The sequence below is a fragment of the Pinus tabuliformis genome, chromosome 7, assembly GCF_031772625.1.
Source record: "Pinus tabuliformis cultivar Carrire ecotype Pingquan chromosome 7, CPIR1, whole genome shotgun sequence".
NCBI classification, from domain to species: Eukaryota; Viridiplantae; Streptophyta; class Pinopsida; order Pinales; family Pinaceae; genus Pinus; species Pinus tabuliformis.
In genome coordinates this window covers 106,252,633-106,396,811 of record NC_142293.1, presented here as the reverse complement: position 1 = coordinate 106,396,811, position 144,179 = coordinate 106,252,633, and the positions used below count along the sequence as shown (strand labels likewise).

Genomic DNA, 144,179 nt, shown 5'->3' with positions numbered 1-144,179 from the left:
AATGATATTAGAATAGATAAACAATTGTGGGCACCCATACAAGTGATTACTAGTCACTTACAATGATTTTCAACAAAACCCATACTACTCATAAACTTCTAAAGTATGATAATTGTACACTCATGAGACCCTTACTCCAAATATATTTTTGATGTACAGTGATATAGTGAAAACCTTACTATTGAAAAAATGATGAAAACCTTACTGTTGTAGAAGAATAATGAAAACAAACTACTTAAAATTGAACAAGTTTACCTTCAAACTAGTTGATGCTCTTAGCTTGATGTAATGTTGATGAATAATAACCTAATGCTTCTCCTTCTGCCTTTGGAAACATATACCACACTCACAAATACTTAAGAAAGTCTTTCTTGAAAATTGGATAGAGTTCTTAAATGAATAATAACACAATGTATCTTATGTCAATGAGTTACTAAAGAGCCCCTTAGATCTACTTTAGTTCACAAACCTATGTTATAACCTTTAGAACTAGTGAGAACAAATCTTGATGTTGTGTTTAATGCAATAGTCAAGAATTATTTCCATGTTTCTAATTAATACAACCAAAAGATCCATACTTTTTTTCTTAAACATGTCTTTTAATCTTTAGAAAATTCTCATTGAAGGAGACAAAGTCATACATTACCTAGGGCTACAATTATTCTTCCAAAAATGCAATTAAGGATGATAGGTAAGAACAAAAGAATAGTTGATATGTAGGAGGCTGAACACTTCTGATAAATATTTTTTAGGATCTTCCTTTTTAGAGAGCTTAGGGGATTGATGTAAATTCTGAAAGGTTTAGGGCTTAAATAATTCAAATTGCTAATACATTGTCCTTTAGAGTAGTGCTAAAAGTGTCTTTTAGTAGAGCCTAGATATTCCTTCACTCAAGTATGATTTGATGTTGGTTACAAGTTTGGAGAATGATGAGTTTTATAGGAACTATATGAGAGGTTGGATGCTAAGACGTGCCTCAAAAAATATCACCAAATTTTAAGGTGTTTCCTTCATATATTTCCAAAATCCACAAATGCTTCAACCACTAATGTTCATATATTTCTGAAATCCACGAATGCTTCAACAACTAATGTGCATTATAGAAACCATAATTTTAAGGTGTTTCCTTCATATATTTCCAAAATCCACAAATGCTTCAACCACTAATGTTCATATATTTCTGAAATCCACGAATGCTTCAACAACTAATGTGCATTATAGAAACCATAAATAAGTTTAGGTTAGGCTGCAACTATGAATGCCAATGTTTTTCACATTGGAAACTACAAAAATCCACAAATGCTGCAACCACTAATGTTCATATATTTCCGAAATCCACGAAAGCCTCAACGTCTAATGTGCATCATAGAAAGCCCAAACAAATTTAGGTTAGGCTGCAACTATGAATGCCAATGTTTTGCACATTGGAAACTACAAGAGTTTGCAATCAAGAAAATCTATTTATGATACAAGGTAGCTTAAAATAAAAGTAGCGACAGGTAAATGAGAAACTATCTCAGGACCGAATGCCAATTACAATGGTGTGAGTTAAAATTATACTGCAATTAGGGCTCTTGTCCTAGGCGAGATGAAGGCGAGACATTCGGATTTGAGCCAAAAGAATTCCACCGAATGGATATCCATGGAAGAAATAATAAGCATCATGCCCACATCAAAACTTCAACCACTCCTTAAGATATACTTCAACTACTCCTAGTCTTAGGGATCTCATTGTGCATTTGATTCATACTTTGATGAGAAAAATTGAATCCTTTATATAGTTTAGAGACTACATTGTTTAGAGAATACATTGTCATGGAAGCCAATTTACAGTTTATGGGGGAAACTAAAATAAAATTCAAATTTTACGTTGTTTGGAGCAAAAATAATTTGTGTCCAACAACCCCAACATGTAATTGATTTTAACTTAAGAATTTTTTGAGACCATCCCCAACATGGTATTTCCATGATTAAACTTCAACTTAATTCGCAACAAAAGACCTTATGGTTTTGAGCTTTATTTTAGCCAAAGAGAAGTTTCCATATCGTCAATACTTGTTCAGAGATTTTACCACAATGTGGGGGCACGAACTTCCATTTGACATAACTCAACTTCTATTTGACATAACCCTCACATGTCTAGGAGTCTTGATATGCAACATAGATAGTTGGAATTGGAAAAAGAAGGAGAATTTAATAAAGGTGGTTTTGTCTCTAAAACCCATGATTTTCCACGTCATGTGGGGCATTTTCTAGTATTGTCTCGAATGACATTAATGGTACCAACATTTGCACAAAGAGTACCTTCTTTAACTTTTTTGAGAGAGATAAATTTTATTTTTTCACCTAACATATTATTTGAGCATCCACTATATATACCTCATTGGATTTCATTTTCTTGAACACACATGTCTTGATTTCATCTTCACACTATGCTTGCATTCTTCTCCATAACTTCATACTTTTATTTCTATTGATAATGATGTGTTATTTTTTCTTTGATCTTGAGGTATTAATATACTTCTTTTGTAATCATGAGATCTGTCCAAAATTTTTGCCTTGAAAGGTTCAATGTGATTTCATAAAGGATCAAATGAATTAATGTTCAGGATTCCATTATTATATGAATTTTTAAATATAATATGGATTCTCACCCAGACCTCATAAGGATGTTTATTGCTACCTGATATACAATAGTATAATTTTTGTCCAAAGTTAAGGAAAATAAAACAATATCTATTAAAGAAATCTAGGTGCTTTGGCCTCAATGGTCTTCTTGGAGGATTTGATACTTGTGAAGGAATTAGATTCCTTTGGATGTTTACTTGAGAAATTTTAGATTCATCCTTTTTTTGTTACTCCATCATTACTTGTCTGGGCTAATTTGCTTTTACTTTAAGTGATCCTCATTTTTATTTTAGTTGTTAGTGTGTCTAGTTTGATTCTACTAATATTTGGTTATATTTCTCACTCTTATTGATTACTAGTTCTTTTAATAACTTTGACATAGCTTTTAGAATTTTCTATCTCAACCTGTTTGCACATGATTCTCTTTTGAAAAATTCATGATAACCTATTCTTATGATTCTCTTTTGAAAAATTGATGATATCCTATTCTTGTCTTAATAGCACTGGATCATTATCTAAGATTTCAAAGCTCCTTCTAAAATTCATTTAATCATTTCCTTAAAATATCATTTATTTGGGTAATAATCTCAACCTATAGTTTCCCATAATGTCCTTTCTTTTCTTCTAGCTAGATTGTTGCAATTTTTTTTTTCAGTTTCCTTTCTTCTTCTAATCCAATTTTGAGGATCAAAACCTTTTTCTTTGTTTCTAAATTAGTCTCCCACTATCTTTGACACCAAAGAAAAAAAATGTTTAAAACAATCTATACTCTCCACTATATTTAAATTAGGAAGAAAGCATGGGAGATGATGCATATCCTACCAAGGCATTTCAATAATAAATAAAGCCTCTATGATATCCTTGTGAGAAGGAAAACACATATCAAAAGAATCCATGACAAGAGTATAATTAAAAGTAGACATTGTAGAAGTGAATTGATCTAATTCCTCTATTAAAAGATTAACCAGATAGTTTTCAATAGGAGAATTCTACCACCAGAAAACTACATTAGTTCACACATATTTGGTTTCCTTTGTCATGATAGGAAAATTTTATATTTTGTGAATAATGAAAATAACTTATGGCTTTATTGTGATTCCTCACCACACACACATGATGACTTTAGGAACCAATCCCTTCTCTTCTACTCTTATAATTAGTCATATATGCATTTGGAGCTACCTTACCAAAATGTAGATTAAAATCACTATCCCTACATCATATGAAATAAGTAATTCAAAATGGTTTACCTTTGCCATAGCTAAATCATTGAAGCTAACAAACAAATATTGTGTGAGCTCAATATAAAACTTCACTTCCACCACAATCAAGATATGTTGAAAATATCTAAACGTAATGGAATCATCCCTCAAGGAATTTGATAAAAAAACCAAGTTGGAAAGTCATCATGTAATACTTAGGATCTTCTCCAACATTTCCTTTAGACTTCTGAATGTTTAAGGGAATTTTGGTAGGAATTAGGGGCCATCTTAGATTATGTAACACTAGGTCATTCATGAGCTTCAACAAATTGAGGATGTTCAAAATTACTAAAGATGGAAGTCTCATTTGGGTAACCAAGTTCAAACTTCTAGTTTTTTACCCCATGATATGACTTAAACTCATAAAAACTTATCTAACACATATACAATACATGGTGTTAAAGGACAACATCCTGTGCTCATCAAATCTTCAAATACATGGAAGGAATTGTTCCCTATAAACATTTCAAAAGGTAGAAAACCTCTACCTATTGTATTTCCAAATCATCACAAAGAATTGCTCCTTCTCAACATCACTAAATATGTGTGAGACATTACAATGGGAATTGGATAACCTATTTGTAAACATGGACATAATAAATAAAAATTTAGTTGTTTTTCCTTGTAAATTTTTATGTATAATTTAACATCAAGTTTTAATGCTTTCTCTACTAGCTTCTCTAAAAATTAAGGATTTACTCATATAAATTATGTTACATTCTAGAATTTAAGAAAATCAAATCATTATAGCATATATTGCATTTGACATCATAGTAATTTATTGCAAAAAATTAAAAAATAATCTAGAAATTTAACTCAGAACTAATAAGGGAATAAACATAAAAACATACTTCAAAATCAATATAATTTAGTCATGTATGTGAGTTTCTCTCCTTATTTACTTTCTCTTTAAATTTGCAACTAGATATTTTACTCCTAACCAACTAGAAAGAACCCCTCTAACTTGTTAGCTCCATAAAACCTCTAAAATTTCTCTAGAACCATATATAGTTGTTAAACATCTCTCATCTAACCACTATACATCTAACATATAATGCTTACATATCTATCCTATATTAAACGGTAAAACATCTTGCTATTTAGCAAGCAAATTGGGTTCTGTGAACCTTTTATTTTATGTTCTATCCTTTTCTCATGAAATTGTCCAACCTTCTTATCCAGATGAAATCGAAATACCAATGCTTTTCAAATCGGTAGAAAACTATAATTTGAATTTTCTTTAAAACTATGGGCTGCGAGGAGTAGTTTGAATCGTAGAATATGAATGTGATGAGAGATGCGCAAGGTCGTCCATAAATGACAACAATTGCGTTGTGACGTGGTCCACTCTCCATATCTTTCTGCGCTACTTTTTACTTATTGTACCCATCTGATTCTTCTCAGATACAACGCCACTAACCAGCTCCTTAGGTAGCATACGTCCAACATAAAGACGGAGCTCATATTTTCGTGAGTCCAAGTAATTTTTTAGACTTTTTCTTATGAGTCATTATTTGCGAGAGTTTCATTAGTAATCCAGAAAATTATGATTTCTTGTTATTAGCTTTTGCATGAAAGCTGGCTCCTCTTAAATTGAAAATGTCATTTAAATGCCAAGCCAATAAAATCTTATCAGTATTTTTATAAATTTTTTATGATAATTAATTTTTTTTTTTAAATGTAATTTTAAAAATGAAATATTGAAATTTTTATTAATAGTTATATAATTAACTTTGAATGAAAGAAAAAAAAAATATTTAAAAATGAAATATTTTTTTAATAATTATTATTAGAAAAATGTTTTGTTTTTCAAAATTAAAATAAAGTAATATATAATATTGTCAAAGTAAAATTTGATGGGCCTTAAATTAAATGGCTGATAAATGTTGATAAGAATCAAATTACTCTGAGAATTTATAATGTCAAGATATAAATAGAAATGAGAACCAAATATAGTTTATTAAACTATTAAATCCAGAACATCAGTGTATATATATAGATAAATGAAAATTTTGAAAACCTTATTTCAAAATAAAGCATACTTATTATTATATTGTTTTAACATTACTATATATTTAAATTATGAATTATTGGAATTCAGTTTGATAAATAACATATATTTTATAATAAATTAATAATATATTTAAAAAATAATATATAAATTATAATAAATGTTATAGAAATTAAAATATAAAAATATTAATAATTAATACATCAATTTAATAAATAAATTAATGATAATTTTAAAGTTAATTTTTTATTATTTTTATTATTATTATTATTATAAATGTATATATTTTAATTATATAATACTTCTTATTATAATACGAATTTTAATTTGAAAATAATAAGCCGATAAAATCTGAAAAGTCAACCTTGATGATCCTATAAGAAACCAATGTTTGAATGTGTAAATTGCCTGAAAGCGAGGGGATGTGAAGTTATGGCTATATATGCATCATGTAGTTCTGGTGGATTAACAATTTTGTGGAATCTGCTGGAAGTAATGTTTCAGACTAGTTGGCTATCCTTCGAATTTGACATGCATATTTTGTTATCATGGTTCAAAAGATATAGTGAGTCTGACAACCGTGTATGGTCCTCACATGGTGGGGAGAAGTTGGCATCTTTGGAGAATAGCTTTGGAGAATATCTAGGCACATAGAAGCCTCATTTATGATTCTTTATGGATTCTTGGAGCGGATTTCAACCTTATTAGAGCTTTGGATGAAAAAAAGAGGGCTTCCAAGGCTAGATTCGGTTTCTGGCTCATTTGTGGAGTTCATTAAAAGGCTATAGCCAATGAACATGCAAACCCTCTGGTGTTTTTAATTTGACCAGTAGAAGGGAGAAAACATCAAGTGGCCAGTCATTTAAATTGTCATTTGGTGTTTAAAGCAGTTATGGAGATGGGTATTTCCATTGAAGCGACCATTCTTCCCTGATTTTGATTGGATCATTGGCCTGTTTGGTAGGAGATTGACCTCAAAGAAGCCCCTGGTAAGAATAGACTGGGTATTTTCATTGAAACGACCATTCTTCCCTGCCTTGGATTGAATCATTGGCCTGTTGGGTTGGAGATTGACCTTAAAGAAGCCGTTGGTAATAGACCCTTTCGCTGCCAAAGCTTTTGGCTTCAACCTCCAATGTTCATGGAGAAAGCAAGAGAATGGTGGGGGAATTAACCTGAAAGGCAAGGAATAAGATACTTACCTTCCAATTAAAACTAAAAGAATTGAAAGCAAAGATTAACTAGTGGACTAAGATTAAAAATAAAAGAATTAAAAGCAAAGATTAAGGAATATTTCGTAATATTTTGGATGAGAAATAGAGGTTGGAGTGCTAGATGCAAGAAAAATAATTGAAAGCAAAGATTAAATGTGGAATAAGAAATATTTTCGTAATATTTTGGATGAGAAATAGAGGTTGGAGTGCCAGATGCAAGAGATTCAACAACACATGATCTTAGAAGGCCGCACTGCAGATTTAGCGTAGGAGGGAGTCACGCTGGACAAACTAGAACTGAGAAGGAAACCGGAAGAAACACTCGCGGTAAAAATCAAGAGTAACTAGAACTGAGAAGGACACATGAAGAAACGCTCTCGCTGTAAAAATCAAGAGTAACTAACTAGAACTGAGAAGGAAACATGTTGAAACACTTTGGCCGTAAAACTCAAGAGTTCAATGGTTAAACCAGGGAAGAATAAAGTGTTTTCATAATCCATAATAAGACCTAGATATTTCAACCGACCTAGATATTTCAACCGAATTTTTCCGGTTATTGGAAGAGATGGATTGAGGAAAATTCAAGGTAATGAAAGTGAAGATGAATTGCCTGCTTATAACAGGGACGCACTTATTGAACTTTTTCATGATAAGAAATTTACTATTAATAAAATTACAACATGCATTCAAAACTTGTTAGCAAGGAGAAGAATACAACAGAAGTAGAGGAAGTGATAATGGTAATGCCTTGAAATAAAACGCCCTGCTCCATACTGGTACAAGGAAGTGATAATGGTAACACCGTAAATAAAGGTATGTTGGAGTTTTCTAGAAGACAAGATTCACGAGGTGGTGGAAGAATCTAGAAAGTTTCAGTCGTGTGGGGAGGCTTGAATGCCAAGTTTATTTATTTATTCCCTAAGGCTAGGAAATTTAAAGATCCCAACAGAATTTTTCAACCCAGGGCATTATGTAATGTAATTTACAAGGTGATTGCCACGATTATTTTCCAACCATAGAGTGTAGCATTTAGAAGGTAGTATTATGGATTTGCATAAGACGTTTATGTTTTTTCTTTTTGATTATGTATGGTTTAATTTAATTCATGAATTTATTTATCTATATTGGAGTTGAATTAATTTTACATTTGTTTAATAAGAATTTTGAAAAGAAATAACAATTTTTTTGATGATATGTTTTAGATGTAGATGCATTGTTAATCATATTAATGTTTTATAATTTGTATACGAACAATTATATTTCTTCACTTTGATATGACTCAACAACGAAAATTAAATTTTAATAATAAATTGTAGGAATTTACAAGGTAAGTTCCTGAGACAGAACACCAAAGGACACCGCTCACAACCAGATCGCAGATCAATACACCAGTATTTTTGACGTGGTTAAAACCCTCAAAGAACAGTCCACGGCCTGAGCCAATGCGGCCACTTTAGGCAATTTATTAATAAAAGAATAAAAATTTACATATGTTTCTCTCATGCACGGATTACCCTACAAGCTCATGCCACTTTAGGCAATTTATTAATAAAAGAATAAAAATTTACATATGTTTCTCTCATGCACGGATTACCCTACAAATAACCTCCATGCGCTTTAAATAGAAATCATGGACCAATCGGATGTCAAGCCACGGATCAAGTGTCAGTAATACCGAGGAGAGAATGAACCGTCAGATCACTACATATCGTGACCGTGGGATTGTAAGTTACAAAATGTACAACGGTAAAGAAACACACATTACCTAACTCTATACCTAACTCTATACTAGACCAAGTTGTACTTAACTATTTCCTATGTGTCGGAATATCCTAACATCCCCCCTTAAGAACAACTTGGGATAGGATTGAAGGATTTACAAATATGACACAATAGGAGAAGGAAGGAGGCACTAGAGCATATCCCCCCTTAGTGACAACTTCCTGAACTCCAACCATAAATCGAAGTTTAGTGAACTTCGCCTCTGTGAGAGCCTTTGTGAAGATGTCTGCAACTTGATCATTTGTTGAATAATATTGCGCTTCAAGAACATGGTCGTGAATGAGCTTTCTCATGAAGCGCATGTGCAGTTCAATGTGTTTGCTGCGTTGATGTTGGACTAGATCTTTGCATAGCTAAATGGCACTTTGATTATCACACCAAAGTGTAGTTGGATGCTGCTGCTCAAAGCCAAACTCTGACAGGATCTCACGAAGCCACAAGGCTTCCTTACTAGCTTCTACGGCACCACGATACTCTGCTTCTGCTGATGAAAGAGAAATGGCACCTTGTTTCTTGCAAGCCCATGTAATAGGTCCTGAACCAAGAGTGAACACATAACCGGCAGTAGACTTCCGATCATCACAGTCACCAGCCCAATCAGAATTAGTGAAACCAACCAATAGAGGAGCTGCTTCGGCACTGTAATGAATCCCAAACTGAACTGTACCTCAAACATAACGAAGTATTCTTTTAGCTGCTTTCCAATGACTTTCACGTGGGTTTTGCATAAACCGAGCAACAAGGCCAACAGCAAAGGAAAGGTCAGGACGAGTATGAGTTACATACAAGAGTTTTCCTACAAGTTGACGGTATAAGGTAGCATCAACTTCAGGAGAAGTACAAGTGGTTGAAAGTTTGACTCAAGACTGAAAGGGAGAAGGGGCTCGATTACAGTATTCCATGTGAAAATGACGTAGAATATCACAAGCATACTTGGACTAGGAAAGGGAAATACCCTCCTTGGATTGCAAGACTTGAAGACCGAGAAAATAGTGTAAGTGTCCTAAGTCTGTCATTTCAAATTTCCTTTTAAGGCTAGACTTCACATGGTTTATAAGGTTGGGATCACTACCAGTAAGGATAAGATCATCAAAATAAAGAACAAGGATGATAAGAGAGTTGCCCACTTTCTTGGTGTAGACAGTATTGTCAGAATGACACCTAGAAAAGCCAGATTCTAAAAGAAAGCTATCCATTTTGGCATACCAAGCCCGAGGAGCTTGCTTGAGACCATAAAGGGATTTCTTAAGTCGACACACAAGGCTGGAGTCTGTTTGTATGAAGCCAATGGGTTGTTCCATATAGATTTCTTCATGCAAGTCCCCATGCAAGAAGGCAGATTTAACATCCATCTGATGGACTTCCCATTTGAAAGAGGTAGCAAGGGAAAGAACAAGGCGGATAGAGTTCATTTTGGCAACAGGGGAGAAGGTTTCTGTGTAGTCAATGCCTTCAACCTGTGAAAAACCCTTAGCAACAAGAAGAGTTTTATGTTTATCAACTTTCCAATCTGGTCCATACTTGGTTCTGTAAACCCATTTGCATCTAACAAGTTTTCATCCCTTTGGTAAAGGAACAAGATCCCATGTATCATTTGCCAACAATGAATGGTATTCTTCATTCATAGCTGCTTCCCAATCTGAATGGCCTGAAGCTTCTGCAAAGGTGTCAGGATCATAAGTTACTGGAGCTTCAGCCAGTAAAGAAGAGGCTCTCTCGAACTGAGAACATGTATGTCGCTGATCTGTAGGATCACCGGCAGATCACCTACTGCATCTCGAGTAGCACGAACCCATTTTGGAAGCTGAGGAGCTGAAGGAGGATCCTGAGATGGTGGGGGAGGATTGTTATCCTCACTTTCATCATCTGAAGAAGAAATGTTTTCAAAAGTTGAAGAGATAGGGAGAGATGGCACATCCGCCGGACTAGGCTCGCAGGCCGATATATTTTCATCAAATTTTACATCTCTTCTAATGATAACATTTTTGGACTTAAATGGAATAAGTCTATAGCCTTTGAAATCTTTAGAATATCCAACAAAAGTACATGTTTCACTCTTAGGTTCTAAAGCTTTATGCTTTTCATCTGGAATATGGGTCCATGCTTCACTTCCAAAAACACGAAAGTGACTTACATCCAGTTTGATTGAGCTCCATGCTTCTTCTGGAGTGATATTCTTTAAAGCCTTAGTAGGAGTGCGATTTATTATGTAATTTGCACAGTTAATTGCTTCTGCCCAAAAACTAAGACCAAGTCTTTTAGATAGTAGCATACAATTAGCCATTTCCTTTAAGGTGTGATTCTTCCTTTCAACTACACCATTTTGTTGTGGAGTATATGGAACAGTATCTTGCATTTGAATTCCATTCTTAGTGCAAAAGTTGCTGAATGTGTTTTTAACATATTCTCCACCATTATCAGATCTTAGCTTAAGAATTTGATGTCCAGATTGTTTTTCAACAAAGGCTTTGAAGGCCAAAAATGTGTTAAATACTTCACTCTTGAGTTTTAAGAAGTATACCCAAGCGCATCTGGAGAAATCATCAATGAAAGTTAAGAAATACTTGCATCCAGAGAATGAAACAACACGAAGTGGACCACATAAATCACTATGCACAAGTTGTAAAGGGGCGGAGGTGTGCCAAGAGGCATGTTTTTCAAAACTGCCCCGATGATGTTTTCGAAGTATACATCCGGAACAAACACCATCTCTGCAAGATACCATAGGAAGACCTGTCACCATATTTTCTTTACATAGATGCTGAAGGGAGCGATAGTTTAAGTGACCAAATCGCTCATGCCAAAGTTTGCTCACTTCATCGTTATGAGCAACAAATACTGAGGGAAGATTTGATGACCCAAAGTTGTGAAACTTATACAACCTTGTAGAATCATCAGCAATGCCAGTAGCCAAAATATGTTTAGGATCTCTTAAGTCCTTGATTACAACATCATGAGGTGAAAATTCAACGATTTTACCTTCACCTGAATGAGTTCTGTGATATACAGATAGAAGGTTGCAGGATAAGGTTGGAACACATAATACATCATTAAACTGACCATTGTCTAGATGAACATTTCCAGTCCCTACAACACTAAGAGATCTATCATCACCAACATATATATTTTTGGTGTTACAATCATTTAAAGAAGAAAACATGGCTTTGTTTTTGGCAATGTGATAAGAAGCTCCAGAATCAATGAGCCACTCATGAGAATGAGAAGAAGAAGATACATTTAATGCATATCCAGACCGAGATGCTTGACAACCACATGCAGAAAGTGTCATTCCTGAAGATGAAGTTGAAGTTGAAGATTGCCCCAAATGGATGTTATGCTTCTTCATTGCTGCTTCCAAGGCTTCCATCTTCTTAAAGAATTTTGATTCTAAGTGGCCATCTCGATTACAAAAATTGCAATGTCTATCAGTCTTCTTCCCTTTGTTTTTATTTGTCTTATCATTTTGTTGAAATGATTTTTCATTTTGGGGCTAAAATTTCTTAGGACCCTTGTTTGGTTTAGGACCATTGTTTTTAAGATATGACTTCTTAGGATTCTTTGAATTTGGTTGTTGCTGGGCGGCTAATGATTTCTTGGAAGAGTTTCCAAGATTAAGAAGACCAAGGTGTAAGAGTTTTTCTTGTTCTCTTATTAAAGAATCACAAAAAGAGTCAAAGGAAGGGGACTTGTAGTCTGTTCCTTGAGAAATGAAGGCTTCTTTTGTAGAATGGAAGGTGGAAACAAACACAGAGTAGGCTGATCCCAACTTAGTAAGAATGGAATAGATAAGGTTACTATCTTCTTTCTTAACTTTAACACCTTCCAAGAGATATCTAAGGGTCTTGAACTTGGACAAGAAATCTTCAATGCAAGAAAAATTATTAGGGTCCAATGTAAGCAACTCATTTTCAAGTTGATGGGATCTAAGTTCATTTTTAATCCCAAAAAATTTATTGACTTGTTTCATTGCTTCATCAGGAGTATCAAGTTCTGCAATATGGAATCTAAGATCTGGAGAAATAGACATCCCTATCAATCCACATGCTTGATCTTGCCTATTTTCCCATTTAGCAGCCTTATCTTCATCCTTTGGTTTCTTTTCTTGGCCTGAAGCTATTCTGTAGAGACCTTTACTTCTAAGTAAATCCTCAATGTAGGCCAACCATTGGAAGTAGTTGGTGCTGTCAAGGGTAACTTGGTATTGACTTTCCATTTCAACGGAAACTGAAGCTAAAGATGCTGAAAATAAGTGTTCCAATGGATAGATCTCAAAAAATTAGGCTGGTTTAAAAAAAACGGCTCTGAAAACGGCTTACGGATGAAGAAGTTATCGCCTTTTGAAAAAACGTTGTTGAAGTTGCCGACCAAGTGCGGGAATGTGCGGAAATGAAAAAGTCTGCCCCCACAAAATGGAGACTTGAACCCAAGACCTCTACTCTCTTAAAATAGCTTTGAAGAGAGAGAGAGAGAGAGAGGTGCTTTGGGTTGCGTGCTTGCTTTGAGAAAACTCTTTTCTTCCCTACAAAACAAAAAACACAAAACCCAACACGGACATGCAAAGAAAATGAACCTTACGGCTCGAAGTTAGCTTTAGCCGAAAAACTAAATATTTTCAAAAATGAACCTTGCGGCTCAAAGTTAGCTTTAGCCGGAAACTAAATATTTTCCTCAATGTTTCTGATTTTCCGAGATCGCCCTAAGGCGCAGGGAAAAGAGCATACGCATGAGAAAAATCCTTTCTTTCTGTTTCTGATTTGCCCAGATCGCACAGAGTCGAAGGGCATACGCAGAAATGAAAGGTATAGATCCGGTAATAAAAAAAGATAAATAAACCGAAACAGAAATGAACAGAGAGAAAATAACAGTAAACTGCAAATAAACACTGTATACCTCCAGATCTTAAAAATGACGCACCTAGGGCTACCAAAAATCTTTTCGTGTGAAACAAAAGGGGTTCCTCACTCGAACAGATGCTCCCAAATCAACAGAGTAGTCCTCTCAGCCCAAAAGCAGTCAGAAACAGCAGATCTAGGAAACAGTAGTCGGATGGAGTTCTACTGGCTTCAGATTTGGATCACCAACGGACGCAGCCCTCAAATAGCTGTGATACCATATAGGAATTTACAGGGTAAGTTCCTGAGACAAAACACGAAAGGACACCGCTCACAACCAGATCACAGATCAATACACCAGTATTTTTGACGTGGTTAAAACCCTCAAAGAGGGAAACAGTCCACAGCCTCAGCCAACGCGGCCACTTCAGGCAATTTATTAATAAAAAAATTAAAATTTACATATGTTTCTCTCATGCACGGATTACCTTACAAATGACCCTCCATGCGCTTTAAATAGAAATCATGGACCAATCGGGTGTCAAGCCACGGATCAAGTGTCGGTAATACTGAGGAGAGAATGAACCATCGGATCACTACATATCGTGACCGTCGGATTGTAAGTTACAAAATGTACAACGGTAAAGAAACACACTTTACCTAACTCTATACCTAACTCTATACTAGACCAAGTTGTACTTAACTATTTCCTATGTGTTGAAATATCCTAACACAAATGACCAAGAAAATGAAAAATTCAGACATTAAAAATTTATATATTTGAACTCTAACAATGTTTAAAGTATTTTATTTTATTTATTACTATGCATATTAGGTTTAAAACACATTCCATCTATCTCTTTTAGATGACTTTGATATATCTATATATTGATAACGCCTCAATAGTGATGCCCTCAACAAAAAGAGGGAACTCGATCATGATTTCCAATTAAAATGGTTTTTTGTTTGGCATTGTATATTCCCACTTATAGGTGAACCCCATTATTATTTATTGGACAAAAAATTATTTTACAAGTTGTATACTTATCTCTTAGGAAAAAATGTTACTTATTGGGTAAAATATCATTTTACAAGTTGTATATTTATTTATTATTAAAAAAAAATCTCTCCATTTTATTTTTACAATGATTCATTCAGAATTAGGGAGATTTATTATTAAATAGAATAGAATAGAAACAATATTGATTGAATTCTTTGCTTAAATGCAATGAGAGAATCATCAAAATAATCATCTTATCTAAGAACTAAATGCTAATTAATTAATTTGAAATGAGCCTCAACATTCTCATAAATTTTATGCCAATATGCAAGGCTCATGCAATACAATACAAACAATTTACCATATTGGAAAAATACATATATCTCATGGATAAGGGGATTGTATTAATCACCGTGATGAAGCGTTCCTTTACAAAATATTGTGAAATAGGGCCTTTAATACATGCATTGAGTCTTATAATATTCTCCCCTCTTCCCTTATCCTTCTATTTTTTTCTCTATGAATGAAATTTCTATTTATATATTTACAATACAATTACAAAAGGCATTTTAACCAATAACATTGCAGAGGTAAAGTATTTGATTTAGCAAAATTAAAATGAGGCTTACAACCCATTCCATATATTTGTTTTAGGCTACTTTGATATATCTATCTATTGAATGGAAAATCCCTGGAATATCATCAACAAAGGGAGGGAACTCTACTAATGTATGGGATGAGGTAAAGAATCATTTTACAAGATATATATTTTATCTACTATTAGCAATATTTTTGGTTCTCTCCACTATAGCTTTCTTAATGATGATTTCCTGGTTGTTGCAATTGTTGCAAGTCCTTCCATTCACTTGTTGGTTTTCATGTCTTGCACCTTAATTGGCCCAAATGGGTTGTTGGTTCTACACATACTCTTTGATTTGGAACTTTTAGATTTCTCTCACAAGTTCTTGACAAATTTACAACAAATCATTTATTCGTGTCCCCAATTAATGGTTACTTCACATACTTAAAGCTAACACTCCTATGTTTTTTTTGTATATATTCTTGGCATTTTCCCAACCTATCATTGAGTAATTTTTTGTCACAAAATTTAGCATGATTTCTCCAGCTTAAATATCCATAAGGTTTTGAACCTTCATGCTTCCCAATATCTTGAGAATTCAACATTGATTCCATTACATTGGATAAGGGCACTTCTAAAGCTCTGTGAGTTGGATTAATTCTATGCAACTCTTAGCCTAAAAGGAAAGATCAAAGAGAAAAGACAAAGTGCCCTTATTTCTAACAATCCACATCCTCTAGCTAACTCTTAACTTGGTGGAACAGACATATTCAAATTCTATTTCAAGCTAAAAGGGAGACTATTATAATAGAAGTAATATTTAAATTGTTCCTTTCCCTTCTTTGTTGAAGAACCAATTCAAGCTAAAAAGGAGACTATCATAATAGAAGTAATATTCAAATTGTTCCTTTCCCTTCTTTGTTGAAGAACTATGCTTCACCTCCACGGAAGGAAATGAAGTGAAATATGAGATTCTTTCTCATTCTTGGCTAAGAAAATCTTTTGTTTTCATATATACATGTTTAAAGCATTATTAATTTCACTTCACCATGTCATGATCATTGTTTCATTTGTGTTTGTTAATGTTTATTCTTTATTATTGTATCAGGAAATGGCACATGGGATTTGTTTTAATTTTTTTAATGAATTTTATTTTAACTTAAATGTATAGGGACTTTATACACAAGTTCTATGGCTAAGTAGTAATTTTATAATCTTTTCCTTAAAAGTATTGTTCCACACTTGTAACAATGTAATTTTTATAGAGGATAATAAACATAGCATCATAACATGCAAACTTCTAAAGTTAATGTTTTTTCATGTGTAAACTCTTTGTCACAAAATTTAACATATTTTTTCTACCTTATATTCATGAGGTTTAGAAGCTTCAATATTGCAAATATATTGAGAATTGCTTTTTTTCGAGTCCTTGTGGAATACTTGGAATACTTTTTCTTGAGTTGAGGGAAGGAAACAAATCCACTTAAGAAATGAGCGGAGATGAGGGAGGAAATTGTTCTTTTCTCTTAGTTTGAACCAAGAGTTAGAGAAAGATTTTGAATGGTTTCTAATACAACCACATTTGGATAAAATAAAGTACAAAAAACAAATGAGACCCATGTTTACAAAAATGACATGACTTGGAAACTACAACTTATGTCTCTAACTTCATTATTTACATCTAGACATAAGGAAATAAAGTATTCAAGATATTGAATGGTCTCTAATGCAAGCTCATTTGGATAAAAGAAAGCACAAAAAACAAATGAGACCATTTTTTACAAAATTAACACACTTGGAAACTACAACTAATGTCCCTAACTTCAATATTTCCAAGTAGAAAAAGGAAATAAAGTCATAAAAGCACAATTACAACTAGGGTTGAAAATTGGAAAAGTATTATATTCATATTTATATTCATGGAAAGTTTTTAAATGTATTATATTCACTTTAAATTACAACCAACCAAAAGAATGTGTATATTGAATCTAATGTGGCATTTATATTCATGGAAACTTTTATAAAACTCTATATTCACTTTAAACTGCATCAACTACTTTAGATCCTTCAAACATCAATCATAAATTTTATGCTACTTTTGATATTCTTAACTTTATGAATAAAATTTTACCATTAAAAGCTAAAGCTACATCTTGTAAAGTTGTGAAGAATCTACAATGTAATGTGAATGATATAATAAAATGAGACACCTATATAAGCCTACATCAAGTGATGACTTTGGAATGATTAGACATCTCTTATAATGCAAAACCATCCATGAAATTTCAATTGTTTTTGGAGACAAACACCATTGAAGAAACATAATTGTATAAATGTTTTACTTCTTTTTTGTATGATATTCTTTACTATGCTATCCTAAAATTGCATAATTATTTTACTTGTAGACTTCTATGTTATTCTTTCCTATGTGCATAATGCCTAACAAAATTTCATAATTTTTTTACTTGTAGCCTTCTATGTTATTCCTTCCTATGTTGTATAATGCCTAACAAAATTGCATACATTTACTTCTTTCTTCTATAATAGTATTTCCTATGCTACCTTAAAATTGCATAAATTTTTTACTTCTTTCTTTTATGATATTCTTTCTTGTGCTACCCTAAAATTGCATAAAAAATTTACTTCTTTCTTGTATATTGTTATTCTTCCCTATGTTATTGCCTTACTAGTTTTCCTTTACAACATGTGATGCAATTGGTAGTAATAATACAATACTTTATATGCGAGATATGTATATACAATTCACATGTACATAGTCCATGTGTGAACCAATAATGTCTATTATTTACCTTATCATATAGTGTAATTAAAAAAAAAATTGTGATTTAAGTGGAAAATAACCTAAAATCTGTGTAAATATGAGAAACAAGAGAATAAAAAATATTAAAGAATGATCAAAGTTTGTCTTTGTTTTTTTTTTTAATAATGTATCTTCCTAATATTAATAAATAATACATTGCAAATATTCAATTTCACATATATCATATGTTGAATATTTTGTATTGATTAAAAGTATTTTCTATGAAAAAAAAACCTATAAAATCAATAAGTGATGATAAATTAATTCATAAATTATGTGGAATTGTGTTTTGATAAAAGAAATCATTATTAAATTATGTGAAAATAATTTATAAAATTTATTTTATCTTTTTATTGGAAAAAAAATATTCATAATAAACTGTAATGTTTTAAAAAATATATATTATTATACATAAACCAAACACTAATATTTATCAAAAGTAATTATTTCTCTTTTGCTAAGTCCATAATCTTTGTACCATTAAAAATCTCCCTGGTAAAATAAAATAAATATTTTAATACTTTTTATTATCTATGGATACCTCTCACTTGATACCTCTCAATTTTTATGGTCCTAACCTATCAAATCATAATATCTCAGAGCTGAACCTCATTCAACGTCATCGTAATGTGGAGGGAAATGCTAATATCAGCTCAATATTTAATCCACGTCGTTCAAGCAAATCAACAGAGTCTCACATCTACACATTGGACAAGAATTTCTGTTGCGAAGCCATAAGAAAATGCACTTCGAAAGATAGAGGTGTTTGCATGGCAATTCTTTTGCAGGCTCTTCACTGGAAAATGTTTCGTGACAAATTGAGCACACCACTCCATCACTGCTTTCACTTTCTTCTCTAACCACAGCTAATGGCAAGCGATGCTACTACAAGAAAGCTATTAGGAACTTCCTCCGCGGCACTACTAGTTGCCCCTCCCTCTGTAATGTCACCCATGCCAATATGGATAATTTCACATATGAAATCGAAGTTATAAGTATAATCCTTCAAATGTTGTTTGATCTGACGCCATGTGAATCTTGAATTCCATATAATTTGACCACTAAAGAAAAAAATCCAGTCCTCGGTTTGGCTGGCGATGATCATGTATGTAGCGGAAAACAATAGTATTCTCTGGAAATGTAAATGTTGTAAGATAGTCATCGATCTCGTCATATTCACCTTCATAGATTTTGAAACGATTAACATTCGCTTCACGCCATTCATCATCTAATTCACTTATATCAATATTCTCTGATAAACTCTCGATCTGATTACTGATTGTGAGGTGAAAGTTCTCATCACGAAAGTTCTCATCAATATTATCTGATGAACTCTCCCTGCGAAGTTGGTGCTGGACATTTATAGGCACCTTATTAAACCTCACAGTGGACACCAAATGGTCATTTTCAATTCTGCGTGTTTGGGTTGTTATACCGACTGTTGAGGTTTGTAGAGCAGCAGGGATAATACCTCCATTAGTTACCTCGGCTTCTGCTTCCATATATCGCATAACATTGAGAACTGGTTCTCTGAGATACTAGTTATGGAAATTTGTATACCTGTTTCGATTTTCGCCTTCCATTGTTTGCAAACTAATTCAAGCCTACAATAATAGGTTTACCCTTTTGTGGATGAAATACCTCGCATGTGAAATCTTTGATACTAAATGAGAGTATTCATTTCGAAATTGCATTAGTAACATGTCTAGATAGTGTTGTCATTGGGTTGGGGTTGGGATGGTTTTTTAAGCCGACGATGGTGCATGTCATTATACATGTACACACTTTAATCTTCACCGCATCTATGTATGTTTTGCGTTTTCAACGACATATAGAGACATTTTAGCAAATATATAATTATATAATGAGAGATGAATTAATGCAATTTTTATTAAAAATATGTAATTTATTAAAAGTTTAAAATAACAAGTGTCATGTAATTTATTAAAAGTTTAAATAACAGGTATCATCTTAATATTTATGCTTCATTTATTTGTAAGAATATTTTCATTATATTTAAACAAAATTATTTATGATTAACCATTATTTGAATATTTATTTTAAAAGATTATTTTCAAAATTTTAATTTAATTATAATTATATAGTTAGTAAGAATTTTCTACTTACATTTGCACAAAATTATTTATTTAATAATTATTTGAATATTTACTTTGAAATATTACTTTCAAAATTTTAATTTAATTATCAACTATATAACTAGTAAATACTTATAGGTGTCAATCTATAATAAAAATTAAACACATACTTTATCAACTTATGTTTTTGATAATAATGTTTATAGTGTATAAATTTCACATTATTAGAATTATTCTTATTTTTAAATCTTATTAAAATACTAATAATACATAAACTTACATATATGAGGCTTTTTTTAGCATAATTTTTAATTTCTGTATGTTATTTCTAATGTGATATGGAGAACATTGATGATATATATAGACAAGACTCAAGAGGAGAGAGGGATACTCTATGGCTCCAAGGAGACAAAGTGTTTAGTTACTCTTTATGTGTTGGTCATATGACAAATAATTAAACATACTCTACCAAAGGGTTTTGTTAGCCAAGTGTAGGCACTTATGGTTATAGAAGATTCTCTCGAATCTTGTATCATGTGGGGAAAGGCCCCCTCCCAAAGGAGAAATTTATAGAAAATATCATATCTAAAGCATATTTCCATGTCCTAGGTGAATTAAATATTAATGGCCAAATCATGCATGTTATAATCCATAATAGTGGATGAATTCTATTAATAAAATTCCCTAGTAGCTTTATGAGTGGTGAATTTCAATTTTGTTGGGGTGATTTTGTAAGGTATTTGGCTACAAAACACCTCCTTTTGTTACTCAAATATATTCTTATAGGGAAAATCATGTATTCCTATTGGAAAGGAGAAAACCATTGAATTTTTTTTATCATAATTATATAATGCAAACACTTTATCTCATAATTATACAATGCAAATACACTTCCTATTTTAAAAATAAAAAATTAAAAAGCATTAACTTTTGAAATTTTTTTTTACTATTGAGTTCAAAGTTATGTGATTCATAATGATGAGAGGAAATATTTTTGAGTTTAAGCATATATGCTTTTTTCTTCGTCCTTTTTAACCCTTAATTCTTATTCTTCATTAAGAATGCTTATTAATTATGTTTAAATATGAATTTATGAATACATAGAAATAGTTTAATTTAAATGGAGTTGTCTTTAGTGGGACATTTTGGACATTTCCATGCCGGAATGGTGCAGAAAAAATTGAGGTGAAATCCTTATTTGTGTTATTTAAACTAGTTTTTTTGACTGTATATATTGATTCACCACCATCAAAAACCCTAGGGCACTTAGATTGTGTAGGGATTACAATGAAACTTTTGATTTCAATAATTGTTTGCTGAATTTTAAAGCAATTAGAATGTAAAAACACACGTGAAAAGCTTCCAAAAAGTAGCACTAAAAACAACTCCAATTTAAATGGTCAAATCAATATTAATTTATAACTACCGTTTATATTAAATATATATTTAAAACTATTTTTAGTTTTAATCATAAGTTTATTAGCTAGCCTAGATCGATCTTAACTTTTGATCTACCAAGCATCAAGAGAGGTCAAATCTTTTTGGATCTTAAGATATTTTCATCTTAAGAGATTCCCCCTTTAAATAGGATATATTCCACATGAATACCATGGGTAATACCATGGAATTTCATAAACTTTGGAGGTTGAAAACCCCTCGTAACTTGACCCACTCAAGTTTACCTTACCTATTTAATAAAAAACAATAAAAAAATTAATAATGTGGATTTTTATTTTAACATAGGGTTATTTTTATTTTACTTTGATTGAGTTAAAATGTTTACATTACATTACATTATAGTCATTTTTTATTTAATTTTAATTTATTTTTATTTTTATGTATTTGGATTTAGTGAAACACAATATCCCACCATCTATTGAATGGATAGGACGATATCTCTCAAAGGGTATCTAGGTCCAATTAGATTTAATATGTTTTTATTTATATGTTGTAAAATATCATTTACTAATATGAATTATTATTATTTTAATTTATTTTAATGTGATATGTATATTATAATTTTTTTCTTCGAAATTTTATTTGTAATTTTTTTAATAAAAAGAAAAACTACAATACAAAAAATTGAATTGAATCCATTTATTAGTTTTATTAGGTTTTACTTTTTAATACTACTTAATTAAGCCATCATTATGTTTTATTATTACTACTTTTTTATCTAATGCTTCATTTTTTCCATAACATTTAAATGTTTACAATCATTGCACTTGTGGTGCTTTACATTTCAAAATAGAGGTGATGTTTTATTGTTCATAAACTAGCAGTTGCACCAGATGCTGCAAAGGAATAGAAGAAATAAGGTGTGACCATAATACTTGATAGGGAGATGAGATATAGGGGGCACACTCCCTACCTAAATAAATTAGCAAGAAATTTTTCATTAGTATAAGTAATAGTGTCCTAGCTAAAAAGAGATGGACCATAATAATGTATTAATGCATCCTATAGGTTAGCATGTTTGAGCAATATTTATTTGCAATATGCATTTATCAATCTTGAAGTGACTCTAGATGATATGGACAAAATTGGTGTTCGTGGTCGTGGTCATGGTCATTGGTGAAGGGAGTTTGAGGTTCAGACAACTGTCAAATATTATAGACATTAAAAACTAACATTTAAAATTCTTGAGAGAGTTAACCAAAACTATATCAAATGTTAGGAAATCATAGACACTCACACCAGGGGATTGAGAAAATTGTGCTCAAATTGACATAAATTTTTCTCTCAAAATTTAAAGGGAATTCCAAGTGAATAAAAGAAAACGAGCTAATATTTTAAACAAAAGAGACGAAGGAAGGTGGTCATTTTGTATCTAGATTCTATTATAGGAAAGTAAGAGTTATACACTAAAAGAATAAGAATAGGGAAAACTATTGAGGGTTGATCATATTAACACTAGCATTTGAAGAATATAAATAAAGCAAATGATTTCGTGTTCATTGTGTTAAGATTCACATTTGTATTTTTCAAAAAAAAATATACTAGAAAACAAAAAGCCTATATCACAATTTGGTCTCTCAAATAGGGGAGAGTGAAAAATCATATCGCTAAGGAGCCAATACATGAAAATGAAACATGAGAATCATAGACAAGCGTGGGGATTTCTTGGTTAATAATCCGTGTTCCATCTTAATAGAAATATTTTTTGTATTATACAATGGAAGAAGCCTTATGGTACAAATAATGAGAGTTGACTTTGAAGAGGAATGAGGCACTTATTACAACAAGTATATTATTCCATTACAATAGTGCACATGAATGCATAGAAACACTCCTTTAGTCCACTTTGTGACTTGTTATCAAGATAAAGCATACATGTATAATGTATTCATAAAGGTATATCAATGTCAAGACAAACCAACCTTGTGTTATTTGTACATTGTCTCAATTCTTCTGAACACATGCAAACATGTAATACCAAATTTTTTGTTGATAATGTTGTACAACTATTAGTTGTTTTCCACCCCTACTTCGCATGAGGAACTGATCACAAACCACATATAAATGTCAATTTACTGCTAAATTTGTCATGCAACCCAAACTGTCCATTTATCATCTCACATTTTAGGCTTGCATTTTATGTAAATGGATGGTAATGACAAATACAAAAAACAAGATTTAATGCATTAAAGTGATTAAGATTTCAAATCATGATCATATTAGAATGTCACATTCAAAAACTGGCTATTTCATTGTTGATCTACTATGACCTTCGATGCAAGGACTTGGAATGTTGCATAGTTAACATCCCAATTGAATTCTTTCAAAGCCCACGTTGTTCCACCTACTTTTGCTGCATTTTTAGTCATGTTGTTCAAGTAATATTGATCTCGTCATGCTTCTTAAATCTACGTAGCTACCCATAGCAATTCATCCTGCATCCACTGAGACCAAAATAGCAAAGCAAAGTCAAATATATACCAAAATAGCAAAGCAAAGTCAAATATATACCTTTTCTTGTGATACTTATAGAAAGAGTAGCAAAGAAAAACTTGTAAGCGGAAATAACCAAGATGAGAAATCTCTATTTTCTCTAAACCTATCGAGAAATCCCTTCAACCATGACACTAATCTTCTAGTGTACGAGTATATGTGGAACGGAAGCCTCGAGAAGTTGCTTCATGGAAACAATCTCAAACCTCTCGATTGGAATACTAAATACAACCATGGCTTGCTTTGTATTCAGTCTATATAGGCTTGCATCCATGGCTTGCTTTGGTATGCTTTTTGCATCTAGTGTATATAGGCTTCCAACTCGCATGCCTGTTGCAACTATTTCATTCCTGCAATCCTTTATCACACAATGAGTCTTGAAGAACTCGACTTGCATATCTTGATCAGCCATCATGGATATAGATATCAGATTTTTCTTAATTCCAGGTACATATAAAACATTTGTAAGGTGACTAATTTTTCCATTTGGTAACTTAACTAAAATCACCCCATGACCTTTAATCTCGTATCCACTATCATCTCCTAGATATATTTTTGCTCAATTTATACTTTCTTCAAGACTATCAAAAAATTCCTTTTTACTTGTCATGTGAGAGGATGCTCCGGAATCAACATACCAAATGTCATCTTCATTAGATGCTGAAAGGGCACAGTTGACTATGAACAGTTAGAATTCATGACTGAAGTCTTCTTCTTCAACAAAGTATCCTCTGTGCTTTGCATTTGTCTGCCTCCTCTTTGTATCATCAGCCTGCTTCATATAACATTCACTTTGTATATGACCCTTCTTTCCACAATAATAACATTTCTTTTCAGAATTATTTGCAAGCATACCTTTATGAGAATGCAGATTCTTATGTGATGTTCCTCCTTTCTGCTTTGATTGTTGTTGTGACTGCTTTCCTTTGGATGATCGTCGTTTCACTATCAATGCAAGATCATCACTCTGGGGGTTCAAGTTCTGCCGCCGCTCCTCCTCTTGCTGCAAGATCCCAGTGAGATCATCAAATGTGGGCGCTTTCTCCTTGGCTGACACTCCAGTGATGAACGTTTGAAAATCATCATGCATCCCGTTCATTGTGATTGCAACAAGATATTCATCAGATACCGCCACTCCGATGGCCCCCAATCCGTCTTTCACATCTTTAATTCGTGCAACAAATGCAGTAGCGGTCTCCCTTTCATCCATCCTCATTGAAAATAGCTTGCTTTTGAGTGCCAAGACTCTGCTTGTATTCTGGGTCTCATACAGACTTTTGATTTTCGTCCAGATGTCCGTGGACGTTTTACAGTCTCTGATGTGCGCAATAACATTGTCTTTCACAGACATCTTCAACAAGACCTTGGCCTTGTTCTCTCGTTTTTCCAATCTTGCTCCTGTGGCCCTCCGTTCGGCTTCTGCTCATCGCCTGTAACTATGGACCAAGCACTCGCACCCTCGAGCAAGGTCTGGATCTTAAACTTCCAATTTGTGAAGTTAGATCCATTAAGTTTTCCAGACTTGTTAAGGTAAGATTCCATCGTATTACTCATTCTGAATCTACCCAACAACAAAAAAAAAACAATACCTGTCAGATCGATTTGTCACCTCTGCCGCCGATCTACAGTGTCTGGCAATCCCGCTCCAACGAGCAAATTTGACGTCTTCAATACAGCCGAAGATCCGATCTGATAAAAAATTGATCCGATCTGCCTCTTCCAGATAGATCTACAACTTCGCCGATCTACACCCCTTGCAAACCACAAAACGAAGTTGAGGCTTCCCGCAGATCCCCTTAAAGGAAGATTGGCGCATCCTCAATCAACGAGCGAAAAATCCCGTTTGTTTTGGCGCTATCCCGAGCGAAAAATCCGCGCTAATTTAAAATTGGTTAGAGTATTTTTGCTGGCACGATTTCCTCCTTAAATTTTGTGCCAATTGGATGTTCTCACGCTCTGGCATGATTTATCTCAAAAAATCCACGCTAATGCCCCCTCCTGGTGCTTCTATCAGCGCAAAAAATGCGCCAATATCCTCTCCGCTCAGAAAAAAAATATTTGAGTCCGAGCCAGGTGTTCTGCAGTCCACCTACTCGATTGAGCACAGAGCTATTGTGTACACGCGGCTTCAAAGGCACTTCAAGCCACACAGGCAATTATGCCACACAGGCAATTCTACCACACAGGTAAGCTAGCTACAAAGGCACTTCAGCCACAAGGTGACAAAATATCAGGCTCACCCAATCTGAGCTCTAATACCAAGATAAAATGTGAACAGAATTTAAAAGAAAGAGATGTAGCTCTTAGGTGTGGCCTACACCTGGAGACTACACTCACCAAAACAGAGAGATCACTCTCGTACACTCTATTATTCATCAATGAAAGATTACATCATTAAATACAATACTAGGAATTAGGAAGTTGCACCCAAACCCCTAAACTTTAGGAACTTATCCTAAACTAGGGAGAACGTTACAACAATGTAACCATTTTCTCCATTAATACAAAATAATATTAATTATTTTTAACTGTGTAGCGACCGAGACAAATTCACCACCATTGTCTACTATTGTTAGCCCACTATTTTTGATTGATATGCGAAGAATATTGTCCAACAATATTCTTTTGAATTCTAACTTGAAGCCCATGTTGCAGATTTTGGCCTAGGCAAACCTTTGCATCAATCTGGTTAGTCGGAAGTAGTGGATTCTTAATTGAGTTGAGAGCTTTCCAAAATTATATGGTTTATTAGTGTAGTACATGATCTTTTGTTTTCAATTATAAACACACTATGCAGAGGAAAGAAACGCTGCATTATAATAAAAGTTGCCTAATCTAAAATAGAGGGAGAACAATGCCCCCATTATAAATAAAAGAAACTATATTGAAGTCAAAAGTGTTCAACGCAAAGAGGGGGCAAATTTCAACGGCGTCCCTAGCAGTCCAGGAGAATCTGAGTTGGTTAGTGTCTGGTCTGACATGCATCATGCAATCAAATTCAATGGCATCACTTGCAGCTTACGCCCATGTCGATTGGTAGTCTTGAGTAAAATGGATCAATATCCTCGCAATGAAATCCTTATTTTATTTTATGTACAACGAATTAAGATGAATATTCAGGTCAAAAGGAGGAACATTCATCGTATTTCTTCATCATTAAATGTGGTATTTTAATTTAATTTATGACTTTCAAGTTTTATTGAAATGATGGTGAATAATGATCCACAATTATGAAATGATTTATAATTATAATTTATTTTTTACAACATTAATATTATTTATTAATATTTTATTTTCTCTAAATTTTAATATTTATTTTATCTTTTCACAAATAAATTCGAACTTCTAATTCAATCACTCTTAGTTTTAGGAGAATGCTTTAGATGAGAGATGCAACCTATTTCTTTCATTCTTTTCTTTTACATATGTTTTAATTTTTTTAACTAAATTTCATAAATATTTTAGAATTTAATAAAAATAAGTTAAAAAAAAAATTGATGTCACTCCCTTGTAATTTAGAAAATATTTTCAAAATCTAAATAAAAAATAGCTCTTCATTCACAATCCAAATATGATTTCAGTTGTATTCTCATCCAATAGAGCACAATCTATCCATAGAATTCTACCATCTTCTTTTAATTCATTCTAAACATTTTATAGTTTTTTTTAATATATTTATTCAAAATTTGTTAAATGTGTATATGTATTTAACTTTTAGGATTTGAATAATCATAATATCTTTACATTTTTTTTAAACTAAATCTTTTCTAAAAAAAATCATTTAAACACATCAAAATTATAATCTCTTTCTAGTGTTTTTAGAATACTTATTCAAAATTGGTTAAACTTGTATATATATTTAAGTTGTAGGGTTTGACTAACCATTATATATATATATATTTTCCTAAAAACAATTTAAACAAATAACAATTATAATCTTACATAGAATTATAAAAAAATAATAATTATAACCTTACATAAAATTACATCACCTAATTTTTAAAAAACTAATTACACAAGGCCTCTCTATTATTTTTAGAATACTTATTCAAAATTGGTTAAACTTGTATATATATTTAAGTTGTAGAGTTTTATTAACCATAATGTTTATATATATATATATATATATATATATATATATATATATATATATATATTAAACTAAATCTTTTCCTAGAAACAATTTAAACAAATAACAATTATAGTCTTACATAAAATTATAAATAGATAATAATTACATCGTAAGGTGTTCTCGTATGAAATCAACTCCCCCAATTGCCTTTTTATCATAATGTTGACTGTGAGATCCATTGCTAGACAACTAAATGTTTTTCCACCATTAGATGCTACTAAGTGTCAAGTGAACTAAATCATGATTTTCACTATTATAACCATAGTCCCATTTGCAATTCTTTCAACTCCGTTTGGTGGCTCTGTTGGGTTCATCTAACCCTAAGCCTATTCATTACCAGGAACAACTCAGTTGTTCGATGCCAAGCTCCATGAAAACTCTCTGCAAAACCCTAACTCACCTAGGGTTGCCTCTTGGGTGGCTAGTTCTTTTCTCTTGGCCATGACGTTGCCTCTTTCCTATCCACTGCTAATACCAACTGCTACCTGAATACCATCCAGAATCCAATTTTATAGGGTGAAAGTAAGCCTCATTTTCATTGATGGGTTAGCTATCTTTTAGTGATTTACACATTAGTTACCTAAACATTCTTTTTTTGTGTTTTCTTTAATCTGGCTAATTCTTTGCTTTTTGTCCTACATGCAGGTCCTCGGGCTTTTTTGCAATTCAAGGGCTTCCAACACTGAGGAAGGAACTTCGATCCTTCAGTACAGGTAATGTGTTATGAACCCTTTACGATTCACGAACAAGTCCTCTTGTTATGTTCGAATATATAGATAATTTTTCTATTACTAAGTCCTCCCTTGTGTCTAGTTGCAGCGTTATTTCCAGGTTCAACGGGCGTTGCCTAGGGCACTTATAGTTATGGCAAACATGGCGGTTGAGGGATACCAATGAATGGGCTACTATTAAGAATGAAGTTTGAAATGGTATGAGTATCCGAGTTGTTCTCCAACCTGTGGCTACTCGCCCATTTCCACTTTTTCAAATACCTGTTTCTCGAACATCGTCGAGTTGGGTTGTAGACTCACAAGCCCCACAGATGATAGGACTTATGTAATATTCCCATGCTTCAAGGGAATCTTCACTAAGGAGCTCATCGATAATCTCAGACTATGAAATAATGCTGAAGAGAGGTTGGGATTTTCGATTGAGATACACACCTGATAGCATAATTGTGTGGTACTCCCTCCAAATGATGATGATTATCGACTCTGTGGTCGACCCTTTTTTCTTGTTTCAACACTATAAATTTCTCATCACTCGAACATATCTCAATCGTGAAAGAAATGGAAAAGATGAATAATGAAGGAAAAGGTCCTATATGAGAATCAAATTTAATTTGAGATGAATGGAATTAATTTGCATAAAAGAAGAGAAATTGTAAGGAAGAACAGAGAAAACCCTAAAAAAAAAGAAATCATAGCAAAGAGAAATGGCTAACCCAATCCACAAAAAAATATGGTAGACAGAAAAGAATGTCCAAAGGAGAGCCTGAAATAAGCCTACAATACTAGTTACCATGTGATGGAGAACACTGATATTAAAGAATTCAAAATTCCATTGAACATCTTGACAACTTTGCTTCACCATATTTTTAGAGTTGTTTGGAGAAAGTGATGATCAAGATCTAGTATCCTCCTCTATCGCATAAAAGCACACATACTCTCACATCCATGTAAACACACCACAAATTCAAAAGTGAGTATCTGTGTTGTTCTCCAACCTATGGCTACTCGCCCATTCCCTCTTTTTCAAATACCTATCTCTGGAACATCGTCGAGTTGGGTTACAGACTCGCAAGGCCCGCCAATGACACGATCGATGTAATATTCCCATGCTTAAGGGGCATCTTCGGGGAGGAGCTCATCGTAAATCTGATACTATGAAAGCAGGTCTTCTCAAGGTATTGCATATTTTCACTGAAATATACATGTTATTTCAAATAGTTTCAGCCTTGATCTTGATTTTTATATTGTTTTGCATGCTACTATCAATGAAAGATAGAAAGCCTCACTGAAAGGTTGATATTTTAAAAATTTAATCCTCAAAGGCGAGTGTTCATGACTTAGTTGTTGCATATAATCAGTATAGTTGGAATTTGAAACTAAAACTAACGTTTCAAATTCATCAATACCTTTGTAGCATGAACGTTATCTCTAATAGCAGTTACTACAAAATTAGTACCATGGTTTGTTGGTCTGGGATGTGTTGTGGTTTGTGTTGGTCTCCCCTTCCTCTATGGTATGTGTGTTGGTTTTGGATGAGAGACGATAAATGATAAATGTTTCTTTAAAATATCCTCTTCTCCCTCCCTTTTGCCTAAGATTATGGATTGACATCACTAATCTTTAGGATTGATATTGCTAATATTGTAGCAAATAAGCTCTACTTTTGCATAAACCTGATGAGAGTTAACAATGGTACTGAAAAACCTAATAAGAATTCATAATTTCAAGCATGGACAGTGTCCCACCATGCTCTAAGGTCCTTGCATTATATTTCGTGGAATGATGCACTTGGGGGGATTTGTCTACCTTACCTCAATTCTAAATTGAGCCAGCTCATTCAAAATTTAACCAAAACTCGAGGCTTATGAGAAATCTAAATTTGACTCCCTCAATCACTTTAATCCAGCACCAAAGGATAGTTCGCAATAAGATTAGATGGATTAGATAGCTTATTTTTGGGGTCATTTTTTCATAGTTACCGAGCACAACAACATTAATTCATATATCCTCAGCTAATTCTCTAGCTTGTTCTACGAAATAATTTCATATGGGTGTGTGTTGGGATCATCTATTTTTAGATTTTTAGGTGCACTGAGCTTTTAGGTCCTTTTTGTAGGAATTTACAGGGTAATTTCCCTAGATAGAACACCAAAGAACACCGCTCACAAACAGATCATAAATCGATACACAAGTGTTTTTGACATGGTTAAAACCCTCAAAGAGGGAAACAATCCATAGCCTGAGCCAACATGACCACTTCAGGCAATTTATTAATAAAATAATGAGAATATACATAAGCTTCTCTCATGAATGGTTACGCTACAAATGACCCTCCATGCTCTTTAAGTAGAGATCATGGACCAATCGGGTGCTAAGCCATGGATCAAATTTCGGTAATATTGAGGAGAGAATGAATCGTCAGATCACTACCTATCGTGACCGTCAGATTGTAAGTTACAAAAATAAATAGTAAAGAAATGCACTTTACCTAACTCTACACTAGACCAAGTTATACTTAACTATTTCCTATGTGTTAGAATATCCTAACACCCCCCCTTAAGAAAAACTTGGAATAGGATTGAAGGATATACAAATATGACACAATAGCAGAAGGAAGGAGGAATTAGAGCCTATCCTCCCTTAGTGGAAACTTCCTAAACTCCAACCATAAATCAAAATTTAGTAAACTTTGCCTCTATGAGCACCTTTGTAAAGATGTATGCAACTTGATCATCTGTTGAACAATATTGCAGTTAAAGAACATGGTTTTGAATGAGATTTCTGATGAAATGCATGTGAAGTTCAATGTGTTTGATGTGGTGATGTTGGACTGGATCTTTGCATAGTTTAATGGCACTTTTATTATCACACCAAATTGTAGTCGGATGCTGCTGCTGAAAGCCAAACTTTGACAGGATCTGACCAAGCCACATGGCTTCCTTACTAGCTTCTACGGCACCACGATACTCTACTTCTACAGAAGAAAGGGAAATGGCACTATGTGTCTTGCAATCCCATGTAATAGGTCTCGAACCAAGAGTGAACACATAACTTGCAGTAGACTTTCAATCATCAGGGTCACTAGCCCAATCATAATCAATGAAACTAACCAATAGAGGAGATTCTTCTGCATTGTAATGGATCCCAAACTTAAATGTACCTCAAACATAATGAAGTATTCTTTTAGCTACTTTTCAATTACTTTCATGTGGATTTTGCATAAACCAAGCAATAGGGCCAACAACAAAGGAAAGGTCAGGACGAGTATGGGCTAGATACAAACGTTTTCCTACAAGTTGACGGTATAACGTAGCATCAACTTTAGGGGAAGTACAAGTGATTGAAAGTTTGGCTCCAGACTAAAAGGGAGAAGGGGTTGGCCTATAGTCTTCCATGTGAAAATGGCTTATAATATCATAGGCATTCTTAGAGTGGGAAAGGGAAATACCTTCCTGTTATAGTGATATTTCGGCACTGAACCCCAATCTTATATGTCGATAAAATAAGGAATCTTTAACCCCTAAAAGTGTTGTTTCATACCCTAAAGGATCATGGTCAACTGATTACATCATTCCCCAGAAGCTCCAGTTAAAAAGCCACTCAGAACTAGCCAAAACTGGACCATACTGACTGCTCCACTGTCAAGGTGCGATGCATACTAACTCCTACACTAGTCAGGTGTGATGCATACTGAAGAGGCCTTCTATGGGACACGATGAGCTAGAATAGAAAAATGTCTGAGACATTTTGCTAAGTGGATGTTCATGGAATCTTCTAGAAACTTCTCCTATGACACCTGTCTCTCTGAATTCACCCAGGGATGAGTAAGAGATCCAAGAAATCTCCAAGTGGAACCAAGAACAACAAGTGGAATGAAACTAATCAAAAACCTAGAGATGATTCACACCCTTGCAGACATCTATAAATGGATCCCTCATCTGAGAGATCTAGAGGCTGAAATTTTGTAATTTGTAAGCAAGTGTTGATAGTTTGTCTTTGAGAAAGAACATTGTATTGTTGGGTGATATTGCTTTTCATGAGGTGAAGAGGGCTTTGATGCTAGGAGGATGATGCTGGATCAGATAGCTGGGTTGTAATCCTCTCTTCTATTATTAATAAAGTTCTTTGAGTTTTCCTCCACACAATCGTGTATTTATGAATGTTGTTATTTGTAAATGCCATTGTATGTTCATTGTATTTTTGATTCTGCAATGATTATGATATAATAGATCGAGATGTTTTGATGGTGTTTTGTTACTTTGTCTCTACAGGTATTCTCTAGGCGGGATAAGTAGGAAAGGAGTTGCAAGCTTTGTCGAGGGGGAGAGAGTTCAAGCAAGGAGTCAAGGAGAAGATCCAAGTTGGTTCCTTTGCCTCTCTCTTATCTATCATACATAGAGGAAATCCCAAATTGCTTTGATTGTTTGTTTCTAGGATCGCTACCAATCCTAGAGGGCTAGAGGATCGAAAGGACACTAGTTTTCCTGGAAACAAAATGGCGACTCTGATGGGGATCAAATAACTTATTTTTTTTGTTGTTGTTGTTTGCTTGATAAACTATAGATGGCGCTTGAAGTTAGCCAGATATCCTTCGAACTGCTTCTGCTCTACAATTGCAAAGTAGATGAATGCTGCTTCAGTTAATATCCACTTTAGTTTAGGAATTGAACATATGACTTACAAGAATTCTACATGCTCTTTTGGTAGCTCAGTCACCTCTCAAGATCACACCCCTATACTTTTCTCTTTACTGTCCATCATAGCTCAGCCTAAATCACTGAAATCAGCTGCAAATTTGAGCCAAAACCCATCTTAGTTGTGTCCCTAGCCCATCACACTCTTTGTCACTGTGAAATAGTATGTATCACACTTCCTAAGTGTAGAAGGTGCGATGCATCCCCGTTTTTGTGAAGCACAGGTGTGGTGATTGAGTAAATCATGTTTCTCTCCTTGAAATTTGGGTTCTTTTGTCTTTGTTTTCAGCTCTGTTTAGTTGTTTTTGCTGCTTATGAACAGTATCTCATTGTTGAGGACTGTTTGCAATACATTTTTCAACCTCCATTGATAATGATTAGTAAATGTATTTATTTATTCGTCCATAATTTAAAATCCTTTGTCAAAAAGTTACTTAAATCGATCTATCATTTTGGTGAAAAAAAGTGTCGTAATTGTCATTTTTGGGTCGAAAAGAGAAGTGTCGTTGAGTCTTCCTTCTCTAGGTAGTCGATTGAACTTTTTGATTTGTATTTGATTTGATTTTTTGTTATTTGAGGTGTCAAAAGAATTTTCTATTCGAAATTGAAAAGTGTCGTTTAGTCTTCCTTTCCATTTTGAAAAGAAATTGTCAAAATGTCGCTTTGAGTGAAACGTTTCAGATCTATACTTAGTTCTCTTTTTTGGCATTCTTCACATTAGGGAATGAAAAAAAAATACTTGCATTTTCATATGAATTTGGATTGTGTGTGAAAGATGATTTAGGAAAAGTGCATTTAGTGTGTGCTCTTTGCTCTTTGTTTCAAAGAACCGTAATCTTCTTTCCTTAGTAGTGATTTTCATTGCTAAAAATAAACAATGATTGTTTATCATTGTAGATTTCATTTAGGAATTTTACATCTACATCACGCGGTGAACCATTGAAAAGAAAAATTCTAAGAAAGATCAACTCTAAAATAAATTTCAATGAACTTAACAACACTTTGGAACCTAACGCAACACATTTAGAGGTCTAGGCTAGAGATGTGTTCCGGCGTTGTAAAATCTAGTAACTATAGTTTTCATCAAAGGTTGGGTGATTCCTCCTCTTTGATACGACAAGTACTAGTAAGAACTTGTGCTTCTCTACCAATATTTGGAGACCATAATAGGCTTATATCCTTTATCCATAGGAAGCCATGTATGTTGCCCTATCGATCGCAATGCACTGAACACAACATTCTAGAAGATTGATTGTCTTACGTAATTCCTTGGTAATTTCCCTTTAATTTACCACCAAGGTGTATATTGCAGTTTTGCAATTGGTTTGGTAATCACTCTATCTAGATTTCCAGAGTAGTCACTTTTGCTCCCTTTCAACTCCTTGAAAGAAAAGGTCCATTTGAGCGCTTGCCACGTTAGGCTCATTAAAAGTCGAAGGGGACTAGAGTCATCTTTATCTTTTTCTCGACTCTTAAAAATTGAAAAAGCAAAGTTGTGTCAAAGTGTCTTTAAAATTTATTTAATTCAAAATAACATCCCTGTTCCTTCGTTGATCTTAGGTTGAGATAATGGAGTCCACCAATCAAGGAATCCCTTTTGAGGGGAATCCTAGTCCATTTTCTTCTTGAGGAAATATTGGTGCTCCATATATAGCCACATTCTCCCTCTCAGGAATCACAATTGGCCTGCCAGTATGGCTTTTCTCAACCTCTGTTGTTCAAAATACTGTGATTTCTCAGCAATCAAATCAGCAACTAGTTAATACTAAAGTTCACCCTTTGCCTTCTTCTTCACTTGTTTCTCCCTCTCCTTGTTCCTCTTCGCTTGGTGAAAATAGTGATGCTAGTAACCGGGTGACTGAGAAGAAGAAGAAAGGGAAGGAGAAGAAGAAGAAGTCAGTTAAGCAAGGGGGCAACCATGAATCATCTGGTGAAAACCTACACACTAAATCTCCCAGATTTCCTTGCATAATTTGTAGGGGAGACGATTTTCAACGAGAATGTCTGTGCATCCCTCGGATCTTAAGAGAATGGTCCCCCCATTTGCACCATCCAGTGTCATCAACCTCTGGTGATCATGTTGACACAACACCATCAACTAGTAATAGTGAAGTTCACGAACATAAAGGATAGGTCAAAACTCCATGTACACTATGTGAAGGGGACCATACCCTTCCCTGTTGTCCATTTTTGGATGAGGCCAAGAGAATCTAGCATAACTATCCTACTTCATAGTAGTGAATTCCACCTGGATATAAGAAACTCTCACCAAGTCCCTTACTAGTTGAAAATCTGACTGACATAACTCAATCGTCGGTCGAAACACCTATCATTGAGAGTGAATCTTCTAATTCCATACCGACCAAAGTCAACAGGTTGAAATGGTAGTCGACCCAGTTTTACCTTTCGAAGGTCCACCTTAGATGATACCATTCCCAAAGAAAATGAGAACGATACTATTCAAATTATTTTTGTTACTTCAGAGTCCGATGAACTTGGGGGAAATCCGCCCGCTCCTTCACAATAGGAAGAGAATCCCCCAGTTCCTGTGACTCATGAGGTTAATTCAACCATTTATTTAGTACCCCCTCTAAGAAATCTAGTCAATTCCTTTGATTGGAATCGACTAGTGAGATCCCACCTTCCTTCTTACGTACCATTCCAGATCATAGTACAAGTTTACAAAATGATTTTCTGGCACTATCATAAATGAAGGGGCATCAGTAAGTATCCTTTCCTCAACTGCTTGGAAAGCACTTGGTTTGCCATCGCTTATGCTTGTTACTCAGAATTTTTCAGGCTTTAACAAATGAACCAGTCGACCATTGGGGATCCTTCCTAAGTTACTGTTTACTTTGAGAAAGAAAATGGTTCAATTGAACGTGATGGTAGTCCAAGGACCATTAGATTACAATCTACTCCTTAGGTGTGACTATGTTTACAACATGGAAGCTATTGTCTCAACACTCTTTCGAGTGATGTGTTTCTCGCATGAAGGCAAAATGGTCCAGCTTGTTGACCAGCTTTCAATTCCTAGTTCAAACATAGCTCCAAGTCAAACATCATCCCTAAATGGTCCTTTTGTATCAAGAGTGCCTCTTCAACCTTCATTCCATCCACCTAATTACCGTGAGTAGTCTGGTGAATGTAACAAAGATTAGGAGGCATGCACCCTTGTCTACTTGGGTGGACAAACCCAGCTGAAAAGATAGGTTTCCCTATAGGTTAGCTGATTGGAAGTGTTAACTCACACCATTCACCTTTGTCTATTTGATGGAAAAAGCCCAGGAAGTGTTTTTAACACCGAATAAAACCATCCTACTTAACCATAGTGATTTCCATATGGTTACGTGGAGACTCTCCTTTTTTCGATATCTGGGGGCATGAAAACCTTTTTATACAGGAAAAAAAATGACATACTTCTTTTTTTAGCTTTTTAGATTTTTTAGTTTGTCAACTTCTTAGGTTAAGTGACTGGTTTGACACACAATTCACCTTTGTCTACACCACAGATGAAGCAGAGGAAGTGCTTTGTCCAGCTGCTGATGACACTATCCTACCTAACCTCAGTAGTTCCTTATCTTTTAGTCTTTACTTAGCTTTCTAGCTTTTTGTTTTGTCTTTTCTAACTTGCATAAAAAGAAGTTGAGCATATGTTATCCCATGGTTCAAGCTGATTAAAAATGAACAGGGCCATGAGCAATGTTATCATATGGCTCAAACTCATTAAAAAGTAAACCTACCACTAAGCATATGTTCCCCCAAAGTTCAATGTCGTTAAAAAATGAACCCACCTTCAGTAAATAACCTTTGTGATTGCCATAATATCAGCCTTTTTGAGCCTTGGTTGTGTTCCTATCATCACCTCCATTCTTTCGGCTGATCATACACTTCCACTTGATTGTTTACCTTTTGAGGAACAACTGTGACGAGTGGTCTTGTTAGCCACCCTCTTCACATCACTATGTTTTGAGAAGTTCCAAGCTTACCCAGAACCAGTTGCTACCCTAAACACCACTCGTTCCTCAAAAAGAGAGTCTACTTTAAACTCTTTTCAGACTCATTAAATATGAAAATATTGTCCAGATATTGGCCTCTCCAACTCGCTAAAGTGATTGGAAGTGCCATCCCTCCTGTATATTTTAATCTTTTTCGGACCTAAGGGATTATCTAATGAAAAAGTTTGAGCGCTTATCCTTTCGGCTCGCTAAAGTTATCAAAAAATCATCTCTTTCATATTATTTTATCCTTTTTCGGACATAAGGGATTATGCTATGAAAAAGAACTATTCGAGTTTCCTTTTCATCCCCTTTCAAACTCTCTAAACATGAAAAGGATAACGTTATCCTTGTCGTTAAACTCATTAAAACAATAGCGACAAACTTGTCCACCCAGACGAGAACGAGTTTCACTATCGCTAGACTCACTAAAACATAGCGACAAGTTTTCTCGAAGGGAAAATTATAGAACAAGAATATGTTATCCTCTTCAAGCTTGACAAAAGTAAAGAGGTACTCGTCAGCAATGACTGGGGAAAAAGGGAAGAAAACTTAAAGAATTTTATTGGTAGTAGGTCACTCTTGAACATGACACATTCACTCCATCACCATGATTGAGTCAAGTTGGGTTATTCAGTTCACCGGTAATATCACAATTGGTCCTCCATACCATCCATATTTTGGGGTTAATGCTACCAATCCATCTCAGTGTTGCCGATATGTTCAAGTGAAGTGATTCAGATAATTCACCATCCAGTTAAATCCTCATCCACTGCAATACCTTCACCCTCCATTTTTCATTGCCGCCATTCCTAAATCTTGTATCGTCAGATCGTTTTTCACCTCCAGGAAATCATTTGCTTCATTTCATGTCATTGATGTGGGATACATTAAGGCCCTCCTACAATGGGTCACTTCTTGTAGACGTCAACTCATTATCCAAGAAGTTAACTTAGAAACAACCCTTTTAATACTTTGAAGCTTGCATGCCTCAATGGGAAGTTTCTCACTTTCGGTGACAGGTTTACATCAATGGCCTTTGACCAAAAGATTTTGCATGGTGTTCAACATCAGATCATATATTCATACCACGTGAATTGTACTGTAGTACCTTGAGGGTCATTATCATTATCGGTGATTCCTCTCGTGTTTGTTAACAACTTACATTATTGGCTGGTAATCAGGTGATGTCTATCCATGTTCGACTTCAGGACATCTTTTCACATGGATCAACTTGTACATCAGGTGAAGATTAAATGAGTTTGAAGACCCTGGATCTAGTTTCATCCATCCAGGTTGCGATATATTCAGGAATATAAAGACATAAAATGTACACAGAAGATGCACAGATGATCATCCAAGTTAAAGGATGATGACTCTACATATAAAGAATCACCAGTCTGCAACTACGGATGATTATCTGTTCTATGTACATGAAAATGAATTTATAAAGTTAAGCATGGAAATGCCTGTCTTAGCTAGATCATGGAAAATTATATTGTGATGATGTACTGTATTGTATCTTATACAGGTCACCTTCTAGGTCGAATAACTTAGATCCTCATGATAAAGCATTTCACCCAACATCAGAAGATTTACGACTTCATGCTCTAGGGGGCAGTTCTGTTATAGACATATTTGGGCACTGCAAACCTAATTTTATATGTCGCTAAACAAAGGGCTCTTTAACCCCTAAAATTTTTGTTTCATACCCTAAAGGATCATGGTCAACTGATTACATCATTCCCCAGAAGTTCCACCTGAAGAAACCACTCAGAACTGGCCAAAATTAGACAATATTGACTACTCTACTGTCAAGGTGTGATGCATACTGACTCCTACACTACCCAGGTGTGATGCATACTGAAGAGGCCTTCTGTGGGGTGCAATTAGTGAGAATGGAAAAATTTCTGAGATAGTTTGCTAAGTGGATGTTCATGGAATCTTCTAGAAACTGCTCCTATGACACCTGCCTCTTTGAATTCACCCACGAATGAGTAAGAGATCCAAGAAATCTCCAAGTGGAACCAAGAACAACAAGTGGAATGACACTAATCAAAAACCCAGAGATGACTCACACCCTTGTAGACATCTATAAATGGATCTCTCATCTGAGAGATCTAGAGGATAGAATTTTGTAATTTGTAAGGAAGTGCTGATAGTTTGTCTTTGAGAAAGAACATCGTATTGTTGGGTGATCTTTATTTTCATGAGGTGAAGAGGCCTTTGATGCTAGGAGGAAGATGCTGGATCAAACAGTTGGGTTGTAATCCTCTCTTCTACTATTAATAAAGTTCTTTGAGTTTTCCTCCACACAATCGTGTATTTGTGAATGTTGTTATTTGTAAATGCCATTGTATGTTCATTGTATTTCTGATTCTACAATGCTTATGATATGATAGATTGAGATGCTTTGATGGTGTTTTGTTACTTTGTCTCTATAGGTATTCTCTAAGCTAGATAAGTAGGAAGGGAGTTGCAAGCTCTGTCGAGGGGGAGAGAGTTCAAGCAAGGAGTGAAGCGGAAGATTCAAGTTGGTTCCTTTGCCTCTCTCTTATCTATCATACATAGAAGAAATCCCAAATTTCTTTGATTGTTTGTTTCTAGGATAGCTGCCAATCCTAGAGGGCTAGTAGATCGAAAAGACACTAGTTTTCCCAGAAACACTTCCTTGGATTGAAAGACTTGAAGACTAGGAAAATAATGCAAGTGTCCTAAGTCTGTCATTTCAAATTTCTGTTTAAGGTTGGACTTCACATGGTTTATAAGGTTGGGATCACTACTAGTAAGGATAAGGTCATCAACATAAAGAGAAAGAATGATAAGAGACTTGCCCACTTTCTTGGTGTAGACAGTATTGTTAGAATGACACCTAGAAAAGCCAGTTTCTAAACAAAAGCAATCCATTTTCGCATACCAAGCCCAAGGAGCTTGCTTGAGACCATAAAGGGATTTCTTAAGCCGATATCCAAGGCTGGAGTTTTTGTATAAAGCCAGTGGGTTGTTTCATATAGATTTCTTCATGAAAGTCCCCATGCAAGAAGGCAGATTTAACATCCATCTGATGGACTTTCCATTTGAAAGAGGCAGCAAGGGATAGAACGAGGTGGATAGATTTCATTTTGGCAACAGGGAAGAAGGTTTTAGTATAGTCAATGCCTTCAACTTGTGGAAAACCCTTAGCAACAAGACTTGCTTTATGTTTATCAACTTTTCCATCTGGTCGATACTTGGTTCTGTAAACCCATTTGCATATAACAAGTTTTCGTCCCTTTGGTAGAGGAACAAGATCCCATGTATCATTTTCCAATAATGAACGATATTCTTCATTCATAATTGTGTCCCAATCTAGATGGCCTGAAGCTTTTGCAAAGGTGTCAGGATCATAATTCGCGAAAGCTTGAGCCAGTAAAGAAGAGGCTCTATCGAACTGATAACGTGTACATCATTGATCTTTAGGATCACCAGCAAGAGCGCCTGCTGCATCTCGAGTAGCATGGACCCATTTCGGAAGCTGAGGAGCTGATGTAGGATACTGATAAGATGGGGGAAGATTGTCATCCTCACTTTCATCATCTGAAGAAGAAATATTTTCAAAAGTAGAAGACATAGAGAGAGCTGGCACATCCAACGAACTAAGCTTGTAGGCCGATATATTTTCAGCAAACTTTACATCTCTTCTAACGATAACATTTTTGGACTTAAGTGGAATAAGTCTATATCCTTTGACATCTTCAGAATATCCAACAAAAATAAATTTTTCACTCTTAGGTTCTAAAGCTTTATGTTTCTCATCTGGAATATGGGCCCATGCTACACTTCCAAAAACCCGAAAGTGACTTACATCTGGTTTAATTGAGATCCATGCTTCTTTCAGAGGGATATTCTTTAAAACCTTAGTAGGAGTACAATTTATTATGTAATTTGCACAGTTAATTTCTTCTGCCCAAATATCAAGACTAAGTCCTTTAGATTGAGGCACACAATTAGCCATTTCCTTTAAGGTATGATTCTTCCTTTTAGCTACACCATTTTGTTGTGGAGTATATGGAACAGTATGTTGCATTTCAATTACATTATTAGTGAAAGGGTTGATGAATTTGTTGTTAACATATTCTTCGCCATTATCAGATCTTAACTTAATAATTTGATGTCTAGATTGTTTTTCAACAAAGGCCTTAAAGGCCAAGAACATGTTAAATACTTCACTCTTGAGTTTTAAGAAGTATACCTAAGTGCATCTAGAGAAATCATCAATGAAAGTTAAGAAATATTTGTAGCCAGAAAATGAAACAAGTGGAAGTGGACCACTTAAATCACTATGCACAAGCTATAAAAGGGTTGAGGCATGCCAAGGGGCATGTTTTTCAAAAATATCCTGATGATGTTTTTCGAGTACACACCTGGAACAAACACCATCTCTGCAAGATACCATTGGAAGACCTGTCACCATATTTTATTTACGTAGATTCTAAAGGGAACCAAAGTTTAAGTGACCAAATCGCTCATGCCAAAGTTTTCTCACTTCATCATTATGAGCAACAAATACCAAGGGAAGATTTGATGACCCAAAGTTGTTAAACTTATACAACCTTATAGAATCATTAGCAATGCCAATAGCTAAAATCTGTCTGGGATCTCTTAGGTCCTTAATTACAACATCATGAGGTGAAAATTCAACGTTTTTATCTTCACCTGAATGAGTTATCTGATATACAAATAGAAGGTTACAAGATAAGATTGGAACACATAATACATCATTAAATTGACCATTGTCTATATGAGCAGTTCCAATCCCTACAACACTAAGAGATCTATCATCACCAACATATATATTTTTTGTGTTACAATCATTTAAAGAAGAAAACATGGCTTTGTTTTTGGCCATGTAATAATAAGCTCTAGAATCAATGCGCCATTCATGAGAATTAGAAGAAGAAGATACATTTAGTGCATATCTAGACCGAGATGTTTGACAACCACATGCAGAAAGTGTTATTCCTAAATATGAATTTCGAGTTGAAGAGTGCTCGAAATGGATTTTATGCTTCTTCAGTATTGCTTCAAAGGCTTCCGTCTTCTTAATGCATTTGGATTCTAAGTGGCCATCTCAATTACAAAAGTGGCAATGTCTATTATTCTTCTTCCCTTTTTTTTTATTTGCCTTATCATTTTGCTGAAATGATTTTTCATTTTGAGGCTGAAATTTCTTAGGACCCTTTTTTCGTTTAGGACCATTCTTTTTAGGATACGACTTCTTAGGATTCTTTGAATTTGATGGTATTGGGTGGCTAAGACTTTCTTAGAAGAGTTTCCAAGATTAAGAAGACTAAGGTGTAAGAGTTCTTCTTTTTCTCTTATTAAAGAATCACAAAAGGAATCAAAGGAAGGGGACTTGTAGTCTTGTCCTTGAGAAATGAAGGCTTCTCTTGTAGAATGGAAGGTGGAAATAAACATAGATTAGGTTGGTCCCAACTTAGTGACAATGGAATAGATAAGGTTACCATCTTCTTTCTTAACCTTAACACCTTCCAAGAGAAGTCTAAGGGTCTTGAAATTGGACAGAAAATCTTCAATGGAAGAAAAATTATATGGGTACAATGTAAGCAACTCATTTTTGAGTTGATGGGCTCTAAGTTCATTTTTAATTCCAAAAACTTTAGTGATCTATTTCACTGCTTCATTAGGAGTATCAGGTTTTGCAATATGGAATCTAAGGTTTGGAGAAATAGACAACCCTATCAACCCACGTGCTTTATCTTGCCTATTTTCCCATTTGGCTACCTTATCTTTATCTTTTGGTTTGGTTTCTTACCTTGAGGCTATTATATAAATACCCTTACTTCTAAGTAAATCCACAATGCAGGACCACCATTGGAAGTAGTTGGTGCTATCAAGAATAACTTGGCATGGACTTTCCATTTTAACATAAGATGAAGTTATAGATGCTTAAATAAGTCTTCCAATGGAAAGATCTTGAAAAGATAGGCTGATTAAAAAAAACAGCTCTAAAAATGGCTTCCAGATGAAGAAGTTATGGCTTTTTGAAGATATTGACGAAGTGTGGAAATGTGTGGAAACGAATGATAATGTTATATTTAAAAAAAAATCGCCCCCTTTCAAAACTTAATCGCATTAGCTCAAAAGAAAGAAAGACTTGAACTCAAGAGCTATATTCTCATAAAGAAGCTTTGGACCAAGTGAGCTAGATTAAAAGGTTTGTAATTTTTGGAAAAGAGGAAGGGTTTTTTTCTTTTTTTTTTAGTCACTGAATCTTTGGGGTGCATGGTTACTTGAGAAAGCTCTTTTTTGTCTACAAAATAAGAAACACAAAACCCAACATGGACATACAAAAAGAAAAACAAACCTTACAGCTTGAAGTTAGCTTTAGCTCGAAACTAAATATTTTCCTCAATGTTTCTGATTTTCCGAGATCACACTAAGCTGTGGCAAAAAAGAGCATTCGCATCAGAAAAATCCTTCCTTTCTATTTTTGATTTTCCCAGATTGCATAGAGTTGTGGGGCAAAGAGCACACGTAGAAATGAAAGGTATAGATCTGGTAATAAAAAAAAAACAAAGAGCTAAATAAACCGAAATAAATAGATAGAAAATAACTAAAAACTGCATATAAACACTCTATACCTCTAGATATTAAAAATGACATCGCTAGGGCTACCAGAAACCCTTTGGCGTGAAACGAAAGGGGTTCCTCACTGGAATAGATGCTCCTAACTCAATAGAGTACTCCTCTCAGCCTGAAAGAAGTCAGAAACATTAGATCTAGGAAACGGCATTTAGATGCAATTTTACCAGCTTCAGATTTGGATCACCAACGGATGAGGCCCTCAACTTGGCTCTAATACCATGTAGGAATTTACAAGGTAAGCTCCTCAGATAGAACACCAAAGGACACTGCTCACAAATAGATCACAGTTCAATACACTAGCATTGTTGAGGTGGTTAAAACACTCAAAGAGGGAAACAGTCCACAGCCTAAGCCAACGCAGCCACTTCAGGCAATTTATTAATAAAAGAATGAAAATTTACATAAGCTTCTCTCATGAACGGTTACCCTACAAATGACGCTCAATGCTCTTTAAATATAGATCATGGACCAATTGGGTGTTAAGCCATGGATCAAGTGTCGGTAATACTGAGGAGAGAATGAGCCATCGGATCACTACATATCGTGACCGTTGGATTGTAAGTTACAAAAGTACATATTAAAGAAACACAATTTACCTAAACACTAGACCAAGTTATACTAAACTATTTCCTATGTGTCAGAATATCCTAACACTTGTTTATGGATGTGAGGTTTTGAAAATGTTTTCTTCAACTTGCCAATTGCTTGAGTTAATGCCAACCCCTCATTTTCAAAACAATGCTGATTTTTTAAAACTATTAATAGCTTAGATATTCTAGAAATCATTTTTATCTTTCCCCTAAGCTGTTTTTTTTTTTTATATATTTTAGAGTCTTTCCCCCAAACTATTTTCTTTTGTAGTTCGGAGTCATTCCTCCAAACTATGTTTTTGATAGTTCCAAGTCATTGGAATCTTATGAGAAATTGTTTGTCTAGTTATCTTTCCCATAAGTTAATTGTAGAAACTATTTGATGAATGAAACCTTGTATGACATTGCTTAAGAACTTCATTTATAGTATGTTTTTCTTTTTGGAACACACTTTCATATTATTGCATGCACATTAGGCTCTAAGATATAATTAATATGTAGGGAAGCACTGCTCTAGAGAAAAAATGGTGCTGCAAGTGCTTAGATTATCATGCTTTGAATATGATGGCATTGTTCCTAGTACAAAGGGTTGTTTGATTCTCAGAAATGATACATTTTCTCTTCTTTTCATTTTGGATCCATTTGAAATGGTGCTAGAACTCCATTCAGAGATATGTTTATTGTTATTGAACCTTGATTTGGATGTCCAGTGGAATATGGAACGTTCCAAAAACTCAGAGATACACTTTATATTGTTTTCATTTAGCCACTAAAATAGTGGCACCCTTTTTAAGTAACAAACATTTCTTGCAAGTAAATTGTCATTATTCATATTCTATGAATTACTTTGGGTTACTGATTAATTGATATAGTTGGAGGAAACATTTAGTTTGATTTTAACTAGCATTTGGGCTAATAAGATATCCTTGTATTTTCACAGGGACAATTAGCAACGATACTAAGAGTCGATCACATCTTCTGTGTCAAAACCTTTGAATAGGGTTTCTTCTCTGAGCAATATGCATGAAAAAACTATGGGTTAGTCAGAATTGAGTGCTTCTAGTCAACTAGAGCCTCCTAAAACCGTTGATGCTGCTCTTGAAAAGGAACCTTCTCTTGTAGCTCAATCTGCACTGGAAAACTCAACAACAACAACCACACATGAAATACAACTCACAGAAGCCTTGTCTTTCACCAAGTCCTCCCAACAAGTATCTGCTTCAAATGCTACAATAGAAAAAATAGGTAATCCAAATGTTTCTAAAGATAAAAGGCCTCCAACTCAATCCTCACTGCCCAAAATGCCCCGTGTTTCAACTAATTGACTAGGCCCAAATGGGAAAACAATAAGTGGATTCTTGTACAGCTATAGCAGAGATGAGGTTAGTATAGTTTGTGTGTTCAATGTTGCATTCTTGTCACCTACAAAGTTTGTGCAGCATTTAGGTCATACAGACCTTTCACATCTTAAAAGGAACATTGTTGTAAATCCATCTCCATCTTCAAGTGAAGATGCATCAGCCCTGGAATGAAAAAGAATGCTCACAGTTAACTCATGAGATATAGGTGCAAGTGTCCAATATATGTATAAAGCATCATTTATAAAGTTGTGATGCGATTTTATATGTGGTGATACAACCATCATATTTTTCATGCTATTATTTTTCTTTATTTATCTCATCCATTATAATCTACTATTTGTAATTTTTTATTGCAACTTAGAAAACATCTTAGAAGATCAAGAGCCAATCTTTGTTACAAACATTATACTATCTATAAATTTCAAATAATGTAAATAATTTATCTTTATCCTCCACCTTTTCATGCAATTTTCTTTTTTATTTTTTATTTTCAATGCCCATTTACAGTTATGCCTTATGACGTTTTGTTTACAACATCCGGTGCAAATGCTAGTTATAATCTCACACAAAATAATATCACCTAGTTTTTAAAAACCTAATTACAGAAGGCCTCTCTATATCGGTTGTGTTAGTTATCCATTCTTCACTGTCATTTCACATTCGCTTGGATTTTATTTCTTCCTAAGTTCTACTATGTTCATGTTTTATTAAACGTGAACCACTCAAATACCTATTGAATCAATGTTTACTATTTTTACTTTATGTTAAGAATTTTAATTTTCCCTAACCTGTATACCGTCTTAATACATTCGTCCTGATATATATTATCCATAAGATACAAATGTCAAATTACAATATATTTATTAATTTTAGAATTATGTTAATTTAAATAACAAATTCGTGCCTAAGATATTTTGATATATCTATATATATATATATATATATATATATATATATATATCTATATATATATATATATATATATATATATATATATATATATATATATAATGTTATTAAATTAATTTAATAAGATTATTTTAAGTTTTGATGTTTAAGATTTTTCAAGGGGACATATTGAGTATATAGGCTATATATAGTTTAATCGGAATCATAAAAATGAAACACACAGATCCACTGCAGGACTATAATTTTTTAAGAAGTTTGAATTTTTAATAAATTTGTGGCCATCCTTAAATATTAGGTACCACAATTAATATACATCACTCGTATTGGCAATTTAGCCAATGTCGCCTTATAGACTGAGGCTAAAACAAATAAATCTACATATACAAATATCTGGTTTAGATATAATAGGTCATGCCGACTTGCAGAAGATTTTTGTGTGGAATCTCCAAAGCAGCTTGTCCCTTTCTACAGTTCCTTCGCAAAATGTTATATGCAAAGTTCACTATGAATATCCAAAAAATGTTATATGCAAAGTTCACTATGAATCTCTTGAACAACGATGAATCTTTGTTTGCAATAACCTCACTATCTCCCAGCAAATATACCACACCTGATTTCTTTGCATTTTCTAAGAATTCCAACTCTTCCTCCATGTTCACCATGTTGCACGCATTCATCACTTCATTTTCAGAAGCAACCTCAATATTGACTATACTTTCTCCAGAGTTAGAACTATTTCCTTCATGCTGAGATTGCTTTTTAATATCATTTGTGAATATGTAATCGAACTGTATAAATTCTCTCAAGTATTCCAATAACTGGTTCTCAAATTCCACATTCCCAGTCCTAGTGTCCCGATAACCATACCTAGCTACACATCTATAGATTTTGTGTTCCTTTGGACCAATTCTGTGAAATACAAATCGTTCTTCAGCTGGAATTGTATTCACAGGCAGATACTTGACACAGACGAATACAAGGACAGAGTGCCTAGTAGGGAGGTTTCTCATGAAATGTTCAAATATTGTTGGAACTCCTTGTGCTAGTTCTGTGTATAAAAGCCCAATCCCCAGAACTTTGGTGACATCGAGACTCGAACCCAGGGTTAACATGTATTCTGTTGACACCTTGTGTTCTACTTCATAGGCATATCTCTTTATATGGACATAGTGCCACACATACATTACAAATAGCAACATTACAGCAAAAGTTGATGCAAGGTATCCCCTTGAGGGAACTTGTACAACACTGCTCAGAAGTATGTGAATTCGATTGCTCCAAATACAGTGACGAAGATAATGACCAACAATAGATGAGTCTGCCATATCATAAGCATTACCAGTGTGAGGAAAGATGAAGTGACAATGATAACCCCAACCACGGCTATGCCTGCATCCAATTTACATACAATTCAAAACTTTAATATATAAATTTATATAGGATTCGAATATCAGCTAATTTTTTGACTTAAAAAAAAACATAGATATATAGATAAATAAATATTCATACTATAAATCATTTTAATCCCTTATATTTTGAGTAACAAACATATTTCTACATATGACTTCCCTTCTTGTATTTCCATCCTAACCATTTTGATTCACCAAACACATCCACTAAGTGTCTATTCATTTTAACCATTTTGAATTACCAACCCATTAATTCACCCACTTATCAAGAAGCACACTGACATCAATTTCTATGAAATAAAATTTAAATGCAAGGTTATGTTATATATTTTAATTTAACACCAATCGTACATACATACCATAGGCATTGCCGATCTTGGTAGTATCTTGGAAAGAAATGGTGACAAAGACGCATGCCAGCATGAGAATGTAGTTGATTTCTGGAATATACACTTGGCCTTCATGTTTTGATGAAGTGTGCACCACGGTTACGCGTGGAAAGCATCCAAGGGACATGGAATGCTTTATGATAGAAAAAGTTGCAGAGATCATGGCTTGGCTTGCTATAATAGAAGCAACAATTGCAACTACAAACATTGGCCAATATATAGTCCTGTCACAAAATTTGAGTCATTTATCATTAAAAAAAGGTGAGCTCAGTTTGAAAAGTTATTAAAAATTTAAAATTATCCATAGAAACAACAGAGAACTCGCCATTAGACTTAAAAAGAACATAACATATTAAAGGATAAGTTGTAAATAAACAGAGAAAATTAAAGGATAAGTGAAGTTACTTGGAGTAGATTTGTAAAATATATCTGACACGTCTTGGGGAAACTCCCTGAGATTTGCAGCTTGGCCCACATATGCGCAAATTAAAGTAGGATAGACTATTCCAGTAAAGGCAATCTGATCAAGACTGACATGTCAGACTACTTACATACATAATCTTAAAATTGAAATGTAAATTTAAATTTATTATACAATGTATTGATCCATATCCATACTTGAATGGAACGAATTAAACCCATATAACATAAGCAATGAAGCCTCACCTTAGTAAATTTAAGAAAAGAAAAATTATTTAGAATGCTGGTAGCATATTATATACCTGTTACACAAAGAACTATTCCTCCAAGTTAAATCCAAGCACTTTTTGAATCTCTTTTGAAGTATTCAAAGATGTATTTTGGATAGAAAGCTCATAAGATAGTCGTATCATATTTGACGATATTGTGATAGTATTCTAACCTGCCAATACTCTGTTCCCAAAGAATTTTGTCTCAAAAAACCTCTTAACCAGACACAATGCTTCTGAGTGAGCTTGGAAAATTCAATTTTTGAAGGCCTTTCCCTCGGTATTTTGTTGAGTTTGATAACTCACCAGAAAGTAGACACACAGGGCTACTTTCCCAACAATCAAAATTCTGAATGGGCTACTTAAAGCTGATTAAAAACATAATTCTAAACTGATGTGACCCTTTTGTACTCTGGAGCAACCTTTACGTAAGTAGGTATGACCCTTCTGTAGGCTAGCATTACCATTCTATTTCAAATGCTACCCACAATGCGACCCTTTGGTGACTGAGGGTTTTGTTTTCTCAGGGTGATTTCAAGCAAGAAAAATCATGGAAATTCAAGAATTTCTTAGATCTATCATTGAGAAAACATGTAATTAGGATAAAATACTCACAACATTTAGTAGATATATAGATCAATCTTGTTTGGATGAAAAATTCACAAAGATACACAATTTATTGGATCTCAATCTACAGGATTCCAACATTAAACCACAACATAATGGTTTTTCATCAATTGAAGTAAACAATTTTCTTGACATAAGATGATGACAAATACACCATGAAACTCAAGTGAATTAATTATGAAAATAGAAATCACAACACAAAAAATTGTTCTAGCCCTTATTGACCTAGTCTACATTTAACATCCCTCAAAAAAACAAGGTTTTCTCTTTTTTAATGCTCCTCTCTAAATTCGAATTTATCAAACAACCCAATCCCTATTTAATTGGCCTAACATAGACCTATGCTAACAAAATCTATCACTTCACTCCTAATTTGAGCACTCGAATAACTTTTACAAAAAAATAATAGATAAGAATATTTAAGAGGTCCAGCCCTCTTTAGTAAATAATTTTGATGGTGAGGTCAAAGGTAATTTATCTCATTTGATGCTCCTGCGTTAGACTCCTGGGGAAGAAAAGAAGGTTCCACTAAGTCTTCATGATTCACTTGATATTTCTTTAACTATGATGTTGTTACCCAACTAGAATATCAATCGGTTGTCCCTTCCATTTGATTAGATACTGACAATATGTTTGTCCTCTAGTTTTCTTTGTTACTCGCTTTTCCAAAACTGCTTCCACTTCTCTCTTTACTTTCCTTGACATTCGTTCCTCCCAATTTAGATTGTAAACTTCCACATCTGCAGGTTCATCTTGTGATTCTACCTTGGTTTCCTTGTATGGGTACAAATCTGCAACATTAAAGATAGGATATATTCCAATTCCTTTGAGCAGTTCAATCTCATAAGAATTTGAGGAAAAATTCCTTAAACTTCTCGAGGGTCCTACCTTTTTCATTTTTAACTTGTTATAAGTCCTTATAGGAAATCTTTCTTTCCTTAGGTAAACCATAGCTAAATCACCCACTTGGAAATCCTTTTCTCTTCTTTTCACATCAACCCTTTGTTTATACTTCTTGCTACTTTCCTGTAACCTTTGTTTGACATCCTCCTGCAACTTCTGCATTTGTTCTACAAATTCTTCAGCATTTGCACTCCTTATCTCTTGTTTTCCCAAATATCTAAGCTCGTATACTCCTCTAGGATGCATTCTGAAAACAATATGAAAAGGGCTCATCCTTGTACTCCTATTAGGAGTATCATTTTAAGAAAATTCAACTTGAGCAAGTGCTAAATCCCACTGTTTTGGCTGTTTGTAAACCAAGCCTCTTAATATGTTTCCCGACATCCTATTCACCACTTCAGTTTTCCCATCTGTTTGAGGGTGATAGGCTGAACTAAAACTGAGGTTTATACCTAACTTCTTCCATAGATTCCTCCAAAAGTGTCCCACAAACTACCTAACTTCTTCCATAGAGTCCTCCAAAAGTGTCCCACGAACTTAGTATCTCTGCCTGAAAAAATACTTATGGGAAGCCCATGTAACCTTACAATTTCTAAGAAAAACAAATTAGCAATATGAGGTGCATCACTAATTTTCTTACATGTAATGAAATGGACCATTTTAAAAAATATATCCACAACAACATAGATAGAGTTATATCCTCTTTGAATCTTTGGTAAACCCAAAACAAGATCCATGTTGACCGCATCCCAAGGCCTGTTTGGTATTGGAAATGGCTGATATATCCTAGTATTTTAGCTCCTTCCTTTGGCATGTTGACAAATCCTGCATTTCTGAACAAACGTTTTGACATCAGTTTTCATTTTTTAATAAAATGCATTCACTTGAGTGAATGTCTTATCCTGCTGAAAGTGTCTAGGCAATCCTTCACTATGCTTTTCTTTAATAAAATTTTCCCTCATGAAATATTTAGGAATACACAGTTTATGGTTTTTGAACAACAAACCTCCTTGAATCAGGTAGTCTAACCATTGGCTTCTAGTATGCAGCATGGGATTTTGAACAGCTGCCTATATTTCTTTAAAATTTGTATCTTCCTTCTACATGTTAATCATTTCTTCAAATCCAAAAACACCAACCTTTAGCTCCCTCATAACCAAATTCACTTAGCTTAAAGCATCGAATACTTTATTTGACTTATTTCTTGTGTGCTTAATTACAAAGGTGAAATTATGTTAGTACTCCGCCCACATATCATGATTTTGGCTCAACTTTCCCTAATTATTTATGATTGTAGTGCATGGTTATCAGAATACAAAATAAATTATTTGGGCAACAAGTAATGCCTCCATTTCTTTAAAGCTTGAATAACAATATAATTTTTTTTATCATACGATGAGTACTTCTACTTGGCATCATTCACATTTTCACTGAAATAAGCTATAGGTCTATGATCCTGACTAAATATAGCTCCAATTGCTACCCCACTAGCATCAGTCTCAACATGGAAAGTTTTATGAAAGTTTGGTAGGGCTAAAACATGTTTTTTAGTAATCTTATTTTTCAACAGTTTGAAGTTCGGTCTACTCCCTCTGTCCATTTAAATGGTTGTTTGTTTTCCTTTATTGTTTCAACTATAGGTGCACATATCTAACTAATTATTATTATAAACTTTCTATAAAAACTTGCAAGACCATGAAAAATTCTTACCTCAAATACACTACTTGGAGTTGGCCAATTCAAAATTGCTTGTATCTTTTATATGTAAATATTCAAACCATCTTTTAAGACTACAAATGACAGGTAAATGAGCTCTCTCTTCATGAAACTACACTTGTTCAAATTTATGAGAAACTTATCTTTCTGTAAAATATATAAAACCAGCTTAAGATGCTCCAAATTCTCTTCTTTATTCTAATTGAAGATTAGGATATCATCAAGATAAACTATCACGAATTTTCCAGCATATTCTTTTACAACCTCATTCATCAGTCTCATAAATGTATTTGGTGCATTAGTGAGTCCAAAAGGCATCACTAACCATTCATACAACCCACTATTAGTCTTGATGTTGGTTGTGATGAGGAAGGCCTCATCGATCCAGGGCTGGACGCGTTCTTTAAGTACTACCTCTTTTTGGCACACTACGTCTACATATTCCTTCAATTCCGTCACCTGTTGTAGCCTTGCGAGCTGCTAAGTTAGGAATATTGTCTTTGTTGTCCCACACACACTATCATATTGCATTTGAATCTCCCACGCCTTTGTTTCCAACTGTTGTATGGCGGGGTCCTCCTGTAAGGTTGTGAGGACCCCAAAGGATTCTTCCAACAAGGTGGTGCAACTCTACACTACTTGTTCAATTCCTTCCAACCCTTTTTGCATATCATCGACATGTTGTTCTCGAACTTCTGGGGGTATTGAGGGCTGCACCTTTAATTGTAGTTTAGCTATTTGTAGGTTGAGATCCAGCTAGATCCTCGTAGCTTCCTCCTTTGCCTCGCGGAACCCACTAGACAATTTGTGGATCCACATTCCTATTGGTAGATTTGTCACAATTTCCAGTTCTAGGACGCGTCTTCCGCCGTGCCATCTATCCCCCTGTCCTACAGTCAAATCCGAGCCTCTTCCTTCTTGTGTCGTGGTTGCTCCAATTGTCGGTGTTGTTGCTGCTTTGTTCATGGACTTGGTCTGCTTCGTGATAGCCTTTGTTGCCTCGTGAGAAGCCTTCACCTCCTCAATGAACTACTCGTTCTACTTTCATTGTGCCAACAACTTGGTGGCATCCTTTTGTCTTTGAATCACTATCTCATCACATGCTACCAAATCCAGGGTACGCCACTCAGGTGGCCAAGAGTCAAGCACCACGAAAACATCATCATCAATTGCGATGAAGGGGATTTTGGTCCATTTCTACTCTAGATCCTTTAGCACCCTGATATGCACATTGTGCATATCTGCCTTAAAGTCTGCAAAGCTCCGTAGACTGTTGTATACCATAGGTGATAGGGATGGCCATTTGTCGATCCCCATCTATATGCTTGCCTCCATAAGTATCTAGAAGATCTTGGTCTCATGGATCTGAGTAGTGTCCCTTGTTTCCCATAGCGACATGTATTTCGTTGCCTCTGGCAAGTCCTGATCAAGAGGAGGAAACTAACTGTCCTCTGGCAATTCTCGTGCGAACAACAAGATAGATAGGATTAACCATGTGTAGTGGAAGGCCTTACCCTGCTCTTGGGCCTCCTTGTAGGTCATTAGGAACTCCGCACAAAGGATTTGCTCCTAGTTGAACTATACCCCCTCAGCGCATTGCTCGGCCAACGCGATGACAATTGTTGGTACATCGTTGCCTGGGCATTTTCTCATTACTTTTCCCACCAATAGCTGGGTGCTTACGTACACCCCTTTGTTTTGAATGCTACTAATGACATAGCCCCTCTACTTCTTCTCCAAATTGTATATCTTCTTCATGGCCTCTGCAAGCACTAAGTCGCCGCTTGGGCCAGATGTTTCCACGGGGTCCCATCCCGTACAGGGAAGCCGAGAAATCCTATGAATAAGCTCCACAGTGATGGGAATCAGCTCCTCTAGCCACAAGTACCCATCATGCACTAGGTAAAGTAGTTGACTGATGACAAATATCATGATTGGTGCCTAGTGAAAGTGTGGAATCCATAGTAAGTGTAGTAGCCTAGCCTCCTCCACCCCGCGTAGCCATTTTTGTGGTTGTAGTGCAGTAACTGACCCCTCCTTCCTCTATTTCTTAAGTTGGCTAGTCTCCAAATGTGGGAACTTTTCACTGTCTCTGAGGTCCCAATATTCAAATTTCGTTGTGACCACACGGCATAGGACTGATCCTTCAAATAGAATTCCATCTAGGAGGAGTGGGCTTTCAAGTGCGCTCTCAATGGCATCCACATACTTGGGTATTTTTTCTTTCCCTCTCCTTGGGGGGACATATTTAGGCAGTTGTGTTGTAGTGGGCACTAGCTGAATGTCTTCTGCCATTTCTTCCTCTGGTTCAGTCTCTTCTACGATGACCTGAAGGTCCTCCTCCTCATCATCTGTCTCAAGATTAACCGTCTTTCCCTTGTCTTCCATAGACAGATTACCAAACCTCAGATTTCATGGAGACATACAGACCGGTTCTGCTACCTATGGATCCTTTTTGGGCCTTGGTGTCAAAGGCAATTTAGGGATTTTAGGTACATCCCCCATTGGTGGCATAGATCTTTACGCATCTCCCTCGGTTGTTGACATCATTCTGATCAAGAAATCCTATGTCTCTATTGGCAATGTCTTAAATACTGAACTTGCTCTCAAAGCCTCTAAATTCATTAGGTCCATACCCAATTGATAGTGTGCCAATTGAATTCTTAAGACACCAAGGACTGTCCGGTGGAGAGCCAGCTATGATTTATAGGCCCTTCTGATTTCAAATTCAACCATTACCCCCTTATATTGCTCATTAATACAAGATTGACAATAGTTAGTCCCAAATCTAGTTCTGACTTTGTGTCTTAATTGTCGACTGCCTACTCCTTGTTGCCATAAATTGGACATCTTGTCATGAATAGTGACACCAACAGTCACTTCCTAGCCTACCCGCGTGGCAGCATAGCCCCCTATGTGTGGACATGACCCATGTGTCATACTAATCCTACGTGTAACCTCCTTGTCGCGTAGCTCCCACATAGACTCTTTTAAAGTCCCACGTTCTCTTTCAACTGCTTGGAGTGCTGAGACTATGCTTCCTACAGATAGTCATGTGGTCACACCACTGGTGCCAGGCTTGAATTTGACTTCCTTAGTTACCCTCGCACCAGTCAGTGCCTTGCATTCCTCCTTATGTGGTGCATTGCCCTATTTAGTTTGTTTAGTAAGGTGTGGTCATAGCCATGGTAGCAGGGCCACAAATTATTCTAATGCAGTAGTATGGCTGGCTATACCTTGTTCCATCGTGCTTAGTTTCTTGGCACAAAAGGCTTGCATGACTTTATTTTCTAGTTTTTTTATTTCTTCGTCCAATACCAATCTTTTCTTTCTCACTCATACCCAATCGTCTTTGAGTTCGTGAAGTTTCAAGTTCCCTTATCGAATGGCTTCCTGTAACTGCATAATTCCTTTACCCAGGTCCTCACGTATTGTTCCAATTGTGGGAGCTATTTTAGGGGGGATTCTTCTCTATTCTTATTGTTTTGTCTCTTCTTGTCAGTGTTGTGGTCACATCCACACTCTGGTTTTTTCTTATGGCCCTATAGGCCCATCGCACCACTAGTACGCACAATTCCTAGTCAGTTCATCTCACCTGATCAACTTTGTTCATGATTCCACATAGCTTTTTGAATGCTTCAACGTGGAATATTTGTGGTGTGAATCGCCTTTCCCGATGCCGCGTTTGGTTTTGATTTTCGATCCTTAGTCTGGGATGTGCTTGCACAACACTTGTCTACACCCATCGACACAAGTGGGCGCGCAAGTTGCTTTGTCCTGGTTTCCTGGCTGTTGCTTGACACTACGCGCTTCCAAACTGTAAGCGCATCCACCTCCTACATTCATGCCTATTTACAATGGTCTCCTGATGTGCACTCCGCCATTGTGCGGGTGTTGTGCTCAATGCCCATTCCAGCACACCGCTCTATTGTTGTTCCAGTACTTCACTTTCAAATTTGTCGAGGAATTTATCTACGGCTATTACTCCATCATATGTTGGCAGTTCCCTTTCCTCTGTCATCACACCATGCCATGATCTAATCATCATGTTGCAATTTAGCGTTGTCACTTCATGCAACCAGTTCTACCAGCATTCTACTTATTCATCTGAATCCGAAGTGCAGGATCTATCACGCTCCCACGAGATTCTCCCATCTCTAGTCAGGTTCACCTTGTCCTGGTCTCGTGTTGTTATATAGTAAATACAATCCATCTCATCATCACGCATTGGTTCAATGTAACTCGCTCCCTCAGTTGGGTCTAGTGGAACTACTACGCGTAGGGAATTTTTCTCGAATATCATCCTCTACTTCTTTAGGTTGATGACTACGTCTATATCAGTGGCCCAGTCTATTGCAAGAAAATTGGGATAAGGATTGCTATCATCGACAATCTCTATTACTTCAAAGTCTGTCTATTGTTGGTGCCTTCGATATCAACTATTACCCCTTGCAACTCCCCATGGGAAAAATATTTTGTGGGTTTGCCATTCATAATTGAATAGGGGACCACTGTAATGTGGGCCTGCCCATACATTCCCATGTTTGCTTCAATAATACATTGACGTCTAATCCCAGATCTAGGGCAACCTAATCCATTTCATACTCACCATCTACGTAGTCAACCTCATCTCCCTTCTAGTGCGCAGTGTATGCTTCCATAATTTCTGGACTACGCACGGTTCTCCTGATCCTGCACACCTGGTGATCAATTCTTGTAGTCCCTTAACTACCTTATTATCACACAACAGCTTCGTCCATGTCTCCATAAAGGTAGTAAGCATAGACGAATCCATCCCTGGCTCTGGTTGATCCTTACTACTTAAGGTAGAGACCTCTGCGAAGCTCTTCTTAGCTTCCATGAATGTCTCCTTTGTGCATTATAGGTCAAACTCAGGTTCCTTTCTAGGAGCCTTACAAACCCATGTACCTTCCTCGGGCTGCTTCCCCTTATCCTTCCCTATGGTCGCATTGCTTTTGAGCATTATGTTCACATTTGGGTCTTCTTCGCATTGTGCAGACCTCATCATTTGGATATTCTGAGTTAGAGGAGACTGGAGTACCCCTTTCTCGCACATCTGTGTGATCAACGTAGGAAAATCTATCCTTTTATGATCAAACTGAGCACTATATGAACAAGATATTCTCGTTGGGTTGGTAAAATCGCGAGCATAGTGCCCCTGTCCTCCACAATTGTAACAAATTAACTGTCTGCAACCCGTTCCTGGTCCCATTCCTCCTCGTCCTTGACCTCGCCACTGAAATCCAGTGTGCACTATCACCACATCTGCATCAAGGCCTCACATTTCAGTCTACATTATATAGGTAGGGGTTTGACCCATCATTAACTCGTAGCTATGACAAGTATGCTCGTCATGGCCTACTGATATGCAGAAATTACAAGACAACTATTGGGGAGTCTATGTATACTTTTCCAACAAATGACAATTATCGGTCGTGTGTTTTCCTCCTATCTGACAGATTGCACACCATAACGTGGGTGTCATACTTAGCCTTGCCTGTGCCTCCGATCGCAATGGCATTGGCCCCCCTCCTCCCAATTAGTTCGCAAATACTAGACATTGGTCTATGTCATGGCCCTGACCTTTACATTTTATGCACCATACTTCCTTGTGCACCACTGGCCACAGTGGCCTATCTTGCTTCAAGCTCTGCATCTCCAGGCAGATATTGTTTAGTTGCACATGGATTTGTTGAACTCCCAGTGCCAGATCTTGTATTTGTGTATCATGTAATCTCATCGCCATTTCCAATGCTTCAACCTGGGTAGAAAGTTTCTATTGGGATAGCGCTATCCTTAGGTGGGGTGTCAGAGAGGAGACAAACCATGCACGATGTTGTCCATCTGTGAGAGTCATATTAGCCTCATGGATTATACTATTCAGTCACTGATCCAGATCCCAGGGGGTCTTGCCTGGAAGCATCGCAATCTCCTTAAACCTGATGATGGACTATGTCTCTGATTTTAGTTGGCTAAATTCTCTGTTCAACGCATTCTGAATTTCTTGTTGTTGAGTTTGGAGCATGATTGTTCAGAGGTCTTTGTTTCAGCCAAATGTATACCTCGGGAATTTTGTACACCCCTCCACGCGGGGGGGTCTGCGGGGGATTTGTCCATTTCATACCATTTCGTATGATCAGTGTTGGAAGATGGAGAGTTGAAGCTGGAGAAGATACACACTAGCCATAATCCTGCAGATATGATAACAAAAGTTGTAACTAGGTAGAAATTGAGAATATTCTTAGTTTCAATTGGTCTTCAAGGATGACGATGAATATGAGAAATAGCTAGGTCCAAAGAGGAGTCATTTTCCAACAAATGAAGCAGCGATGGAGTTGCTACAATCGTTCTCCAAGTGGGATATTTTTGAGTGTCGAGCATGATTGTTCAGAGGTCTTTGTTTCAGTCGGACGTATACCCCAGGAAGTTTGCACACCCCTCCACGTGGGGGGGGTGTAGGGGGGACTTGTCCCCCCCGTGGGCATTTGAGGGGCTCGATCACCCCTGGCTAGGGGGTCCAGGGGCTAGCGGTCCCCCAACGGGGGTTTCGGGGCAGTGCCCCCCAAGCTAAAAACAAATGTAAAATTGCCTTGCAAAAGTATAGTAATTTCTAGTCAATCTGGGCCGTTCATTAGGCAGATGATCTGACGGTAGAACTTATGTTTAGTTTGGGGTTTTTTCCCTAGAAGGAAACCCCTCTCTTTTTATGAGGGCATTGTATTTGAGGCTGCGATATAGATGTGTATTCTATGAGCAAGAAGTAGAAAGGTGAGACTGTGAGAGAAAATAGAGGATATTACAGCGGATCTACTATAGGTTGTCTCTCTTCATTTTTCTGGATAATAGAAAGGAAGGATTGGCTGTTCCGGGTGGACGTAGCCCAAACTGGGTGAACCAAGTATATTTGTGTCTCTCTAGTTTTAAGTGTTTTCTATGTTTATATTTATGCAATATTCTATGTGTTCCATTGCTCTATAATATATAATTTTCTAACACTTCTATTCCTGCATTTGGGTGATCATTAGAGTGCTTAATATACCATGTCAACATGTGATCCTATAGCGCGCTCGCCAATGTCTCCTTCTTAATGTTGTCATCTATGACCCCTTGTGCTTCCCACACTACTCTTATCACAAACAAGAATTGGTCTGGATACTCATTCCCTACTCCATTGAATACGGGTAGCTTGATCGCACTCGCCATGGTAAACTGCGGGGTTGGTAGAGGTGGAGTGGGTGGAGATGGAGGTGAAGGATTTGAAGCGGATGGTGGTATGGGTGGGGGTGGTAACTTCAAGATGAGCTATCCTATCACACTGACCACACTTCTCAGAGAGACTTGAGTGAGCTCCTCCTCGCTATCTAGTGAAGGTGAAATTAAGGGACTATTTCCTAATTCCCTGCTACCTTTATAGATCTTTCCACTCCATATCCTTCCAATCATTAATGTATTCGCATAACCTGCTTTTCACATAAAAACATCTTAATCCAGGTATTCAGAGAATTAATCTACTTACCTCACAATCTCTTGAGAAAACGACGTTCTGCTTTGCTATAGCTCACGGTCATGTCTATCGCAAACACAGTGATAAATATCCCTTTTATCTGGTTGAGCCAATGTTCCACAGTTTGCATGATCTTATCCTCTATTGCCTCTAGTCTACACACTAATTTTGGAGTCCACACTATCAGTTGGTTGAGTTTACACCTTCCTTGGTTATCGGTTAACCCCGCGATCCACCCATATAGTTCCGAAGGAAAGGATGCGAGGAAGATCTCATGGATTTATATATACATGTAGCGATCTAGCCACCTTTTCTTGGATACCTATAAAGTTTTTTTTTCCTGTGCCGCGAACTCGTGAATCTTCTTGTCCAACCACTCTTCAATTTCCTTCTTTGTTGGGTTCTAGTGGCATGATATTTGACATCCCTTAGGAATATTGCAGTCCTCGCAGCGGAAGCGTTTTTTGGCTTGTTGGGGCCTGTACCAGGTTCAAAAGTGATTTAGCCAAACAAATCTCGAAACTACGGGCCCTTTCAGCAATAGTTCGCAGTGTGCAGACTGAGGTCTCACCTGAGGTAGTATGGGAGGGTGCTGGAACCAAGTTTCCGTACCCTACGAATGTCTTGATGAAATGTAGGAGTTTCGTGAACCGAACTTGTGCACTTGCGCTGCTCCATGGAGTCATCTATCCTTCGTTTCTTGTGCAACTACTTCCACACAGCTCTGTAAAGGGTGTGAATAGGTGCTATCTAGATCCTTTATCCTTGTTGTGCTATTATTATAGATCTTAACTTAATTGTGTGGGCTCAATATTCTCATTAATCATTCAACATTCATAACAAGAGCACATAATCATAGAATTGTAAAGAGATGCATAAAATTAGCAGAACCACAGACACATAATATTTCAGAATCAACTTATTTTTTATTAATTCTATGTCCAAGTACAATCCCAACTCTGCCCTGTGCACTCAGCTATAGGGGTCCGCGCACACAGCTGTGGACTCTACTAGGCCTCTATGCACTCAACTATGCAGCCTCTACTTATCACTATGACCCAAGACCTTCAGATCTACTTCTAACTTCTACTCATGCCTTCACATCTCTCTATTACTTGTCAAAACTAAGACCTTTTTTACACTTAGAGCCTCACTCTATTTATACAATCCCATGGTCCACGGAGCATGGGTAGGCCGACACACTTTACATTAAATTACATTCTCTTAGCGCGGACAACCCGAGACTCTTGCACTCTGCGCCTGCATTTCGCGGGGTCTCTATATTACACTTGACCAAAATTTGTTCTTCAAGCCCCCAAAAACCTGCTATGGGGGGATCCGTTGCCCAACAGAGGTATTTCTACCTTCGGTCTTCCACTTGCTTTTGCTGAAATATTTTGAACTTTGACTATTTCACTTTCTTCCTCCTCTTCTTTCTTAGAAGATTCTTCTTCAGCACTGGAATCTCCCTCATTAGGGTATCTTCTTTGAAAAATTTCCGTCGCCTCCATTCATGTGTGAAGATGTCTAATTTAATCAAGCAGTACTGCATTGGCTACATGTCTTCCCCAACCTATGCTAGCTCCTTCTCTCCTGGGTGGCATATTTGTTGAAGTTTTGAGAAAAACACTCTAAACCTTTCTGTGATACCAATTGACGGCATGCTGGCCCACTAGCACTGTGTTCCCAAAGACTTCTGTCTCATAAAATTTACTAATGAGACATAGTGATTTTGGGTGAGTTTGGAAAAAAATCAATTTTTGAAGGCCTTTCCCTAGTATTGTGTCGAGTTTGATGATTCAACAGAAAGTAGACACACAGGGCTACTTTAGCGAGAAATAAAAGTTCCAAACGGGATCCTAAAATTTGATTAAAAACACAATTCTGAACCAACGTGACCCCTCTATAGGCTCGCTCGACCTTTCTGTAAGTTGAAGTGACCTTTCTGTATGATGGTGCGACCTTTATGTCTCAAGGAGGACCCTTCTATTGCAGGCGTGACCCATGGCGTGACCCATGATGTGACCTTTCTGTCAGTTGAACGACCCTTTTTATTCTGGCTCGACCTTTCTGCTTCAAATGCGACCCACGACGCGACCCTTTTGTGACTAAGGGTTTTGTTTTCTCGGGGTGATTTCAAGCAAGAAAAAACATGGAAATTTGAGAATTTCTTAGATCTATGATTGATAAAACATGAAATTAGGATGCAATAATCACAACATTGACAAAACCTATATATCGATCTTTTTTGGATGCAAAATTCTCAAAGATACACAATTTACTCGATCTCAATCTACATGATTCCACCATTAAACCACAACATAATGATTTTTCATCAATTGAAACAAACAATTTTCTTGACTTAATATGATGACAAATACACCATGAAACTCCACTGAATCAATTATGAAAAGAAAAATCACAACAAATAAAATTGTTCTGGCCCTTATTGACATGATCTACATTCAACATCCCTAAAAAAATTAGTTTTTTCTCTTTTCTAATGCTCCTCTCTAAATTTGAATTTCTCAAAAAATCCAATCCTTATTTAATTGGCCTAACACACACCTAAGCTAAAAAAACTCTATCACTTCACTCCTAATTTGGGCACTCCATTAAATTTTACAAACAAATAATAAATAAGAACATTTAAGAGGTCCAACCCACTTTAGAAAATAATTTTGACCAGTCAGGTCAAAGGTAATTCATTTCATTTGATGCTCCTATATCATATTGTAGATGCCAATGAAGGAAATAAATGAGCACCATATCAAAATAGTTGGAGCAAAGGAGTAACCAACTTTTTGGGTTCCAAATCTCTAGACAGAGAAGAGCATAACTAAGATCGCCACTGATATCATAGCTACCACCTCTGCAAACCCAATTGCAAATTAAATTCAGTTATTTCCAACATCATTTTAAACATATACTCAGAGAGCATCTTGATGAGTACTTACCCTAGATGATTGACTTGTCAACCTGTCATATCCCTTGAACTGCTGATAAAATTGTTGCATGGAAATAATATTAGCTTTCAATGCCATTAAAACCCAAAACCAGTGAGTAGAATAATAGTCTTTATAGTAAGGATTTTGCCTAGAAATTTGAGAGATTGGATTTGGTGGAGGAATAAGACCTGAGATACAAGGAGTGAGCACACCATCTCCAATAACCATGGAGGTCCCAAGAAGGGCTAGTATGAGTAGAATTGTTTTAGTTGCATGACTTTTTTCTAAAGCTTCTTTTATCTTCAAAGCTCTTTTGAGCTCTCTATTGGGTACTAGTAGTTTATATGATGAGATTGGCCTTCTATAGTGGAAGGAAACATAAATGGAGGCCTAAATACATACTAAACACAGAGAAAAGAATGTGGGCATCAATAGATTCTCTCTGTTGCCGGCACCAGAGTCTCCCTCTCTAATTATGAATTCAACGAGCCATCCTTTAAGCCACCAATCTTGGGAGTCAATGTAAAAATAGGCTTTTCAGGTTCGATATGAAGCAGGTGTACTAGGGCCTAAGTGGACTATTTTGTACTTTCTCTCTAGTGTCCTGAGCATTAGATTTTGAGGTATATCCATCACGACGAACTATGGAAGCTTCATTATTAGCTCCATATTTGGTTCCTGGTAGTTGGTATAGTTGCATTGTTGGCAAATGCAGTTGAGTAATGAAGGTGTGACACTATTCTGTAAGATGGTATAATTACAATTGAGTAGTGAAAGAGACACAACTATAGAATCTTGTATCAACTGAGTATTAAAGTTATGATACAGTTCTTGCAGCTAGTAAAATTGCATCGTTACCAGATGCAGAGGTGTAATGAAGGTGGGATACAACTCTGGCAGCCAGTATGAAGCTAAGTAATGAATTTGTGATACAACCTTGGTAGATTTTTATACTCGCATTGTCCACAGATGCAGTGAGTGATGAAGGTGATAGATCTCTAGCAACTTTCTATACTTGCTACTTGCATTGTTAACATATGTAGTTGAGTAATGTAGGCGTGATGTAGCTACAATAACTGGTATACATGATAGAGTTCTAGCAGTTGGTATACTTACATAGTTAAAATCTACCAACTGAGGCATACACCTAAGCATTGGATAGAGTGGAATGTTAAAGGAGTAATATATTTACTGTGAAAAAGAAAATCATAAGTACCAATTAACTACCTCCTAATGGCATCTAAGTTAATTTTACCATGTGATGCAGTAGAGTAATGAAATTCCTAGTATAGTTATAGTATTTGGTCTACTTACATTGTTAATTTCTCTCATCTAGGGAACAATTGCAACCATAGGGGAAGGGTTGGAAGGAAAAGTAATGTGATTATTGTGAAGAAGAAAATCAGAACTACCAAATTATCAAAGTTAATTGTATTCGATGATCCAGTTGGGTCATGAAGATGTGACATAGGTGTACCAAGTAAATATATGATTAAATTAGAAAAAAACATGCCTAAATATAATCAATGTTGATAGACAGATATTCATGATAACATGGACACTCCACACTTCATGACTGAAATTTTGATCCACATTAATTCACTCTCATTCTGGTGCATAGTGTCTCATTCTTGCACTACTTAGCTTAGATTATCATCGATGCTTTTACAACAATTCCTGGACTTTGCAAGGATGCTTTCCTCAGAAGCCAAAACCATGCAAACCATTTACGTGAAGAATGGCTTCAACACATCTCAACACCATACAGTATTTTTCTGAGGAAATCATCAAGATAATGAGTGCTAAATCCTCAACCATAACAACAAGTGACATAGATGCTCTTAAGAAAAAATCATACTCACAGAGAATAAATGGAGAGAATCTCATTGTGCAGAGATGGGCGAATGAAGGAGGCAATAGGAATCCTAATGTTTTTGGACCACCAAGGTATTCAATTGAAACTTGTTACCTATAATTCTTTATTACAGTTATGTACTGGAAACAAATCTCTCTCAGAGGAAAAACAAGTCTATGCCCACTTGGTTTTGAGTGGCTTTGAGCCTGATATTTTCTTTAGTACCAAACTCATGAACCTATATGCCATGTGCAACAGTTTGCAGGATGCACGCTTACTGTTTGATAAAATTCCAACCAGAAATCTGTTCTCTTGGAATGTAATGCTGAGAGGATATATGAGAAATGGAATGTTTCAAGAAACCCTAGGACTTTACTACAAAATGTTGAGGGAAGGTGTGTGGTTAACTTGTACAATTGCCATAGAGTCACCTCATTCCCAAACTCTAACAAGAATATACAAGCCATAATCAATTGTTGGGATTGTCGTGGTAAATTTTGATTGTTTTGTTGATTCAAGGGTTCCAATACTTTTCCAAATTTAAGAATTTTGGGTTCCAAATAGTCTAATGGATTTGTGAATTTTGATTACTTTTTTTAGATAAGGAAATTTTCATTTTGGGCCATGGACTTGTGAAGAGTTTAGTAGTAATTTTGGGCCATGCACTTGCAAAGAGTTCAATATTAATTCTGAGAAAGGCTGCATTAACGAAGAGGGGTGGTATACTTACAAGCACTCCAAGATTTTGACAAGGTATCACAAGAGAGGCTCCTGAAACATCATGCTAGTTAGTATTTGTCATTGGGTATTATTGTGAGGCATTATTATCAACCATTTCCATGTTGTAGTTCAATGAATTATCTCTTCCATTAGCCTACAAATGGTGATGGTGCAGAAAGGTACATGTGGCACATGAGGGAGTTCTTCTCAAAGGGGAATGCCTTATGGTGTAATGAGCGTAAACATCCACAACATCTCCGCCAATAAATAAAAGTATATTTAAAAATAAAAACTTATAATTAAGTAATATAAGGTAAGATCTTCAAAATGCATAAAGAGATTTTAAAATCTTGAATATAAAATCTATAAAATATTCAAAAATGAATATTTGATCTAAAAAAGAGACAAAAATATGCATAAACTAGGGTAACCATAAAAAATAAATGGATGTTACATGCCTATAGGAATCATTTCATAATAAGAATCAAAACAGTTACACCAAAATACTTCTGAGGTTGCCTGATTTATAAAGAAAGAAAAAAATTATAAAAATAAACTAAAATATATATTTCTTTTGTTTATATGAAATTATATTGCATCAAAATGAATTCATATAAAATTCGATATCACTGTTTCAGTTGAGTCCTATATCTAACAAGGGAAACTAATATTGTTTACCACGGAAAATAGATTAGGTCAATCAAAATGCCAGTAATTATAGCTATTATGTTCAAGAAAAATGAAATAAAATGTTCTAAAAGTAAAAAATGTAAGTCAGGTGCTTAAATATGACATCAACTATTTGTTTAAATGATTGGGGTTATATCCCTTACATTGGTACTTGTTGGAGCTATAGATTTCAAGCCACATTGAGGATGGCATTCTATGTGAGCTAGTTGAGCATTGTAACTAGCATGACAAGAATTTTGATGGTGTTGAACTCATTGAATTTCATTTAGGAAGGATAAATGCCATTGTGGTCTTCATTGTATTCCTTAAAGACCCTATTGAAAAATGTCTTCATTTTCTATTAGAGGGTAACGAAGTTAAAATATTGGCTTAATCTTCCCCTCCTATGTCAAGGATCGAAAACCTAGTTGATTTTAGAGTCAGAGTAGCCTTGGTGGTCATTAGTGGTAAAGGCTTCAAGTTAATGAATTTCCTCTTGGATTTCCAATGGAGTGGAGGATTGAAAATAGTAGTTGCATTTCTTGTCTGGGATAGGGCTTGCATCTGGCCTTTGGGGCCTCTTCCACCAAACCCTCAGCAAAAAAACATCTTATGTTAGGGCATTCTATGTTGAGTTACTCGGAACTAAATTGAGGATATCCACGAAAGAACAAGGAAATCAATAACACCATAAAACAATTAAAAATATAGAATTAAAGTTGAATAAATCTTGGGTCGCCATGAGAGTTTAAATCAATTTCTTCAAATATTTAGGAATGGAATTCAAATATGGTACAATAGCCACAAATAAATAAGAATACAAAAACCAATACACACAACAACTTCATTATGAAAACTATATGCTAGAAGCCACCAAATAAAAACTGAACAATTTAAAGAGTTTAAAAAACTAGAGATATTGGACATATGATTAATTATCTAGACTAGGTGTTAGAAAATTATATATTACGGAGCAATGGAACACATAAAATATTGCAGAAATATAAACACAGAGAACGCAAAAAACAAGAGAGACACATATATACGTGGTTCACCCAGTTTGGGCTACGTCCACCCTGAACAGCCAGTCCTTCCTTTCTATTATCCAGCAAAATGAAGAGACACAACCTACAGCAAATCCGCTGTAATATCCTCTGTTTTCTCTCACAGTCTCACCTCTCTGTTTCTCGCTCACAGAATACACATCTATCACATAGCCTCAAATACGATGCCCTCATACAAAGAGAGGGGTTCCCTTTTAGGGAAAAAAACCCTAAACTAAACATAAGTTCTACCGTCAGATCATCTGCCTAATGAACGGCCTAGATTGACTAGAAATTACTATACTTTTACAAGGCAATTTTATAGCTGTTTTTAGCTTCGGGGGCGTTGGCCCCGAAACCCCCCGCCAGGGGGGGGCTCCCAAAGGTCGCAGCCACACCCCTGGACCCCCCCTGCAACGAATATTTTACGGGTAGCGTTGCAGCCCCCATTTCGAACTGGGGTCCAATGTAGCGATACCTTTGAATATAGAAGATAATCAGGCTCCACACCCAACAATGTCCCACTTGGAGACTGATTGTAGCAACTCCACCGCTGCTCCATTTGCTGGACAATGACTCCTCTTTGGACCTGGCTGTTTCTCATCTTCATCGCCATCCTTGAAGACCAATTGAAACTGAGCATATTCTCAGTTTCTCCCTGGTTACAACTTTTGTTAGCATATCTACAGGATTCTGGCTAGTGTGTATCTTTTCTAGCTTCAACTCTCCATCTTCCAACACTGATCATATGAAATGGTACTTGAGCTGTATGTGTTTAGTCCTGGAATGAAATGCTGAGTTCTTTGCAAGATGAATGGCACTTTGGCTATCACTGTATAACGTGCCCATATCATGCTCCTTACCCAATTCACCCATAAACCTTTGTAACCAAATCATTTCTTTACTAACCTCTGTAGCAGCAACATACTCTGCTTCTGTTGTTGAAAGTGCAACAACACTTTGGATTTTTGAAACCCAACTGACAGATGTTCTTCCAACAGTAAATACATATCCTGTAGTGCTCCTCCTGTTATCTCTGTCACCTGCCATATCTGCATCAACATATCCTTGTAGGGACATGTTTGAACCACCAAAGCATAATGCTTGATTTGTGGTACCTTTCAAATATCTGAGAATCCATTTCACTGCCATCCAATGTTCCTTTCATGGATTGTTCATGTACTTGCTTACAACTCCCACTACATGTGCAATATCTGGCCTTGTGCAGACCATTGCATACATTAAGCTTCCAACCGCTGATGCATATGGAACTTTAGACATGTAATCCATGTCTTCTTGGGTCTTTGGGCACATTTCCTTGCTAAGTTTGAAATCGCTAGCAAAAGGTGTACTAACTGGTTTTGCATTGTGCATGTTAAATCTTTTCAACACCTTTTGTATGTACTCATTCTGAGACAATGTTAATTTACAATTTTTCCTATCTCTAGTTATTCTCATACCAAGGATTTGTTTTGCAGCTCCCAAATCCTTCATTGCAAATGAATTTGCCAATTTTCTTTTGAGCACATTTATTTCCTGCATGTTAGATCCTGCAACAAGCATGTCATCTACATACAATAACAATATAATATAGCTGTCGTCATTTTGCTTTTTCAAATAAACACAATGATCAGAGTGACATCTAGTATAGCCTTGTTCAGACATAAACTTGTCAAATTTTAGATACCACTGCCTTGGAGCCTGTTTTAAGCAATACAAGCTCTTCTTCAACCTGCACACTAGTTTCTCCTTCCCTTTCACCTCATATCCTTGTGGTTGCTGCATATATATCTATTCCTCCAAATCCCCATGGAGAAAGGTTGTCTTTACATCTAACTGCTCAAGATGCAAATCTTCAACTGCTACAAGACTTAAAATAGTTCTGATTGAAGTCATTTTAACAACAGGAGAAAATATTTCATCAAAATCAATACCTTTCTTCTATGCAAACCCCTTCACCACAAGTCTAGCTTTATACCTTTGTTTTCCTCCATCTTCTTCCTTCAACCTGTAAACCCATTTATTCTTCAATGTAGTTTTTCCTACAAGCAACCTGACTAAATCCCAAGTCTGGTTATGCATTAAGGAGTCCATCTCTTCTTCCATGGCTACCTCCCACTTCTTCCTGCATTCAACCTGCATTGCGTCTTCATAACATTTGGGTTCACCGGAATCAGTCAACAATAAATAATATAATGAAGGAGAGTATCGTTCAGGGGGTCTACTTATCCTGGTAGATCTTCTAACACCATTTTCAGGTGTTTGGGGTGCCTGTTGTTGTTGTGGTGGTTGCTGTTGTTGTGGTCGTTGATTATTATTATTTTCAGGCACCTTTCCTTTTTCAGTGATTTCATCAAGAACTGCGTATTCCTTGTTTTCCTTTTCCTGTTTCTTTTCCTGCAACTGATTCTTATACAAGACCTTTTCATTGAATATTACATCTCCACTCCTAATGATTTTGTGATTTTCGTAATCATATAAGTGATAACCAAAATCATTAACACCATATTCAATAAAGGTACATTTCTTTGACTTTGCCTCAAGCTTTGTTCTATTTTCTTTATCAATATGGTCAAAGGCCTCACAACCAAAATGCTTTAAAAAGGAGTAGTTTACCTTTTTACCTGTCCATGCTTCCTCTGGAACACCACCATCCAAGGAACTTGAAGGCCCTCTGTTTATTAGATAGAGAGCAGTATCTACAGCATCTGCCCAAAAATGTAAAGGCAATCCTGCATGCAATCTCATGCACATTGCACGCTCCATGATTTTTCTGTTCATCCTTTCTGATACAATATTTTCTTGTGGTGTTCTTGGAATTGTCTTCTCTTTGCGAATTCCATGTTCTGAACAGTACCTATCAAACTCTTTGCTGCAATATTCACCTCCATTGTCTGATCTAAGACACTTCAATTTCTTTCTTATTTCAATCTCAACCAAAGCTTTCCATTTCTTGAAAGTATCAAATACATCAGATTTATTCTTAATATAATAAATCCATGTTTTTCTAGTTGCATCATCAATAAAAGTAACATAATAACGAGAGCCACTGAGAGATGATACCTGAGCAGGTCCCCATACATCTGTATGCACAAGCTCTAATTTTTCATTCTTCTTTTCTTTCCCAACTCTGAGAAATCTGACTCTCTTCTGTTTTCCATAAATGCAATTCTCACAGAAGTCCAAATCAACATTCTTCAAACCCGACAACAAATTCCTTGAGTGAAGAATCTTCATCCCCTTTTCACTCATGTGTTCGAGCCTATGATGCCATAATGCTGCATCTGCTCCTTTGGAAGATAAAGCATTAACAGAGTTAGAAATACCATTACATAAATACAATGTACCAACCTTTTCACCTTTTGCTATTACCAAGGCTCCTTTGGTGACCTTCCAAGCTTTATCTATGAAAGTTGTCACACAACCTTCACCGCCTAACTACCCTGTTGAAATCAGATTTTTCTTTAGATTTGGAACATGCCTTACCTCCTTTAATAGCCATTGGTTTCCATTCTGCTGTTTTACAAGAACCTTACCCATTCCAACGATTTTACAGGGTTTATCATCACCCAGACGAACTTGTCCAAAATCTCCTTGAACATAGTCATGAAAATATTTCTTATCAGGTGTGGCATGGAATGAAGCCCTGAATCTACCACCCAAGAATCAGTAATATTTTCGAAAGAAAGAATAAAAGCATCTTGTAACACCTCACCTATCACATTTGCTTCATGATTGTTTTCTTGTTGTGCACATCCTTCTTTTCCCTTCCGAGATCTACAGTCTTTCTTTAGGTGTCCTTTCTTTCCACATTTCCAGCACACTATCCTCGATCTAGACTTGGATCTGCCTTTCCTTGATTTACTGCGATATCCTGAGCTCTTTCCTCTTTCTATTTTTCTTCCTCTAGACTCTGCACTCAAAGAATTTCCCGATGTCTCACCAGAGCTTTTCCGTCGCATTTCCTCACTAAGGATAGCACTGACAACATCGTCAAACTTTAAAGTACTAGATCCAGAAATGGAGTTACTAATGGCCATTACCAAACCATTCCAACTTTCTGGTAATGAGCACAAGAATAACAGAGCTCTAACTTCATCATCAAAGTTTACCCCTACAGAACTTAACTGACTTGTAAGTGTATTAAAATCATTTAAATGGTTTGCAACAGATCCACCTTCCGAAATATTCATATTAAATAACTGTTTCATAAGAAATACCCTGTTTGAGGCCGAGGGTTTTTCATATAGTTTCGACAACGTCTGCATCAAACCCTCTGTCGTGGTTTCCTTTGAAATGTTGAATGCAACTGACGCAGCAAGGCACAACCGTATTGTTCCGAGTGCCTTTCTATCGAGAAGGTTCCGTTCTTCGTCTTTCATACCCGTCAGCATGTTTGTTTTTCCACCCAATGGTAGGTATAGATCTTTTTGATACAGATAATCTTCCATCTGCATCTTCCACAGCAAGAAGTTTTGGCCGTTAAATTTCTCGGCCCTAAACTTACCATCTTCCGCCATTGCTCCCACTCAAACCAGGAACCCTTCTTTCCTGCGAGTTTATCAGCGAAATAGACCTTCGGCTCTGATACCAGTTGTAAGAAAATTATATATTACGGAGCAATGGAACACATAAAATATTGCAGAAATATAAACACAGAGAACGCACAAAACAAGAGAGACACAAATATATGTGGTTCACCTAGTTTGGGCTACATCCACCCCGAATAGCTAGTCCTTCCTTTCTATTATCCAGCAAAATGAAGAGACACAACCTACAACAAATCCGCTGTAATATCCTCTGTTTTCTCTCATAGTCTCACCTCTCTGTTTCTCGTTCACAGAATACACATCTATCGCACAGCCTCAAATACAATGCCCTCATACAATGAGAGGGGTTTCCTTCTAGGGCAAAAAACCCTAAACTAAACATAAGTTCTACTGTTAGATCATCTACCTAATGAATGGCCCAGATTGACTAGAAATTACTATACTTTTACAAGGCAATTTTATAGTTTTTTTTAGCTTCGGGGGCACTGCCCCCGAAACCCCCCGCCAGGGAGGGGCTCCCAAAGGTCGCAGCCACCCCCCCCCAAACCCCCCCTGCGCGAATATTTTACGGGCGGCGTTGCCGCCTCCATTTCGAACTGGGGTCCAATATATCGATACCTTTGAATATAGAAGATAATCAGGATCCACACCCAACACTAGGTTAGCTCCTTGATCTCCTTCTCCCATCATAGTTGCTCAAACATTAGTGCATGCATTAGAGGTAAACATCTTGGGGGTCATGACCTCCCTGAATTACTATTCACACATAACCTTTTCCATGAGAATAATCCATCCTTTCAACTAGAGTTGAAACAATACTTAACTTACCACACAACAAAGAGTTATGGCATTTGGGTTTGAGCCCCAAAAATCATTTTCCATGGGGGAATTTTCCGACATGTGGTAGAGAGATTTCGCAGGCACAATAGATAAATGTGGAGACGAGATCTCTCAATCAAGAGTTCTCAAATATAGAATAGATTTCCATATGATTGTGCAAGGAATGAATATCTATTTTCAAGTATGAATGCATGGGATGGGATGGCTACACCACCCACCACCCTCCTTTATCGACATTAGTTCCAACACTTCAATCAATGGTTATTTGAAATTATTGTTATTGTAAATTTTAAAAGGAATTAATTTATGATATAAATATTATTCTTGACCATGGAAATTCACTGCCACTTTACAATGGGAAATATTAATTGGTAAATAGTTTTTGGTGCTATAACATGGGTCAATATAATGGCTTATCAATACTACGTAACCAATATCACATGCGTTGATATAAACTGTTTCCTTAATTAATATGAGATAACTTAATTAAAAGAGCATAGAAAATTTCGAGATAAATCTTAACCCTTGATCAATGTATATTTGATCAAGTGCTCAAAAAACTGCTCAAAATTAAAAGTTGTTAGATCAATGTGGAACCTAAACGACAAAATAATTCTCATTATCGTGAATGTGATGCAACTCGTTTCACCTAAAACATAAACCGTATGCTCTTAGAATCATGTTTTGTTCACTTTCCCAAATAGGTGATTTTTTGCAAAATGTGATATCCCAGTCAACAGTCCGTACTGCTCATGTGGAACTGACTCTGTATGTTGATGTGGTAGGGTTGACTAGTCAACAGGATCCTTTGGTGAATCATATGATGCCAACTAGTAGTTTTTGGATTGTGTGCATTTGCCAGTTTTTGATTGGATGGTTGGTGTCCAACCATAGGCTGCCACATGGCCCAACTAGAGGCCACTATGTGGAAACCAAAGGGCCACAAAATTTTTGGTTAAGGTCTGACTAGAGGTGGTGGGGGTCAAACCTGAGACCTCCAAGCACAAGCCCAAAGCTCCTACCAATGCGCCACACATAATAGTTCTTAACAAAATATGTATTGAGCATTTATTTAAATATTATGTGAGTACCATTCTAGGAAAAGTGCCAGCCCACGAGAGCAAGCCCTTAGACGCACAACCCACATGTCCACTGGTGGAGTGGATTAGGGGGCTTGGCTAGTGGGGGCATGCCATTGGCATTAGCCCCAGGGATTTGCCCCCCATGTGGCCCAAAGATTGTCAATTTTAGGCATTAGAGGACATTGAAAGCTTCTGAAAAATTCGTTCTGAAATCAGCGAAAATAACACTCAGTTAGCTGAAATCTAAGTGAAATTATAGAATGGTGAGGGATTTTAGTGAAATTATTTTGTGATTAGCAGAAAGAGTTGGAGAAGCCATAACTTCTTCAGTTTTTGACAAAATCAAAAGCATAAAGAGGCTAGACAGGCATTTTTTGTGCATTGTGGAGCCATTGGTGTTGGGTGTGGAGCCTGATTATCTTCTGTATTCAAAGGTATGGCTGCATTGGACCCGAGTTCAAAATGGGGTGGCAATACCGCCTGTAAAATATTCGTTGTAGGCGAGGTATGAGGGGGGGGGGGGGGGGTGCTGTGACCTTTGGGGAGCCTCCCCTTGGCGGGGGGTTTTGGGGGCAACACCCCTAAAGCTAAGAGTAGATGTAAAATTGCCTTGTAAAAGTATAGTAATTTTTAGTTAATCTGGGCCATTCATTAGGCAGAGATCTGACGGTAGAAGTTATGTTTGATTTAGGTTTTTTTGCCCTAGAAGGCAACCCCTCACTATATATATGGGGGAATTGTATTGCGTCTATGTAGATCTATATTCTGAGTGAGGAAGAGAGACGAGATTGAGAGCAAAGAGGGTGTTATAGTGGATCTGTTGTAGGTTGTATCTCTTCAGTTTGATGGATAATATAATAAAAGAAGGATTGGTTGTTTCTCCGTGGACGTAGCCCAAACTGGGTGAACCACCTATATCTGTGTCTCTCTTGTTTTATGCATTTTCTGTGTTTATATTTCTACAATATTTTATGTGTTTCATTTCTCTATAATATATAATTTTCTAACAATTGGAACAAGTTTCAAAGCCATATGAGCATTGTAAACTGATGCATTCACACTTTTGAGCATAATAGAGAGGGCCAAGCCATTGGAAGCTGGACGAAGGAGACCTAGCCCAGGAGGGGTGAACTCCTTCGTCACGTGTTGTTGTGATACTATTTTGGTGATGTTCATGTCTGTTATATGTTTTTTTTTAGTAATTTGTTTACGTTAATTTGTACATGAAACCTACATAAAAACACTCAAAAAATCATGTACAAACTAACAATTAACCTCATGAATCCTTAATCACTTTTATATATTCTAAAAAAGAATTTAACATAGGGAAACTAATTTTCCCATTAAGATAATGTTTGATATCACAGCTCTTTGCTTACTTTATGCAAGAAGGATTTAAATGTTTGCAAGTAAATGTGATGCTTGCAAGGTTGAAGCTCAAGCGAGGAGAGGGGAAGTTGGTTGAAAGTATTGAATTTGGGTCAAGGAGGAGTATAAGGTTGCCACAATCTCCACCACTAGTTCTACCTCAGGTTTCATTTGAAGCTTTAGTGAGCATTTCACATTAAGGAGAGCTGCAAAATATGATAGAGGATGACAAGGTCTATAGGAGGGCTTTCTTTCACATCACAGAGATGGTGTAAGTCCTCTATGAAGAGAGGAATATAAGACTGCAAGGTGAAAGCTCCAAGCCTATAAAAGGATAAGGTTCTTCATGAGCAGGAGGTAATGGAAATGGATGTCAACCTCCACCCTCTCACCATATTCTTCATCTTCATCTTCACAGGCATCTTCTCCCTCTTCCACTAACACAACCCTTGATCATACTCATCAACATACATCAAAAGGAACTGGTAAAACACCTTAGTTAAAACTTGATGTTAAAATTGAATTGCCCATGTATAATGGTGAAGTGAATGCAGAGAAGCTTGAAAATTGGGTTCATCAGTTGGAAGTCTATTTCAGAATTCAAAACCTTCAAGATGATGACATGAAGATTTAGATAGCTTCCTTGAGGCCGGAGGGTGCAACAATGGTATGGTGGGAATCTATGACATAAGAAGAGATTAAGAAAAAAGAAGATGAAAAGATCTCAATTTCTTGGTCTGATTTCATTGCTACAATTGAAAGACAGTTTTACCCTCTAGCATATATGCAGAAAGCCATCATGAATTGGTAGAACTTTAGACAACTTAAAGGTCAAAATGTGAAAGATTACACCGAATAATTTAGAAGAAGGTCTCTAATGTTAGGCGTAGATTTCCAATCACAAGACACGTTGCTAAAGTATATAGGGGTTTAAAACAGTTACCTTATCCATACTATCCTTATGTTTAATCCCAATAATCTAGAGGAGGTGTGTGTGTAAGTCACTCATCTTGAGGTAAGAGGAAAAAATACTCTAGAAGAGGGTAGTAAAACTCCATTTAAGTGTAAAGGAAAAGAAAAGGGTTTCAAAGGGGAAGAAATAAAAATGCATACATTAATAAGGAAGGGGAGACAACAACATGCAAACATTGTTCCAAAGAGGTTTACGATGAAGCTCATTATTGCAAGCTTCATCTTGAGATGAGGATTAAGAAACTCAACAACAAAGGAAAAGAAAATACAACTACAATCATTCAAGAGGATTTTGGGTCTGATTCGGGTGATGAAAATAAAATTATAGTGATGGGTATAAAAGGAAAAAACTCCATTTCTAGCACTAGTATCAATTGTCACACTAGCACTCCAAATGAATAAACAAGGATTGAATTATTTCATGTGAGGGTAATCTCAAAACATACAAAAATCAACACACTATTTGATAGTGGGTCTCAAGTCAACTTTATATCTAAAGAATTAGTCAAGAAAATTAATCTTGAAACCATTCTACATCCCAAGCCATATCCATTGGGTTGGATATGCAAGGACGCAAACTTACGAGTTACAAGAAAATTTATTTTTCAGTTTGAAACCACAACAAACTTCATTGATGAAGTTGAGGTAGATGTTGTACTGCTTGATATTTGATCCAAATCGGATCCGCAAAAGACTGTCAAGAACTTTGACTGTGTCGAGGTGAACAAATCTCTAAATGAAATCCAAAATAGCATCAAAAACCCCCTAAACCAGTGGCCATGGCATCCAGTGTGGAACAACGAAGACCTCGGTCAAAGCGCGTTGATCGAGGCTCATGGAGACTACGCAGGAGGTCAAAACAACCCCTGGGAGCCCCGGATCGGAAAAAGGAGGCAGTTTTTGATGCGCGATTAGCACTTATCACGCATCGCTAGGCAAACAAGGCCAAAGTGGAAAGCCTCCAGCACCTGGTCGCATGGAGGAACCAGAGGACCGTAGCTGGAAAAAGGTAAAAGGCGCCAATATATGATGAAGTGACCCACAGCTAGAAACTGGCAGTTTGATTGGGATGCCCTTAAGTAGTAAGAGCTTTTGGAGAAAGCGGAGTGATCACAATCAGCGATCGACACGCAGCAGCGGAGGTGAGAAAAAAACTGTCGTGATCGTGCGTTAACGATCGAGCAAGTCAACCGCATTCGACATGCGTATGACGTTGGATTTGGAGGAGCCCAGATCGGACGGCTAAGGTTGTGCCCGATGGAAAGAAGCAGAATCGACAGGGAAATAAGCTGTGATTTAAGGAGGATTTGGAATTCGTTGACCGCCACGGTGGAGAAAGAACTTATCCACGACAGAACCGAAGAAATGAGTCGATGAAGCATGCTGACACCAGTAGGATGGGAACACATGGCACTCCCTGAGCGCTCATGCTGATGCCAAACAGGGAACGCCAAGCATAGCTGCTGGAGGTGAATCAACGCAGGCAGAAGAGGAACCAAACAAGCACAAGATCGACTGGTTAAAGCCATGAACATAGAGACAGTCAAGGGAGACAAGAAAAAGAAAAGTAAGACATAGAAAAGAGTCTAAGTGACCAGGAAGACAGTGAACAGTGAACCCCGACAGGAGGACTGAACATAGAGTGTGGTAAATCTGAGCAGAGGAGACAGAGGGCCGAGCTGACCATAGGCAGCATCGAGCACCAGAGAGCTTGAAGAATTCAAGCTTTCCCACTGAGGAATCTATCTGGATTGAGCATCACAGTTGGCTCTTTCCACTGTAGACCTAAGGTCACAAAGCTGGTCGGAAGAACAAGAGTTTGTGTACTCTGAGTGGGTTGGGGAATCCAAGGACCACCTTACCAACCAAATTCTGCTTCACGAGAACTCATATTGAGTCCTTGCATTTGTAATTCTCTGCTTAAAGACACAATAAAACAAGGCCACCAATGAAGCTAGAATGGAGACGTAGCCCTAGAGAATAGGGTGAATTCCTTATTAAAACCTGCTTGTGTCTTTGTGATTGCTTGCTGTATCTCTCTATTGTCTTTCCATTGTAAATGTTTGTGTATTAGCAATCTGATCGATCTATTGTTTTAGTAACACAGAACACACACTAGCACATGAGTCTGTAATACCTTTTGTTTAATAAATCTTTAACTGAGGTCACTCATAGGGTGACATTCAGATCAAGTGGTATCAGAGCTCTAGGCTGAAAGGTTAGACAAGATTTTGTTGGTTTAGCTGTGGACGCTCACTAGATCAAATTTAAAATTAGGAGAAGGTGAGTTGGTAGAAACTAATCTTGAGATTGGGAGAGTCTATTCTCCAAAGACAATGTCAGAAGAAGGCTCTATAGGACTAGACCCCCAGTTCATAGAAAGTTTCCTAGCTATGAAGTCTATGGTAGAAGAAATGTACAAGAACTTTAGAAAGCATAAGGATGAAGATTCATCAGGTTCTAAACAAGAAAAATAAGAAGATGAGTCTCATTCCCATGACCACTCCAAAGAAAATGGGAAAGAAGAAAGCTTTTCTACACCTCCTAATAGCCCTGTGCATAATAAGAAAGCATCTTTGATTAAGTTAGATGTTAAATTTGATTTGCCTATATATGATGGAGAGCTAAATGTTGAAAAGTTGGACAATTGGATTAGACAAATTGATGTGTATTGCAGAGTACAAAATATAGACTTAGACAAGAGTAAGATTCAGCTGGCAAGCCTACGCCTAGGAGGCACTGCCTTGGTTTGGTGGGAAGGTAGAACCCAAGCTGATATGAAAAGACATGGTAAGACCATCTCTGTTTGGAGTGAATTTGTTTCTGCAATCAAAAAGAAGTTCTATCCATTGGCCTACATGCAACAAGCCATGATGACTTGGAAAAATCTTCGGCAGTTGAAAGGGCAAAGTGTACAAGGGTATACTCAAGAGTTCAGAAAGAGAGCATTGATGTTAGTTATCTCATTAGACTCACCAGAGACTCTTTTGAAGTACATTGGTGGTATACACAGCTACATGAGGCATACCATCCTCATGTTTAATCCCACTAGTATAGATGAGGTCTCTGTACAATCTATTCATCTAGAAGCTAGAGGAAAGAGTGGAAATCCAGAAGTTGGGGGACCATCCCAACCCACTGTAGGCAAAAGCAAGGAGAAAAAGAAGCAGAAGTGGAAAGCAAGGAAGGCTAACATTGCACAAAAAGTCAAAGCTTCATGCACTCACTGTAAAAAGGAGGGCCATGATGATGAGCATTGTTGGATTCTTCATCCAGAGCTGAGACCTAAGAAGTCTGAGGGCAAGAAGAAGAAGACTGTTGTAGCTATTCAGAAAGATTTGGGGTCAAACTCGGGAGATGAAACAATCATAGCAGCCACAGGTATAAAAGGTAAAAATTATGAACCATCTACTAGTAATTCTGCTCAATTTGTTGTTGATGAAAAACATGAGAGAAAAATACATGAGCTTTTCCATATTTAAGTTATTTGCAAAAATCAAAAGATTGATACTTTGTTTGATAGTGGCTCACAAGTAAATCTAATTTCTGAAGCAATTGTAAGGAAATTGGGATTAGCAACTACACCTCATAAGAAACCATACCCATTAGGATGGTTGAATGATAAATCACAACTACAAGTGACTAGACAGTGCAAACTCAAGTTTTCTTTTGGGTCAGCATTTGTAGATGAGGTTGAGTTAGATGTAATTCCTTTGGATATATGTGGAATTGCTTTAGGAAGTCCTTACTTGTATGATAGAAAAGCTATTTTCTATAGAGCAGAGAACAAGCATCTACTTGTTAAAGATGGAATCGAATACTTTGTAAGAGCTCATAAGCTCAAGAATAATTATACTCTCATAAACTCAGGACAGATGAAAAGAATGATAAATTCATGAAAACAGTTCTTACTGATGGTTATAAGGAAAAGACACCTGATAAAACCAGAATATTTGAGGCTTGTAATGCTGATCAGCAAATTGATATAGAAAAGATTGTTTCAAAGTATGATGTCTTATTTTAGGTCCACTTATAGCTCTTTTTCTGACCGTAAAAACATGAAAAGATTTCCGGATTTTTGTCGTTTCAAATTCGATATTGGTTATAAAACGACGTGTCATTGATCGCTTTTTTACTTTCTCAGATCAGAGGCACTAATTACGAAAAGTACTCCTTGGTCGTAATAATCAAGCGGTTCTCTCAAGTATTATTTCGTACTTTTTCGGGCTTGGGAGACACAAATTTACGAAAAAGGACAACCATGGAGTTTTCTTAAGTTTTTTCAGACTCTCTAAAATTGAAAAACGCCAAGTTTCTCCTATACTGGACTCGTTAAAATTTAACAGTAAAGGACCTGTTCAATTACAAACATGAATGGACCACTCCTTCTCAGGGTTCAAATTTAAACTAAGTTGGACTCATCCAAAGGATGAGCTTATAATCAATAAAATGTTATCCTCCTCAATGTTAGAAAATTATATATTACAGAGAAATGGAACACATAAAATATTGCAGAAATATAAACACAAAAAATGGACAAACAAGAGAGACACAGATACACATGGTTCACTCAGTTTGGGCTACGTCCACCCTGAATAGCCAGTCCTTCCTTTCTATTATCCAGCAAAATGAAGAGACACAACCTACAGCAAATCCGCTGTAATATCCTCTGTTTTCTCTCACACTCTCACCTCTCTGTTTCTCGCTCACAGAATACACATCTATATCTCAGCCTCAAATACAATGCCCTCATACAAAGAGAGGGGTTACCTTCTAGGGCAAAAAACCCTAAACTAAACATAAGTTCTACCGTCAGATCATTTGCCTAATGAACGGCCCAGATTGACTAAAAATTACTATACTTTTACAAGGAAATTTTACATTTGTTTTTAGCTTCGGGGGCGCTGCCCCCGAGCCGCCGAACCCCCTAACCGAGGGGAATTGGCCCCCCCGGACCCTCGCGGCGGGGGAAAAGTCCCCCCCACACCCCCGCGCGTGGAGGGGTGTACAAGACTTCTTTGGGTATACATCCGGCTGAAACAAAGACCTTTGAACAATCATGCTCCACACACAACAATCTCCCACTTGGAGAATGATTGTAGAAACTCCACTGCTGCTTCATTTGCTGGACAATGACTCCTCTTTGGACCTAGTTGTTTTTAATCTTCATTGTCATCCTTGAAGATCAATTGAAACTGAGCATGTTCTTATTTTCTCCCCGGTTACAACTTTTGTTAGCATATCTGCAGGATTCTGGCTAGTGTGTATCTTTTCTATCTTCAACTCTCCATCTTCCAACACTGATCGTATGAAATGGTACTTGAGCTGTATGCGTTTAGTCCTAGAATGAAATGCTGAGTTCTTTGCAAGATGAATGGCACTTTGGCTATCACTATATAACGTGCCCATATCATGCTCCTTACCCAATTCACCCATAAACCTTTGTAACCAAATCATTTCTTTACTAGCCTCTGTAGCAGCAACATACACTACTTCTGTTGTTGAAAGTGCAACAACACTTTGGATTTTTGAAACCCAACTGACAGTTGTTCCTCCAACAGTTAATACATATCCTGTAGTGCTCCTCCTGTTATCTATGTCACCTGCCATATCTACATCAACATATCCCTGTAGAGAAATGTTTGAACCACCAAAGCATAATGCTTGATTTGTGGTACCTTTCAAATATCTGAGAATCCATTTCAATGCCATCCAATTTTCCTTTCATGGATTGTTCATGTACCTGCTTACAACTCCCACTGCATGTGCAATATCAGGCCTTGTGCAAACCATTTCATACATTAAGCTTCCAACTACTGATGCATATGGAACTTTAGACATATAATCCATGTCTTCTTGGGTCTTTGGGCACATTTCCTTGCTAAGTTTGAAATGGCTAGCAAAAGGTGTACTAACTGGTTTTTCATTTTTCATATTAAATCTTTTCAACACCTTTTGTATGTACTCATTCTAAGACAATGTTAATTTGCGATTTTTCTTGTCTCTAGTTATTCTCATACGAAGGATTTGTTTTGCAGCTCCCAAATCCTTCATTGCAAATGAATTTCCAATTTTCTTTTGAGTACATTTATTTCCTGCATGTTATATCCCGCAACAAGCATGTCATCCACATACAATAACAATATAATATAGCTTCCATCATTTTGCTTTTTCAGATAAACACAATGATCAGAGTGACATCTAGTATAACCTTGTTCAGACATAAACTTGTCAAATTTTAGATACCACTGCCTTGGAGCCTATTTTAAGCCATACAAGCTCTTCTTCAACCTGCACACTAGTTTCTCCTTCCCTTTCACCTCATTTCCTTGTGGTTGCTGCATATATATCTCTTCGTCCAAATCCCCATGGAGAAAGGTTGTCTTTACATCTAACTGCTCAAGATGCAAATATTCAGCTGCTACAAGACTTAAAATAGTTCTGATTGAAGTCATTTTAGCAACAGGAGAAAATATTTCATCAAAAACAATACCTTTCTTCTGTGCAAACCCCTTCACCACAAGTCTAGCTTTGTACCTCTGTTTTCCTCCATCTTCTTCCTTCAGCCTGTAAACCCATTTATTCTTCAATGTAGTTTTTCCTGCAGGGAACCTGACTAAATCCCAGGTCTGGTTATGCATTAAGGAGTCCATCTCTTCTTCCATGGATACCTCCCACTTCTTCCTGTTTTCAACCTGCATTGCTTCTTCATAACATTCGGGTTCACTAGAATCAGTCAACAATAAATAATATAATGAAGGAGAGTATCGTTCAGGGGGTCTACTTATCCTAGTAGATCTTCTAACACCACTTTCAGGTGTTTGGGGTGTCTGTATCTGTTGTGGTGGTTGCTGTTGTTGATTATTATTATTTTCAAGCACCTTTACCTTTTCAGTGATGTCATCGAGAACTGTGTATTCCTTGTTTTCGTTTTCTTTCTTATTTTCCTGCAATTGATTCTTATACAAGACCTTTTCATTGAATACTACATCTCTGCTCCTAATGATTTTTTGATTTTCATAATCATGTAAGCGATAACCAAAATCATTAACACCATATCCAATAAAGGTACATTTCTTTGACTTTGCCTCGCGCTTTGTTCTATTTTCTTTATCAATATGGACAAAGGCCTCACAACCAAAAGGCTTTAAAAAAGAGTAGTTTACCTTTTTACCTGTCCATGCTCCCTCTGGAACACCACCATCCAAGGAACTTGAAGGCCCTCTGTTTATTAGATAAACAGTAGTATATACAGCATCTTCCCAAAACTGTAAAGGCAATCCTGCATGCAATCTCATGCACCTTGCACGCTCCATGATTGTTATGTTCATCCTTTCTGACACACCATTTCCTTGTGGTGTTCTTGGAACTGTCTTCTCTCTACGAATTCCATGTTCTGAACAGTACCTATCAAACTCTTTGCTGCAATATTCACCTCCATTGTCTAATCTAAGACACTTCAATTTCTTTCCTATCTCAATCTCAACCAAAGCTTTCCATTTCTTGAAAGTATCAAATACATCAGATTTAGTCTTAATACAATAAATCCAAGTTTTTCTAGCTGCATCATCAATAAAGGTAACATAATAGCGAGAGCCACCAAGAGATGATACCTGAGCAGGTCCCCATACATCTGTATGCACAAGCTCTAACTTTTCGTTCTTCTTTTCTTTCTCAACTCTGAGAAATCTGACTCTCTTCTGTTTTCCATAAATGCAGTTCTCACAGAAGTCCAAATCAACATTCTTCAAACCCAGCAACAAATTCCTTGAGTGGAGAATCTTCATCCCCTTTTCACTCATGTGTCTGAGCCTATGATTCCATAATGCTGCATCTGCTCCTTTGGAAGTTAAAGCATTAACAGAGTTAGAAATACCATTGCATAAATACAATGTACCAACCTTTTCGCCTTTTGCTATTACCAGGGCTCCTTTGGTGACCTTCCAAGCTTTATCTATGAAAGTTGTCACACAACCTTCACCGCCTAACTGCCCTGTTGAAATCATATTTTTCTTTAGATCTGGAACATGCCTTACCTCCTTTAATAGCCATTGGTTTCCATACTGCTGTTTTACAAGAACCTTACCCATTCCAATGATTTTACAGGGTTTATCATCACCCAGACAAACTTGTCCAAAATCTCCTTGAACATAGTCATGAAAGTATTTCTTATCACGTGTGGCATGGAATGAAGCCCCTGAATCTACCACCTAGGAATCAGTAATATTTTCGAAAGAAAGAATCAAAGCATCTTGTAACACCTCACCTGTCACATTTGCTTCATGATTGTTTTCTTGCTGTGCATCTCCTTCTTTTCCCTTCCGAGATCTATAGTCTTTCTTTAGGTTTCCTTTCTTTCCACATTTCCAGCACACTATCCCCGATCTGGACTTGGATCTGCCTTTCCTTGATTTACTACGATATCCTGAGCTCTTTCCTCTTTCCATTTTTCTTCCTCTAGACTCTGCACTCAAAGAATTTCCCGATGTCTCACCGGAGCTTTTCCGTCGCATTTCCTCACTAAGGATAGCACCGACAACATCATCAAACTTTAAAGTACTAGATCGAGAAACGGAGTTACTAATGGCCATTACCAAACCATTCCAACTTTCTGGTAATGAGCACAAGAATAACAAACCTCTAACTTCATCATCAAAGTTTACCCCTACAGAACTTAACTAACTTGTAACTGTATTAAAATCATTTAAATGGTTTGCAATAGATCCACCTTCCGACATATTCATATTAAATAACCGTTTCATAAGAAATACCTTGTTTGAGGCCAAGGATTTTTCATATAGTTTCAACAACGTCTGCATCAAACCCTCTGTCGTGGTTTCCTTCAAAATTTTGAAGGCGAATGATGCAGCAAGGCACAACCGTATTGTTTCGAGTGCCTTTCTATCGAGAAGGTTCCATTCTTCGCCTTTCATACCCGTCAGCATCTTTGTTTTTCTGCCCAATGGTAGGTATAGATCTTTCTGATACAGATAATCTTCTATCTGCATCTTCCATAGTGAGAAGTTTTGGCCGTTAAATTTCTCGACCCTAAACTTACCATCTTCCGCCATTTCTCCCACTCGAACCAGGAACCCTTCTTTCCTGCGAGTTTATCAGCCAAATAGACCATCGGCTCTGATACCATTTGTTAGAAAATTATATATTACGGATAAATGGAACACATAAAATATTGCAGAAATATAAACACAGAAAACGCACAAAACAAGAGAGACACAGATATACGTGGTTCACCCAGTTTGGGCTACGTCCATCCCGAACAGCCAGTCCTTCCTTTCTATTATCTAGCAAAATGAAGAGACGCAACCTACCGCAAATCCGCTGTAATATCCTCTATTTTCTCTCATAGTCTCACCTCTCTGTTTCTCGCTCATAGAATACACATCTATATCTCAGCCTCAAATACAATGCCCTCATACAAAGAGAGGGGTTTCCTTCTAGGGAAAAAACCCTAAACTAAACATAAGTTCTACCGTCAGATCATCTGCCTAATGAACGGCCCAGATTGACTAGAAATTACTATACTTTTACAAGGAAATTTTACATTTGTTTTTAGCTTTGGGGGCACTGTCCCTGAGCCCCCGCCGGGGGACCGCTGGCCCTCAGACCCACCAACAGGGGGGTATCGGCCCCCGTGGAGGGCTGTACAAGACTTCTTGGGGTATACATTCGACTGAAAGAAAGACCTTTGAATAATCATGCTCCACACACAACACTCAAGCTTGTCAAAAATAAAGAGGTACTTGCCAGAAATGGTGGGGGAAAAGAGAGAAAAATGAGCCTGTTTGTCATGCTTTGTAACCACTCTTGAACACGACACTTTTATTCACCTGGGTTGGGAAATCCTTTGCCTAACAGTTGATCAAACCATATTGAAAGTCTTCAGCCCGTTTCTGGGTATTGACTTTGGGTCAATTGTCACCAAACCATCTGCTGTGTCATTATGTTTTCAAGAGGTCAGTGCAAATAAGCCATTCATCTGCAAAATATTTGTCATCCATCTTGACCATCCCTGAGTCAGTCCTTGCAACTAAATTTCTTCAAACTTGATCTATGATTTCGTGTTGTGGGTTGCCTAGGACGTATTGGTTTCTATTGACTTCAGCTCATTATCTAGAAAGATGATCTAGAAATCGTCAGTACCTTGGGATCTGCATGCCTCAATGGCAGGTTTCTCGCCTTTGACGATAGGTTGCATCATTGACCTTCGATCAAAGGATTCCGTGACATGTTCGACATCAACACATCTATTCACATCTCATGGATTGTACTGAGTACTTTGAGAACCATTGACATTACTGGTGGTTTCTCTCACACTTGTTTACAGTTTACATCATTGACTGGTAATCAAGTGGTTTCTACCATGTTTGACTTCGACACATTCATTCGCATGGATAGAATCGTACTATTTCGGGAAGTAGAAATGAAGACCCTGGATGTAGTTTCCACCATCTAGGTTGCGAGGAATTTTGTATTCATTATATAGTGGACTATTCATAAACAGATGGTTGCGTCCATATTATGTCTACATGTGTCTATACTTGTGATGTATTACAAGATCAATCCTATATCAGAGCAGTAGTTAGTTTTCTAGTCAGTTTTGATCTGACTATGGGAATGCCTACCTCAGCGATGATATGATCTCATATATATATTTTGCATTGAATGTTTTTACAGGTTCCAACCGGGGTCTCCACAAGATGATCCTCGAAATGATAAAGTACTTCACTCTTCCTAGATAATAAATGAAATCCTCATCTACTACAGACATCGCACTTTAGGGGGCAATCCGTTACACAAAATATTGTCACCATGACTATTTGTAGTCACCATGGGTCTATCATCATTCATACTGTCCTCCTAAGAAAGTCTCAAACCTCGGCTCTTCATGTCAAGCTTTGAAAATGAGAGAAAGACCTTTAAAAATCAATAAAGCTCTGGTTCCGCACATTCTCTCAATGTTACCTGTTGTCCCACACCTCCTGTTCATATTACCTGCAGACCTGCCTGCTTTGTCTCTAAAGGAGTGGGTGCGGACCCCTGTGAAAGTCAAAAAGGCACAAGTTTATTCTAAAAAACTCACTTTGGGTTAATTCTAGATGATTCTAGAAGGAATTTTGACGTGGATTGTTCACTCCTAGGTGGTTCATGCATCCCAAAAGAGAAGGAGCTAATCCCTTGATGAGAGGAGCTATCCCTTTGAAGGAAGGCTTTATCCCTTTGAAGGTGGACCTAGTAACTTCCCTCCATTGCACTATAAATTAAGGCATTGGGCTGGTTGCTAGAGAGGTTAGAATTTGAACATTTTTTAGGGTAAATGCTGGTGGAATTGAGACTTCCTAGTTAAGCTTGAGAGAAGAGATCACATACCTTTTGGCTTCATTGGGAAGAGAGTGAAACTTTTCAAAGTAGACCAGACTTCTTGTTGGACCCTGGGAGGAGCTTGTACAACATGAAGGCACAGGTTGTAAAGTTCTTCTTTGATTTGAATTAATACAATCAGATTCATTTTTCTCAACAAACTGTCTTATGTCATTTGTTTCATGAATTCCTTGATCATCATGATAAGTATGCTTTATGATATTGGATTTTCAGATGCTATTTAATTTGTGTGCTTGTTTGTGTTTGCAGATTTGCTACAAGGGAGCTCATTTGGATCAAAGGAGCGAGGCTTCCACAAACTTGCATTGGACCCAAGGTAGGCCTAAAACACTTGTTTGCCTTTGTTTATAAATTGCATACTTAGAGAAAGATAGGATTTGATTGGCTTTCTTATCACTAGACATCATTAGATACTAGGGAGGTTGGTCTTGTCCGCAAGAACGACTCATTTCGTGTGACAGGTATGCACCCTTCATAATACTTGAGAGGATTGGTGAGAATGCTTTTTGCCTTGATCTGCCAACTTACATGCACATCTACTTAGTCATGAACGCAGATTGATTGAGGTTGTTTGACCCTTCAATGATTGAGGACCCTGAAGAGCAGAGTCAATTACCTTTTGTTGATGACCTACTACCTAAATATCTTAAAGAGTTGCAGGAAGACACAGTGCTAGACAGGAAGGTGAGGAAAACGCACAGTGGACAGGTGGAATACCTTAGAATTGGACTTAAAGGTTCGAAGCTGAGCAGCAGGAAGTGGATTGAGATTGTACAAGTGAGACAACAGTTTCCTCACTTAGTTGATGCTTGAAGAAAAACCAACCTTTTGTGGTCCAAAAGCTTTTTTAGTAGGGAGGCCGTGATCCAAATCGGATCCACAAAAGACTGTCAAGAACTTTGATTGTGCCGAGCTGAACAAATCTCTAAATGAAATCCAAAAAAGCATCAAAAACCCCCTGAACCAATGCCCATGGCAGCCGGCGTGGAACGACGAGGACCTCAGTTAAAGTGCACTAACTGAGGCCCATGGAGACTACGCAGGAGGTCAAAACAAGCCCTAGGAGTCCCAGATCGGAAAAATGAGGCAGTTTTTGATGTGAAATTAGTGCTTAGCACTAATCATGCATTGCTAGGAAAACAAGGCCAAAATGGAAAGCCTACAACACCTGGTTGCATGGAGGAACCGAAGGACCGTGGGTGGAAAAGGTAAAAAGCGCTAATATACGACGGAGGGACCCATGGCCTAGAAACCGACAGTTTGATCGAGACACCCTTGAGCAGTAAGAGGTTATGGAGAAAGCGGAACAATCACATTTAGTGATCGATGCGTGGCAGCGGAGGTGAGAGAAAAACTATCATGATCGCGCGTTAACGATCAAGCAAGTCAACTGCACTCGACGTGCGTACGATATCGGATCTAGAGGAGCCCAGATTGGATGGCTGAGGTTGCGCCCGATGTAAAGAATCGGAACCGATAGGGAAATAAGCTGCGATTTAAAGAGGATTTGGAATCCGTTGATCGCCACGGTGGAGAAAGAACATATCCATGACAAAATCTATGAAATGAGCTAACGAAGCATGCTGACACCAGTAGGATGGGGACACATGGCACTCCCTGAGCACTTGTGTTGATGTCGAACAAGGAACACCAAGTGCAATTGCAAGAGGTGAATCAACGTAGGTGGAAGAGGAACTGAAGAGGCACAGGATCGTCTGGTTAAAGCCATGAACAAAGAGATAGTCAAGGGAGACAAGAAAAAAAAAGGAAGACATAGAAAAGAGTCCAAGCGACCAGGAAGACAATGAACAGTGAACTCTGAGAGGAGGACTGAACATAGAGAGTAGTAAATCCGAGCAGAGGAGACAGAGGGCCGAGCTAACCATAGGAAACATCGAGCACCAGAGAGCTTGAAGAATTCAAGCTTTCCCACTGAGGAATATGTCTGGATTGAGCATCACAGTTGGCTCTTTCTATTATAGACCCAAGGTCATGCTGGTAGGAAGAACAAGAGTCTATGTACTCTGAGTGGCTTGGGGAATCCAAGGACCACCTTACCAAGAAAATTCTGCTTCACGAGAACTCATATTGAGTCCCTGCATTTGTAATTCTCTGCTTAAAGACACAATAAACAAGGCCACCACTAAAGCTGGACCAGAGACGTAGCCCTGGAGAATAGGATGAACTCCTTATTAAAACCTGTTTGTGTCTTTGTGATTGCTTGTTGTATCTCTCTACTGTCTTTCCATTGTAAATGTCTGTGTATTAGCAATCTGATTGATCTGTTGTTTCAGTAACACAAAACACGCACCAACACATGAGTCTGTAATACATTTTGTTTAATAAATATTTAACTGAGGTCACTCATAGGGTGACATTCAGATCAATATTTCAAAATTATTTTGGGTAGTCCTTACCTCTATGATAGAAAAGAAATATTCCATTGCCATGCAAACAAGTACCACTTGTTCGAAGATGGTGTGGAGTATATTGTGAGAGCTCATCGCAAGAAACTAAATCTTTCATTAGTTAATGTAGGGAAAATGAAAATGCTAGTGAATTCAAGAAAGAATTTAGTGCTTCTTATGATTAAACCCAATATTGATGTTGATTATGAAGTGTTTGAAGGTTGTTATTCAAAATTGAAATTTGATTTGGTTGATGTAGTTAACAATGATGCTGACGTGTTTCAAAAAACAAAGGGATTTCCTCCCAAGAGGATGATCGAACATGAAATACCATTGCAGCAAAAGTGTCTTCTTCCTAACATCGTCATGATGTATGTCAAGAAGGGAAATTGCAGAAATAACAAGAAATCCAAGGGTTGTTGAGCAAAAGGATCATTTGACCATGTTGTTTACCATGTTTCGCACCTATTGTTTTGGTGCCAAAGAAGAATGGACAACATTTCATTAAATGGGACTCAAGGAGTGGCTATCATCCAAGTAGATTTGTTGAATAAGATGCATGGAAGATGACATTCAAAACCAAGCAAGGTTTGTTTTAATGTTATGTCTTTTGGTCTTTTCCATACTCCCACTACTTTCCTGCATATGAAGAAAGATGTATTGAATCCATTTCTAGACATGATAGTCTACGTAGATGACATTTTCATTTTCAAAAAATTTCATTATGAACATGTCATGTATTAGAGAAAAGCACTTGATGTCGTAAGTCAAGAACATTTGTTATTGAAAATGTCAAAGCATGAGTTGGGTAGAAATTCTTTGAAGTACTTGGGCCGTAATATTGGAGAAGGTGAGCTAAAGTTAGATCTCTTCAAGATTGATGCCATTATGGATTGGGAAGCACTCAAGATAGTCATCTGGATAAGAGGTTTTATGGGAGCATCCAAATGCTGGAGGAAGCATTGTGTTAAATTCTCTTCTATTGTAGCTCCTTTGCATTCATTGGCAGTTGTGAAAAAGGTCTTCCAATGGGGAGGAAAACAACAAGAGGAATTTTATGATTTGAGACAAAAGATTATTTCAACCTTTATACTTTGTCTTCTAGCCTTGAAAAAGTCATTTGACTTTCAGTTTGATGTATGCAACTATGCCACGGGCACAGTTCTTATGCAACATGGTAAGCCCATTTCATTTCATTCAGAAATTTTCAATGGTGTAGTGATTAATTATCCTAAATATGACAAGGAATTGTATGCATTGGTGCAAAGTGTGAAAAAGTGGAAACACTACTTGATGGGTAAAGAAACAATCATTCACACTGATAATTAGCCATTGCAATACTTGCAATCTCAATATAAGTTGAAGCAATCAAGGCACCTCCAATGGATGGGTTTTATTCAACAATTACACTTGGTAATAATGTATAAGAAAGGTATCTACAACAAAGTTGTTGATATGATTTCTAGTCCTATTATTAGTGCAACTAGTTTACTCAAGCGTAATTATGTTTTGCATGAAAGTTATGATCAACAAAATACATACTTTCAAGATGTACATTCAAGCTTGAGTCAAAGGAATCAAGTAAAGTATTTTTTTTACCATTTGCATCATAATGTGTTGTATAATCTTCGTAAGAAGGTTCTTACTATTGATGGTAATATGGAAAAAGCCAAGGAGTTCATTGAACGAGTCCAAATGGTACATCAAACAGTGAAAGATCAACTTGAAAAGAGTAAATGCAAGTACAAAGCAGGGCATGACAAGCATCGGGTAGATCACAAGTTCCAAGTTAGTGATGAAGTTTGGATTCAAATTAGCAAAGAGAAGCTCCAAGGAGAAGGCAAAAAGCTAAAACCAATTAGATATGGTCCATTCAGAATTCCGGAAAAGATTGGCGACAATGCCTTAAGGTTGGATTTGCCTTCATTTATACAAATTTATCTTGTTGTTAATGTGGAAAAATTTAAGGTTGTATGATCCTCCCTTGATTGAATATAAAGGAGGGAAGGTTCAAATTCCTTCCATTGAATATTTTTTCCTGAATACTTTGATGAACTACAACAAGACACAATTCTTGACAGAAGAAAAAGGTCTTCAAAATGAGGAATGTGGATTACCTTCGAGTGGGGCTCAAAGGAACATAAAATCCTTCGAAGGCAAAATGGATCAAGATTGCAAAGGTGAGAGAACTGTACCCTCACCTTGTGGATAAATGAAAGTGATCATTTGGGATTCAAAAGGATTCTAGTGGGCAGGAATGATTAGGTGCTCAAAAAATAGCTCAAAATTCAAAGTTATCATATTAGTGTGGAACCAGAACAATCGATTAGTGCTTGTCATCATGAATCTGATGGAACTCATTTCACATGAAACAGACACTGTATACTCATAGAATCATTTTTTATTCACTTTCCCAAACATGCGATTTTTCGCAAAATGTGACAACACATTCAGCAATCTGTACTACTGACGTGGTAGGGTTGAATATTTAACGAGCTCCTTTAGTTAATCATATGATGCCAAGTGGTTGTTTTTGGATTGGGTGCATTTGTTAGTTTTTGATTTTATGGTTGGTGGCCAACAATAGGCTCCCACATGGCCTAGCCAGAGGCCACCACATGGCAACCTGAGGACCACCAAAATTTTGGGTAAGGTTTGAGCGACAGTAATGGGGGTTGAACCCACAACCTCCAAGCACAAGTCCAAAGCTCCTACTAACGTGCCACACATAATAGTTCTTAACAAACTATGTATTCAATGTTTATTTAAACATTATGTCCGCACCATTGTGGGGAAGTGCCAACCCACGTGGGCCAACCCTTGGACATGCCACCCACATGTCCACTAGTGGAGTGGAGCAGGGGTCCCGACTCTCAGGGGTGGGCTATTGGCCTCAGTCCTGGGCACGTGAACTTGGCATGGCCCAAAAATTGTGAATTTTAGGCATTATAGGACATTTAAAGCGTCCTACAAATTCGTCCTAAAATCGACAAAAATGGCTCCTCATTAGTGAAAATTTGGGTGAAATTGTAGGACGATGCTAGAATTTGGGGAAATTGCAGTGCAATTAGCAGAAATACTTGTGGAATCAATAAATTCTTCAGGTTTTAACAAAATTAAGAGAAAAAAGAGGTTAGAAAGGCACTTTTAGGGCATTATGGAGCCATTGGCACAGGTTCCAGAGCCATCTGAGCATTGTAAATTGATGTATTCACACCTTTGAGCATAATAGAGAGAGCCAATCCATTTGAAGTTGGACCAAGGAGATGGAGCCCAAGAAGGGTGATCTCCTTCAGCATGTGTTGTTGTGATACTGTTTTGGTGATGTTCATGTCTGTTATATGTTGTTGTTCAGTCATTTGTTTATGTTAATTTGTATATGAAATCTACATAAAAACACTGAAAAGCTCATGTTTAAACTTGCAATTAACCTCATGAATCCTTAAGGACTTTTGTATATTCTGAAGAGGAATTTATCAGAACAAAACGAATTTTCCCATTCATATCAATATTACTATGAATATTCTGGCATATTACATGGAGGTTAAATCTTCACCATCTATTATAGATAATTAAATTAAAATTTTGGAAGGCCTATAATGAAATAGACATGCTTATAGGTATAAATATATCAAACACTTCATTGTATAAAATGTTTAATATTTTAATTCTTATAAAAAAAGAAAAAGAAATTACTCTTTAAAAAAGGTAGAAATTATTGATTACATTTAATTACTAACTATTAAAACTTTTAATAATGCATAATACTTGTCACTTACAAATTTCAAGAATATTACAAAGGAAAACTTACAAATTTATATTTTTCCTTTTACATGTTACTTTCATAAGCCCCTGGGGTATTTCAATTGGCAATCTTAGTGATACTTAATTTTTATGTACCATGAGATTCTAATTCCAAATCCCCCAAGTTTACCCATGGTTGTGGCCATGTGCTGGGATAATGTTGTTTACCTAATGATTACACTGGTAGTGGTCTCACCCCACGTCACTCATTATGGATGTGACATGTCACTTATGGGAATTGATCCTTGGAGTAAAGCTTAGGAATCATTCCTCCCAGCTAGGTGAGGAAAATCCAATTGACACACATAATAAAAACATGAGAACCTAAACTTATCAATGTTGAAATTTTCTCACCCAAAAAAAATAATATTTTCTCTAGATAGTTGTTTATAATACTAGTAATAAACATTCACAAAATTGGTTTGTATGTTTCTCTCACAATGAATTTTCATTATAACCTAGAACTCCAAACAACAACCTATTTAATCAAGATCTTGGTGGTAAAGACACATGGAAAATCTTTGGTTGGATGGTGATCCCATATCAAATAAGTGGGAGGTGTTTAAAACTCTCATGAAGTCCTAGTTATTCTATGTTGGGTATCATTGTAGCAGCTGCAACACCCTCCAAAAATTTGGCCTATACTCAAGTTTCAGAGCCTACTCTAGATCTTGTGATCAATCTTTCCTTAGTCACTTATTAGTAACATGATGACCTCAAGCTTGCCTTTTCTATCTTTACAATCATTCATGCTATTATCTTTCTACAGTATGTGTCATCTTTGGGTGATGGGGATTATCACTTCTTATGCAAATGGAAGTTTTTTTTGCTTCAAGGGGAAATCTGCCCAGCCTTCCTTAGCATTAAAAACTACTCAATGGTTTCCTCCAATGTGATTCCCTCCACTGGAACCCACTATTTCCTAAAACTCTGGTTTTTTGTCCCTCAGATGCCTATTCTTCCTTGCATCCTGAAACTGCGCAGATGTGTCCCTTAGCCACTCAGTCTGCCTTGCATCCTAAAATGGCACATATGTGTCCTCCCAGGGCCTCATCCCACAACAATGTCTTGCATCCTAAAACTACATGATGTTTTCCCTTAGCTGCTCAGTATGCCTTGCATCCTCCAACTACGCATATGTGTCCTCCCACAGCCTCATCCCGTAGCAGTCACTACCCACTGAAATTGTACATATGTGTCTCTTAGTGATCACAAGAATGATGAAATGTTGCAGGGCTCTCAAGGAGTTGAGGAAGATTATAAGCATATCAAGGAACCCAAGGTTTAATAGAATATCAAGTTCGCATGAAGACTCCATATGATGCACAACCCTTACAGGGGAGGTATGAAAAAAAAGTTACATATTTTAAAATACACCTCTTAGTGTAGCTTGAAGGGATACTTATCATTGTCATATCATTATGTATTCAATGACATGCACAGTTGCATGAACTGAAAGTCATTCCATGTGTTTTCTCTACGTGTCTAGCTCCCTTTTGCTTGTTCAACCAATTGTTCTCTTTTGGCATGTTGGTTTCTTTGTCATGCTTGTGATCTTGTTTTGGTGATTTTGAAGGTTTGTCTTTGTGTGTTTAGGTTATCCTAGCTATGTGAACATCTGTCACACTCACACACAAAGTTGTAATCAATTTCGCACAGGTACTGTCATGGTGATCGAAAGGTCTATCCCAAGTGTCGCACTTGTTGCTTTCAGTATTAAACAGTCCCACATAGGGTCATGCTTTCCAATTTTGTCACAATGGTTAGTTTGTTATGTTGTCAAATTATCCTAAGTGTGTGATCACCATGTCAAGTTATCACAGATTTACTTTCCTCTCACACTTAGCCACTTTTTGGAAAATCTTTTGACTAAAAAACTTCACTTCCCCACACCCCGATTGAGCTACACTATGGAATATCAGCCCTAAGTATTGTTTCTTTTATGTCTGTAACTATGCAATGCTGGAGGGTATCCTCCTGGTTAGTTGCACTATGTAATCCCATAGGTGAGCAACCTGACTTCCTTCTTAGAACTTCACATAAACTGCCTCACTGCCTATCTGAACTATGCAGTTAACAAGAGCAGTCATCGAGCTTCCTTCCTGCTCGTTGGAACCCTACATTACATAGAGACTTGAGCCTACACTGCTACTAAAAATTTTGTAGAGATGTCCTCCCAGTTACTTCACTCTGAGGGGACTCACTGGTCTCAAAAAACTATGCAAAACTATCCTCTAGTCCCTTTGTTGTCCTGTCTTGTCTTCCCTATGGAAATTGCACAGATTTATACTACAGGTTCCCATCTTGCAGCTGCCTCGGGTACCCTTAACTGCACAATCTTACCTCCCAGTGGCCTCTGCACAGTTTTCCCCAATAGTGAATACTGTGCCCAGGAGTTCCTCAGCCAAGCCTGAGCTGCACCCTTCATAGTCTCAATGACCATTCCACCTCCATGTCATCTAGAACTGTGCATTTCACTATTGGTAGGCCCTGTTCCTAGCATGTCATCTATCTTGGGACCATAAAATGGAATACAATGCATGCATCTTAGTGTAGGAGGTTTTGGATTTGATGTCATCCCATCATGAGAAAATTGCAGTAAAAAGTACAATGATGGAACATGGAAAGATAGGGAAAAGGATGAAGAAGGATCACACATGTTAGAAGACTTATTTGCAGTTGGAAGGATGAGAGTAGCACAACCGAGGAAAAGTTAAGAGAACACATGCGTACAACCGTCTCTTAAGACCAAGACCATTGAAGAACCTGCAAGATCAAGCCATGCAGAGGAGCAAACAAAGCACACCTGAGAATACATCCATCACTTAGTAGCGCAATATATTGACATGGACGCCATAGCCAGCTAGTGCATGTCAACAGTATCATGTTAAGTTGTGTCATGAGTTTTCAAGGCCACATCACTACTATGGGCCATATTTGTTGTAAAGTCAATGTAATATAACATGGATGTCCAATGGACACACACATGAAGATGAAGAGTCATGTCAGTTGAAAAGTAATAGGAAGTTTAATAGTCATGAGAGTAGTACAAGAGTCACAAGGGTCAAGCATCACCCTTGGCTATATATATGTCCCTTCTATTGTATGAGCAAGTACCTTTCATCTTGGCTCCTCCCATATAACCTTGAGAGTAGATAGCTAGTTCTTTGAGGAGCAAGAAGTAGATCCAATGTCCAAATATAAAGACTAGTGATATATGGTATACAAACGTGTCTTGGGACTTTTTCAAAAGGATATTAATGCCAACACATTTTCGTGCATGTTTTGCAGATGTTTGTAATACTATTCTTTCGGCATTTGTAATGCATGTTTGTTTCACTTGTACTAATATATTTGAACTAGTTAAATTATTTTAGTACTTACATTGTTTGGAATTTGTTGTGTTGGTTATCACTGTTGTCTCATCCCTGTGGACTACTCCACGCTACACTAGACAGACCATCCTTGTGTATTGATTATCATCACTATCACATGCTTGTGGAATACCTTGTGGGATACTCATCATACATCTTTATTTCTAGCTACAGCAACCATCACATTCGTGTGGACTACTCTACTAGGTGGTGTACGTCTTGTCCCCCTTTACTTTGGTTCTAACGACCATCACACCTGTGTGGATTTCTCAGTTGCATGGTGTACATGTTGTCCCCTTCACCTTAGTTTTAATGACTACTGCATCTGCTGTGGACTATTCTGCTGGATTCCTGACAGGCCTTTCTAGTTTGTGTGTGTCTCTTCCTAGGTGGTACTATTACCTCTCACTTAGAGGCTCACTTTAATCTCTCCCTTTGTAGTAAGAGGAACGAGACACGAGTTACATTATGCACTCATCATGCACACATATCTTGTTGTTTGAAGATACCAGCATGAGACTCTCATGTGTTGATAGGTAGAGCCAATGAATATCTCTACGTACATGGAAACCAGGCCTTTATACCAGACGAGACTCCTACACCAAAAAATGTGAGGTCTAGTTCAAACTTCATACCGAGGAGATCCCCTAAATGTCTGTGGGTCTAGCACCATCAACATTTCTGGTGCTAAAAGGAGGGACACACGTTCGGCTTCACCCATAGTGTCTGACTTGAATCTCTTAATTTTAATATAGCTCTACTTGAAATCATAATCCTAGGATTTTTTCCCAAAGAGATTAATTGTACCATCCCTGTGGAACTCATTCATGACATGTCCGAATTTAAGTTCTATAGTGAGGGTGAATCAAATTTTCGTGAACATATCTTTCAATTTGTCTGTTGTTTTTTTTTTGTAACAAAGTAGGTTCTGAAGATGTCATCGGTTGATTAGTCACGCTCACATTTGAAGGTCATGTTAAGAGATGGTGACATACATTACCTATTTATTCTATACATTTTCTCTCTCAACTTGAAAAGATGTTGTGTATAGCTTTTGATAAGTACAACCACCAATATGTCTATAAAAGAATCCATTTTCTAGAAATGGGGCTCGATGAATCAATTCAGGACTTTTTGGAGTGGTTCCTTCACCTCTGTTTTGAAATTCCTCACCAATTTTTGAACTCAAATTTCATGAGATAAGAGTTCAAATTCTTGGTTCATGTTTCCTAATATGATGAACCTCCTGATTTCCCTTCTTCCCGAAATCCTGCGGATCATGGGGCACCTCAGACTGCAAAGGAGGAGTCCACTTCCCCTTTTTTTCTGTGTCCTCCTCCTTTTTCCAGTCCTGATGTGGGTGCCCCCTTGCAGTGATCATCAAGCTGAGAATATGCTCATGAAGTCCCTAACTCGTCTTCTCATCCATCTCCCACTTCAATGGAGAATGTTCCAGAATGGATCAATAAGGCTACAATGAAGGCTCACTCCTCCATTATGCAAGAGGATTTCATCATTCATAACTCAAGTCTCCAATTTGATATGCACCTCTCCCATCCTCTATCATCTACATGCCATGAGTCCTTTTACCATGACTGGCTTGATCATTCTACTTCGCCATCCAGTTGATCGCATTCTCTTGATTCTCAAGCTACTGGCTTAAATTGCGACCAGGCACAAGGAAGTCACATTACAAATCTAGAGGAGCAAAAAGGTGAGGACATTATCAATGTTACCTCGATGTGAATTCTCGTGTAAAAAATGTTTGGTATTCCAGGTGTAATCGCTCGAATCTTCAAAATTTCACTTATCACCGAATTCTTGAATATGTTATAGTGTATCCATCTTCATGCAAATCTCTTATGTCAAAGTTTGGTTGGGAATTTTCATCTTTGATGAATTCATGGAATTGTGAAGTTTATCGTCTCAAATACTATCTTTGCCCGCAATCATCCTTATTGAATTTCCCTCTTCATGATCAACTCCTTGGCCTTCTTGCAAACCTTGCACTACGAATCTGTCTATCATATCTAGCTCACATTGAACTTGGGTCCATTTTTCGAAGCATTCACAATATTGTTCAAATGGATTTTCCTTTGTTCATTGCAAATAAGGAATTTGATGTCTCAATTAGCTCATTTGATCATTGCTTTATCATGAGTGACAATCATTTGGCTTATCATTTTCCCATCAGCACATCTAATGATAGTTTCTTTGTGCTCTCTGATCTTCATTTCTTAAAATCTCTCTCTTCATATTTCCATCAAATAGGTGAGGTGCTTCAGCCTTCACTGACGGTTATGGCAAGTCCTGTCTGTCTTGGCATGACTACCGAGGATGATCAGGTCTATTTTTCTTTACAAGATTCCCATTGTGATCCTGCTTCTCGAATCAGAAATTCAACTTTTCATAAATCAAGAGGCTTTCAAGATGGCCATCATGAATTTTATAATCCAATTGATGAATGGATAGAAAAATATTACTTGGAAAGCTCTATTATAGGTAGCAAGTTTCAATCCTTCCTCACACTTCTAAGAAGCTCGATGCAGATGAGGACGCTCCCGCAAGAGGCTTCCGTGGTTTGTTGAAAATTGGTATCCATAAAAGAGGTTGGGAGTGACTACATTAGATTCACTAGAAATTTCATTACACATAACCCCAACTGTCTAACTATTAGGATAGATGTAGTACTAGCTGCATCTTAGCTTTCCCTTCCTTGCACCCACCTTGCACTCATAGTTTATCCCAAATTTCTATTATGGTTTTATATCCTATTTACTTTGGTCATTTTTGTCTCTTGCATTTTGATTTTGTTTCCTTGTTCTGTGTCTTATTTCTTTTTGTTGAGTTGTCCTTTTTTTTCCACTATGTGAATAAGTTGTATGGTTAGACCTATGTCCTTGCTTCTGAATGTGTATGTGGCTGATGTTAAAAGAGTCTTGTGACACTGCAACCCTTGGCTAGTCCTGTGTCCATCTTCCTTGTGTTTGGGTGTAAATTTTGGCTGAAGAACCCTTGAAATAAAACATGATCCATCTATAAGGAGAGATTTGGTCCAACCATGAACCTGTGTCTAGTATGGGAAACCTCATCCCTGTACTCATTTTTCTACTTTGATGTGTTCAAGCTTATTCAACTAGTAGAAATGGAGAAGGGGAAAAATATAAATAATAAAACCTAAATCAAAGGTCTTTACATGCTTCTCTAAAGGAACAACCTCTCCTGCTCTAAATTAGTTGGAATCCCTCTTCTGCCCAAACAATAAAAAAGTGTCAATGCACAGTACTCTTTAAAAAAATAAAAATAAAGCTAAAACAAGAGAAATGCTTCCTACACAGAGAGGTGAAGAAAGAAACTCCACCAGGGTACTGTCCAGGCCCCTTGGCAGTGGACCAATGCTTGTGTTCTTGTGTGACTCTATCGAGGTACTGTTCAGGCCTACTAGTAGCGAAGAAACACGAAATATGAAAAACTATACTATGAAAATCTTAAGCTCACGAGCTAAACTACCCTTCCCAATTCGAAACACTATGATCTGGTTGAATCTTGTGTTGTGCTCAACTGAGTTGGTACAAGGTGAACCATGTCATTCCATGGGGTAAGTGGGGAAGCTAAATTAATCTGCACTATGAATTAATACTCCTTGATGGAACAAGGACCTGCACCAAACGAACCAAGACAGAGAAGATGGAATTTAATGAGTGTGTCACCAAGTGTTGTAGTGTCTACAACACCCTCCAAATTTTTTTCCTGTACTCAAATTTCAGAGCCTACTATGGAGCTTGTGATCAATCGTTCCTCAACCACTTATTGGTAAGTTGATGATTTCAAGCTCCACTTTTTGATCTTAAGAATTATTCAAGTTTTTATCTTTCTATAGTACGTGTCATCTCTAGGAGATGGGGATTATCGCTTGTTATGAAAAGAGAATTTTGTTTTACTTCAAGGGGAAATCTACCTAGCCTCCCTTAGTATCTAAAACTACTCAATGGTTTCCTCCAATGTCCTTCCCTGATCCAGAACCCACTATCACCTGAAACTGCGCAGTTTTTCCCCTCAACTCTCGAGTCTGCCTTGCATCCTAGAACTATGAAGATGTGTCCTAGCAGGGCCTCATACTGCAACAATGTCTTGCATCCAAAAAATACATAGTGTCATCCCTCAGCTGCTCAATCTATATTGCATCCTCTAACTGTGCAAATGTGTCCTCGTAGGGCTTCATCCCATAGCAATCATTGCCAACTGAAACTGCATAGATGTGCTTCTTAGTGATCACAAGAAGCATGACATGCTAGAAGGCTCTTAAGGAGCTAAGGAAGAATACAAGAATACCAAGGAACCCAAGGTATGATAGAATATCGAGACCACATGAAGACTCCATCTGATGCACAACCCTTAGAAGGTAGGTATGAAAAAAAAATTACATCTTATGAAATAGACCTCTTAGTGTAGCTTTGAGGACTGCTTATCATTGTCATATCTTTCTGTCTTCAATTTTGTGCATAGTTTAAAGAATTTAAAGCCATTCCATGTGTTTTCATTATGTGTCCTATTCCCTTTCACTTGGTCAACTAATTGTGGCCTTTTGGCATGTTGATTTCTTTGTCATGATTGCGATCTTGTTCTAGTTACTTTGAAGGTTTTTCTTTGTGTGTTTGGGTTGTCCTAGCTATGTAAACATCCGTCACACTCTCAATGACTAGTCCACCTCCCTGTCACCTGTAACTAAGCATTGTGTAGTTGTTAGGCCCTATTCCCAGTCGGTCATTTGTCACGGGTCCATAACACAGAAGATAATGAATGCATCATAGATAAGGAGGTTTTGGATTTGATGTTTCCCCATCATGATTAAATTGTAGGAACAAGTGCACTGATGGACCATGGTAAGATTATGAACAGGGTTAAGAAGGAGAGCACATGTTGGAAGACTTACTTGGATCTGGATGGACAAGAGAAGCACATCTAAGAGCAAGCGAAGAGAACACATTCATACAATCATCTTGCGAGACTAAGATCGTTGAATACCCCACAAAATCAAGCCATGCAAAGGAGAAGACAAAGCACACCTGAGAGTACATCCATCACTTAGCAGCGCAACAATTTGACATGGAAACCATAACCAACCGCTGGACGTCAGCAGTATCATGTCAAGTTGTGCCATTAGTTGTCAAGGCCAGATCAGTACTATGGACAATATTGGCTGTAACCAAATGTAATGTAAAGTGGATGTCCAATGGACACACACATGAAGATGAAGATTCATGTTAGTTGAAAATCCATAGGAAGTTGAATAGTCATGAGGGTAGTCCAAGAGTCACAAGGGTAAATCATCACCCTTGGCTATATATATCCCTCCCATTGTATGAGAAAGGAGTAGAAAATCAGTTCTTTGAGGAGAAAGGAGTCACTCCAATCTCCAACTACTGGGACTACTGATGTATGGTGTAAAAATGTGCCTTAGGACTTTTTCTTAATTCAGAATCCTGTAAAGGCCATCACATTTTCATGCATGTTTTGTAGATGTTTGTAAGACAATTCTTTTAGCATTTGTAATGCATGTTTGTTTCACCTATACTAAGATAGTCAAACTACCTTAGTTGTTTTAATACTTACATTGTTGGGAATGTGTTGTATTGGTTATCACCACTATCTCATCCATATGGAATACTCCGCAGGACACTAGACATACCATCCTTGTTTATTTTTTATGACCACTATCACATCCTTGTGGACTACTCCATAAGATACTCAACATACATATTTGTTTTCTTCCTATAGTTACCATCACATCCATGTGGACTACTCCGTTGGGTGGTGTACCACTTGTCCCCCTTTACTTTGGTTCCAACGACCGTCACATCCGAGTGGACTACTCTTCTTGGTGGTGTATGTGTTGTCCCATTCACCTCATTTTTATCTAATTCTGCAATTGATGTGGACTATTTCACTAGATGTGGGATCGACCTTTGTAGTTTGTGTGTGTCTCTTCCTGGGTGGTACTATTACCTCTCACTTAGAGGCTCACTTCACTCTCTTCCTTTGTAGTAAGAGGACGAAGCCATGACTTACATTAGGCACTCACCATGTACACTTACCTTGTTGTTTGAAGATACCAATGTGACACTCTCATGTGCTGATAGCTAGAGCCAAGACATATCCCTAAGTACATGGTGACCAAGCCTTTATACGAGATGGGACTCCTTGACCAAAAAGTGTGAGATCTAGTTGGGACTTCATACCTAAGAGATCCCCTAAATGTTGGTGGGTCTAGCACCATCAATATGTAGGAAGAGGAATAGTGGTTCTATTAACATCACTTCTAATAGAAGTAAGGTCAAACTATGTACTATACTCTCACGGTCAAATAAATTGTCATTATGTTAGATATCTCTCTTACATTTTTACATGTCCTCGTCAACTATTTTCGAGGCCTATATAGCCATTTAAAGAGTCAAGTGATATTATTTGAATCTATTACATTATTGAGGCCTATGAGTAATAAACGTATATAAATAATATGGGTAAGAATAAAGGACATCATATGGCTCAAAAAATAAATTCGCTACTATTCCTCCAAGGAGGAAAATGAATGAAAAGGAAAGTAAAAGAAGACAATAAACATTTTGCATTAGTGCAAAGATATAAACCCATTGTAACCATTGTAATTTATCAACAGTCACATTAAAGATAGGCATTGGAAGAGGCATTGAGACTAAATCTGAGGAATCACTAGAAGGATGCCATGGTGTAGGACATGCTAGATATGGATTTAGGTAACTACATAAGAATCACCTTAGATATAAATGAGAATAATTTCCATGCTACGATTCAAAAGGAAGTGGGCCTAAGTAACCTCCATCCTAAGGAAGAGGAGGAGATCGCTAAAATTTTCGATATAAATATATAGGTCAATATGTTTAAGGTTAATGCTCTATTTGGTTCTAGTTCATGGGATAACGTTAAATAAAAATGCTTGGTTAGTCATCCTAAATTGGAATTTCTCCTACATGGAATTATTAATTTATTATACCTTTTTATATATATATTTTCTACCTATCCTATGCTTCCTTCAAATTATTCTGATTTTAGTCAAATTCTTTCATTGAACATGTCTAGACCAAGGACTACTTTTTCTACTAGTGATCTAGGATATTTTCTTTAGTGTTGTTAAACAAAATGTTTTAAATAGCATTAAAATAACATAAATGAAACATCTTGAAGAATCAACACAAAAATGAGACACTCATGGAAAATTTTAGGGGTGAATGTTGGCCCTTAGGCGAAATTAAGGGGTTTTAAATTTTTAGTGGGTGAATATTTTGTATCATAGCACATTTTTACAAATCGCCTCAAATAGCCCACCTTATTTTAAGGGAGAGGGTAAACAAGGTAAATTTAGCCCTTGAAATTAGGAGTTACAAGCTTCCATTCGCCCTAATTTTCAGGAATAGGTTTTATTTAAGTGAATCCTATGGGCCAAATACCATATTTATAAAAGCGGTACTGTAAATTATTAAAAATATAAATAAATGAGAGGTATGGTAAATAAATAAAACATTTTTTATATTTACTCCATAAGTCACCTTATATACATGCAAGGGTGTAAACAAATAAAAATATAAATAAAGTGGAGGTATGGTAAATAAAAAGAACCTCTTTTTATACTTACTCAAAATGTATGGTAAATAAATATAAATATAAACAAACTAAACATATGGTAAATAAATAAAACCTATTTTTATATTTAGTCCATAACCCTCTTTGTATTTATGAAGGCTCGAAAAATAGGTTTTATTTAAGTGAATCCTATGGGCCAAATACCATATTTGTAAAAGAGGTATGGTAAGTTAATAAAAATATAAATAAATGAGAGGTATGGTAAACAAATAAAACATTTTTTTATATTTACTCCATAAGTCACCTTATGTTTAAGGACACTCAAAAAATGTGTTATATTTAGGTTAAACCTATGGGCAAAATACTATGGGCCAAATACCATGGGCTAGATTATTATTAATACCATGCAAACAAACATTATTAACCCTAATATTAGTATTAATAAAAATAAAAATGGCACATGGTATTGACCCATGGTATTCATGTGGAATGTAGCCTATTTAAATGGGGGAATTAAACTTGCATAGATCCATCTTTACTCTTCATCTACTAAGCCCCGAGAGGGATGAAATATCGTTATATGCAAACTAGCATAGAGTGAAAAAATATTTGATCCCTCTGGACGCTTGGTGGATCAAGAGTAAAATGGATGTTGTAGTTTAATGTATGTTTTAACTTGGTTGAAATAAAAAATAAAGTAAAAAATAGTTATTAATTTTATTAATTTTTATAAATTACTAATAGTAATTTTTAAGCTCCAGGTTTATGATAATCCATGGTATTGACCCATGGTAATACCCTGGTATTCATGTGATCATAGACTATTTAAAGGGGAAATTCTATCATCTTAGATCCATCTTAATTCTGGGTCTACCAAGTGCTTAGAGGGATAAATAGATTTCATCCCCCTAAGAGTGGTAGATGTTGAGTTAAGATGAATATAGGTTGGTTTTTATGATAATGAAGATATTAAATAGACTTAGGAAATTATATTGTAAAAACATCTTAAGGTAAATGGTTAAAGCTACATTTACTCACTTCACAAAATTTAGTAAAAAATACCAATATCTCCATTAATATTGGTTTTTAACTTTTTCTGGTTTAACAAAAAAAATTCAAAACAATGAAACCTTATCACTCTTTCCGCATCACCCTCACAGAAGATTTCTCACCATTTTTCAAACATTCTCAATATGATATCTTCATGAAAAAGTAGTTGTTTGAAAAATAAGTTGGCTTGTACAACCTCTCATCTTCTGTGTTATTCTTAGTTTGTCCTAATGATCTGTAGGGGTTGGAGCCACTGCACCATATTTTCCTAAAAGGTGGAGATTGTTCACAAAAAAAGGAAATTAATCTACATGTTACAACGCTCTTAAAAAATGCGAGACCTATGAGGGTAGTGAATTATGCTAATAAGAAATTTAGATTGGGAGAGATGTAAATAAATTCTATTATTTAATTGAAGATTTCCAATTAAAATAATAATAAATCTACATTTATATATTCATATATTGATTGGAAGGGTTCTCACAATGGTCACTTCTTCCAATTGGATCCCCTTCAAGCCTTTGGGATACTTAATACTTTCTTATATAGTTGGGGCTTGCTACTTGTTGGCGTGTTGGGGTAAAGAAACTTGATGTGTTTTTTTTTATCTTGCAGTTGGAGTCTATGGAATAAGAAAGAAATTTGATAACTTGAAAAATGTGGTAGCTTGACAAAAGTTGTAAAGGAAAGATTAATCTCTCCTACCTTGACAGAACTCATTGTCAATATCAACACCGACAAGAACTTTGTTGTGGAATATTATCAAAACTAATAGAAGGATATGGAAGAGTCTATTATAAGAACCTTGACAAACACGACCACTGAAACTTGGAACATTGTTTGTAGGAAGAGAAAATTATGTTTCTTTTTTCCAAACATGTATGTTAGTATATTACAGTTTAATGAATATGTTTTCTTATTATCATATATGGTCTCATACTTTAACAAAACATTCGCCAAGACTTCACAATGTTTTATTATTCAGTAAAAGATTTGCCAAGATCTTACAAGATTTTATAATTCAGTGAAATATTCTTCATCACTGTACAAGATAATATAATCTTATGAGAGATTCACCAAAAAAATTATATATACATATTATATTATTGATAAAATCACCTCCCATTTTTCCTATGTATCATGGGGATTAACCCATTTATTATACATATAAATTTAGGGTGGTTCTTAAAATTTTCCCTGGAGACAATATAGATAATGCACCAAGATTTGATAAGTAAGTTCACTCACAATGTGTGAGTTATGTCTTCAAACACATCTTTAAAGTGGAGAGTCCTCTTTATTATCTCAAAACAATAATGGAAAATACATGGAAAAATACATGGAATTACAGCTTAATTTTGGGGATGACCCAAACATATGTCGCTTAGATCCAAATTTTGACTGCACTAGTGGATTTGTCTTAAAATTTCATGGAAAATGAATATAAAATTCATATGGTTATGTCACCTTCACCTCTAGACCCCTCGAGTAATCTTGAAGACTTCTAAAATAGATCAAAATACTTGAAGAATATTCCCTAGAATATGCTCCAAAATCTTCCGTAAATTCTATGCCTACGTGAGTGTGGGTCCCCTCTCAGTCCACATGCTGAGTCATAGTCTTTTGTTCCATTGTTGACTCCCTGTAAATTGAAAGGTATGGTTTAAATAAGTTTGGTGAGGTGGACTTAACAAGTCTCAATATGTTGGTTCATTGGCAAGTTGGATAAATAGTGTGTGGGTGGCTCGAGGTCAAACACCATGGGCTCCCACTATGGTGTTCCATTATAACAAATGATTGTTTTAATTTTAAAATGGTTCATATATGTTTCTTATATTTAACCATATATATGACTTCTATATATACTAACACATATCCAACCAACCATCGCCAAACTTGGTTGAGACCTCCACCAAGTTTGTCACAACACCAAACTTAACCATGAAGCCAATCTAACTCAAACTTCACCATATGCCTATGGGTTAGTCAAGCCTATATGGATATGAACTCAGTCCGATGTGGCACATTTGATTGGGTCATGTGGCCACATACAATTACCCTACATATGTGCCTACTCATCTCTATCTTCCACTCCAACTACCTCTAGGAACCCACGTGGCTTATTTGGTGGGTGACACATGGCACCCTCTATTTGGTTCCACATGGTCCTCTTTGGGTGGTGCCACATGGAACCTTATGGTTATTTAATGTGGCACTTTCAGTGCCAATTTTTTTTATTGTTTATAAAAAACTTCAGATGAACATAACTTTGTCATACACACTTGGTGTGAGGTGTTCTTTGCATCATTGGAATCGTCTCTGTCAGATCTACAACTTGGTTCTAGTTTTGTTGAGATTTTGTTAACTTCAAATTTTGGGCCTTTTCGTATCTTCCTGGATTATTCCTCTCCATTAAGAAGATTTTCAGCCTCCAAAATCATTATCAATGAATAGGTATGTGAGGGACTTTCTCCCTCACATTCTCTTTTTCAGTCCATTGTGCCTTGTTGGGATGTATTCCTTTGGAACGCAGTTGAAGGTACTCCACATCTCCTCGTCATGTAGTATTGATCCTTCTGTCTAGGATGATGTCTTTGTGCAACCTTTCCAAGTACTATAGAAAAAAATCATCCATTTATGGAACTTGACCACTCTCCTTTGGATCCATGATCATGTGATGTTCATAAAGTTTCAATTTCTCTACATATTCGCATATAGGTCGATATATCAAGGCAATAAGCATGTGTCCCAATATTTTCTAACATTGTGAATGGACCATATATGATTGGTTTCAACTTTTAACATTCACCATTTATCATTTCCTTGTTGATGTGAAGCCATATTCAATCTCCAACTTGGAACTAGTGATCAACCTATGTTTATCATGTTATGCTTTATACTATGCTTCACTCTTCACCAAATGTTCTTGCACTGCTTGATGTATCATCTGGATCCTCTAAATTTACTCGTCAACTGAGTCTTCATCACTTCATTCATTGGAGTCATATTTAAACAATGTAAACTTTGAAACGGGAACTATAAACTCAAAACAGGAACTTTGGCCAAAAAACCCCGTAAAAACATCAAAAACAGTGCTAAAAACGAAAAGTGTTGATGCTGGAATAACACCTTTTTTTTGTAGGGTAAATTTTCAACATGTTTTAAAAATGGCAGTGAAAACCAATTTTTTGTGCAAAAATTGTCCAAAAAACACCCTCAAAACGAAAAGTGTTGATGTTCGAATAACACTTCTTTTTTTAATGGTAAATTTTGTGGAAAAAACACCCTCAAAACAAAAAGTTTTGATGCTGGGATAACACTTTTTTTTTAAAGGTAAAATTTCAACATTTCGAAATAATGGCAAAAAATAGTTTATCATGTCCTCAAAAAACATTAAAATTTCAAAAAAATAATGAAAACGTAAAATATAATAAAAAATTAAAACAATGAATAAACACAAAACAAAAAATAGTTAAAAAAAATAAAAAATAAACATAAATTAAAATATATATTAAAAACAAAACATAAAATAAAAATAAAAAACAAAAATATCAAATATATATAAAAAAAAAAGACAAAAAAATCAAACATAAAAAAAAAAAAAAAAACAATCATAAAAATGTAAAAAAAAAACAAAATTAATCTATAAAAGATAAGAATTAAAAAACAAAAAAAAAAACTTAAAAATTATATACAAATAAATAATAAAAAAAAAATTATTTAAAAAAAAATGGAAAAAAAGAAAATATCTTGTAAACCATAAAAAAAGATTGGCAAAAGAGAAAAAAAACAAAAATATTGAAAAAAAATAAAAAATAAAAAATAATATATATATATATATATATATATATATATATATATATAGGTAAAAATATAAAAATTTAAAAAACATTAACAAAAAACTAAAAAAAAAATTGCAAATTAAAAGCATACTAGATTAAAAAAAAATAATAAAAAAAAATTAAAAACTATTAAAATTAAGATTAAAATGTTGATTACTTAAAAAAGATATATATATATATATATATATATATATATATATATATATATATATGTTAAAAACAAAAAACTTAACTCATACACTATAAAAGATTCAAAAAAGTAAAAAAATAAATATAAAATTAAGTAAAAATAGAAAAAAAAAAAAAAAAAACAAAACAAAAAAAACAAGAAAACATTAACAAAATCTAGAAAAAAACAAAATTAAAAACAACCTAGATTAAAAAAAATTGAAAATTAACAAAAAAAAAAAAAAAAAACGGAAAAAAAAAAAAAGAAGATTGAAAAACTAGTAAAACTAATATTAAAGACATTTAGAAAAAAAAACAAAAAAAAACTCAAATTATAGAAAACAAAAAAAAGAAAATTAAAAAACATTTAAAGTTTATATAGAAATATGTATTTTTGATTTGAAAAAAAATATTTATTAAACTTACATTTTTTGTTTAAAGAACAAAAAAATTAAAAATTAAAATAAAATATATAAATATAAATATAAATAAAAATTTAACAATTTTATTTTTTATTTAAAAAAATAGTAAAATATTTTTTTAAACAATTTTTATTTTCTTTTAAATTATGTTTTGTTAATTATTATTAAAAAATTAAAATTTTAAACTTTTTTAATAATTTTTTTTAAATAAAAATATAAATATAAAATTTTGTAGTAATAATTTTTTTTAATTAAAAAATATATATATTTAAAAAACAAATTTAAATTTTTTTTAATTTTTAAAGAAATAAAACTTTGCTGAATTTTTTTTTATCTTTTATTAATTTTTTTAAATAAAAATTTTTGTTTAATTTTTTATTTATTTTTTAATAATTTTTTTTGAAATTAAAAAAAAAAAAAAAATAATTTCTAATTTTATTGTTTTTAAATAAAAAATGTAAGGTACATATATATATATATATATATATATGAAAAGACATATATTTTTAAAATTTTTATATTTTTCTGGCTTTCTTTTCTATAATTTGGATTAATTTTTGTTTTTTTAGTTTTTTTTAGATGTTTTTAATATTAATTTTACTAGTTTTTTTCATTTTTTTTTTGTTAATTTCCTATTTTTTTTTATCTAATCTAGTTTGTTTGTTTGGTTTTTTTTTGCTAGTTTTTTTTAATGTTTTTGTTTTTTAATTATATATATATATATATATATATATATATATATTTTTTTTTGTTTTTTTTTTGCCAAATTCTCTTGTGACTGATAAATTTTTTTTTTTAACATTTTTTTTGTCTTTTTATTTTTTTATATATATTTTTGTATTTGTTTTTTAAGTAATCAACATTTAAAAAAAGAAAAATAAAACAACTTGAAAATTCTTTAAGTAACCATAATTTAAAAAAATATGGACATAATAAATTTTAAACTGTGAAAAATAAGTCTTCTTAAAAAAAGTATGCTACATCTACATATTGCATCAACACATTTGAAAATCAGCATGAAAATCACTAACAGTTAAAAAGAAATATTTATATTTGATACATAAGGAAATTTAAATTGTCAAAAATATGCTCCCAAAGAAAATAATTGTATTCTACATCACCACTTTTCAAAATCGGGCCACGTTTTTACTACCACTACAAAACGAGTAATCATATCGGTGATTTAAAGTGCCAAAAACTATGTCATAAAAAAGATATGTGTGTTATGCATCCCCCCTTTTCAAGATCGAGTCAATTTTTTGCTATCTCTATGAAACATGTAAGAGTATCAGTTCCTGTTTCAAAGTTTATGATGTTTTTACAAAAGACCAAATCTAAGGGTGACTTTGGTAGGTACCCAAAGCATGACTCAAATGGTGAACTTTGAGTGGAAGGGGAAAATCCCTGTTATATGCATGGTAGACATAATGTATATGTTCATACCACAATTTAGGATGTTTTTTGCTATACTCTCAGAGCAAATAAACTACCCTTCTATTGATGACCTTTATTTATCTGTTGGTTTTTGGATGGAAACTCATACTCCTCTTTAGCTTTGTACCCATCATTTTCCACAAAAGTTTCCAAAAATCCCCAATGAATCGAGAGACACTATATGAGACAATGGATGCGAGTAGTCCAAAATCAACCCATACATGTTGAAAGAAAAGATGAGTAGTTTTCTCAATAATAATCTTCTTTTTACATTTCATCAAGACATACATCTTACTAAACCTATCCACTACTACATACAAGTTGTCATAACCCATTCTTCTAAAAGGAAAACCCCCTATAAAATCCACAAATATACTTCCCAATGATGAGAAATAACAAGCCGTGCTGTGTACAACCCCAATTTCTATTAGTGGGCTTACAAGTAGAGCACATCACACCATTAGATAAATTTTGAGGTAAAAAATGGGCCTCAAAAAAAAAGTATACAACAAAAATCAACTTTATAAGAACCAATAGGATTCAATATGGTGATGTCAATCATGGGGGATGATTCATCATTTTTGGAGTAAAAAGGTAAAAAAGATACAAAATTGAAAAGAAAAAACTACTTTTCAACTCTTATTTGTAACTTATCTTCCTACAATTTTACTCAAATTTTTAGTGGTTAAACTCAAATGTTGCATACATTCAATGGACCCTTCTATGCGAAAAATGTGAAATACATGAAAAAGTGTGATTGCAATCATGGTTTTTCATGTATTTCACATTGTTTGTGTAGTATGGTCCATCAAAAGTATGAAACATGGGTACTCCTTGTATGGAAAATTAATTTTTTCATCCAACAAGTGCTCCCACTTGAAATTTGAGTAAAATTGTAGGGAGATAAGTCGAAAATATGAGTTGAAAAAGTAGTTTTTTCCTTTTTCCCTCCAAAATTTGATGAGATAATCTAATATTATTTATTTTTTCTACATTTTTTTAACACAACCATGGTTCATAGTCATTGTGTCGCCACTACGTCTTCGGAAAATAAGCTATAGAGGTCGACCAAAGACTGCCTAATATATCAGGCCTAACCCCAAGGGCATCAAGGAGATTTGACCTCGTGACCTCCCAATAGGAAATGTAATTTCCAATGAGTGCTCAAGAAATTGAGCTATCCCTTGGGGCTAATCTAATGTTATTTTATTATTTCCACTATTATTTTATAATATTCCTTAGGAGGCCCATTTTAAACCAAAAAATTTCTCTAATGACCCATTTATATACTTGGTTACAATTTCTGTCATCCAAGGCCAATAAAAAAACCTGTGCAAATGAGCCAAAAATTTTCCTACTAAAAAATGTCCAAATAGAAGAGAATTGTGAGCTTCTCGAATTACATGGACTCTTTCAGTTGTAGGAATACACAACTTGTTAAGCTAGTAGAGAAACTTGCCCTGCAAATGATAGTCCTCCACGTGTGATCCATTGGTTAGCCTCTCATAAACATCCTTAAAATCTCCATCAAAATCATATTTTTCAACATAGGTATCATGAGATAAAGAGGCATTCTTCAAAGCAATAGATGTAGAAATAAGAGGTCTAGAAAGCATATCTACCACTTTGTTATTTGTACCCTTCTTGTACTTCATTTCCAAATGGATGTTTTGAAGGAATCGCATCCATCTAATGTGAAAGGCTTGGTGTAGCTTGTTTTGTTACTCGAGGTACTATAAGGGTTGATGGTATATATGTATGATAGTCTCCTTACCTATTTAGTAATGCTCCCATTTCTTGACAATTTGAACCAAGTCATACAACGCTTTGTCATACATGGGATAGTTGAGAACAACTTGAGAGAAAGTTTGAGAGTGGTAAAAAATAAGCTTATGATGTTGCATCAATACTACACCCATGCCATATCCACTGGCATCGTCCTCAATCTCAAATGGATGTTGAAGGACTGGCACCAGTATTAGCATTATGTTCATCTTTTCCTTCTCAGTGTCAAAATCCTCTTGCCACTTTCCTCCCCACTGAAAGACCTATTTTACACTAGTCAGGGCATGCAAAGGAGATGGAATGAATCAGAAGTTAGCTATGAATCTTCTCTAGTATTGAACTGCCCCCAAGAAGCTTCTAATTTCTACCACATTTGTAGGTTTAGGCTAGTTTACAATTACATCAACTTTATAAGGGTGAATCTTTAGCTGACCTCCTCCAATAATATGACCCAACTATACGAAAGAGGTTTCTCCAAATTCACATTTGGACAAGGTTACATACAATTTCTCATTTTGCTATGTATCCAATACTTGCTTGACATGTCTTACATTATAATCCCATGTTTTAATAAAGACAACAATATCATCTAAGTATACAAGCACAAAATCATCTAAGAATGGTAAAAATACATGAGTCATTACATGCATGAATGTAGCTAGTGAATTGAAAGGCCCAAATGGCTTTACCAAGCACTTGAAAAATCCTTTCCTGGTTTTGAAAGAAATTTTCCACACCTTATTTTTTGCAATTCATATCTCATGTTAAACACTACATAAATCCAACTTATTGAAATACAAAAAAAACTTGAATTGATCAAGAAAATCCTCTATATGGGGGAGAGGATCATTAGAGAAATTTTGAGGTAAAAAATGGGCCTCAAAACAAAATTGTACAACAAAAATAAACTTTATAAGAACCAATAGGATTCAATATGATGATGTCAAACATGGGGGATGATTAACCATTTTTGGAGTAAAAAGGTAAAAATGAAAATAAAAAAATAAACTTTTTCAACTCATATTTTCATGTTATCTCCCTACGATTTTATTCAAATTTTGAGAGGGAGCATTTGTTGGATGCATAATTTAATTTTGCATCCAAGGAGTACCCATTTGTTGGATTTATAATTTAATTTTCAATCTAAGGAGTACCCATGTTGCATACTTTCAGTGGAACCTACTATGCAAAAAATGTAAAATACATGAAATACATTATTGCAATGACAATTTTTCATGTATCTCACATTTATTGTATAGTAGGGTCAACTAAAAGTATGCAACATGGGTACTCCTTTGATGAAAAATAAATTTCACATCCAACAAGTGCTCCCAGTCGAAATTTGACTAAAATCGTAGGGAGTTATGTTCAAAATATGAGTTGAAAAAGTAGTTTTTTCTTTTTTCCCTCCAAAGCATAATGCGTAATCTAATCGTATTTAATTATTTCCACTAATATTTAACAATTTTCCTTAGGAGGTCCTTTTTAGACCTCAAAATGTCTCTAATGATAATTTTTCACCATGATCTTGTTGAGATCCTGATAATCCATGCACATTCTCCATGTGTCATCTTTCTTTCGCACCTACTCAATTGGAGAACAACATGGCAATGAACTAGGTTTGATGACTCCTTGGTTTAACAAGTCTCGCACCTCCTTCTTCATTTCCTCCATTTACACAATTGACATCCTATACATGCCCACATTTAGAAGAGGTGCATCTTATTGAAGATGGTTGTCATGTTGAATTTCCCTCTCGGGAAGCAACCAACTTGGTTCCTAAAAAATATATCATAGTTAGAGACAATATCAAACATTTATTTCTTGTGAGAAGGATTACAACCTTTGAAAGCATCAAATTTCTATGGATATTTTTCCCTCATAACCAAGACCATAGACTTCTTGTTGGAGTTGATAAGTCTCTTCATCTATCACTGCACTAACATGAGTTGAATTGAATTTCATATGGTGAGCTTTCATAATATATTGCACCCTATATTTGGTGAGGTGGTATGTTTTCTCATGCTTGAAAAAAACTTCCATCCTATAATATATGTATGGGCTTCCTAAGTCTAAGCCACAAATGTCAATTCAAACAATATCTAAATCAAAATATCTATCAACTTTGAATCAATAGCAAATTCGACCTTACACTACTTGGATACATTGAGTTTTGCATTGTTCCACACCCAACTGTGAGGGTATTTTGAATGACGTCTCACATCCAAACCTAGTTTCTTAAAAAAAAAATTCTAATATCAAATTAACTTTAGAACCTAGATCAAGTAATGTGTCTATTTTTCTATGATTCGATATCACTCTTACATTAAATAATTCGCTTACTTTTATTTCATCATCATAAGATTTATTTTTAGAACTTGAACTAGCATGAAATTAACCTTTACCTTGTACCCCAATAGTTTTGATATGCATCTCATCAGTGGAATAAGAACCTACATCTTTTTGCATTGTATCAATCATCTTTTACTTCCCTTTTCCACCAAAATTCTTAGGTTTCAACTCTATATTTAGTTTTGAGATGTGCTCCTCATCAATCCCACATTTATTGCAATGAGTGTCAGAGGGGTTTCCTTCCTCTTTCTTGGTTGTCGCTATATCTTTTACCTTTCCTTTTCCTTTGAACTTTTTGTTCTGGGGCTTCGATGGAGGCTTCTTTGTGTGATATTATTTTTCATTCTTTCGCTTATTTTCAAGATGAATTGTTTTCACACTAGATTCATCTAGATTAGTGGGATCAAAGAGTAAAAAATAGTGAGAAGATAATTTTGTAAAGTGCCAATGCATTTCATCAAATTTTATGGTGAGTCTAAAGGAATACTCAATGCCAATTATTTCTTCCTAAACACTTTTGTAAGACTTTGAACATTATAACCATTATCCAATCTCAAGTTTTACCACACCATAATGGCTCTAACATGTAACCCAGTAGGTAAAATTGTCTTCTTAATGCAAAATTAAACTTAGACAATGATGAAAGGAGTTTACCATTGAGTTGACTACCTTTCTGAATTTTTTTCTCCTGCTATACAAGAGTTTTTCCTCTCAACCGAAGAGATCCCAACTAAATATTTTCTTTTTCCTCTTCAATATGTTGTATACGCCAATAAACTTCAATCTATCTAGTCCAAATGTTTACCTTCTTTGCATTAGCTTCTGCATTAAACATAGGAAAATGAAATTTCACTTCTAACTTCAACAATTAAATTTTAGAGGAATTTTTACGATTATTTTAATTATGAGAATGAGGGGGAAAGGAAGAGATTGATATTGAATATGGAGATTTAGGAGGTTCTCCTCCACCTCTTTCATGTATTGACACATTATCTTCTATTGGATCTCCTTCCTGATTTCCCTCTTTTTCCATTCTCCTTTTGCAATATGCAAACAACTTTTCCACCTAATCTAGCATCTAGTAGAAGGCCTTGTGCAAATGTTGTTAATTCTCTATGAACATGTCATTATCATCCATTTTCTTTCATCAAATTGTACGTCCAATCTCAGGGTTAAAAGACAATTTTTCCTTCACCCTCTTTCAGTTTGGCCTTGGTAAGCATCCACACTCATAATTCACATCAAAGAATACCACTCTAAAACCAATATGATTTGTTATCTTTCCTTCAGTGATGTTAATTTTAAATAGAATTAAAATACCATAAACGCAACATCCATGAACAAGCAACATATAAATGATACCATGTAAATAATGCACCAAGATTTGATAATGGAGTTCACTCACAATGTGAGCTATGTTTCTAGTCCTAGCTTCAGATTGGACAAGCCTCTTTATTATCTTAGCAAAATAATGGTAAACACATGGCAATATATCACATCTAAGGATGACCCAAACATTTGTTGCTTAGATCCCAATTCTGACTGCACTTGTGGATTCATCTGAAAATTTTATGAAAAATGACAATAAAATCCAAATTATTCTACCACATTCACCTATAAACCCCTCTGGGAATTTTCAAGACATCCATAACATATTAGAATATTCCCTAGAATATGCTATAAAATATGCTCCAAAATTGTCCTTGAATTATGTGCCTGCCTAGGCATGGGTCCTCTCATGGCCTATATCCTGATTCGTGGACCCCTATTCCACCATCCACTCCCTCTAAATGCAAAGGTATAGTTGAAATAAGTTTGAATGAGTGGACTTACCAAGTCCCACCCAGATGGTTTGTTGGAAAGAGTCATAGGAGGTGTGTGGGTGGCCCGTGATCAAACCCCACAGGTTCCCACTATGGTGATCCATTATAAAAAATGTTTGTTTTAATTTTAAAATGTTATGAAACCAGATCATAAAAAGTTAGAAGAGATAGATAAACACCTTCAAAATAAGCCTCTTCAAGGGGGAAACCTCCTTTAGATTACACAACTGAACAATTCTTAGATAATACAAATGACAAGACCTCCTTTCTATATATAAGAGTCTAAGGGGTCATAATATAATTGGAGTTGACATAACAATAATGAAAGGGCACAACAATAGCAATAGTGGGTTTCTATGGGCCACAATAATAACAATATGGGGACTACATGGGTACAACTGTATAATAAGGGGGTTGCACTACTAAAAATAAGGGTTACGCTAGTAGTATAGGGACCTAACATGCCCCTCTCATTCAAAATTGTTGTCCTCAACGCTTGAGTAGTTACCGATGATTCCGTTTAAAATTATCATTCTCCCATGTGTGATCTTTGGTAGGTAAGTTCTTCCACTTGATGAGATACTCTGAAATTGATCGATTTCATAGCTGTTGATTTCTTGCTTCTGTGACTAATTCAGGTTCCAATATGATTCTTCCTTCCCCATCAAGATCTAGAAATATTATTTGAACTGGGATCTTCTGCAACTTTTGAATGAGTGGCCACACTTCTTTATCATTGTTCCATTCATCAATTTCTTTTCTTATCCAATCTGGTTGGATAATAGAACTAGCAAAAAACAATGCTTCCACATCCTCATCCTTTCTTGAGAGTGCATCTGCAACAACATTTTGCTTCCCTTTTTTGTAGATGATTTCAAATTCACAAGCCAACATATTTGTGACCGATTTTTTCTATTCTTATGTTCTAAAAATTATTTAAGACTATCATGATCCATTTTTACCTTGAAGTGTCTTCCCATTAGGTAAGGTCGCCACTTCTTAAGTGCATGTAGTTTTTCCAACATTTCCTTCTCATAAATAGCTTGCATGAGGAACATTTGTTTGTATGGATGTAGCCTTAAAAATACCCAATCACCTACATCAAAACTTCTTTCACTACGATGTTGATCTGCCTGTTGTTTCATTTGACTCTGCACCAAAGTCGCGTTATCCTTTAAAAGTTGGAGAACTTGTTGTTGATGCTCGATGTGATCTTTCACTGATTGAACCTTTTTCTTCTTGATATGTCCTTCTATCTTGAGATTTTGAGGAGTGGTATTTTTTGCCAATGCATTACAAGATATGGCTGGATTCATTTCTTCATGCTCAATGTGATCTTTCACTTCTTGAACATTTTTCTTCTTGATATGTCCTATCTTGAGAGTTTGAGGAGTGGTAATTCCTGCCAATGCTTACAAGATATGGTTTGATTTATTTCTTCTTTATCTGGAGTTGGTTCCTAGTGTATATCCTCTTCTTTTGATGTTTCTTGATCCTTTTCTTCCTCCTCTTCACAATCTATATAAAATAATTTCCTCTTAGCACACTTATGGCCTTTAGTGTATCTGCTATCACAACTGTAACAAAGCCCTTTTTCTCTTTTTTCTTCCAATTGTTGTAGTGTAAACCTTGTAGGTTTTGCAAGGCTAGGAGAAAAAACACTTCCATATGTATATTTGTGAGTGGTATGATTCCTCGTTTCCATAATTCCACTTTCAATTTTTCTTGCCCACCAGAATGCCTTCTCCAATGAATCAAGTTCCCAAAGACGAACCTCATGTTGAATGTTATCCTCTAAAGTCCCTATCAAGACATCAATCCTTTGCTTCTCCGGAATATCATTTACCCTTCTATTGAATTTTTGGAAGTCCTCAATGTGCTCTTCCATTGAACCCTTTTGTTTGAGATTTATCAATTAGCTAAGGAAGGTGTTACTCTTTGTATCCTAATAATGTGCTATCATTTCTTCCACAAAAATTGACCAAGTGACAAGTGGTTTATGAGAGAAAAGGCCTTTATACCATAAAAATTGATTCATTTCTAAATATAAAGATGCAATATGTACCTTTTGTAACAGTTGTACACCATATAGATCAAAATATTGCTCCATTTGTAGTATCCAATTTACCGGATCGTTGCCATCAAACTTCCTAATATTGATTTTTATTTTTTATTTTAGGATCTCGATCTTGAATCTGATGTATCTCTATAATTTTGGATCTCCAATGTTTGAAGTTGCGTCCTGCGGTAGCCCTATGAGTCTTATTTCTATCCCGGAAATTATGGTCAAGATTGGATTCTCCAAGGAAGAGTTATGTCAAATATCCCACACTGACCTGATTATAGACTGCTTTAGTATAGTAAACTTGTACGAAGTTCCCCGCATCATTGTTTCACCCTTATGACCTGCAACTGATACACAGAAAACTAGAGTCTGTATTCTTTTTGTAAATTCTTATGAAATTTCAATATGATGCTTATAGAGAAAGTTATGATGATTTTCCTAAGGTCACCTATTTGGGATGTAATTCAGGAGCCTATAGAAATCCTAAATATATTGGACTGTATATCCGAAAATATAGTGAAAGAAGATCTAAAATTCGAGCCCGAGCTTCAGCAATTTTTAGGGTCAAATGCGCTCTAATTTTAGAGTCTGAACCTTCGTAGAAAATATATTATAATGAAAATTCCACAATGACCTGTTTCAGATAGAATTATGGAGCTTTCCTAAACCCTAACTACCTCATAACATTTCTCCTAAAATATAGCAATACAACAATTGAAATTCAGACCCGAGGTTCAACATGATTTCGTCTCACATGGGTTTTGTTTTAGCTTCTAAAACATCTTAGAAATAAATTTATAGTGAAAATCCCACGATGACATGCTTGGATTAGTGAAACCCTAGAATCCAAAAGCTATGATACCAAATGTTATGAAACCAGCTCACAAAAAGATAGAAAAGATAGAAAAGATAGATAAAAACCTTCAAAATAAGACTCTTCGAGGGGGAAACCTCCTTTAAAGTACACAAATAAACAATTCTTGGATGATACAAATGACAAGACTCTGAAGGATGTTGGAAACATTTTGTGTTAGACTCACTTGAACAGAATATACAACCTATCTAAGCTCATCCACCACTACCATGATGGAATTATTCCACTTCACTATTCTACATAACTTGATAATAAACATTATTGAAACACATCACATTTCCACTTAGAAATGGGTAACAACTCTAAAAATCTATTTATATATCTATGTTCATTGTTTACCTTTTGAAACTCCAATGCGATATATACTCAACAACACCCTTCTTCATTATTGGAAAAAAATATTGACCTCTTATTCCAACAATTCTCTTCTAATATCTTGGTTGTATAGCACAAGGAGCATTATGAATTTCTCTTACAACAATTTTTTTCAACCTTGGGGATTGAGAAATATATACATTGTAGCATTTGAAATGAATGTCATAGAGCAAGATAAAAAGGCTCTTTCAAAAATCACCGAGAAAACAAACTTGCATAATTGAAATAGGACACTTCTACCTAGTGGGATTAGGAATCTTATCGTTTTAACCCCTAACACAAGTAGAATTACTAATGTAAGTTGTAGGAAAGGATATATAGTTCCTCTATCTTGTGGGCATAAGAATCTTGATGTTGTAACCACCTATATAGGTACAAGACATCACACATATAGGAAATATATAACATAAACATCAAGAAGGTTCCTTTCTCAAGGACTAGATGATCCTACATTTTATAAAAAAGATTCAGATGAGATGCAATGCTATAAAGATACAAGATAAAAGGATTAAACTACAAGCTATGTGGAATATTGAAACCACATTTACACTATAAATAATTTGAGTATAAAGAGAAATTGTAATTTCAAATCTTGTAAAATAGAGTCAATAGGCAGAGGAATTGGAAATAAAGTAAACAATATTTAATCATGAAAATAGAGTACTTGTCCTTATCTAATCAGTGACTATAGCAACTTATAGAAACTACCATATTGATTGAAATTTAAATAATGACCAAAACTATATAGTTACAATAATTTTCTAGCGAAGGAGGGGAACCTACAACTCCTCAACTATGGTGTAAATACAACTCCTCATTATCGTATATATGTATAGAATAATGAGGATCCATTTATCTTGATTTTTTGATTAAGTACTCTCTTAATGGATATATTTCTTTCAAATCTAATATTTTGATAAAACACCAAAAAAAATCATTGTTTATTAATTTTATTCTTTGAGCCCCTTAAAGGAAATCCTGAAACTTTTGCATAATATAATATATCAACACTATTTTATTTTCTTATCTCTAAGTAATTACAATACAGGGATATGATCACCACAGGTTCAACTATGGAAATCATTCAACACTTTCTAAACCTCTTAAACAATCAAGTGACAATGCAAAATTTGAACTAGACCTTAATAATATGAAGCCTTTTCAATGATGGGATAGTTTTTTGTGTGATGGTGAACATGATATTACTCATAATGAGAGAATTTAGATAGAAATATTTTATTTCAAATATATATGATATTGTATTCATATCATTGGTTTCTTAATGAAATGAGGAATAAAATCTCATTTAGATAACTCTAACATAAACTCAGTGAAAACAAGAGATTTTTTATTTGGCATATGTGAACTCCAAATAAAACTCTTCTAGAATCACTACCTATTTGTTATAATTATCTCTAACGACTAATCTAGTCAAGAAAAAATACAAAGGATTTGTATCCACAATTATCACGATGATTTTCCAAAGAAGTATGTAATGCAAAAGTCATTTGACAACATGGTCTAGTAAAATTGACAAGTTCCACCATGGAAATCATTCAAGACATTCTCAACCTCTTCATCAATCAATTGAATATGAAGATTTTTATGCACTTCTCAACAATATGAAGTGTTTTCAATGAAGGGGTAGTTCTTTATGTCATGGTGAAACTAATGCTGCTCATCAATAAAGAAGTAAGCCAAAAACCTTTGAGTTGAAAGATATATGATAATTTATCCACACCAATGGGTTCGTAAGAAAATGGGGAATAAATGCTCATTTATGAATGAGCCATTTTCAATATTCTCCTCACCATATTTAGGCAAAACTGAATTAACTCAATTAAAACTAGATATTTTGTTTTTTGATTTTCCATGTGTGAGTTCCAAATCGAACCCTTCCATAATCACTACCCATTTCTTACAATTAACACCAATGAATCATATCATTAAGAAAAAATCTAAAATAATTGTATCAACAATCAAAGTGGTTTTCTAATGAAGTATGTAACTTCATTTTCATTGGACAACATGCATTGCTAAAAGCCATAGGTTCCACTAGGGAGATCATTCATGACTTTGTTAGCATCTTGATAAAGTAATTGACAATGAAAAATTTGATCGATTCGATAATAAGAAGTGTTATAAATGATGGGTCATTTTTTTATGTGATGGTGAAGACAATATTACCATCACGAGAGAATTTATACAAAAACATTTGGGTTCAAAGATATACGATAATGTCTCAGTACCAATGGTTGCATAAGGAAATGAGGAATAAATGTCCATCTTGGAAGGAGTCAGTTTCACATGGTTCTCACCATATTTAGGTAACTCCAACATTAGATCAGTAAAAATTAAATATTTTTTTGACTTTTCATACGTGAATTCCAAATCAAACTCTTCCAAAATCACTAAAAGTTTCTATAAATTACCTCTAATGACTCATTTGGTTAAGAAAAAATTGAAAGGATTTATATTCACAATCACAATTATTTTCTAAATAAGTATGTAATGCCATAATCATTGGATAGTAGAGCCACTTTTCACTTCTAAAAGCTATTTATTCAACATAGTAAATCCTTAACTCAAATCCAATGAGAATTTTTCTTAGCTAGTACAACATGTGATCCTAGTGCAAATCATCTTATTGAGTCAATACCATCCCAATGGTTTATTCAAATTACATAAGGTAGAGTAATATGTTTCTACTATAGTCCAAAGGATTTGGTAGAGGAGAAAAAACAAGTGAATTCTTTAAAACATCCAATAATATTTATGTAAGATAATCACATAAATGGGACCTCTCTCTTCAATAGGTATTTGAACCCTTTCATAACCTTCACAAGATGTTAGCCTTTCATTGAATCCTTCATAACTGCATATGGTATATAGGAGAGGTAAATAAACTATTACCTAAACATTTAATGGATCAAAAATGGTCCTCTTGTTGGCTTATAGGGGCTTGACCCAGGTTTAGAGTTATTTGTCCAAACAAATCCCTACACTACTGGCCCTTTCGGTATCAACCCATGGAGCACAGAATGAAGTCTCACCTGAAGCAGTATGGGGGGATGCTGAAACCAAGTTTTCACACCCTTGAGATATCTGTGGTGTCGATTTAGTCCAACTTTGCCTACCTTTATGAAAGTTTCTCTATGTACTATTCTAACCTTTGATACCTTCACGATCTATTATAATCGTCTTTCGCACAGCCCTAACCAATGACCAGAATGCTTTCGTGTTGGTATGGTAGCGACCTGTGCTATTTCCCCAAACTACACCACATATCTTACTTATCTTATAAACAAACCTTATTTAACTTCATGTAAACAGATATTCTATCTTGTGTTTACTTAATCAACACATTTATACAGATTCACACATCATATAAGCATTAAAAGTGCAATGTATATCCAATGTAACAGATGCATAAAACAGGAAATAAATGCATAGAAATGATATGCATATTCTCTTTATTAGTGCCTCCAACTGTTACAGATTTGACTCACCCTACAGAATCAACTGTAGGGGTCCGCACACTCAGCTGCAGAGCCTTCTCCTACTTTACGACCCAAAACTAGACTTTACTCCATAGATATGATTCAATTCTTCATCTTCTTCGTGATTAGATTCTCTTTCTTAACTACTTAGAGGCTTGCTCTATTTATACAATCCCATGGTCCATAGACCATGGGTAGATCTCTACAGCTGACTTTACAATAACAAAATTAAGGGTGGACAACGCTATGACTCTTTTACAAGCTACGTGCTTCGTGCACACAAAATGTAGAATCTTTACATCAGAATTACAATTTTTGACCAAAATATGGGCTCTAAGCCCCAAAACTTCCCTTAGGGTATCTTGTGCCCAATGGGCCCCCAATACAAACATCCTGACTCACCCTCAAGTCACTCTGTCAGTGGGGAGATATTTGCACAAAGACCTCCCAATTCTGCTTGGATCGCCACAAGATCAACAATGCACTAAGCGGTTTCCTACTATACCTCCTCTACGCATTGTTCAGAGACCATTGTAGTTGAATTTCTACCTTGAAACTTTTCCTGTGTTGCTTGTAGTTGCATGAGCTTTGCTTCAATGGAGGCTATAATGACATACGCCTCATTAATCCACGACTATAGGTGTGCCTTAAAAACTTCTTCCTTATGCCGAGCAGCATCCACCTGCTCCTTGATCACTTTAGCCTGTTGCATCCTCATGAGCCTCTATGTAAGGGAAACCATCTGCACAGTCCCTTTTACTTTGTCATATCTCTACTGCAGCTCATGCACTTCTATCTCTAGGAATTGTATGTTTGGGTCCTCCTGTAGGGCGGTGAGAACCTCGAATGACTGCTCAAACATCTTTGTGTAGTTTGTCACTCCATTGTTAACCTCTTCTATTACTATTGTAATCGCGATGGCACGTTGTTAGTTAAACTCCAGTGGAGTTGAAGGCTGCGCCTTCAATTGCAGTTTGACTATCTCAAGCTTTAGCTCCAGCTAAACCCTTTTCTTCCTTTGCCTCGAACACCCCTACTGCTAATTTCCGGGTGCATGTCTCCACTGGTTCTTCTACTTGAATGGCCAATTTCGAGACCATTTGGTAGGCTTCCTCCACCACCTTCACTATCTATTTGTTCTATGCCACTACCTCATCACATTGCAGGCTCAACTATTCAATGTTGATGCGCAGCTTGCTGATTACCTGGAGTGCGCCACCCTCCTTGGCTCATAGTTCTATAGCGATTCCATCCTACAAAACATAGAGCATCTCCCAAGGGAGTGTAGCCATGTTTAACCTGATTCCCTTCAACCCGCTGAAAATAGGCCTATTGGAGGCCTCATTTCATGTAACGAGTGCTCCATGTGGTAGCACTATGGTGTTGGTTATGCAGGCAAACAACATTTCCTCAGTCGTGGATGTGGTCACTGTGTGGCTGGTTGACACAGTGCCAACCTATGGAGTGCGCACCTGCAACTCTTGTATCTGTGCCGGGAGAGCCCCTAACACCATATGGTGTTCCTCCTCGAATTGTTGGAGGGCCTTCGTGGTGACGTCCCTCACCATGTCACCAATGTCATGTAGATACCCCTTAGTGAGGGTGATCAGGTCAAACAAAGTCTTTGAAGCCTTCGACTTCTTTCGCAACCCTACCTATTCCCTTGGTTATGGACATTTCAGCTGAGTGGATGCTATGTGTGGGTCTGTCCCACCTTGCTCTGTATCGGTCTCTGATTCAGGCTCAAGCAAATTCTGTCCTTCAAGCTCTTCTTCTACTACTCTTCTGCCAAATTCACAGCATCGCACTCCACCTGGACCTTAGATGTTGCTACTTCATTTCTACACTTTTCAGCCAACTACGCCATCTATAGTTTCACCTCTTCCTTTTTTTTCTGGGCAGCAGACTTCTCTACTTCCACTGCGGAGCTGGCTCGGGCATGCCACTCTAGCGGCCGTGACCTAAGGACTGTGAGGATGACATCATCTATCACTAGATAGGGTAGTTCGTTCCATGTCTTCAAAGGGTGATTTTGTGCCCTGATGTAGACGTGGTGAAAATCTGCCTTGAACTCTGTGAAGCTCTCCAGACTATTGTAGACACAGGATGATAATCGTGGCTTGCGATTATTCCTCATTCTGATGTTCATCTCCATGAACACCAAGAATATTTTTTGTTCCCTTATCCTTTGTGCATCCCTGGTTACCCACAACAAAGCATAATTTTCTGCCTCTGAAAGGTCCTACGTGATCATTGTGAACTTGCTATCTTTGGGAAATTCCCATGCTACTAGTACTATGGATAACAAAAGCCACGCGTAGTGAAATATTTTTCCCTGCTCCTGTGCCTCATGGCAGTTCTCAATGAACTCTGTGCAAAAGTAGTTTGCATAGTTGAACTGGATCCCTTCTATGCATCGCGTCACTACTGCAGCCACTAGCATGGGCACCTCATTTGTGCAGCATTTCCTCATAATCTTTCCTGCCAATATTTGCGTCGAGAATTTGAATGCATGGTTGTTGATGTTGGAAATGGTGTACCCTCTCTTCTTCATCTGTAGTTTAAACTTCTTCTTCATGGCCTCCACAATGGCCAAGTCATCACTCTTTCCCTTGAAGATGTTTGTTGGGTCCTCCCCTTTGCAAGGTAGCCGAGTAATTCTATGAATCAAATGGTCTATGATGGGGATGGGCTCCCCCAGCCACAAGCACCCATCATGCACTAAGCAAAATAGTTGCTCGATGACAAAAATAGTCACTAGGGTGCGATGGTAATGCATCACCTAGAGCAGAATTAACAATACTGCCTTCTCTACACCTCTCAACCATTTACGTGGCTCCAACTCAATGATTCTAGTTGGCACATCTTTCTTCTAGCACATTAGTTGTGTGGTTGCCAAATGTACAAACTTCTCGTGTTCCGCGAGATCCCAGTCTTCAAATTTCAGTACGATCACTTGCCCCAAGTGCACTCCAAAAATAATGTCATTAGGGAGTGGCGGTGTCTATAGAGAGCTCTTGCTCTCATCTATATCTTTAGGCAACTTTTCTTAACCCTTCCCCGGAGGAACATATGCGGGCAACCTAGTCAGAGGGTCTACACCCTGCGTTTTAACCTCCATTTTTACATCCTCCTCCTCTACCAGGATTTCTTCAAATTCTTGCTCCTCATTAGTCTCCAAATTGATAGCCTTCCCCTTTTCTTCCATGGTAAGCTTAGTCCTTAATGGATTCCTAAGTGATAAGCGCACCGGTACCATGGCCTACTTGTCTTTCTTAGGTCTCGATGTGTGCAGTGATATAGGGATTTTTGCGAATATCCCGGCACTTTCTGGGGCTTCCACTTCCGTAATGGCCTGTGCATCTTCCTCACTAATCATTACTCTCATATCCATGGCTTCCTTAGGTGCTGCCATAGTGCGATTCCACAATTCTCTCAATGTATCGGGTTATTGCTCAAGCAAGGAATTCACCTTCAGAAGATCAAAAAAGTCGGGGTTCATGAATGTTTGGGCACGCGGCAATTTAGTTCCCAAATTGCCAAGTGTTGTTTGCTGGACAGCCCTTTGTAATTTATCACACCTTTTGAATTTGAATTCAATTGTTCCCCCCACATTTGGTCCATTAATGCTCGATTGGCCACAAATTTTCAAGAATCTAGCCCATAAAGTTCGCCTTAAATACCTATTACCCACTTCATTTTGTCTCAAACCAAGCATCACATCATGAATAATGACTATAATGATCACTTTCCAGCTGACCTACACAGCAGTGCAACTACCCTTGCACTATTGTGGACCCTATGACACTTCGCTACTGCGTGCAGTCCTAACATCACGCAGCTCCCGGGAAGAGTAGTTTATAGTCCTGTGCCTCCTTTCAGCTGCCTGGAGCACTAATTCTATGCATCCGTCAGCTAGTTAGATGGGCAGGCCACCTGTGTATGGCTTCAAATGACTACCATTTACTCTTCCAGGGAAAGGTTCTCCATTTAACTTTAGCAACTACACCTCACCACCATCTGTGATCTCCTTAATTACATACGACCCCAGCCAATGCATTCTGAGCTTCCCCGAGAATCTATCAAACTTACTATCATACAAAAGCACCAAATCATTCACCTTAAAGATGCAAAACTTAATATGTCGATCATGCCGAGCCTTTTCTCGCTACTTTTGTACCTGCCGATGAAATCCAACCAAAAATTGTTCTTCTTGGAGCTCCTCCAATTGCGCAAGCCTTCCCTTGAGGGCTCCATGATCCGTCATACCCGTGAGTGCTACTATGTGCAGACTAGGCATGATATGTTCCATAGGCATTACGTCTTCCACTCCATAGACAAGCCTAAAAGGTGTTTGTCCCATTAGTTTCTTGCATGTTGTCCAATAAGTCCATAATACTACAGGTACATGTAGGTCCCAATCACTTTGCTATGGATTGCATACCTTGTTGAATGCTTCTGCACATAGAACCTCTTGCACGATTGTTCTTATTACATAATTTCTTTCCAACATTAAGAGATATTTGCACATTTGTACCCCCAACACATGCTTACTGACCATGCATTTCAGCGCAGAGTACATGTGTATCTGTGTAGGTTGTTTTTGATATGCCTGTGCCCACCAGGATAGACATGCGCGTGGATCATCCTGTCTATTGTACTTGTCTATCAGTCGCACCCTAGGCTTCCCAAATCATTTGTGCATCATTCTCCTACATTCGCGCTAGTCGTTAAAGCTCCCTTTGTGCATACCCCTCAATCTCGTGGGTGTAGCACACAGTACCCAGTACAAGGCCTCGAAGTGTTGCTTTTCTGGCACCTCCCCTTCAAATTTATCCAAGAAGGTAACTACGTCACTTAAACCATCATAAGTAGGCATATCTCTTACTTCTGTTGATAGGAAACACAGTGACTTTGTCATCGTATTACAATTTAGTGTAGTTACTTTGTGTAACAGATTTTTCCATCGCTCAATCTCCTCATCGTAATGCAAAGTACACGAGCTCTTGTGCTCCCAGGAAATTCACCCATCCACGGTTGGATTCACCCAGTCTTGCTATCGCATTGTTATCTTGTAGATTCAATCCAAATCATCATCACTTTCATAGTCGTGCATCGAATCTGTATAGCACGATCCTTTAGGAAGGTCCAGGGGTATAATTAGGCATAGTGACTTCTTCTCAAAAATCACATTGCTCTTCTTCATATCATTCACCCTGTTCATTTCAGTGGCCCAATCAATTCCTAGGAGCACGAGGTAGGGATTTCTATCATCAACATTCTCTATCACTTCAAAGTCTTCCAGTGTGCTAACTCCCTCTATATCCATATTTATTCCCTAAAATCATCCCATGGGTATTATTTTCTATTAGTTTGCCATTCCTAGCTGAATTGGAGACCACTGCAGCATAGGTCTCCCCATTTGCTCCCATGTCTATTTTGGAAGAACACTCACATCTGATCCTAAATCTAGGATGACTTGATCCATCTCATATTCTCCAATCTATGTGGTTAGCCTCATTTCTCTTCTCGTCCTTGTCATATGCTTTACAATCTTCTGGACTATGTGTGGTTCTCCTGGTGCAATCCCATCACATCTGTTAATGAGTTCCTGTAATCCTTTTACAGCCTTACTATCGCGTAATGACTTCATCAATGTTTCCAAGAACACTGTGAGCATACATGGGTCCATCCCTGCCTCCGGTCTATCTTTACTTCCTGAAGTGGAGGCATCAGCGAAGCTCTTGTTAGCTTCCATGAAGGTTTCCCCAGTGTGCTCCAAATAAAACTCCACTTCTTTCACCAAAGATTTTTGAACCGATGTACTATATTTTGGTTGTTTTCCTTTGTTATCTACTATCACGATTCCACTTCGAAGCACAATATTCACATTCGGATCTTTCTCACATGGCTCAGGCCTCATCATTTTCAGGTTCTGAGTCGAGGGAGGTGGTAGCGCTCATTTTGGGTCCCTATAATACTAGTGATTACCCCATTACTATTGTAGTTATACCCCTTATTTATATTGTTGTGCCCCTATTACCCCCATATTTTTATTTCTGTGCCCCATAGAATCCCTCTATTGTTATTTTTGTGGCTTTATATTATTTTTGTTAGGTCGGCTAGATTATATTGTGGCTCCTTAGACTCCTATATATAGAAAGGAGGTTTTGTCATTTGAATCATCCAAGAATTTCTCATTTATGTAATGTAAAGGAGGTTGCCTCGTCGAAGAGGCTGAATTCTAAGGTGTGGATTTATCTTTTCTATCTTTTCTTGAGCTAGTTTCATAACATTTGGTATCAAAGCTTTGGATTCTAGGGTTTCGCTGCTCCAAACAGGTCATCATGGAATTTTCCCTATAACTTTTTTCTGTGATGTTTCAGAAGTCGCAAAAAAAACCCATTTGAGAAGAAATCACGCTAAACCTTGGACCCGAATTTCAAAGCTTTTCGCGCTATATTTGCGGAGATATGATCAGAGGAAGTTGGTCTTTTTGCAGACTCTTGAATTACAATCCAAACAGGTGACCTGGGGAAAATCGTCATAACTTTCGCTCTGGGGATCGAATTGAAATTTCGTAAGAAGGTATAGAAAGAGGACAGACTGTAGTTTCTTGCAGGAATTTTTCAGATCCATAGGTTGAAAAAGTGACTCATGGCACGTCGTACAATTTCACTCTACTGAACTAGTCTATAATCAAGTCACTGTGGGAGATTTCGTTTAACTCTCCCTTGGAGAAACCAAATTGGGTCAGACTTGTGGCATTGGGAATAGGACGCAGAATGATACCACAGGTTGCAATTTCAAAACTGGATGATCCAAAATTACAGAGATACATCAGATTCAATATCAGGCTTCTACAAAGTGAAAAAAAGGTGTGTAGTTTTTTTTATTTTTGCATAAGCTTGGTTTGAAGGAATTCAAAGGGCATAGTAAAGCATTATTATCGGTAAATGATGCCCTAAGGAAAGAAAATGAAAACACCTAGTAAGGAACCTGAAATCTCTAGCATGACTCATGAAGAAGAGGAAGAAATGCTACACGATATATCAAAATTACAAGAACAAGTGCAACAAATGTCACGCTCACAAAAGCTAACAGAAGCTAAGATAAATGGCGTGGAATCTAAGATAAATGGCGTGGAATCTAAGATAAAGGGCATGGAAGCTAAGATGGATGATTTGAAGACAGATTTGAAGACAGACATGGCAGATTTGAAGACAGATTTGACAAATTTTCTACAAGAAATACATACTAAGGGTGAAAAGGTTGTAAAGGAAACTCATGATGTGAACCAAAGAATTGTTAATCATGATTCCATAGACTCTAATGTTTGATCGAAGACCCACCATATTCCAAAAATCGATATGAGGAAGTTTGATGGCAAGGATCCTGCCACATGGATATTACAGATGGAGCAGTTCTTCGATCTCAATAATGTGCAAAACACACAAAAGGTACGTATGGCAACTGTATATTTGGAACCAAATCAGTTTGTATGGTATCAATGGCTTTGTTCTCGTAAACAATTTATCACTTGGGAAATTTTTACGGAAGAATTGATAGCACATTTTGAGGATACAAAAAGCAACACTTTTTTTAGCCAATTGATAAGTCTCAAACAAAAGGGTTCAATAATGGAGCACATTGAGGAGTTCCAAAAATTGAACATAAGGGTAAAAGATATTCCAAAGGAGCATAGGATTGATGTGTTCATAGGGTATTTAAAGGATAATATCCAACATGATTTTCACCTTTGGGAACCTGATTCATTAGAGAAGGCATTCAGGTTAGCAAGAAAAATGGAAAGCAAAATTATGGCAACCAAGAAGCATACCACTCACAACTATAAAGACGGAAATGTTGTTGCCCCTAGTCTTCCACAACCTATAAGGTTGACACCAAAAAAATTGGAAGAAAAAAGAGCAAAAGGGCTTTGTTACAGTTGTGATAGCAAATACACTAAAGGTCATAAGTGTGCTGAGAAGAAATTATTCTACATAGATTGTGAAGAGGAAGAAGAAAAGGAGCAAGAAAGGTCAAAAGAAGAGGATATACTCCAGGAACAAAGCCTAGATGAAGAACAAATAAATCCAACCATATCTTGTAATGCATTGGCGGGAATTACCACTCCTCAAACCATCAAGATAGAAGGAAAAATCAAGAAGAAAAAGGTAATAGTGTTGATTGATTCAGGAAGCACCCACAATTTTATTCATTGTAGGGTAGCAAAAGAATTGAATTGCTTCCTATATCCAGCACCAGAGTGTCAAGTGATGATTGCAAATGGAGGAACAATAAATTGCTCTGGAAAGTGCCATAATATCAAGCTATCCATGGGAGAATATGTATTGACTAGCCCAATGCTTTCCATTCCAATGGGAGGTGCTGATGTTGTACTAGGAGTCCAATGGCTACAATCCTTGGGTACAATAGCTTTTAATTTTCAAGAACTTTTCATCAAATTTTCTACGGAAGGAAAGGAAGTTGAATTAAGGGGTATTGCAGGGAAACCAGGAAAGATAATCAGCTCTAATGGTATGACAAAGCTTCTAAAAAAGGAGCAAAGAGGTGTAATTGCACAATTATGTTCGCTAGATGTTTCCACATCGGAATCATCTATTTCTCCAGATCTCCAAAAAGTCCTGGACAATCATTCCAAGGTATTTGAGACTCCCAAAGGTCTCCCACCTATGCGTGATCATGATCATGCTATTCATCTGATTCCAGGAAGTGTTCCTCCAAACATCAGGCCGTATAGATATCCCTATGTCCAAAAAAGTGAAATTGAACGTATGGTTGCAGAAATGCTAGAGGCTGGTATAATTCAACCGAGTCAAAGTTCTTTCTCTGCTCCAGTAGTATTGGTGCACAAGAAGGATGGATCATGGCGCATGTGTCCAGATTATAGGGAGCTCAACAAGCTCACTATTAAAGATAAGTTCCCCATTCCTGTCATTGATGAATTACTGGATGAATTGCATGGATCAATTTACTTCACCAAGTTGGATCTTCATTCCGGATATCATCAAATCAAAATGAAGATTGAAGACATTCCAAAAATGACATTTAGAACTCATGAGGGTCATTATGAATTTTTGGTCATGCCTTTTGGCCTTACCAATGCACCTTCAACATTTCAAGGTTTGATGAATTCAATTTTCAAACCATTCCTTAGAAAATTTGTGTTAGTATTTTTTGATGATATACTAATCTACAACAAGTCTTGGAAGGATCATGTTGAACATGTTGACAGGGTGCTACAACTATTGGAGGAGAAACAATTATATGCAAAAAGATCCAAATGTTTCTTTGGAGTCCAGGAGGTGGAATATTTGGGTCATATTGTATCTCATGAAGGAGTTAAGGTAGACCCTAGCAAAATTAAAGCCATTAAGGAATGGAAAATCCCCACATCCATAAAGCATCTGCGAGGATTTCTTGGGTTGACAGGGTATTATCGCAAGTTTGTTAAGAATTATGGGAGAATAGCAGCACCTCTAACAACATTATTGAAGAAAGATGCATTTTCATGGACTCCGGAAGCAACAAAGGCCTTTGAACATCTTAAAGGGACAATGTGCCAAGCACTGGTCTTAGCTACACCGGACTTCACAAAAACCTTTATTGTGGAATGTGATGCTTCAAGAAATGGAATTGGTGTTGTTCTAATGCAAGATGAAAGACCCATTGCTTTTGAAAGTCGTCCAATCAAGGGAAAGTTTTTAAGCAAAGCTATTTATGAGAAGGAAATGTTGGCAATACTCCATGCACTTAAGAAATGGTGACCCTACCTAATGGGAGGACACTTCAAGGTAAAAACGGATCATGATAGCCTTAAATACTTTTTAGAACAAAGATTATCCTCTGAAGAGCAACAAAAGTGGGTCACAAAGATGTTGGTTATGACTTTGAAATCATCTACAAAAAAGGGAAGCAAAATGTGGTGGCAGATGCACTCTCAAGAAAGGATGAGGATGTGGAAGCATTGTTGTGCGCCATTTCTATTATCCAACCAGATTGGATAAACGAAGCAAGGGAGGAATGGAAGAATGAAGAAGAAGTGTGGGCACTTATTCGAAAGCTACAACAAGATTCCAGTACGTCTGATACATTTAGCTGGCAAAATGATTCGTTATGGTACAAAGATCGCTTATACCTCTGTAAGAATTCCCAGCTAAAACAAAAGATTCTTATGGAATTGCACACTTCTCCCTTAGGAGGGCACTCAGGATTTTTAAAAACTTACCACAAGGTTAAGAAGGAATTTTTTGGGATGGCCTTAAATCAGATATTCAAAATTTTGTGGCAGAATGTTTGGTTTGCCAACAAAATAAAGTTGAAACAATTAAGACACAGGGTCTATTACAACCTTTATCCATTCCAAGCCAACATTGGGAGGAGGTTTCAATGGATTTTATCACAGGTTTACCCAAGTCTGAGGGAAAGAGTGTCATCATGGTGGTAGTTGACAGACTTACCAAGTATGCACACTTTTGTGCATTATCACATCCATTTAAAGCCAGTACAGTTTCTACTGCATTTATGGAAACTATTCAAAAGCTACATGGAAACCCAAAGATTATTGTAAGTGACAGAGATCCCATTTTCACTGGAAATTTTTGGACATAATTATTTTCTTGTCTTGGTACTCAGTTAGCTCATAGCTCATCTTATCATCCTCAATCTGATGGGCAAACTGAGATAGTAAACAAATGTTTGGAAGGATATCTTCGTTGCTTTGTATCTGATAAACAGAAACAATGGGTCAAATGGTTGCCTCTAGCTGAATGGTGGTATAACACTTCCTTCCATACAAAAACAAAAATGACCCCATTTATGGCACTTTATGGGTATCAACCACCATCCATCACATCATATTTAAGAGAAAATTCTAAGGTTCAGGCAGTGGAACATCACATCGATCATCAACAACAATTCCTCCAACTCTTAAAGGATAACCTTGTGTTGGCACAAAATAGAATGAAACAATAGGGGGATCAACATCGCAGTGGAAGAAGTTTTGATGTAGGTGATTGGGTATTCCTTCAGCTACAACCATATAAGCAAATGTCCCTAAAGCAAGATAAGAAGGATAATAAATTATCACCAAAGTATTATGGTCCGTACAAGGTGTTGCAAAAGATTGGTACTATGGCATACAAATTGGAGCTTCTTGCAACTTCTTGATTGCACCCAATTTTCCATGTTTCATGTTTAAAGAAGGTTATAGGCGACAAGCTCCCAGTTCAAACAATATTTCCAGAACTTGACAAGGAAGGAAAAATTATATTGGAACCAGAAGCAGTCACAGAAACAAGAACTCGACAACTATGAAATCGATCAATTTCAGAGTATCTTATCAAGTGGAAGAACTTATCTGCTGAAGATTCCACATGGGAGGATGAGAACTTTATGCAGAAGTATCCAGAACTACGCAAGCATTGAGGACAACACTTTTTTGAAGGAGAGGGTCATGTTGGGTCCCTATAATACTAGTGATTACCCCATTACTATTGTAGTTATACCCTTTATTTATATTGTTGTGCCCCTATTACCCCCATATTGTTATTTCTGTGCCCCATAGAATCCCTCTATTGTTATTTTTGTGGCTTTATATTATTATTGTTAGGTCGGCTGGATTATATTGTGGCTCCTTAGACTCCTATATATAAAAAGGAGGTTTTGTCATTTGAATCATCTAAGAATTGTTCATTTATGTAATGTAAAGGAGGTTGCCCCCTCGAAGAGGCTGAATTCTAAGGCGTGGATTTATCTTTTCTATCTTTTCTTGAGCTAGTTTCATAACAGCTCCTTTCTCGCATATCCTCACTATCAGCATAGGACATTATTCTGTCTTGTGATCAAAAAAGGTGCAATACAAACACAATAGGCATGTTGGATTCATGTAATCATGGGCATAATGTCTTGGCCCTCTGCAATTGTAGCATATCAACTATCTGCGACCCCTTCCAGGTCCTCCTCTACCTCTGCCTCGTCCATGCCCCTAAAATCTTGTCCGCACCATTCCTGCATTCTAGTCAGGGGGCCACGTTTCGGCCTGAACTATATAGGTGGGAGTTCTATCCATCATCAACTCATAGCTTCTATAAGTGCACTCATCATGTCCCACTGACTTACAAATGTTGCAGAATAATTGTTGTGAACTTTGCATATACTTATGTAATAAGTGGCAGTTTCCCGTGGCATGTTTTCCAACTATTTGACAAATCGCGCACCATAAAGAAAGCACTGTGGTAGGTCCTACTTGCGCTTCTGTCCTTAAAGGAATCAACCCTCCTCCTACAAGGTAATTTGCGAAAATAGGGTAGTGGTCCTTGTCATGACCTTGAACCTTGCATTTTACGCACCATACTTATTCGTGCAATTCTAGTCAGGCTGTCCTATCCTTTTTCAGACTCTTCATCTCAAGGGATAAATTCTTCAACTGCGCATGGATCTGTTGAACTCCTAAGTTAGGATCCTATATCGGGGTCTCATGTAGCCTCATAGCGATCTCTAAGGCCTCTTCCTATTTCTTTATCTTCTACTGCAATAACGCACTCCTTAAATGTGGCATTAGCGAAGTTACAAACCACTCGCGATGTTGTCCATCCGTCAGATTCATATTAGCTTTGTGAATCGTACATTTCAGCTTCTCATCCAGCTCCCAAGTAGTTTCACCTGGTATAATCGTGATCTCTTTGATTCCAATGATCGACTATGCTTCAGACTTCGACATCCTAAATTCTTTATTTAGCATCATTTGGATATTCGTGGTTCCCGCATTTGGATTATCATTGGAGTGCTTAATATACCAAGTTAGCGCGCGACCCTGTAGGGTGCTAACGAATGTTTCTTTCTTTATATTGTCACCTGTAAGTCCTTGTGCTTCCCATACAACCCTTACTATGAACTAGAATTGGTCTGGATCCTCATTTCCCAATCCTTTGAACACAGGCAACTTCACTGTGCTTGCCATATTGAATCGTGGTGGTGGTGGAGGTGGTACACGTGAAGATGGAGTTGATTGCAGTGAAGCTAGTGGTGGTGTGGGCGGAGGTGGTATTCACGTAATTATTTGCCTTATTAGATGGATTGCAATTCATGGAGAGACCTTTGCAAGATCTTCCTCGTGTTGGAATTATGATATAGGTGTTGCCCTTGATGGCAACTCACTCAGACGAAAGATCATAGTGCAACACGTCAATAGCAAAGAATTACATATAAAACCACAGAGAATGAAGAAAGAAAGGTATACATAGGTTCACCTTGTCCAAGCTACGTATACACATAGGTTTATTGAACAAAAGGAGCATATACGTACACACAGACTTTCACAAAAAGAAAAGCATGTATATCTTGGAAAAACAAAGTATTTGGTCTAAGGTATTTCTTGGTCCAAGGTATTGGTCCTAAGTAGTTTTGGTCCATGGTATTGAGAAAGGCCTAAAACTATATAAGGAGGAGAAGATCATTAGGCCAAGGTGTGCAAGTATTCTAAATATCTTATGAGGTGTTGGATCATATATGCAGGTTAATTAGTTTCTGATGGTTTTCTTGATCTGATGTAAGGAGGCACCTATATGGCTAATGAAGGTTAATGAACCGAGATCATAAAGGCTTAAAATTATTCTGATTATGTGGTTTGACCTTGAACAGTATAGATCTGAATATTGATGCGTGTTTTATTTTGTAAATGTGATGATCTGGGTATGACTAAAGTCTGGAATAGTTGTGATGTTTTAATTTAGCATTTACAGATCTGTACGCAGGTTCGATTTAGTAAAAGTTTGTATGCACACTGGTTCAACATATCAAAGTAGCGTATACATCGTAAATTGGAATTTTCATATCTGTACACTGGTTCCCTTCGACAAAAGTACATATACACAGTAGTTCGACACATGGAAGTAGCCTATACCTTATGAAGCATGATGTTTAAAGTTTTAGGAGTCTCTATTTGTTGTTGCAGTGTTCTGGGTTTTGTTCTAATGAATGTATTCTAGTAACAGTGTTTTGAATGATTAGATTGATTGATTGTGATTTGCTTCAGTGATGATGGGTTTTTAGTGATTGATTCATTCAATTGTGGTTGACTCAGAAAGTGATGATTGAGTTTCAGTGATTGGTTGATGTAGATGTACTCAATGCAGTAATGATTCTCTGAGTTTCAATGCTGTCGACGAGTCCGGTATGAAAATTAGATGAAACGTGGCCTTCAGATTGTGGTGTTGTGCTTCAGGATTATCCAGTCTAAAAATTCATGAAATGTGGTCCCTGGTAGAAGAGTGGAGTTTTCTATAGGCTGGTACCTACGTAGTAGTAAACATACTAGCTAGTAAAAGAGCTAGGGAGTTGTAGCTCCCTTCCAGTAGTAGCTAGAGAATGAGAGAATTTTGTAGCCTTATACACGTGGGTGCCTGCGTACTGGTATGAGTCCGCACTAGTACAAGATTGTAAACAAATTTTCTTATTACTAAAAGAAGACAAAGAAGATAGAAGCAGCTAGTTTTTACCCACAATGGGTTCCCACCTTATATCTTGGTGTTCATGTGTGTTGCTTATGTGTGATGCTTTATTCTACTGTTACTGCACTATCTAATAAATCTCTGATATACTGGTTAAAACTCAATACATGATAAATTGTCTAAATAAAAATTTCTCTGCATATACACTAGTTGATTTAAGTACAGTCACGTGTACATGCTAGTTAATTAGCTGAAGTAGCATATATAAGTCAAGTTTGGAAATAAATTTATTGATCTAATAATACTAATTCACCCCCTTCTCAGTATTATTTCCAACAATTGGTATCAGAACAGGTCCTTCAGAAGAAGCTTGATCGCTTGAAGGGAGGTCCATCATTATGAGTAATCAAGAAAGAGCGGGATCCATCAGACCACCAATCTTTGATGGGAGAAATTTTGTTTATTGGAAAATAAGAACCATAGCCTATCTACAATCACTTTGAATGGATGTCTTGGAAATTGTGGAAGGAGGATATACATTTCCAAAAAAAATTCCTACAAATATGGGAGGTAAAAAGAAATATGAAACCAATGCCAAAGCTATCAATACTTTATTGGGAACTCTGTCACAATCAAAGTTTGTCAAAGTCATGAAGCTCAAATCAGCCAAAGAAATATGGGACAAAATCATTTTGAGCTACGAAGGAGACTCTTAGGTAAAACGTGCTAAACTTCAAACTCTCAGAATTCAGTATGAAACTCTTAAGATGCACAATGATGAAATTATTTCTAGTTACTTCTTATGTATAGATGAGGATGTTAATTGTATGAAGAATTTGGGTGAAGAAATAAAGGAACTTACCTTAGTTGAGAAAGTTTTGAGATCCTTGTCTGCTAAATTTGAATAAAAAGTGTCTGCCATAGAAGAAAAACAGGATCTGCAAACTATCACTATGAGACAACTTCACAGAATCTTAACTGCATTTGACATGAGAAATGGAGGAGCATCAGATATTAGAGAAGCCAAATTTAAAGCTTCAACAAAAGGAAAGGAATAAAACAATGAATCAGGACATATTTCAAAAGAAGAAGATGAGGTAAACTTTCTCAAGAAGCTTTAATGGGGTTCCGGAAGATTTAGACGTAAGCTACCCTTCAAATTCTTTGCCTGTGGTAGAGTCAGTCATTATGCTGCCAAATGTCCTCATAAAGATAGATATGAAAAAGGGAAGGAATATGAAAAATGGAATAGAAAACAAGTTGTAAATAAAAAGAGTTACTCTACTTATGAAGATAGTGATGGTTTATCAAATAGTGATGAAGATGAAAATAGTAACGACTACCGACTTCTAATGGCTTATGACGATGATAATTTTTTGGGATGCTTTAGAAGAGGATGACCTTGATGAAGAAATCTCTAAACTCAAAATCTATTTAGAAGAAAATAATATGATTATAGATACCTTGACATACCAACTTGTTGAAAAGAAAAACACAATGAAAAACAAGAATGTGAAATTGTGGGTCTAAGAAAGGATCTTGAGAAAACAAAATCTCTCAATCTTAGATTTTCTAATGGATCAGAAACATTAAATGAAATTATCAAATTGCAGCATTCTCCTATGATAAAGATAGGTCTTTGATATATTGAAGAAACATCTCAATCACAGAAGCCGTCAACCTCCACTAAAAGCTATCTTGATGTATCAAAGACCAATGAACAATATGAGAATCATCAGCGAAGGCATAAAGAAGATCACCAGGTAAATCAAACTCAATTTATTCCAAGGATGAACAGAATCCACAACCAACCTCAGGTAAATCATACTCAATTTTCTCCAAATATGAATAGAAGCTACAATCACCAGGTCAATAGATTCAATAGTCGCAAGAACTTCTTTAATGTTTTTCATGTCATAATTTTGGACACAAAGCTGCTTAATGTGTTTCTTACAAAACCATCATGACTAGAGAAGCATGAAATGTAACAGGGGTCAAGAAAAGTTCCTATAATAACTTTTCTCTTCTTGAAAATGAAATTGAATGTTCAATCTGTAATAACTTTGGTCATGAAGAATCTGAATTCAGGAGCAAATTTCAGCAAACATCTCAAAAGGAGAAAACTCCATTAAATCCAAAGATATGGAGAAGGAAAGAATCTCAGACAGAAAGATGTGGTATAGCCTTGTATGCAGAAGGACAAGAAAATCAGTGGTACATCAACAATGGATGCTCAAAACACATGCCATGTGACAAAGAAAAAATTCACTCATATAATTCCTTAGAAAAGGAAAAGAATGTCTCATTTGGAAACGACACTCCTACTGTCATAAAAGGTAAAGGACCTGTTTTCTTGAAAGAAAAGGTTAAAGCTAGAAATGTTATATATCTAGATGGTTTAAAACATAACATGTTGAGTGTTAGCCAAATGTGTGATTAAGGAAATGAAGTGGTGTTTCGATCAAACAGATGTGTTGTTTGTGAGCTTGATATAGGGGAGACCATGATGAAAGGTACAAGAACTCTGAACAACTTATACATGCTCAAGGGAGGACAACAATAGTGCTATCTAAGCAAAAATGATGAAAATTGGTTGTGGCATAGAAGATTGAGACATCTAAGATTTTCTCAAATAAGAAAAGCATGCAGATTCAAGGTTGTTTGTGATCTTCCAGATATGAGCATCCCTAAAGATACAATATGCAAACCATGTCAAATCAGTAAGAAAACTAGAGCTCACTTCTTTGAAAAATAAGGGTCAGCTAGCAAGCCTATTGAACTTCTCCATACTGATTTGTGTGGACCATCAAGGAAAAAGTCACCTCGTGGAGAAGAATACTTTATTTTGTTAATTGATTATTTTTCCAGAATGTGTTGGATGGGTATTCTAAAGCATAAAGATGAAGCATTTGAAAAGTTCCAAGCCTTCAAAGCCTTGTTTGAAAATGAATGAGATCAAAAAATCAAATGCCTCAAATCTAATCGAGGAGGGGAATTTACCTCGGATGAATTCTTTGACTTTTGTGAAAAACTTGGAATAAAAAGGAAATTCTCCACTGCAAGGACTCCTCAACAAAATGGAGTAGTAGAAAGAATGAACATAACTGTTCAAAAAATGGTTCGAGCTATGCTAGATGAATAAGGAACTCTTGCAACCTTCTAGGGTGAAGCTGCATTTGTCGCCATAACTATTCTCAACCAAGAAAATGTTCGGGTAAATAGCACTCATACTCCACATTTATTTTGGTATGGTAAGACTCCTACTGTAAAATACTTTAATGTTTTTGGAAGAAAATGTTATATCAAAAGGACTTATGAAAAAATTGGTATGTTTGAGCCCAGAGTAGATGAAGTTATTCTTCTTGGTTACTCTTCTCGAAGTAAAGGATATAAATGTTATAATAAAATAGTTGGGAAAATTGTTGAAAGTATTGATGTTGTGGTTGATGAAGCATGCAAAAATCCAAAACAGATAAAAAAAGAAGATCATAACAATGAAGAAGATGGGGACTATTTTCCCACATCAAATCACAATGATATTGAAGAAGAAACCAATGAAACACCAGAGGAAGAGATAATGGTAGAAGAAAAAGCTTCATCCATGTATGTTCAGAAAAATCATCTAGAAACTCAAATTTTATGGAAAAAGAGGCAAGTGTATAGACAAGAAGAACTATTACAGAAACCTTGAGCTATCTAGCATTAATATCCTCCACCAAACCTGAAAACGTAAATGAAGCATGCAAAGATGAATGTTGGGTCAAGGCCATGAATGAATAACTTGAGCAAATTGAAAAGAATAATACTTGGGAATTAGTTCCTAGACCTCATGATAAAAATACTATAAGAACTAAATGGATATTCAAAAACAAGCTGAATGAAAATGGAGAAGTCATTAGAAACAAGGCCAGACTTGTTTGTAAAGGGTATATGCTCAACAAGAAGGTATACATTTTCAAGAAACTTTTGCACTTGTTGCTAGACTTGAAGCCATAAGGATGTTTCTTGCTCTTTCTAGGTTTTAGAAATGCAAAGTATACCAAATGGATGTAAAATTTGTGTTCCTTAATGTAGATTTAGAAGAAGAAGTTTATATTGAACAACAAAACAAATTCATTCTTGAAAACGATACAAAACTTGTATGCAGACTCAAAAAGGCTCTCTATGGTTTGAAACAAGCTCCAAGGGCCTGATATTTCTGCCTTGACAAATATCTATACCAACAAGGTTTTAGAAAAGGTTCAGTAGATAGCAATCTATACATAAAGATTGAAACTAATAAAGTGCTAACTATAGTTGTTTATGTTGATGATATCATATTTTGTAGCAATGAAGAATCCAAGAGTCAGAATTTTGCTTCAGTAATGCAGCAAGAATTTGAAATGTCTTTGCTTGGTGAACTTACCTATTTTATTGGTCTACAAGTTCAACAAAATAAATATGGTATTTTTCTTTCACGAAACAAATATCTCAAACAGATCTTGAAAAGGTACGGCATGGAATATTCTGAACGTCTATGTACCCCAATGGTAACACAGTGCAGTCTCAGCTCAAATGATGAATCATGAGCAGTACATCAACCAACTTATAGATCCATGATTGGCAGTCTGCTTTATCTAACACGTACCTGACCTAACATCATGCATGTAGTAGGAATAGTTAGAAGATTCCAAGAAAATCTAAAGGAATCACACTTTCAGGCAGTCAAAAGAATTTTCAAATATCTTCAAGAAACTCAGCACTTTGGTTTATGGTATCCCAGAGATACAGATCTTACTCTTCATGCATATACAAATATAGATTGGGCAGGAAGTCTTGATGACAAAAAAAAGCACTCGTGGTGGTGCATTCTATATCGGTTCAGGTT

General features: G+C 36.2%; 1 protein-coding gene across 1 annotated transcript; it reads right to left on the bottom strand.

The window, feature by feature from the left end:
- Nucleotides 1–47,635: 47,635 nt before the first annotated feature.
- Nucleotides 47,636–128,253, bottom strand: LOC149245513 (potassium transporter 5-like). The gene is made up of 2 exons (XM_089438989.1): nt 128,105–128,253; nt 47,636–48,629 (listed from the first exon to the last, which is right to left on the bottom strand). Exons 1-2 carry the CDS (start codon nt 128,251–128,253, stop codon nt 47,636–47,638), a joined length of 1,143 nt encoding a protein of 380 aa, XP_089295115.1.
- Nucleotides 128,254–144,179: the final 15,926 nt, after the last annotated feature.

What these genes read in the sequence shown, in the direction of transcription:
- LOC149245513 (XM_089438989.1), bottom strand. Translation starts at nt 128,253, where the DNA reads ATGGCAGCACCTAAGGAAGCCATGGATATGAGAGTAATGATTAGTGAG. An exon ending in TCGAGACCTAAGAAAGACAA is followed by an intron (nt 48,630 to 128,104) that starts GTAGGCCATGGT and finishes AATTGGATGCAG; the next exon opens with GCATAGCCGTGGTTGGGGTT.